General features: G+C 36.3%; 4 protein-coding genes across 9 annotated transcripts in view; 2 read left to right on the plus strand and 2 right to left on the minus strand.

The window, feature by feature from the left end:
• Positions 1–12,341: 12,341 nt before the first annotated feature.
• On the plus strand, positions 12,342–16,536 carry LOC106055976 (epididymal secretory glutathione peroxidase-like). Its single transcript, XM_013212501.2, has 4 exons — positions 12,342–12,521; positions 13,434–13,589; positions 14,288–14,529; positions 15,560–16,536. The coding sequence occupies exons 1-4, from the start codon at positions 12,470–12,472 to the stop codon at positions 15,836–15,838; spliced, it is 729 nt and encodes a 242-aa protein (XP_013067955.2). The 5' UTR covers positions 12,342–12,469; the 3' UTR covers positions 15,839–16,536.
• Positions 16,537–16,546: 10 nt separating this feature from the next.
• On the minus strand, positions 16,547–83,811 carry LOC106055975 (huntingtin-interacting protein 1-like). 5 transcript variants are annotated; one of them, XM_056007305.1, is made up of 32 exons: positions 83,580–83,811; positions 63,689–63,752; positions 56,769–56,911; positions 55,896–55,952; positions 53,134–53,214; positions 51,763–51,839; positions 51,317–51,378; positions 50,769–50,909; positions 50,209–50,220; positions 48,169–48,226; positions 47,975–48,050; positions 47,737–47,865; positions 47,438–47,481; positions 46,184–46,349; positions 45,723–45,801; positions 45,388–45,476; positions 43,869–43,937; positions 40,183–40,227; positions 39,764–39,983; positions 37,138–37,323; positions 36,126–36,215; positions 35,703–35,789; positions 35,157–35,330; positions 34,857–35,035; positions 34,628–34,717; positions 34,030–34,092; positions 30,201–30,301; positions 26,354–26,583; positions 25,909–25,970; positions 25,603–25,716; positions 21,152–21,211; positions 16,547–20,040 (listed from the first exon to the last, which is right to left on the minus strand). In XM_056007305.1, the coding sequence occupies exons 1-32, from the start codon at positions 83,664–83,666 to the stop codon at positions 20,032–20,034; spliced, it is 3,144 nt and encodes a 1,047-aa protein (XP_055863280.1). In that variant the 5' UTR covers positions 83,667–83,811; the 3' UTR covers positions 16,547–20,031. The 5 variants fall into 5 exon arrangements, with proteins under 5 accessions (XP_055863280.1, XP_055863277.1, XP_055863278.1 ...); XM_056007302.1 differs by lacking the exon at positions 40,183–40,227 and adding an exon at positions 41,187–41,324 and having other exon boundaries at positions 83,580–83,810; XM_056007303.1 differs by lacking the exons at positions 40,183–40,227; positions 50,209–50,220 and adding an exon at positions 41,187–41,324 and having other exon boundaries at positions 83,580–83,810.
• Positions 83,812–85,106: 1,295 nt separating this feature from the next.
• LOC106055974 (pescadillo homolog) lies at positions 85,107–99,600 on the minus strand. The gene is made up of 14 exons (XM_056007307.1): positions 99,443–99,600; positions 93,388–93,467; positions 92,597–92,750; positions 92,025–92,134; positions 91,464–91,591; positions 91,229–91,272; positions 90,977–91,066; positions 90,746–90,862; positions 89,540–89,680; positions 88,971–89,104; positions 87,309–87,434; positions 85,920–86,161; positions 85,732–85,811; positions 85,107–85,341 (listed from the first exon to the last, which is right to left on the minus strand). Exons 1-14 carry the CDS (start codon positions 99,464–99,466, stop codon positions 85,123–85,125), a joined length of 1,689 nt encoding a protein of 562 aa, XP_055863282.1. The 5' UTR covers positions 99,467–99,600; the 3' UTR covers positions 85,107–85,122.
• A 39,019-nt stretch (positions 99,601–138,619) lies between these two features.
• Positions 138,620–144,179, plus strand: part of LOC106052619 (uncharacterized oxidoreductase YrpG-like) — a 12,364-nt gene continuing 6,804 nt past the window's right edge. Inside the window, exons 1-5 of one of the 2 annotated variants that reach the window (XM_056006468.1) lie at positions 138,620–138,746; positions 140,650–140,772; positions 141,408–141,550; positions 141,749–141,905; positions 142,055–142,228. In XM_056006468.1, coding sequence (XP_055862443.1) covers positions 140,662–140,772; positions 141,408–141,550; positions 141,749–141,905; positions 142,055–142,228 — 585 coding nt within the window. In that variant the 5' untranslated portion in view covers positions 138,620–138,746; positions 140,650–140,661. Of the gene's footprint in view, positions 138,747–138,830; positions 138,854–140,649; positions 140,773–141,407; positions 141,551–141,748; positions 141,906–142,054; positions 142,229–144,179 lie in introns of those variants that run through there. The other variant, XM_056006469.1, reaches the window with a different exon arrangement.

The raw sequence follows: 144,179 nt of genomic DNA on the forward strand, positions 1-144,179 counted from the left end.
CACAGACTTTACTCTTGTGAGCACACAGACTTTACTCTTGTGAGCACACAGACTTTACTCTTGTGAGCACACAGTCTTTACTCTTGAACCACACAGACTTTACTCTTGTGAGCACACAGACTTTACTCTTGTGAGCACACAGACTTTACTCTTGTGAGCACACAGACTTTACTCTTGTGAGCACACAGACTTTACTCTTGAACCACACAGACTTTACTCTTGTGAGCACACAGACTTTACTCTTGTGAGCACACAGACTTTACTCTTGTGAGCACACAGACTTTACTCTTGAACCACACAGACTTAACTCTTGTGAGCACACAGACTTTACTCTTGAACCACACAGACTTTACTCTTGAACCACACAGACTTTACTCTTGTGAGCACACAGACTTTACTCTTGTGAGCACACAGACTTTACTATCGAAACACGCAGACATTTTCTTGAACCACACAGACTTTACTCTTGAACCACACAGACTTTACTCTTGAACCACATAGACTTTACTCTTGAACCACACAGACTTTACTCTTGAACCACACAGACTTTACTCTTGAACCACACAGACTTTACTCTTGAACCACATAGACTTTACTCTTGAACCACACAGACTTTACTCTTGTGAGCACACAGACTTTACTCTTGTGAGCACACAGACTTTACTCTTGTGAGCACACAGTCTTTACTCTTGAACCACACAGACTTTACTCTTGTGAGCACACAGACTTTACTCTTGTGAGCACACAGACTTTACTCTTGAACCACACAGACTTTACTCTTGTGAGCACACAGACTTTACTCTTGTGAGCACACAGACTTTACTCTTGTGAGCACACAGACTTTACTCTTGAACCACACAGACTTTACTCTTGAACCACATAGACTTTACTCTTGAACCACACAGACTTAACTCTTGTGAGCACACAGACTTTACTCTTGAACCACACAAACTATACTCTTGAACCACACAGACTTTACTCTTGTGAGCACACAGACTTTACTCTTGAACCACACAGACTTTACTCTTGAACCACACAGACTTTACTCTTGTGAGCACACAGACTTTACTCTTGTGAGCACACAGACTTTACTATCGAAACACGCAGACATTTTCTTGAACCACACAGACTTTACTCTTGAACCACACAGACTTTACTCTTGAACCACATAGACTTTACTCTTGAACCACACAGACTTTACTCTTGAACCACATAGACTTTACTCTTGAACCACACAGACTTTACTCTTGAACCACATAGACTTTACTCTTGAACCACGCAGACTTTACTCTTGTGAGCACACAGACTTTACTCTTGAACCACACAGACTTTACTCTTGAACCACATAGACTTTACTCTTGTGAGCACACAGACTTTACTCTTGTGAGCACACAGACTTTACTCTTGAACCACACAGACTTTACTCTTGAACCACACAGACTTTACTCTTGAACCACATAGACTTTACTCTTGAACCACATAGACTTTACTCTTGTGAGCACACAGACTTTACTCTTGAACCACACAGACTTTACTCTTGAACCACACAGACTTTACTCTTGAACCACATAGACTTTACTCTTGAACCACACAGACTTTACTCTTGAACCACACAGACTTTACTCTTGAACCACACAGACTTTACTCTTGAACCACATGGACTTTACTCTTGAACCACACAGACTTTACTCTTGTGAGCACACAGACTTTACTCTTGAACCACACAGACTTTACTCTTGAACCACACAGACTTTACTCTTAAACCACATAGACTTTACTCTTGAACCACACAGACTTTACTCTTGAACCACACAGACTTTACTCTTAAACCACATAGACTTTACTCTTAAACCACACAGACTTTACTCTTGAACCACACAGACTTTACTCTTGAACCACACAGACTTTACTCTTGAACCACACAGACTTTACTCTTGAACCACACAGACTTTACTCTTGAACCACATAGACTTTACTCTTGAACCACACAGACTTTACTCTTGTGAGCACACAGACTTTACTCTTGTGAGCACACAGACTTTACTCTTGTGAGCACACAGACTTTACTCTTGAACCACACAGACTTTACTCTTGTGAGCACACAGACTTTACTCTTGTGAGCACACAGACTTTACTCTTGTGAGCACACAGACTTTACTCTTGTGAGCACACAGACTTTACTCTTGTGAGCACACAGACTTTACTCTTGTGAGCACACAGACTTTACTCTTGTGAGCACACAGACTTTACTCTTGTGAGCACACAGACTTTACTCTTGAACCACACAGACTTTACTCTTGTGAGCACACAGACTTTACTCTTGTGAGCACACAGACTTTACTCTTGTGAGCACACAGACTTTACTCTTGAACCACACAGACTTTACTCTTGAACCACATAGACTTTACTCTTGTGAGCACACAGACTTTACTCTTGAACCACATAGACTTTACTCTTGTGAGCACACAGACTTACTCTTGAACCACACAGACTTAACTCTTGTGAGCACACAGACTTTACTCTTGAACCACACAAACTATACTCTTGAACCACACAGACTTTACTCTTGTGAGCACACAGACTTTACTCTTGAACCACACAGACTTTACTCTTGAACCACACAGACTTTACTCTTGTGAGCACACAGACTTTACTCTTGTGAGCACACAGACTTTACTATCGAAACACGCAGACATTTTCTTGAACCACACAGACTTTACTCTTGAACCACACAGACTTTACTCTTGAACCACATAGACTTTACTCTTGAACCACACAGACTTTACTCTTGAACCACACAGACTTTACTCTTGAACCACACAGACTTTACTCTTGAACCACATAGACTTTACTCTTGAACCACACAGACTTTACTCTTGTGAGCACACAGACTTTACTCTTGTGAGCACACAGACTTTACTCTTGTGAGCACACAGTCTTTACTCTTGAACCACACAGACTTTACTCTTGTGAGCACACAGACTTTACTCTTGTGAGCACAAAGACTTTACTCTTGTGAGCACACAGACTTTACTCTTGAACCACACAGACTTTACTCTTGTGAGCACACAGACTTTACTCTTGTGAGCACACAGACTTTACTCTTGTGAGCACACAGACTTTACTCTTGAACCACATAGACTTTACTCTTGAACCACACAGACTTAACTCTTGTGAGCACACAGACTTTACTCTTGAACCACACAAACTATACTCTTGAACCACACAGACTTTACTCTTGTGAGCACACAGACTTTACTCTTGAACCACACAGACTTTACTCTTGAACCACACAGACTTTACTCTTGTGAGCACACAGACTTTACTCTTGTGAGCACACAGACTTTACTATCGAAACACGCAGACATTTTCTTGAACCACACAGACTTTACTCTTGAACCACACAGACTTTACTCTTGAACCACATAGACTTTACTCTTGTGAGCACACAGACTTTACTCTTGAACCACACAGACTTTACTCTTGAACCACACAGACTTTACTCTTGAACCACATAGACTTTACTCTTGAACCACACAGACTTTACTCTTGTGAGCACACAGACTTTACTCTTGTGAGCACACAGACTTTACTCTTGTGAGCACACAGACTTTACTCTTGAACCACACAGACTTTACTCTTGAACCACACAGACTTTACTCTTGAACCACATAGACTTTACTCTTGAACCACACAGACTTTACTCTTGAACCACACAGACTTTACTCTTGAACCACACAGACTTTACTCTTGAACCACATAGACTTTACTCTTGAACCACACAGACTTTACTCTTGTGAGCACACAGACTTTACTCTTGTGAGCACACAGACTTTACTCTTGTGAGCACACAGTCTTTACTCTTGAACCACACAGACTTTACTCTTGTGAGCACACAGACTTTACTCTTGTGAGCACAAAGACTTTACTCTTGTGAGCACACAGACTTTACTCTTGAACCACACAGACTTTACTCTTGTGAGCACACAGACTTTACTCTTGTGAGCACACAGACTTTACTCTTGTGAGCACACAGTCTTTACTCTTGAACCACACAGACTTAACTCTTGTGAGCACACAGACTTTACTCTTGTGAGCACACAGACTTTACTCTTGTGAGCACACAGACTTAACTCTTGTGAGCACACAGACTTTACTCTTGTGAGCACACAGACTTTACTATCGAAACACGCAGACATTTTCTTGAACCACACAGACTTTACTCTTGAACCACACAGACTTTACTCTTGAACCACATAGACTTTACTCTTGAACCACACAGACTTTACTCTTGAACCACATAGACTTTACTCTTGAACCACACAGACTTTACTCTTGAACCACATAGACTTTACTCTTGAACCACGCAGACTTTACTCTTGTGAGCACACAGACTTTACTCTTGAACCACACAGACTTTACTCTTGAACCACATAGACTTTACTCTTGTGAGCACACAGACTTTACTCTTGTGAGCACACAGACTTTACTCTTGAACCACACAGACTTTACTCTTGAACCACACAGACTTTACTCTTGAACCACATAGACTTTACTCTTGAACCACATAGACTTTACTCTTGTGAGCACACAGACTTTACTCTTGAACCACACAGACTTTACTCTTGAACCACACAGACTTTACTCTTGAACCACATAGACTTTACTCTTGAACCACATAGACTTTACTCTTGAACCACACAGACTTTACTCTTGAACCACACAGACTTTACTCTTGAACCACACAGACTTTACTCTTGAACCACACAGACTTTACTCTTGAACCACACAGACTTTACTCTTGAACCACATAGACTTTACTCTTGAACCACATAGACTTTACTCTTGAACCACATAGACTTTACTCTTGAACCACATAGACTTTACTCTTGAACCACACAGACTTTACTCTTGTGAGCACACAGACTTTACTCTTGTGAGCACACAGACTTTACTCTTGAACCACACAGACTTTACTCTTGTGAGCACACAGACTTTACTCTTGAACCACACAGACTTTACTCTTGAACCACATAGACTTTACTCTTAAACCACACAGACTTTACTCTTGTGAGCACACAGGCTTTACTCTTGAACCACACAGACTTTACTCTTTAGCCACACTATTTGAAATTGTCGTGTAGAGTTGTGCATCACACGTGGAACCCATCAAAAGCGAACAAGAGCTCCCTCTCACCGACCTGAATGAACAGTGTACACTATGTTCTGTCTTTTGGGGGGGGGGGGTCAGTCAGACACCTTCGACAGACGGTTAGACTCGGGGGTTAAACTCGTGTTTAATTTATTTCCAGTGACATGGGCACTCCAATCTTACACCGGGACCCCCGCCTTTCCTTTACTGTACCAGGCTAACCAAGCGGGACACTCCAATCTTACACCGGGACCCCCGCCTTTCCTTTACTGTACCAGGCTAACCAAGCGGGACACTCCAATCTTACACCGGGACCCCCGCCTTTCCTTTACTGTACCAGGCTAACCAAGCGGGACACTCCAATCTTACACCGGGACCCCCGCCTTTCCTTTTCTGTACCAGGCTAACCAAGCGGGACACTCCAATCTTACACCGGGACCCCCGCCTTTCCTTTACTGTACCAGGCTAACCAAGCGGGACACTCCAATCTTACACCGGGACCCCCGCCTTTCCTTTACTGTACCAGGCTAACCAAGCGGGACACTCCAATCTTACACCGGGACCCCCGCCTTTCCTTTTCTGTACCAGGCTAACCAAGCGGGACACTCCAATCTTACACCGGGACCCCCGCTTTTCCTTTTCTGTACCAGGCTAACCAAGCGGGACACGCCATTAATGGAACGGCCCTTTGAGGGACGGCACCTGGATGTTGACACAGGTTGTGGAAGCTCTTTTACAATCAACACAGTGAAATGGGAATGCTCTCGCACCCCCTTAGGCACACCCACAGGAGTTCTGCTACGCTACCCTTTGGCCTAATTGCCCCCCTCACGATCGTTTCCAACCGGGCGCCACGTTGAGGCAGGGTATAGCTTCCCCAGGCCTAAACCACACAGACTTTACTCCTGAACCACACAAAGCTTACTATCGAACCCCATGAAGTTAACTATTGAACCACACAAGAGGTGTATTGTCATTTATAGATGTAAAAACCCGCGAACCAGAAGATTTATCTTAAACAGTTTACATCTTAATTATGTGTAGATCTAAAATGTTTCACTAATTTCTTTACGCAGTATGACTGCCTCCAAATCGCAGATGGTTCCGCTGCCACAAGACGACAAACGTCACCCAGCCAGCGACCCCGAGTTGCCTCACACCTCCGTGGACCCCAGCAAACCATCTTGTGTAGTCAACCCCAACCACACGTTGAATGGCGCGCTCGGGGATATTCACGACGAAGGCGGCTCCAAGAAAAAAGAAGTTCAGGAGAGTAACGAAGAAGTCAAGTAAGTAGATATACCCGCCCATGGACGCCTGACATTTAAGAACTTAAATAATAGAGTTGGCCTATCTATGGGAATGTGCGTCCAGACATATATAAATATTGGATTAAACACAATACATGTTTAATAAGCCTATATGTACTTAGAGCTGTTTGATCAAAGGGATACAACTCCAACCCTCATACCGTGGTATACAATGCTGATTTTTTAAAATAAAAAAGCTAGCTTTGTCTACGAAAGTCGAAATACTAAAACAAACAGAATTTTAATAAAGATTTTTTTCTTTTAAACTAATTTGTCAACTGGGACAATGAAATTTCCTCAAATATCCGCTTAGATTTCAATCGCGCCAGAACAGCAAGTTAATGTGTTGGTTTTTGTTTTAAAACTATGCTCATAATATTGGCTTTTACCTTGTAATTTTGAGTTCCTCCTTACGAATTATAATTTAATTTTTTTTTCATCTTTTTTTTTTTCAGTTAGGTTTTTCACTGTTTCCACAGAAACCTTCACAGATGTCATGGCGTGTACGACTTTGCTTTAGAGAACAACTGAGTCAGCCTTGGTCAAAGGGACGCAACTCGCAATGTACAGACTTCTATAGATTGCATTAAACAGGCATAAAATTGAGAACTCTCCGTTGAATTTTTAAAAAGAGAACAGCTGCCTAATCGCCGAGGTCATCTTTCAAGTTCGAAAAATGGATATTATTTACCTCAAATCTAGTATTGACTGTCTCAAAAAAACAGTAATTAAAATTGTTTACTCTCCATTTGATCTGATCTTTAGTTTTTGATTTGTTCTGCTTCTTACAGGCAATGAAAGCATTCAATATGTAGTATATCTAATGAAGCATGTCAGTACCTCTGATGAACTGTCCTCACTGGACAGGCTGTAAGCTTTCATCAAGCCCTGGCTATAATACAAAAAACTGAAATGAAAAATTGGTTTGAGTGCTGGGACAAGTCCCAAAAAGCCCGTGGAGTCTGGGAGCGCATGATGCGCCCTGACCGCACTTCCCCGTGGTGGAGGCTGTCCAGGCCTGAGCAAGCTATTATAGCACAGTGCAGGACAGGGCACTGTCCTGTTGTTTGGAGTTTGATGATGATGAACTGTTCATGAGAAAAAACAACAATCCATTGTCATCTTTCTGTACTTTCTATAGTCACGGTATAGTCACAGTGCAGATGTTTCAAGTTGCAGTGTCGCTCACATCGATACACATTCCTTACATGTATGACAAGCATGGGCGTAGCCAGGGGGGGGGGTTCTTGGGGTTCAAACCTCCCCCCCCCCCCGAAATGAAATCCCCCCCCTTGGGGGGGGGGGGAGTCGGAATTTAGTGACTGATTTTTTGCTTTGATTTTGTTTATTTTAGATGAGATTTTAATACTAAACCATCACTTGCCCTAGCACAACCAAAGGGGTTTTGACTTTAAAACCCCCTACCAGGGGGGTTCGAGTTTAAAAACCCCTACCAGGGGGGGTTCGAGTTTAAAAACCCCTACCAGGGGTGTTCGAGTTTAAAACCCCTACCATAGCGGTTCGAGTTTAAAAACCCCTACTAGGGGTTTTGAGTTTAAAACCCCTACCAGGGGTTTTGAGTTTTAAACCCCCTACCTGGGGTTTTCGCAGTTAACTCCCCCTCTTCTATAAAACAAAACAAAAAAAAAATGCAAACGAAAATCCCCTAATTCCAAGAGCACAGTTAAGGGAGATTTTGATTTTAAAACCCCGTCTAAAATTTACGATAAACCTTCTCTTTAATATAAAAAAAAAGCTAATTACGCACTCAAAATGTAGCTCAATGGGTTTTGACTCAGTTTTGAGTTTAAACCCCACTTCAGCGGGGTTTGAAGGTAAAAAATACCTCTTTTTAATAATAAAAAAAAAGCAAATTATACACTAAAAATATTATGAGTGTAGTCTATGGGGTTTTGAGTTTAAACTCCCCTCCAGTGGAGTTTGAAGCTAAAAAGTACCTCTTCAATATAAATAAAAGAAATTACTCACTCTAAAATCTATGAGCGTAGTCAAAGGGGTTTTGAGTTTAAACACCCGCCATCTTCAGCGTAAGAAAAAAAGCAAATTACGCACTCAAAATGCTATGAGCGTTGCCGAAAGGGGTTTTGAGTTTAAACCCCCATTCAGAGAGGTTTGGTGCTAAAAATACATCTTCAATATAAAAAAAGCAAATTACACACTAAAATTATTTGAGCGTAGCCAAGCCAATCGGGGGTTTTGAGTTTCTTCTACAGATGGCTTTTTTTTTTTAAGTTTAAAACCCCTCCAGATGGTTTTGAGTCTAAGATCCCCCTACAGAGCATTTTGAGGTGGAAAACCCCCAACAGAAGATTTTGTCGATAAAACTTCTCTTTTCGATATAAAATCTAAAGCAAACTACAGTCACTTAATTCCAAGAGCGTATTCAAGAGAGGTTACACATTTTTACCAGTGGCAGGGCTCCATTAATAAACTGCAGTGAATAGTCATCTACCGAAATCGAAAAACACTAAATATAGCTCAACAAAGATGGCTAAGACAGATTTCAGGAGTCAATTATAGAGATCGGATCTAAATCAAGGAAATCCTATGCCGAACTGGGAGTCGACCCCTTAGTAAGATTGTGAGAGAACGACGCATGAGGTTTGCGGGACATGTTCTCCGACAAAATGAATTACGCATAAGAAGAGTTGCAATGATATCCTAGTACAACTTGACGCCACTCATTCATGGAGGTCCTCATGGTAGGTGGGAAGAGGCTTCAGACATTACCAGTGACAGATTTTTATGGAAACTTCTTGACGTCAAATGCTCCGAACGGCGTGGGAGGGTCTAAGTCAGTAAGAATAGCACATTAGGTTTTTGAAATAGAACTTTTTAATAGCAGGAAAATGCACTGTAGATACCTCAGTATATGCATTTTGTTGGTTTTCAATATCAGAAATAGTGCTTGGCGGCGGGGCTTCGCCCCGCGATGGGGAGCTCCTAGCGCTCCCCAAGACCCCTTTGCTAGTAATGTCGGGGAATCTACAATTTTTTTCACTAACTCATGGAAGAACCTATTCTAGGGCACAATAAACGTCTTCCGAAAGAATGAAGGGTCAGAATGTAATAAAGATTATGTACACACACACACACACACACTTATAAATACATATAATTTTTTTTTCGCGGGGGGGGGGGGGGGGCGGGGGGTGGGGGTGGGGGTGGGAATTCGTTGATGAGTGAGTTTGTGTTAAACTGGAAGATATGAAGAGCTGAATTCGATTGCTGTATGCCATGGCTGTAAATGGCAAGACAGAAAGTGAAAGCAAGATATTGTCACATATTTGAGCTATGCCACCTATGCCTGTAGCCTTCCTGACTAAAAAAAAAAAAAAGAATATATTTCAATTATGACCAGGGAAGGGAGGTAACAGACTAACCTTCTCATTATTAGCTGTTGTTTTTTTTTATTGACAAAGTTGTCTCTAATTAATTTGATGTTAATTAACAAGTTGACCCTAGACAGAGATATGCCATCTGGTTTATGATGACAAGCAGATGACAATCGTTTGTTATATCTTCAGAAGCGGATTAAAATGATGTGAGTGTATGGGGCACATTTTTTGTTAAAGAACCTCTTTACTCAAAGTCTTTACTCATTTCATATTTTTGGTTGTCTGTGTGCTTTATGCATTTATGTGTGTGTGTGTGTTTTCGTTTATGTTTAATGTGTTTGTTTATGTGTGTGTGTTTATTTATGTTTGTGTTTGTTTGTTTAGTGTGTGTTTCTTTATCTGTGTGTATTTGTTTATGTTTTATTTTATGTGTGTGTTTATAGGTTTCTTTATTTTATGTGTGTGTTTATGGGTTTGTTTATGTGTGTGTGTTTATTTATATGTGTGTTTGTCTATGTTTATGTGTTTGTTTATGTTTGTGTGTTTTGCTTATGTTTTTTTTTGTGTTTTTTTATTTAAATGTGTTTATGTTTATGTGTCTGTTTAAATGTAGGCCCTATGTGTTTGTTTAGCACTTATTCCATATTTTTAAAGTATTTGAAGATGTAACTGTAATCTGTACAATATGACTGACTATACATTTGGACTTAATCAGAATTTTCTCTAATCATACACACACACATACTTACACACACACATACTGAATACCCTTCCATTTCTCTTCTTCCTCCCCCCCCCCTCTCTCTAATAAGACACTACCCCAATTTCTTTCATTATAAGTATTTTTTTTAACAAATCATGAACACCATTTCATAATGATAGTCACACACACACACACACCATTTCATAATGATAGTCACACACACACACACCATTTCATAATGATAGTCACACACACACACACCATTTCATAATGATAGTCACACACACACACACACCATTTCATAATGATAGTCACACACACACACACACCATTTCATAATGATAGTCACACACACACACACCATTTCATAATGATAGTCACACACACACACACCATTTCATAATGATAGTCACACACACACACACACACCATTTCATAATGATAGTCACACACACACACACACCATTTCATAATGATAGTCACACACACACACCATTTCATAATGATAGTCACACACACACACACCATTTCATAATGATAGTCACACACACACACACCATTTCATAATGATAGTCACACACACACACCATTTCATAATGATAGTCACACACACACACACCATTTCATAATGATAGTCACACACACACACCATTTCATAATGATAGTCACACACACACACCATTTCATAATGATAGTCACACACACACACACCATTTCATAATGATAGTCACACACACACACACACCATTTCATAATGATAGTCACACACACACACACACACCATTTCATAATGATAGTCACACACACACACCATTTCATAATGATAGTCACACACACACACCATTTCATAATGATAGTCACACACACACACACACCATTTCATAATGATAGTCACACACACACACACCATTTCATAATGATAGTCACACACACACCATTTCATAATGATAGTCACACACACACACCATTTCATAATGATAGTCACACACACACACACACACACACCATTTCATAATGATAGTCACACACACACACACCATTTCATAATGATAGTCACACACACACACCATTTCATAATGATAGTCACACACACACACACACACCATTTCATAATGATAGTCACACACACACACACACCATTTCATAATGATAGTCACACACACACACACCATTTCATAATGATAGTCACACACACACACACACCATTTCATATTGATAGTCACACACACACACCATTTCATAATGATAGTCACACACACACACACCATTTCATAATGATAGTCACACACACACACCATTTCATAATGATAGTCACACACACACACCATTTCATAATGATAGTCACACACACACACCATTTCATAATGATAGTCACACACACACACACCATTTCATAATGATAGTCACACACACACACACCATTTCATTATGATAGTCACACACACACACACCATTTCATTATGATAGTCACACACACACACACCATTTCATTATGATAGTCACACACACACACACCATTTCATAATGATAGTCACACACACACACACCATTTCATTATGATAGTCACACACACACACACCATTTCATTATGATAGTCACACACACACACACCATTTCATTATGATAGTCACACACACACACAAATATAGGCTATATATATAAAATGAATAAAATTCCAATATGAAGCATACTTTGGTCAATTGTGGGGAAATTATTTCATTAACAATATTGTACCCACATACATTAACTTTCAGTAGTACGCCGATGATGAGCTAGTGTTGAAACAACGCTGACTAAACACAGAATGTTAATTGTAGTTACATTTGGTCTAGTCTAGATTTATTTCAATGAAATCGAGCAGTGAAACTAGATACAAGGTCTGTTCACTTACCATCTTTCGATTGTGCGGTCAGTCTGGGAGAATAATTGATAGTGGTCTTTTAGAATGTTCACCACTATCATCTTTGCTTTGGCAGTTGTAACTAGTGGCCAAGCAGGTTGGTGAAGTTTGGCTTTTTTTTTAAATAAAAAATTAACCATTGAGTAATGCCAATATCCTGGAACACCTGTAGATAGATAAGCCTCGATAGATAGATAGATAGATAGATAGATAGGCCTAGATTATCATAGATACTAGATAGATAGATAGATAGATAGAGAGAGAGAGTGTGAGAGAGAGATTCGAGAGATAGGCCTAGATTATCATAGATACTAGATAGATAGAGAGAGAGAGAGAGAGAGTGAGAGAGAGAGATTCGAGAGATAGGCCTAGATTATCCTAGATAGATAGATGTTTCCAACTAATCACAGTGTGTTGAGAAAGCTAAAAGCATGAAATAGCGCTAAACGAAAACAATTAGTAAAAATATTAATCGCTGGTCTAGATCTATTACAAATTTAATGACATGACTGATCCAAAGTAATTGAAACAACTACACATCTTATAAGCTTTTTTTTATTTTTTAAATTATTTTTTTTATGTTTTTCTTCTTGTTTGTTGACAAGCTCGAAGTCTATACTCTTTGGTGTGGCATCAAGTCGCCTGTTTCTAGATTCATACTTAAGACTTTTTTGGCCACGAAATTAAGACAAATCTTGTAGGACATACTGAAATAGAGCATACATTGTATTCAAATTCTAACGTTTGAGTCTCTTCTGATCAGCCATTAATCTTTCAATAGATTTTTTTAGACCTATAATCTTAAAGAAAACTTTCATTGGTTGCTGTTGATCCACTTGGCTGTCAATGTGTCGTGATGCCTTTAAATCTGTCTCATTGTAAGAACGATTCGTATTTTACGCCCATTTAATAATGATAATTTTATTGATTGGTATTATTGCTTTAGATTGCAACACGAAATGATCTTTAGGATACATATAATTACAAGTCTTAAACGTTCTTCTTGTAGGACGACCAGGCAGGTATCAGTCCCGCTGTTACGCCAGACCCAACTCCACCATCCTGGACTACACTGTGACGGACATCCAAAACAGACAGACTACCAAAGTCTCAGATCTGGCTCAAGGAGCGCTAACTCTAGTTGTCAACGTGGCTACCTATTGTCGTAAGTTGTCTAGTGCCCACTACACTTATCTAGTCACTGTAGATAGTTAGATGAGAAAGGGAGATTATCAGGAAGCTTTTTACATTTATATGTATTTATAAGGGAGCCAAAAATTAGAACATTTTATTTCGCTCTAGCGACCTCTTTTTGCACACACAAAATAAATAAATAATTAAAAAATAATGGATTCTCAAACATGTTCCCACAATGACCCTAACCCTATTTAAGCCTATTACAATTGTACAACACGAATTCATAGACTCTAATGACAAGGTTTAACTATGTATATTTTCACACTAGTGCAGTTTTGATAATGAATTTTGGCAAACTATATGTTATGATGAAATTAGACTTCGAAAAAAAAAACACGGAACATTTCGAATTTATCCAATAAGAAAATAAAGTTTAAATCGCAATATTAATTACATAAGATATATATATTTCTTAATTCAAACTAGTAATATCTCCTTATTCCAAGTAGTAATATTTCGTCAAAGTAGTAGCCTAATATTTCAAAGTCAAAGAAGTAATATAAGTTCAAGAAACTGTCTTTGTACTATATTATGTCCCTTTTATTATTTTCAAATCCAAGGACATGGGAGATAAATCTTGAATAGAGCCTTCCGGTCTAGTTCTATTTAGCCTACAATAGTGAATTTTACAACCCACAAGTCTGACACAAGATGTCTGTTTCGCAGGTCTGACATTACACTATCTTCAGCTGAATCAACTATTGGAAGAAAACCAAAACTTGAATGTGCTGGCCTACCCATGCGACCAGTTCGGACACCAAGAACCAGGAGTTAATGGCACCGAGATTCTTAATGGTCTCAGATATGTGCGCCCTGGCAACGGATTCGTGCCCCACCCACGTATACACATGCTGAGTAGAGGAGACGTCAACGGCCAGAAAGAAGCGCCTCTGTACACATATCTGAAGGCAGGTTAATCGAAAAGAATACCTACTGTCAGTACTGAGATTATTTTTATCATTCAGAGTTATGGGTCTTAGTCTTATTACTGTATATTTTAAGCTTGACAGAGCTATGGGTCCTTGTCTATTACTTTACCTGCAAAGTTTGACCAAGTTGTGAGACTTAAATGTTTATTGTACGTAGACTGGTGACACTCTTATTTCAAAATATGATTGCAGTGTCTAGGTCAGTGAGTCACATCTTTGGTTTATTTTTTTTTAATAAAAAAAATGTTTTAATTAAAAAATATTTTTCTTGAATAGTACTAAACAAAACTTAAATAAAAGTTTTTATCCTAGATACTTGTTTAATAAGAGGACACTATTTCCAACAGTATTTCTCTAAGTTACTTTTATTGATTAAATTTGAATAAAATTCTCCACGTAAACTCCTGTATCTGTAACTCACACTAGCTTTTTTTTTTGTAATATATTAGTATCTTGTGTTGCTACCTATATTTTATAGATTAGTTTTAGTTTCTAATTCCAAAACTAATGCAGCCTAAAAAAAATACTTATGAAGTAGTTTACTTATACATTTATTTGTTAATTTATACCTCTGTGATGAGTCTAATATGTTTAGAAGTTCCACTCATGTATAAAACCAGATTTAAAAAAAAAGCATTTTTTTTAACTTTATATTAGGGTGATTATACTAAATACATTCTTTCATAATTCATTGATTGTAACAGAAGCATTGATAAGAGAGTTAAGAAAAATCCTCGTAATTTAGAATTAGTCGAGGTCAATTTCTTACAGATAGGTTTTAACATGCTGTTTAATTGTTGCTATTTTAAAACTTTTTCTCTAAGTATCGTTAGAGTATCAAATGAAAATTTTATATTTTTTCTGTTTTAAGGCTGTGTTGTAATAATATTTAAAATCAAATATAATAATAATGAATGAATAAATTTTGCAACTTATATACACTTAATTTCATACTATACTAAATGTTTATTAAATGTCTTGACAGAATTTCTTTTTTTTTTTAAATTAGAGTTCATGTCCTCCACCAACACTGGCCAAGTTTAAGTCCCGTGAGAGTTTCTGGGACCCAATCAAACCAAGTGATGTGAGCTGGAACTTTGAAAAGTTTTTAGTTTCAGCTAGTGGGCTCCCTTTGTACCGCTTTCTGCCCAATGTGGAGCCTTCAAGATTTCAACCAATCATTAGTGCGCTCAGTGAACCAAACCAGGAGCCTGCTTCCCAGACAGAGAAATTAAAAAGTTTGCTCAATGCTCTTGATGACAGCATGGAGCGTGACCAATCAGCATGACGCCGTCATTGAGGGAGGCAAACTGTCTTGGAAGAATAGAAATGTAATAAAACATTTTCTTTAGCAAACAAATCTATCTTTAGTCCTTTTTACAATGATTTCTCATCAAGTGCAATCATAAATCTGATTGAAATATTCTATGGTCATCATAAATAAAAAAAAAGTCAAAGTTACTATCCCCCCCCCCCCACCCCCCAAAAAAAATCAGTGTTATCTATTATTAGCGAATATTAGCCCAAAATAAAACAAAGAATAAGTTAGATCTACTAGTAGGTTAAATCGCAGAAGTAGGTTAAGTAGTAGAAGCCACAGAGATTAATGTCTCTGTTGAAATTAGTGAGCTCATAGGAAAATGTATTTTGCTTTGTGGTAAAGTAAAGTTCCCCGATCTTACCTTAAGATTTATGGGGCAGATGATGTTAGGGCCCATGTTTAACAAGGGTGTCATGTGGCCAGCACAATGACAAACCGCCTTTACTTTTCCCCAACTAATGGCAGGTACCCATAAAGCTCTGTGGAATTATTCCTTTTTTGTATGTTTTAGAATCTTAGTACATTTCATGAATATATTGTTTACAGACATTTCTGTGTTGTTCAAAATAAAGGAATAAGTCACCTACTCTCTACATTTATAGTAAATATTTTACTGACAATAAAAAAACAACAAAAACAAAACAGATTGAATAACAAAAAACAAAGTCATTCTAATTTGTTATCTGTTCAGAAATGTTATTGTAACTATAATTACAAACAAACTGAACCAGGACTTGAGAGAAATTAAATGTACATAATACACATGTCAAGAAGTAGTTAGCTCTGAGATTGTATAGCAAAATAAATTAGAATGGTACTGAAACAAAGAGGGGAAAAAAAACTGTTAATCTTGACAAACTTAATGTCATTTGCAATGAGTCATTGAAACTAACAGACTACAAGACATTCACATAGTCCATACATCTCCATCTCAAGTAAATTTGATAGTAAAACTTTGAACAACAGTAAAACGAAGCTGAAAGCAGGATGTAGTCATCAGGAAACATTTAGCACAAGGTGGAGGTTATCAACATGTTCATTCTCAACCCAATACAATGTTTAGGAGCTTGTACTAATATTGTTAGTTGACTTACAAAGAAATGAACTAACTTGAGAAACTTTTCAAACATCAAAATTGAAACAATCTCTCTCTGTGCAGGTGTTTCAAGCTAGACACACATATACATAAGTAGTAATTGAATGTTTTGTAATGTATTCAATATGTGAAACTATTATTCATACTGTAATGTTGGTTGGGGTGTCACTGTTATACATGGCCAGACTAGTACACCTTGACTATTAGGTCAACTCAACACAAGGTAAGGTGATATCAAGAAAAAAAGCACCTCTTCCCTATTTAAAAAAACAAACAAACAAGCAGTTTTTTTTTTCTCTTAATTTTTAATTATATATTGTGGCTTTAGGTCAATGTGAGTTTAAGTTTTTGAGTTTAGGCACATCGGCACAATTTAGGCCATGTCGTGCCCATAATCCTTTTCTTAGGTCAATGTCTCATCAGAAGATCAACTATATATAAACATTTTTCCCCGAGCTAGAGGTTGACGGACCCACCATCCCAACAATGTTTATTGCAACTGTTTAATATATGAAGACACCATAGGAATAAATAAATGATGCACTTGTGTCACTCAACTATTTAAGTGTCCTATCTTTGCCATACATGGCCCAGTCAATGTTATCATACACACAGGCACTCCGCTAAATCCAATCAAAAAGTTATCATTGTGTTAAACATACTAGGATATACACCAATACAATTCTTGTTATAACTGTACTCATACAAACATCACATCACTTGATAACATTATCATCAAGCTAGGGTTAGGGTTAAACTAGGTTTAACTGAGGCCATGTAGTAATACTCCTTATCAATAATTACATTAATGAAATAAAAAATATTTCTAATATTTCAGATTTTTTTTCCTTTACAAACACCATTGACACACCTTGAAGTGCCTGGCACACCAACACACAAATGGTCATTCAGTCAAGACCAAATATTCCATGTAATAAAAGACAAGGGTGAAAATCATAACTTAACCCTTAACCCTCACATAAACCTTAACCTTAAATTGATCCCTAGAAAGCAGAACACTTTCTCGTGTTCAATTCAACACAGACCATTTACTGCCCAAAAATAATTTGCTCCATAAATGAAACTAATAGGTGATCAAATGTAGAGTGAAATCTTGAAAATTACTCAAACTGCAAGCACAGAACAAATGCCCTACTAACTATGAATCAATTTAAAGCCATTATGGAAGGCATTTTTAGTTGCCCCACTAACTATGAATCAATTTAAAGCCATTATGGAAGGCATCTTTAGTTGCCCCACTAACTATGAATCAATTTAAAGCCATTATGGAAGGCATCTTTAGTTGCCTATTAGAAAAAAAAAGCTAATATACATTTTCTTCCAACCAAATAAAAATAATGTACCTCAAAACTTAAAATGTAAAAAAAACAACAAAAAAACAATTTAGTAATAAAAATAAAAAGGTTCTACATTTATTTAATCCATGAGACATTAAAACAAGTTCCATGACAAAAACTTATGAAATGTCTGACACCAGAAGCCATATAAGAAACTTTTAATAACAACACTATTTGTGTACATGAAAATTGCAAATCTATGCTACAAAAAGTCCTTGGATTTTGTCATTGGACCTCCCTGACTTGTAAAATTAATATTTCCAGTTTAAGCACAAACTGAGGTAATTAACATTTGAAATGTATTTGTTGTTATAAATTATATAATCATTTCTATATAAGATTCAGAAGCAGACTAGATTATTAAATGTATTCAGTATATCAAACATAAGTGCACAACTTGCTATGATAGCAACAAAAACAACAACAACAAAAAAAAAAAACTTTGTCTATATTAGTGTAATAAAAATTACTTCTATCTTCTATATTCTGTGTAATGAAGATTACTTCTGTACTCTGTGTAATAAAAATTACTCTAACATAGGTCCCCCCCCCCCCCCCCCCGCCCCCCCAGGAAAAAGGAGAACTTTTTTGTAACACTATAATGTTTGTATGCACACAATCACTAGTAAACTAACTATACTAACTATAAATACTAAACGCTGACCTGTTAATATTTCTATGTATCTACTTTGTCTTTACATTGTTGAACTACAACTATTGATTCTACTTGATGACATGAAACGATCATTAAAATACAATTACTAATTTAGGACATATGCGTTTAATTAGGGATGGTAAGACAATCATGCAATATTCTTGGGCAAGTCTAATACAGCAAATAGTATAATTCTTTAAATTTACACTAACGCTGTGTTAGTTGAAACCTCAGACACATGTAATGGTAAGCTCCAGTATCTAGTGTTTTTTCAATAGCATTTCTGGACAGTGTTACTGTTTACATAAAAAAAACACTCAGAAAATGTACATTCTGTAATAAATGCTTCAAAGACTCCTGATTGAAATAATATCATTATAATATCTGACCAGCTAATTGCAGTACATATATCAATTAAATAGAACTAAAATTTCTGTATCGTTTATCCATTCAATAAGTCATTCATAAGGTTTGCATGATATAATGGACATTTAAAAATAAACCTCAATTCTTTAGGCAACCAAAGCCAAGACACCAATTTTGTTTTAGCAATAAAGAAAATTTTGTGGTTTTACAATGTAAAGGGATCCAGTAATTACACAAAAAAACAAAACAATATTGATAACATATGTTTTGTAATAACAAAATAAGTGTACATATATTTCCAACGATTGCCATTAACAATGAATCATTCTCATAACAACAACATTAGCTATACAATACAAAGCAACGAATCAAACAGGCATTATAAGTACCATTCAGTCAACAAGGCCTCGATACTGTGTTCAGTACTGTGTCTGTACCAAAAAGCAGACTCTCACAACATTTTCTTACATACCCATCTTATGAAAAGCCTTGGAGAAAGAAGTAAATCTGTTAATAAATCAAGGCTATAAAAGTAATTAATTCATAAATAAATATGTCCAGTGTGTCTGCTGCTGCTGAACATCAAAGTATTCAGAGTAATGTCCTCCTAGTCAGTTAAAAAGCTTAAACCTTGGCTGGGGTTTAACCTTGGTGAAGTGCACTCTGGGTAGGTGAAGGCTGTTAATCATCTTCTCTGTAAGAAGAGGGGAAGATATCTTGAATTATTTCTAGAAATGTCAAAAATCTTATCTTTTATAAAATACAAAACAAACTTGTACTCAACAAGCGTCAGTTGCATCTCCAAACAAAAATCTATTTCATTGAAACTCAAAGTAAGAAACAAAAAAAATTGTTTACAACACACTGACTCATGTTGAAGACATTTATCAAAAGAAAATAAAAATATTTTGTTTAGGTCTGTGCTGATTTCTCAGTATCATTCCAAGAGCAAGACAAAATGAGAAAGATTCTTGAAACTAAAATGAACTAAAAAAAAAAACTAAACACTAAACTTTGAATAATGGAAATAATGACTTTCTATGATCAATAGTGTATACAGTAATTGCAAGATCAAGGCAAAGACAAAATCTTTTCATTTTTTGCAAGTAAAGACCAACATTTGATGTTTCTAATGAATGTCAAGGACAACAGTGCTTCAAAATTCATTTTTCTTAATGGTTCACTAACAATAATTTTTAGACAACCTTTTATGTATTTTTAATCAAATGTCATTGGAATATGGTTCTTCTTTATACTGACTTGTCAAATCTTACTTTCCCCATAAGTCTTTGGAAGAAACAAAACAGTTGACACAGCACAGCAAACAACTCAGCACAATAAATATATTTGAAAGTTTTTTTAAGAAACACATCGACATTGCTTGAACACAATGCATACAACAAAACTAAACCATTTTCTAAAAAAAAAGCCACAACTGAAATTTGAACAAAGAACAACAAATATGATTAGTGATAAAAGAAAACATGCCAAGTGAAATTTGTTCAACTAGTGGCTAGTGTTGAACATTATTTGAAAATCATCAAACTTACAATTTGTTTTTAGAAAACTAGTTTGAACTATTTGATCTACAAGGAAAAGATTGATCTAAAACTAATGGTGCATCTCAATGCTTTTGATCCATGTTTAGGTTTACAAATGTAATGTAACTATTCAAAACATGCAAATAAAGGATTAGAAAATTATGCAAAACACAATACACTGAGGACAATAATATTTAGTAGTCCAAAGACCAACAATTAAAAAAAAAAACAAGCTGGACATGCAGTCGGCATTCTGGCACTCACTTCTGACTGTTCTGCACTGGAGTCCAATGGAGCCATGTCTTCACTAATCAGTTCTCCAAACTAATACAACAACAACACATGAGGGGGCAAAAAGTATTAAAAAAAACAAACAAATATTGTTTGGGATCAACTGCTAACAACAAAAGGTTCAAAAAGAAACAAAAATATAGCAACTGGTAATAAGGGAGATAAAAGTAACGTTACATTACAAATGGTGTACTCTGTTTCCCCAGTGCTCAACAGATAAACTTAATGTTTCCTAGACCTGACATGAGCTTACCATGCCAACTGGTGTACTCATTGCAGCACTCAATTGAACAGATAAACTTCAACACTTCCTAGTGACATGGACTTACCATGCCAACTTTAAAATTCTTTGTATGAGAAAACTCAACATAGAAACTAGACTAATGTGTGTTGACATTTACTTTATTTACAGCATTATGTTTACATTACCCAATACTGTATTGTTCTATGCACTAATGTGATCACTGTGCATAACCACATTATCTAATAAAGACTTGAAGTTTATTCAGAAACATAAGTTTCTTTATATACACTCGTAATGTGCACTGATATAAAGCAGAATAATTAAAATGCATACCAAAGAATGAATCATAAAAAAAAAGTAATTTAAGATAGGTCTAATATTTATATATATATATATATATACTTCTCACTAGAAAGGACAACACAGCATAAATAAGTGAAATATATACCTAAACATGAAAATACTACACAAGTGATAACAGTTTAGGTCTCCAAGTTAAGCTAACTTAAATTCTGCAACATTTATAATAATTATATTATAATAATCATCATACTATTAAAATGATAAGAGAAATTCAAAATTTATAGGGTACTTCTCAGCCATCTTTAGATTATGGTTACCTTCTGACCACATAACAAGAGCTTAAAAACGAATAATATATTTTTTTTGTAATGTTAACGCTTAAAAGAATTTCAGCAATATTCAACAACTTTTTTGAAAAATAATTAGAAAGTAGAAGTTTTTAAAGTCAAAACAAGTGATTTTAAATGATGAGCTTGTTATTTCTAACCTTTGTCCTGTGAGAGCTAGTGATTATTATGACTTAATTAAATCAGATCTCTTGTGGAGTTTTTGATCTCCCGAGCACCTCCCCAGGTAGCGGATAGGGGAAGGCCCTCCAGTAATGGTGGGTACTAGGGAAATAAAATACCTGGGGTGGACCAAAATCAAACTTGCTGCCTTGCAGGAAGTGGAGGGATCCACAAAGGCTATGGCACCTTACCCGAAAATAAAGGCAGCTATCCAGAGAGCTGAAAGGGGCAGCCCCCCAGATGGTTATGCACAGGGCTAACAACTCTGTCATATAAAAAATACTGTTACACACAAGAAAACCCGGACAAATCTCAACGGAAAACGACCTAGGTCTGGAAAAGGACATGATTTTTGTTTTGCGACATGGAACGTGCTAAGCCTTTATAGAGCAGAAGCGCTAGCCCAACTTACCAAAGTGTTAAAGAAATATAGGATACCCTTTGTAGCCCTACAGGAAATCAGGTGGAAAGACTCGGACATTCTCAGAACCAAGGAGTATACTATATTTTATAGTGGTGGAAGCACTAACAACTTAGGTACAGGTTTTTCTGTTAAAAAGGATATGGTAGGTAATGTCATTGGATTTAAACCTGTAAGTGATAGACTCTGCTCACTACGTTTGAAAGGAAAATTCTTCAACATATCATTTATCAATGTTCATGCCCCTACTGAAGATGCAGATGATAACACAAAAGAAGCCTTCTATGATGGACTGGAAAGAATTTATGATGAAGCACCAAAGCATGACATCAAAATAGTCCTAGGAGATTTCAATGCAAAAATTGGAAAGGAACCAGCATTCAGACCAACAATTGGCAAAGAAAGCTTACATGAAGAGACCAACAATAATGGCATAAGATTAGTGGATTTTGCATAAGGAAAAGGAATGTCTATCAGCAGCACAAAATTCCAACATAAGAATATTCACAAGGCTACCTGGATCTCATCTGATGGCAACACCCAGAATCAAATAGATCATATACTCATAGATAAGAGACATGGATCAGACATACTAGATGTAAGAAGTTTTAGAGGAGCTAATGCTGACTCAGAACACCTACTAGTAAAAGCTAAACTTAGACAAAGAATAAGTACCATACACAATTACCAAAGAAAGAGAGCACAGCAATATGATAGTCAAAAACTCACAAAGGATACACTTGTTGCAGAAACTTATAGAATGGCACTCCAAACGCAACTGACAACATTAGAAAAGGACAGAGAAAATAACATAAATGAGCATTGGGAAATAATAAAGCATGCTATCAAAAGAACAGCAGAAGAGGTAGTTGGATTTAAACAAAAGAACGAGAAAATAGGGTGGTATGATGATGAATGCAGACAAACTATAGAAGAGAAGAACAATGCCCGAATGATAATGCTACAGAGAGAAACCAGGAACACTAGACAGCAATACAATGAAGCAAGAAGAAGGGCTACAAAAGTTGTGAGAAAGAAAAAACGGGAATGGAAAAAGTCCAAGATTATTCAAATCGAGGAACTAGCAAAGGATGGAGACATGAGAGGAATGTATATGAAAATTAAAGATGAAAAGAACGGATTTCAAGCTAGATCACATATGTGTGAGAACAAAGATGGTCAGCTTATTACAGAAAACAGTAGGGTAATTGAGAGATGGGCTGAATACTTTGAGGAGATCCTAAATACCACTGAAGATGGAGACAATGAAGAATATGAACTGCCACATGGGGGACCAGATCCCTTAGTGAACCCTCCAACACTCATTGAAACATCAGAAATAATTAGGACCATGAAGAATCACAAAGGACCAGGAGAGGACCAAATCACAGCAGAACTAATTAAATATGGAGGGAAAGACTTACATTCCCAAATACACCGACTAATATCAAGAATTTGGGAAGAAGAACTAATACCAACAGAATGGGAAATGGCTCTTATAACCCCAATACACAAAAAAGGATCCAAGTTAATGTGCTGTAATTACAGAGGAATCTCTCTACTAAATGTGACTTATAAGATACTGTCTAGGCTTATAACTAAGACACTTGGAAAATATTCAGAAGAAATCTTAGGTGACTACCATTGTGGTTTCAGACCCAACAAATCCATAACCGACCACATCTTCACACTAAGATGTATACTAGAAAAATGCCATGAATACAACTTACCAATCCACCAACTCTTTATAGACTATAAAATGGCTTATGACAGTATCAGAAGGAAATACCTATATGACACTCTACAGGATTTTGGAATACCCAACAAGCTGACAAGACTTATACATATGACATTAAACAACTCAAAAAGCAAAGTCATAATACAAGGAGAACACTCACGGGAATTTAGGATTAAACGAGGATTAAGACAAGGAGACGCACTTTCCTGCATGCTTTTCAATTTAACACTGGAGAGAGTTATAAGAAATATACACATAAACACAAGGGGAACTATTACTAACTACTTCAGGAGAGAAAACATGGGTCCACAACCAACAGGATCGATATACAGCCAACCTCTACAATACCTTGCTTATGCCGATGACATTGCCTTATTGGGTAAAGAAACCTCTGACATCGCTAGAGCCTTCACACAACTAGAAGAAGCATCTCGACCAGCAGGACTTGAGGTCAATGACAGTAAAACCAAGTACATCACAATGACAAGAGACAATCAAACAGTGGGACAAAATATCAAAATCAAAGACCAAGAATTTGAAAACGTCCAAACTTTCAAATATCTAGGAAGTACAATTGATTTAAAAAATGACCTACTAACAGAAATAAAGGAAAGAATAGCAGGAGGCAACAGGGCATTTTATAGCACCCATTTACTTAAGAGCAAAACAATTTCAAGGAAAACCAAGAAAATAATATACAAAACCATAATAAGACCAGCAGCAATGTATGGAAGTGAGACCTGGACACTGACTAAGACATCTGAAAATTTACTTAACACTTGGGAAAGAAAAATTCTTAGGAAAATCTATGGTGCCATACAGGATGAAACAGGGTGGTGGACACGCACTAACCATGAGATATATCAATTGTATGAAGACCCACCAATAGTGAACGAAATAAAAAAGAACAGACTACGTGGGGCAGGTCACCTTGAAAGAATGTCAGACAACAGAGGAGCGAAAATCATATACAGGCAAAAACCAAAAGGCAGGCGACCCAAAGGCAGACCCCGAATGCGATGGATAGATGATGTGGAAGCAGACCTGAAGCAGCTTGGGGTTAGGGCGTGGAAGTGCAAGGCCCAGGAGAGATCTGAATGGAAGGATGTGTTAAAGCAGGTCAGAGCCCTCCATGGGCTGTAGCGCCACTGGGATGGATGGATGGTTGAATTAAATCAGATAAAAATGAAGTTTGGACTTGGGACTGACCTCATTGACTTCCCAGCCTTCTGCTTCCCCTGCCATGGTGTAGTGACGCTTTCTCAGTTCCCCCAGTTTCCTCCTCTCCTTCTCCAGACTTGTCTCAAGCTCCATGACTTTGACCTACAGGCACCAAAAGGAACATTACATGAAAAACTAAGATTTTAGTGAATGAAATTATATTTTGAATGCAAATATTTTGACCCCTCAGCCAAAAAAAAAAGAAACTACTACTTTGAAAATGTTAATAATCTTTCAATTAAATAAACAAGAAATTATTGAACAAAATAAAATAGCTACACTAAAATATCCAACCTGGCAATCCATTTCCAGTTTCTTTGTGTGGTGTAAAGACAAACTGGAAAAATCCATGAGGTCTGGAGATAACAGAAATTATATTATTTATACATTATTAATTTTTTAAAATTATTATTATTGTGAACAATTTATTTCAGTTTACACTTTTGTTTTTTTTTGGTAATTCTTTTTTGTTAATCTATTTCAAATTCCCACTTTTAACATCGCACATGACATTTGAGCAAACTCTTTAAAATAAAACTAGTGTAGTCAACTCCTCCTCAATGAACGTGTTACATTCCAATAAACATTGCCTACTAAGTAAATAGAAGTTACGTGGCTAAATAAAATAAAGTACACAGTACAAAGTATTGGCTAAATGTATAAAAGAATCAGAGTCAAGAGACAATTCTAAATATATCTGATTCAATTAGAATCTGAATTTAAGTGAAAGATGGCTTACTCTGATCCTCAATGATGGTGGCTGCAGTTTTGGCAGATGCAACAACATTTCCAGTCGCCTGGTTCACCCCCTTAGAAGCTGAAGATAGTTCTCCCAACAGCTTGCTTTCTCTTGAGGCTTTAACCTTGGAGGCCACCACAAGCTGAGCTGTGCTGGCAGCTATTTCATGAGCACAGGCCATAATTTCTTCAAATTTGCCCTTACCGCTAACCACTTTGTCCGCAGTATTCCTGGCAATAGAAATATGAAAAATTTAACAACAGAAAAGAAACAAACAAAAATATATATTGATAAGAACAATAATTATCCAATCATAAACAGAAAAGAATATTTTTAACTTTATGTGAGTTTGCAACTCGCAGAGCATCTAAATAGAATAAGCCCTTGGGATTGTCAAATTTTAAAATTTATTTTTCACACAAAAGTGTCAATACTGCAGTGTATAAGGTCTACCTGGAAACAGGGGAGGAGCTAGGAATTTGGGGGTGTCACAGTCTCAGTTGACATTGTCTGTTAAATGTTCACCTCGGACCATGAGGGTAAATGTGAAACTCCTGGTATAGAAACAGGAAGTAGAATGAATAAAATTGACTTTTGGTTCAGTCAAGTAAGTCAAGTGGTATCCTTTGGACCAGTCAGTCAAGTAGTATCTTTTGGTCCAGTACGGACAATAGTGACTTAGAGAGTCAAGTAGTAATTTTGAGTTAAGAAGTATCTTTTTTGCAGTCGAAGCCAGTGGTCACTTGAGACATGTATTTCTAGTAGTTATTATTCCGTACTATTATTATTATTAAGTATTTGTTACCCTCTGTGATGCGGACGTTACTTGAAGTCTATTTTGGAGAATTTGACATGTTGGATATATTTAATACCGCTATTATGCAGATGTGACTTTGTTTCTTATTGGATTGTGTGACCGACAAGGAGTGCAGTATTATTATTGCTATCAAATAAACTTTATATTTTGTCTGCTGAAACGGACTTAAGTCAATCTATAGTATCTATGTTTGTCACGTGTCAAGTGTGACTCCAGGAAGCACAAACCCAGCATTGTACGACATTCCTGACACAGTAATAGTAAACAGTCTCATGTGTAATATTATAATACTACGTCAACGCACATATAGCGTTTACAGGGGGCCCGGGGGGGATTGACCTCAATGGAGGCCCTTGCATTGTGACATTCGACATCATGACATGAGATAATGTACTTAATAAATATATAACCCTACATTCAAATTGGTACAGTGTGTCAGTAAAATTAACAAAAAATAATCATTAAGATGCTTTTAATGAATAATACCTTGTTTATTGGCAAAATAATGCACAAGTGACATATCACTTCGCGTCATGCTACCTGTGGCATCTATAACATCATCTACATTGATAGTGTCTAGTATTTGTGACTCCATTTTCATTAAAGACAGCTTCCTCAATATGTCAATTGGTGATTGTGGCACTGGTTTGTTGATGAAAAGTGCTCATGTATCAATGACATCATTGAACAAGTGATTTGCCTGTATTTCATCAAACAGGAATAAAGTAACACAGTTTTTCATCAGCGTGTCATCATCCATAGACTACAAGAGGTGTCTTGGTTCAAAAAGAAACCCAAAGGTGTCCATATGGTTTTCCACCTTTTGGAATCTGTCCTTCATCTCTATATGAAGTCTGTCCAGCACTTCTGTCACAACACCTTTCAATTGCAGTTCTATTGACAGTACTACATTAGAAATCAACTCCCCATAAAGTCTTTTCTTTCTTCTGGTTGTTTTGATTACAGGAAATCCATAACATTCACTACCTTCTTTTGCTATTTCGATGGGTTGGGTGATCAGTTTCTTATCATTTTGCAGAAAGCATGAAAGGGTTTTAATTTCTTCAGCAGCTTCCTGTATGTGCAGTCCAGACTTCTGTAGTTTCTTCTGAACTATATTGATTTGGCACAGCAGATTTGACCAGAATTCCAGATAAGCAAAAAATTCATAATTTTCCACTGCATGAAGAAGATTCTGTACATTGCTTCTAGTGTCCATTCTTTCATTTGTTGATTCATAAAGTTTCTCCAACAACTTGATGATTTAGTCGAGATGCAAGGAAATCGCCAACGTAGCTTCTCTTGTGGACCACCTTGTATTACTCTCCTTTTTTAAACTCCAGGCTCCAGCTTCTTTCAGTTTGGCCTATCTCAAGGGTGAAGTGGAAAAAAGTTGAACAATTCATGTACAGTTCCAAAAAAAAAGGTCAAAATTGCTGGATCTCAGCAGAATGAAGAGCTGCTAGGTTCAGAGAGTGATTATCACAGTTCAGAAATATTGCCTTTAGATTTATCTCTAAGAGACAGATGGCCACTCATTGTGGCTGCGTTATCAGATCAAAGTCCAGTCCCAATGTCTTTAAGAGTTTTCAGAGCAAGTTCTTCATAATGTTGTCCATCAGGTTTCGAAATTTCAAAGTAACCAATGAATGGCTCTTTTATTTCAATATTATCAACATACAAGTAACAAACTATTAGGGATACCTGTTCCTTGATGAGAAACATCTAGGGTGGAATCAAGCATCAGAGAAAAGAAACAAACAATTGATTCCCTAACTTTATTGCCCATCTAGTTAATGAACTCATTTTGAATTTCTGGTGACAAATAATGTGTCTTCCCATATACAATTCTATGTAATTGGTGTTTCGGAACTTCATTCAATTCTGCAAGAAATTTCAAAGATGCTAGGAAGTTCCCAGAATTGGGTGAATTTAGTTTTTTGTTGTGACCATGTAAGCTTGAGTTTGTATTTGCTAAGTACTTAACTAAATAGCTGCTGCTACACACTTCAGAATATCTCTCCAATACTGCTGAGTTTTCAAAATGTGACAGTTCATTTGGTTCTGCCATAATCTTTTCTTCTTCTAGCTTCCACTTCAAAAAACCTTGTTTGTTGTGGACTTCTTCATGTTCTTTCAGTATCTCAGGTTTCTTCCATTAGGTGAAACCAACTCTTGGTTTGCTCAATGCACTAGGTGTATTTTCTGATGCCTCAGAATACAGACAGTACATGTGCAAAACAAAATAGACATCCCAAGTGTGGAGAGAAGAGGAGCCAAGATCGGTTGCTAATTTCTCCTGTAGGAAACTTTCTAGTGAATCATGATGTCAAACTTCGTGATTTATTTTGGGTAAACTCTACTGGAAACAATACCATTCATGGTCTCCTTTGTTTCTTTGTTTTCAGTGGTCTTATCAGGTTTCTTTTTAAATGATAAGGATGATGAAATAAACTACCCTATAAACCAAGTTACTCCATAAGAGTAACACGGCACTAGTAAGCACTAATCCTTGAAATTGACAGTAGCCCCGCATGGAAAGAGTTAATAATCTGTAAGGAATACATGCAACAGGGTCACTAACTTATTTAACAACGTGAAAAGCAATATAACATGACAGTGATGTAATATTTAATTTATTTAAAAACAAATTTCTGACACACATTTGGGGGCCCGGAAGGATCTTCCAATTCCCCCCCCCCCCCCCCCCGCCCCACTATAGCTACGCCACTGCCTGGAAAATTGATTGTTTTTATTTTAAAGGTATTAAAAGTATATATTTTTGAAAGTAAACATATTTTTAAAAGTTGTTTAGTGATTATTTTTTTATTTTTTATTTAATTTTTAAAATTCAGAGTTATGTCTCTTTGTTAGGCATTAGATGTTCTTTTTCAAACCAGAAACAGGTGCAATAAGGATAAGCAACACCTCAAACACATCCTATTACTTCAAAAACCAAGTATCACCAACAGCCTTTTAAGTTGATTGAATGAAACAATGCACATTTCTACCAGGCAGAGAGATACTTACAACAAAGTTGTAGCCCCCCAGCCAACAGCTTTGGCAGCAGACAGCAAACCTTCTGTCCATCTGTGATTCTTCTTGTAAAAGTCTTTGGCTGAGGTTGTACCCTGTGTGGAAGATAAAAACTCAGACTGTCAATCTGTATAGACTTCCATCATAGATGCTATCAGGAGTAGAGTCAGGAGCTCATGCCATAAGAACTAATTGACATTAAGAAGCAAAGCAACTATTAAAATATATATTTTTTTTAAAGCTTTAAGGATTTCCCAATTTAGAATAGTAAATTCAATTACTGGTGTCGCTGAAGCCAAAAACATAACTTTAAATCTCTACCAGTACATAGAACATTTCCTGAATTCTTAAGTGTCAAAGAAAAGGAAATGTAAAATTATGCATGACTAAATCCTGTCATATGTTTACAATATGTTTTGTTTAATGTTAACATTTTTACATCTATGATTATGTATATAAAAAAAGTGGAGAATTGTTCATTCCAATGTGACAGTGCTCAATAAAACTGGATTAACAACTAACAACTGTGTGTGTGTATGTTTTCACATAAGTTCCCTTAAAAAAAACCTCATAAAGTGTTTAGCTGTCTGATATGAAATAAAACTATAAGGTACTTTTGATACAAATGTAGCAGACATTAAATGTGAACAAAAACAATTGAAATAAAAAGGCCATATGAGAATAATTCAATTCAAAATATTGACCAGGAGGTACTTGGTTTAAACTTGGAATAGGGAAGCTGAAAAATGTGGGTAATGACATTATGTAGGTATATTAGAGCACATGAACATCATGATATTGAGGGGTGTTGAGATGAATAGGAAAAAAAAACTGATTTAGAAAAAAAGCTTTATCTGACCTGACCAATGGAGGTATATCTGAAGTGAGCAACTGAAGTATTGGTACAAATGAAAGCAGTTTGGTACAAAAATAAACTTTTAGGTATTTTACTGTCATTGAACAATAAACATTTTTTTTTAATTTAGAAAGCAATCTTTAAACCTGAACAAATCACCTAACAATCTGTAGTAACATAAAATAGGCATTAATAGAGATTTTAACAGAAATAAAAATACCCCCCCAGCCCCCAAAATAATTTAAAAAAAATAAAATCAGACACAAAAGAAAAATTAGAAAACTAAAAATTAATATTTCATTCAACACAAAAAAAAAAAAATAAAAAAATAACTAAAACAGAAAATGTAAAAATAAGTTTATATTGAAAGTAACAAGACATTGAAATAAAATGGTGAAAAGAAATAAAAAAATATAAGTGACCAAAGTTGAAAAACATAAAAACCACATAAACTATGATGTTTATTAGTTTTTTTTTTTTTTTTTTAAACTTCTTTGGTACTAATTATTCCTGTAAGTTTCTGGGTTTTATTTTATGTCACAGCATTGGGCATTGCTACAATTTGCTAGTCACCTTATACAATTTTTTTTTTAAATTCCTGTTCTCAGTTTACGAGACAACATCTACACAAATTACTACAACAAATAGTTACTTAAAAAAACAAAAAAAAAAAATAAATATATAGTGTGTGATTTGAAGCAACAACAACAAGTGGTGGGATTAAACAAAAATAAAATCTGATAAAAGCAACTGCTAAGGTATAAATGTGATGGGCCTGATATAGTTGTAGACTGGGGACAAAACATACTGTTTTCTTTCTACACATTGATTTTAAAAAACAACAACATTGTGACCATCTAAAAGGCATGATTATCTTAAACAGCAAAGGATACTATTGAATGCTCAAATGATTATACAAATGTAAAAAAATGTGAACTAATGACTGATAATTAAATAATGATTTAAAATGATGAATATTAAAAGTTTAAATCATAAACTGTGTGCAGAGTGAACAAAATAAAAAAAAAAAAAAAACCCTCAATTGTAAAGATAAAAATTAAATTTAAAATCAAAAGGCGACTAAAGAAATGTGCCATAATATAAACTTAAAAGCCATGTTAGAAAATAAAAAGCTTTACTAAAATCAATGCTGTAGTAGGATTTGAGTGAACTTACCATTGTCTGAAATAATGAAAGAAACTTAACAGTTACTAGGACAGAGAAAAGTTTTAAAGTATGAACAAAAATTGCCTGTATTTCTGCTAAATACATATAGGCTACCTCATTAAAATATCCTCTGCTTTTCTTAGTGCCATGACAACTGAGCAATACAGGATAGATAACTCCCAGTTCTTAGAGCCATGACAACTGAGCAATACAGGAGAGATAACTCCCAGTTCTTACTTCATCAACAACATTCGTCATTTCACCTAGCTCTTTACATTGATTGGACTGTCCAAACAATTTAAGTGTACAGTCTCTCCAAAGACATGACCTCAGTTTGTTCATTCTACATTAATATGATGACTTGCTTTCATGGAAGGTGTTCAGTGATAATCTCTCTCTATATATAATTCTCTTCGCCGCCCAACCATGCAGGACACCACACACGCACACCAACTCTCTAACCCTTGATGAAAAATTTCTTTAAGTTGGACTAGAGTTACCCCACATAACTTTCATGGTGAAAACAAAAGATGGGGGGGGGGGGGGGGGGGGGAGAACAAGGCTCTACATAGTCCAACAATGTAGGACACCACGCATGCTGACTCTTAAACCCTTTGTATTGCCCTTTGTTTCCTAACCATGGCCACCGCTTCACATATATTTCATGGAGTCAACAGGTCTTTCAATGTAGTCGAAATTTCTGCATCAGGTAACTGTTTATTTCTATCAGTCGCATATTTCTGGAAAAATGTCATAGTCGTCGTGCTTCTTAGAAACCTCATGCCAGCAAGAGGTCTCTATAATGGCACTAGACTGACTGTTACCAGCATTCACCGCAATGTACTGGAGTGTAAAACTATCGCAGCTGCTACCTCATAAACTGTCCTTATTCCCCAGATATACCTGATTCCATCAGATTCAAATTAACCTTTTACCTCTACGCGCAGACAATTCCCTGTTAGATTAACCTTCGCCATAACAATTAATAAAGCACAAGGCCAAACGTTCAAAAAGATATCCATGTATCTTTCAAAACCTGTTTTCAGTCATGGACAATTGTATGTTGCTCTCTCCAGAGTTCCTTCTTTTCATTCACTCACAGTCGTTGGCCCAAACCCACCCCATTTGGACAACTGTGTCTTTCAGGAAGTGTTCACTCGTCACTAAATAGCGGCATATGCTATGCTGCGGGTTGACTAGTTTGTTAAAAAAAAAACTTGAATATTACTCATTGGAAAGATGTAATATTTAATATAAATGGTTTCAGCAGTCGTCAAGCATCTGTGACTAATTAGAAGAATGCTGACAAACTTTTGAAGAGATAATCTACCTTAGTAGAGCTTAACTTTGACAACAGTTTTGCTTGCTGTCAATTGTGTTAACATTACTAATGCTTTTGATATATTTCTTAGTCAGTGTATATAAAATAAAATAAATTATAGCTTTTATATAGCGCCACTTTCATGCTTATACATGCTCAGAGCGCTTTGGTCCAATCTCGTTTGTGGACCAGTGGGGGTAGGGGGTATCTAGGAGAAGGTTTTTCCGTGCTGCCTTCAGGCGCTCAAAAACACAACTCTACCCGACTCGGGTGACGAACCTCGAGCCCCATTCATAGGTAGCCAAGCCAAGTCCTAGCAAACTTAGCCTCTCGACCACGCTTCCCATATATATATTAATATATTTAGTTCTAAGTACTAAATGAAAACTACCTACATACTGTAAAATGACTGTATTCTTAATCTTCAAAGTAAATATACTATACCCACATAATGATAGGTACTTCTCATAATGACTTACCCTGCCACTCAAGATAATCTCCTTCTGTAAATCTCTAGACTTTTCAACTAAAATTTTGATAGCCTGAAATCAAGAATACATTGAGATTGATAAACACAAGTTAATTATATCAATAAAGCCAATTCCTATATTAATGCCAATAAGGAATACATTTTAAAAAGTAGTTAAGATGTGAACATTCAGGAAATATTGTTACACTTCTTTACCCCCCAAAAACAAGTTATGTTTATTTGTATAATTACAAAGTAATTTATAACACTAATCAATATATTTCAAAATGTTTAAAATGAAAAATATGTAATAAATTTAAAAGACATGTCAAACTAGCAGCTGCTAAAATTAAATTGTTTTTGCTATAATTTTAATTTTCTTTCTAAAATGTAATACAATTGCAGTAAGAATCAATGTTACTGTAAAATATGTATAACTATAATAAGATGATTTTAAACTGTAAGATGTATTACTATCTTAAAAGAATTTAATAGAAATTAATAATTATTCAAAATTTATTGAAAACTAAATTCTAATATTGGACTAAAAAATTGTACAACTAAAAATGCCTGGTTTCAAATGTGGAATAATGTTTAGGAGTGCTGACCTTCATTAAGTCTGTACATGACCCTAGAATGTTCTCATTTACTTCCAGGTTGACACCAGTGTTGTCTTCTCTTGTTTTCTTCAGCATGTCCTATATTTAGGTAGACCAAAACAGTTACAGAAATGTAAACAAAAATATTTAACATGAATAAGAAAAAAACAAAAAAGAAATTAAAAAAAAAAACTTAACTAAAACTATATAACCTATAAGTATATCCTAGGCCTGATACCTGAATCTTGGCGGCAGCATCTTCAATGGCAGCAGTCATTCCTGCCATCTCATTTTCCAGAAGATCACCAATTTCCTCAGCTTTTACATCTTCCATCTTGGGGACAAGATCTTCTGCCAGTTTTATAATCAGTTCAATACTTTCTTTGCTTGCTTGTAGAGGCTCCCCGAGACTGCTCTCTGGACAGGAACAGTGAAACTTTTTTTTAACAGCTTTAAAACCAGCAATATGTAAATTGTTTTTTAATGTTTATATACCATAATAAAATGAAAGAAACAACTGAAAAACATTCCTACTTACCATTCTCTATGGCCTTGAGCAGTGCCATGCCCAAATGACCTGACTGCCTGCAGGCATTGGACAGCTGCTCCCCTGGCTCTATCTGAGCAGCATGAGATGTTGCAAAACCTTGCACAACACAATCAGACATGTGATGAGCAAAGGCTGTGATGGAACTCACTAAGGCTTCCAGTTCTGTTTTAGAAAGAAAAAAAACTATGACAAAAAGAAAAATACTTCAATTAGTAACTAAAATTGAATTCTGACCTAGCCCATCAAAATCATTGATCAATCATATTAAAATAGATTCTGACCTAGCCCATCAAAGTCATTGATCAATCATATTAAAATTGAATTCTGACCTAGCCCATATCATATTATTCCAATCATTCCATCTTGTCTTATGACAAAGGCAGTTCCAGGAGAAAATTATCATGTGAAATTAATTATTATTTCCCCTCTGCTTTTTGTGTAAAAAAACATGATCTGCATAACAATCTGAGCCCAGCGTTAGCAACCTGGCATCCAAAAGTTCTAAGTATAGCTAGAAAAAAACTATCCACCCACCAGCTTGATCCAGCTTGTAAGCAGCAGCTGCATTGTCCAATCGGGTAAGGCCAGTCAAGACTGGAGTGGCTCGAGATATCAAATACTCTGAAAGTGGAAAGGATTAAACTACATAACACCCATGTCACATACTGATGTTTCATAACAATAATAATTTAGTTTACAAAGCCCTGTCAGCAAACAAAATCTTAGCTTAAGGCACTTAAGAGAACATAACAAACTTGAACACTAAAGTTTTGAAAGCTAAGAAAGTTCTTGAATCTAGTGAAACATGAGGTTTGTTTCGCTCAATGGGGAGCAAGTTCAAATCTTTGTTCCATGTTTATGAGATGCTAAGCATTTGATACCAAACTATAACTGTTCAATTAAAAAAAAAATTTTTTTTTAGGTCAACATGTAAAGTGAACAGATTGAAAAACCAACCTGCTGTACAAGTACTGGAGGTGTAAGCTGGGTTATCTCCCTGGTCTATTGCATCAAGTATCATGGCACTTGCTTCTTTCACACTACGACCTGTTGTTTAGTGACAAAATGGCAAACACTTTCTTTGAAAAAAAAAACAATTTGCTAAATAAGGCAGGAAAAGATGGACTGGAGGACTGTTGACAATAACTGAAGCCTAGGTCATTGTGATTGAGGAAAAAAAAAAGTAAACAAAATTAAATGCTAAGAACAGATTTATGGGTGGGGGGTGGGGGGGAGGCTTAATGGTAAAGCCGAGAGATCAGTTATATCCTGGTTAAAACTGGGATTTTGAATTTTAGGATTTTTAATAAGTCCACCCAACTCTAATGGGTACATTAGTCGGGGAAAAGTAAAAGCAGTTGGTCAATGTGCTGGCCAAATGACACCATCTTTAACTGTGGGTCACAGAAACAGATGACCTTTACAGCATCTACCCCATAGAGCGCAATGTCTGAAAGAGTTTCTTTACATTTATCTGTTTTTGTTTTTTTAACCAGATCTATATAACAGAATATGCTTAAACACAAAATGAACTTGTCCCTTTCAACATGAAAAGGCTCTCAGAGAATTCAATAACACAAGCCTTTTAGTCTTTTAAAAAAAACATGATAATTAAAACAAAGATATGAGCTGGGCACTAGGAGATACTATGATTAAAAGTAATAGCCTCCCTTTTGAAGTTGCTGTTACAAATAAAGAACCAAGTGGAGTGGTAATAAACATGAACAAAGAAATATTGTATTTACCCCAGGCAACTTCCATTGCATATGTTTGTGGCAAATAAAACAACAAGCATTGGTATACAAAATACAAATATTACTTTTCTGGATAGTAGAAATGAATTATGTTTCATTAGTTTTAAGCCTGGCTGGCTAGTAGCTCAACTATCAAAAAAATATGCTAAGACCTCAATACAAAACTAGATTACCTCTTCACTACACAGAGAATTTAAGTTTGAAACAAATCTTACTAATGAAATGTTTCCTCAAAGCATCCATGGCTGCCTTCAAGTTGGCTTCTAGTTCCACTTTCTCAGATTCTAGTTGCTGACACCTGCTGGTCAAACTGGACACTTGCTTGTCTAGCTCTGCCTGCAGCCTGTCCCTGTCTACCTCCACTAAAGCCAATTTTCCCTGGGCCTCAGACAACCTTTCACCTGAAAACACAATTGTCTAAAATGAAATTTGACACTTTTAGGTATCAGGTACTTGAGATCAAGCCCTAGATCTATATGATGAGTGTACAAAAAATTTAAATGCTTTCCACATTTTAATTGGTGGTCAACTAATAAATATTGTAAGTCATGAAATCTACAACTGATAAGGTGGTGATAAAAAAAGACTTGTAACATTTTATACGAAGAATGTGATGTTATTTCTCAGCTTTACAATGTAGATGTAGATATTTACTAAAATAAATTAAAAAAAATTATTTATATGTTTGTAAGAAATGTGTGTACAATGTGTGGTAATACAAATGTTATGTGGGGGAACTTAAGTACTTTTTTTTCATCCACATGTTCTTGTTTTTGTATTGTAAAGAACACTAATTCATTACCTGAAAACTTGATTTCAATTTGATTTCAATAATGTAATAAAATAAATGAAATCAAGTAAAGAAAATGTGTAATTCATGAAGTCAATTATCCAACTTGTGTATCAATGAATGATCTGTACTATTCAATGCTAAACTGTATTACTGAATGACCTGTACTATTACTATGCTAAACTGTATCAATGAATGATCTGTACTATCCAATGCAACAAAACTGTAACAATGAATGATCTTTACTATTCAATGCTAAACTGTATTAATTATTTTTTGATCTGGTGACCCTTTAAAACTTGCCATGGACCCCTAAGTGAAAAATCTAAATAAATGCATATCATATATGTAACAAATGTAAAAAAACAACAACATTTTGTTGAAGGAGTGTTTATTGAGATGATAACTTTTTGTTTAATAAAAAAAAAAAAAAAATATGAATGACTGGTTGATTAGGTTGATAAGATCTCAAACAACTTGGGGTTCAGACGTGGAGACAAAAGGCCCAGGAGAGATCTGAATGGAGGGATGTGTTGAAGCACAGCACAGCCCTCCATGGGCTGTAGCACCACTGGAATGGGTGGATGGATGATTAGGTTGATTAGATTTTATGAGTGTATTTATGCCAGGCTCAACGAGCACAAATTTCGAGTCAGTTTTTTATTTATGATGATGTTCATTATGGCAATGAATGAATGTTGTACCAGATAAGAAGACGGGAAGGCAGTCAACAACTTCTTGACAATGACCTATAATGCAAGATATACATTTGGATATGTTTTTGTAACAGAAGTTGTGGTATACTTGTTTACACATTGTTTAAATTCCTTGTTTGATAATACTTTAATAAGCTGCTCTTACATTAGTATGGATTTATCTGTGATTGGTCAATTTCAACTGGTGATCTCTGGGACAGTCACAGAGCAGAAGAGGAGCACTAGAGCTAGCATCTAAAATAATGGCAATGTCTTCGATTTCAAAGATTTTAAGGATGAGTGCAATCTTTCACATGATGCTAGCATCTATTATGTTAATAAACCACCCAAGCACGTCAAACAGCCAGATTGTCTTCCTGATGCCAGCAACAAGGCAAGGTAACATTTCTTCAACGGATCACAGGGCACATTGAAATAGCAGGCAATGAAAAAGCAGACCTATTTGCTAAAGATGGAAGAATGACTAAACAATCCAAATTCACTCTCTAACCGGAAGAAAGAAAAATGGACCAGCTCTCACACAAAGCTCAAGAATAAAGATTCCTATTACAAGCTGTCCCAACATGACCAACAAATATTTTGTCTCAGAATTGGACACAGCAGAATGACACAACACATGTTTCGGGAGCTATAAATAAGGAAATAGTGAGATTTGCCCTTGTGGAGCATTACCAGACAATGTCGACCATGTCCTTCAAGACTGCATACTCTATTGAAAGGCCTGAACAAGACACTGGTCCCAATATCCCGAACAAAAACTATATGGAATCTGGAAACCACTGCACACTTCATCACAAATATAGGACTACTAGTCTGAACCTTCCAACAGATATATGTGAACGGAGAGGAAGTAGAAGAATCTGTGATTGGGATATGAGTTTGTTCACATGCAAAAGGGTTCAATACCCATTTAGGAGTATCCAAGTGAAGAATGTTTTCAAATCTTTAGTTTAGGTCATCATTGAATACTACATAATAGACATATTAAACAGTAGCGAGGGGTGAGTTGATTACCATTCAAATTATAAGATCAGATAATAGGGAAGAAGTTATTTTAATTGTATAAGATTTTCATCTTTCTGTGGACCCCCTGCTGAAAAATGGTATCATATAAAAGTCAGCGGACAAAAGGTCTGGTGGATTTTAGATGATAATGTTTATCAAGCCTTTCTTACATCTTCTATTCAGATTGTTTTATTGTTGAAAATATTTAACACTTTTTGTAAGGTTTTAATGTCCCCAACAAAAACTTTGTTCTTGGATTTTTATCTTGATCATGTGCACAATAAAAAAAATAATGTATATCTAAACTTTCTGCTCTGAGTAATCACTCACCTAGCCTTGTCTCCACAGTCTCCTTCTCCACTCTAGCCTGGTCCAGCTGCATCTTCAGGGTGTCGTTAGCATCAGTCAGCTCCTGTTCTTTCTCCTGGGCCAGCTCTTTGGTCTCCTGGAGCTCGCTAGTCACAGAGGTCAACTGACTGCTGGAAATCTCAAGGTCAGACTCTAACTTTCTCTTGGCTTCTTCTAACAAACGAAGTCTGGCCTCAAGATCCTGGTAGGGAACAAAACCAAATTTAAGCTTACCAAAGTAAAATTAAAGTTACAATGAAATTGCAGAAACATATACACAATGTTAATGTCTATCAAATAAACTTTTGAAATATCAGTAAAATCTATGGAAAAAAAAATATAACAGTGACTTACCTCCCTTGGTCCTTTGTTACACTACTATTATTTCTATACAAACTTACCTGACTTTTTTGCCAGCTGTCATAAAAGCCTTCAAGGCTTGAAGCCTGATAAATATAAGAATTTTAACCAGAGATTTGTTTTAGTTTGAAAGGCCCATACTGCCCAAAAAATTGTGTTAGACAACATTTGCATTCCCAGGCTGGCTCATGCTTCAGAGATTGTTCCACTGCGAGTGTTAAGAGGCCTACAGTTTGTAGTTTCACAAGATGCAGAGAGGTTCAAAACAAATCTGAACATTTGATCTACATGTGGCTCTTTACTTACTTCTTTCATAACAAGAAAATAGAGTAAGATTGAACATTTATATAAGATAAAAACAGTTCAGTTCAAAGGTTACTTGGGCTGTTAACTGAAAGTAAACCTGAATAACATACAACTATACCAAACTGCATTTTTACATGGTACAAGGAGTGACATTTTAGAAATGTCTTTGATTAAAAATTTGTGTATGTCCGTTGAAACTTGTATTTACGCTATTTACCAAAAATTTTGAAATTAAAGAAAGACAAAATAAATATATAAGAAAATCAGTTGATTAAAAATGACTAGTTTAGAAAATAAATCTTTGGGCAGGAGTTGTAGTTTAGAAACTTAATCTCCAAAGAATCTTGTAATCAAAAAAACAAAACCTCACTGCAAAAGAAACAACCTCTAGGCCAGTGTTAAAAGAACAATTCTGAAATTAACATGCACAATTTGATTTGAGAAAAAAAAAGTTCATGCAGCCAAGCATTAAAATATTAATCAGGACTTACCTGGTGAAAGACCTCAAAGACACAGGTGTGATTGTTAATCAAACAAAATTAGCTTTTTTTGTGTTAAAAATTAATTTTGCTTTCAATAGTTTGCTTGAGAGAAACAAAGGTTCCGATGGAGTTATTACTCACACTAAACTTGCTCTCAACTTGTACTCTAGCTTGCAATACTTACTCTGAAACCACTATTGCTTAAGGGAAACTAAGAGAGAAAAATAAGAAATAATAAGGTTGGGTATCAGTCGAACCTCTTTCTGTTTGTCCAGCTTGGAATTGTAGCTGCTGACCTCTGATAACTGATTGGCCAGTTCACTGGCAGACTTCTCCAAATTGTCTTGAACCATCTTTTTTTCCTCCAGCATGCGGTTAAGTTCTAGTTGGGTCTCCTGTCAGTGTAAGGTGTGCAACAAAACAGTGTATGTAGAAGAGGGACAATGCCTCACAGTGTATCATGTCATACATACAAAACACAACAGTCTCCCTGCCCATTAAATGGAAAGTATTACTCTGATGACTACTACTATTTCTAAATAAGAGATTTATAAACTTATTATTTTCAAATACAGATGACTACCTCTATTTCTAAATAAGAGATTTATAAATTTATTATTTTCATTTACAGATGACTACCACTATTTCTAAATAAGAGATTTATAAATTTATTATTTTCATTTACAGATGACTACCACTGTTTCTAAATAAGTTATTTATTAACTTTTTTTTTTATTCACAGAAAAAATTAAAAGATAGTTAAAGGAATTTAAAGCTTGTAATTTCTAATATGAACAGAGCAGACTTAATTTGACTGAATATAGATCGGTAACTCTACAAGACCTTATATATTCATTCTTGATCATTCATGATTATAACTTTAATTATTTGAACCAATGTGTTGAAATGTTGGTCTGTCCTTAAGTATTAATTATATATAGAGCTCCTCTTTTGTCTTTTGTGGTAGAAGATGAGCACATTTCTCAATTGTTATGTATACAAAGATGACTCTTAAGTCCAATCCACGGTTTAAAAGGCCAGCCATATACTTGCATGGGTAGGTTTGGCAAGCTGAAGATAGGCCTGCTTCTTCTATCAGCTTTTTGTTGGTTCGGCGCTCTTTCATGCTGGCCACTCTCCTTGCTTCGTATCTCATGGCTTCAGTGAATGTCAATATCACACTCCTTAAAGGCGCTCTTAGGATAGCAATTGTATTGATCCCCGTTGGGAGCGCTATCCTGCACACAGCGGCCACTATAGAAGTTGTTTGGGAAGGCAATTGTCTGGCAATAGGAATACGTGTCCCACCCTTTGAAATTAGGAACTTTTTACTGTGACATGGATACTGTTCATATTAAACAACTGTAGGATTTCTGTATCTGGTATGAGGTCAGACCAATGCACCTTATCAATTTTCCTTAGATAGCAAAAGTGGAGGGAGTTAAGCTTTTTGATGTGGCAGGAATATAATGTACAGGACTTTGATGCATATGAGTGATGGGTGCACTACAGTCCTGTATACTTTTAGTTTTGTGGATATGCTGAGTCCTCTCCAATGCCACACTCATGATACTCATCCTCGAAGCCTGCCAAAAGCAGCACTGGCATGTACCATACGGATGTTTACCTCGCCATTTAGGTTGGCATTTGCTGGTATGGTACTTCCCAAGAAGACAAACTTTGTAACATTTACTAGTTTCTGGCAATCTATAAGAATTTAACCTATGTATACTAATGTAGGCTTCTCCTTTTGTACTTTAATCTATACAGAATGTAGGTCTCAACCGGTGTACTTATTATTTTAATTTCAGTGAAGAAATAAGGTTTGCCAGTAACAATTTATAGATCAAATGCTCAAAACTACTTAGAATTAACACAGTGGTAACTGACTGAAAAGAACAATTGTTACTTTAGCGCAGAGACAGTAAATTTTTAGATAACTAATAACAAAATATTATTATATAATATAATAGTTGATATGATGTGGTTTGACTACAAGTAAAATACTTTTACAGTATAATCAGATTTTACTATATTTGAAAATAGTCTTTTAAATAAGTCTATAAATCTGAACAAATAAAATAGTATGAATGAACTGGAATTTCTTGTTAAATGTAAATTAAACTAATGGACAAAATTAGTTTAAAAAAAAAATTAATTAAGCTTAATGCAATCTATGAAAACAAAGGTTGAGGTCAAACAAACTCAGTGTCAAATAAAAAGTTTCATGCAGCAGCAAAACAAAATGCAATGGAGACATACAAAAAATGTCAATGCAGTAAATAAAATCATGTATTTAGTTAACAATGTTTAGAGCATTTGGTTTGGATCAATCATGATGGTTTCATTTTACCTCATCCCATGTACATATTACCCCATCCCTGTACATATTACCCCATCCCTGTACATATACCCCATCCCTGTACATATTATCCCATTCCCTGTATGTATTCATGAACAGACTATTTAAAACTTAATATAATAAAAACATTTTCTTTGTTGGTAACAGAAAAAAGGTCTAGATGTTCTTTAGGTAGTTGCAAAAACAAATTTTGAAATGTATTTATGTAGCATCAAAAAAATTCATATATATGAAATACCTATCAATTAGAATTTAAGTAATAGTCAAGTACCCCTTTCAGACCTTGCAATGATGTAAAGGTCTTCTGTTCCTATGACCAACAGTTAATGAAGGAGTCATGTGGCCTAAACAAAATCTGTATTTACTTTCCCCAACTAATGTCATGTACCCATTAGAGTAGGGTGGACTCATGAATGTCCTTAAATTCCCATAATCCCTGTTTTCATTAGGATTCAAACTCGAGTACTCTGGGTTCAGAAGCCAAATGCTTCACCACTCAGCCCAATTCAACTAGAATTGAAATTGTTTCAATTGTCAAGCTCTATTACTTAAAAACAAAGAAATAGTCAGAACTCACCTTGATGATCTGATCTTTTTCTTCTAAAGTTTTCTTCTCTGTGGCCAGTTGTTTAGTTAGACTGTCATGCTGAGGAGGTACAGGAATAAAAGTTTGATAACTGATACAGAGTGAAGTACACAGTGAAACTTGAATGATACAGAAACTGGCTGAGGAGGTACAGGAATAAAAGTCTGATAACTGATACAGAGTGAAGTACACAGTGAAACTTGAATGATATAGAAACTGGCTGAGGAGGTACAGGAATAAAAGTCTGATAACTGATACAGAGTGAGGTACACAGTGAAACTTGAATGATACAGAAACTGGCCAAAGTGTAAACTAAATAGCTACCCACTTAAAGGTTCTAAATTTCAAAGATGATTAGAAAAATGTTGAGAAATAAGGTCAAGGGGCCATTAGCAATTCTCAGCAATATCAAGACCTAAAAGCTTGGACACTAGACTCTATAATGTGTGAAATGTTGCAATAATCTACAGGAAACTATCTAACAAGATGCATTATGAAATCAATAATGAACAGAGAAAAAGATTTTGGTCTTTTTTCTTGTAGATTCTCTAAGAAAAGTTCAAGACTGATAAATAAATGGTTGTGAAGGAGTCAGGATTGATGCCTCTATGAATGCCCCCTTCTCTTTCCTTAAGAAATAAAAGGATAGGCAACAGTTTAAATATCCATCATCCTCATGTAATAAGTTATTGTGCCAGTTCTCTCTACTGCACTTGATCTCTCTTTATTTTTTAAACCAATGTTCTTACCAGTTTCAGGCTTTTAAACAAGCCAAGCTAGCAACTATGGTGCTTCTGGACCTCAAACAACTTAAAAATCTTGAAAACTCATTTTAGTTCTATTTTAAATTCCAACTGTTGAAATGTTTGAATTAAACTTTGGTCTACAATCAATGCCAAAACAATAGTTGAAAACAATGTATCATCACTTAATGTTTTGTTTTTAAACTTCTTTACATACGCAATATTGATACAGAAAAAAAAAAATACAAAAACAACTGTCATACATTCTCTTGAGGCATTGGGTTTTCATATAGAGACCAAATATTTCAACTTTCAAATAAAATAAGTTTGAAAATAACAAAATTATTAATCAACATAATTATTCAACTTTAAATATTTCATTTAAATAACAAAAAAAAGTATTAATAAAATACTGCAGTGCTGCAAAAATTAAGCTGATTATTTAAAAACTGAAACCAGGAAATTCAGTTATGGAGTCAAATCTGATCTAATTTACATCAAAGTTCTAATTTAAGTAGAAACCAATATATTTCCAAATCAAAAAAAGTATAGTTTCTTTGACTTTGTTCAATTACTATCTTTATATCTATCAAAAGGAACATAATACTTCACTCATTTATTCTAGTTTAAAAAAATAAATTTTTGATCATCACATCATCATTAATGTTATAGTTCTAACAGCATTGTGATAGATGTACTTTTTTTTTTAAAGACATTGTCAATTGTATTCAAGAAATATCTACTTCAATTCCAAACTAACCACTCACATTTCTCAATAGGGCCACATGCTCTTCTCTCAGTTTACTGTAGACATTCTTCATCTTCTTGAATTTTTCTTCATTGGCTTTGGCGTGTTCTGGAGGTGAAAAACAAACAGAACATTAGGGCATTGTAACACTGCTCTTTGGAAATGTTTTGTTCTATTTTCAAATCTTAGAAAAGTTTCATGGCGATATTCCTAAGCTGTTAAATTTAATTCAATAAAACAAATTTGAAAACAAAAAGAACCTGATGAGCATAAGAACAAAAACAAACAAACATTTTGAAAAACAAAAACAAAAAAACAACTTTAAAGTATTACAAAAAATGAGTTATCATTTACTTTCTGCTTCAGGCAGTTTGGAAGCTGAGAGAGCATCAGCCTTGAGTTGTTCCACATCTTTTTTCAAATCCTCATTTTCCTGGAATACAAGACAAACATTTGAAACATGAAATCTATTTAATTATATTTATTTCAAGAAGCATTGCATTCTATAACATTTTGAAGTTTTCAGTTATTCAAGCTAATGAGGGTCTTAAAGTGAAGCTAGTTTAATGATTTGACAATCAAAATCAATGGCTCATTAAGGAAAGTGTTTTGTATCTGTATGTCTTTGTTACTATGATACTATATTTTTAGACTTTTATTTCTTTCTGAAGTGTAATGATGACAATTATTAGTTGAAAATCATTCAATTTTAAATTTTGTGTTATATTTATTCATTTGAATTTCTTTTGAATAGACATTCATTTATTCTGAAATGATTTGTGTGGAGGAACTGTGCTCCTTCCTCTCCCCCTTACTTTGAGTGTTTTGTTGGCTGAATACCTCAGCTCAGAGAGAATCTTCTCCAGCTTGCTAATCTCTTCCTTAAGGCCTGACATGATCCTCAAGTCATCAGCCTTCACCCTGGCCAGCTCCTCTTTCAAATGCTGAATTTCTCTCTTCAACCTTTCTATTATGAAATCTCTGCCAAAACACAAAAAAAAAATTCCCATTTGAAATACTGCCTAGAACATATCTTTTAGAATAAAATAGCATATGTAAATGTTGAAATAGAATTGTTTATAAAATAAAAGTAATCAATTTACAATATAGGGAAATATCAGAATAAAGATAAGTGCAAATTACTAACGATAAAAACTTTTATGTAATACATTTGGAACAATTTTCCTATTGAAAGCCAAAGATCAATACCAAATTGAGTCAATGAAATCAAGAGTTTTCTTGCTCTTATGGCTAATCTTTTACAATGGAGTTAAGACTTAATAAATCATTTCAAGTGTCTTTTATTTCTTTAAAATGTTAGGTACATTTTCTAGCCTTGTCTCTCATGGATTCAAATTTGTTTTGAATCATCAGATAGACTTTCCCAAATGGATGACTATAAGTGGGTTCCCATGAAGCTTATAGGTTTCTCTAAAGCTTATAGTTCATCAAGTCATTATTTTGGCTAAAAGTGGCTGTGTTGACCTGAAGCCTGTGACCCCAGAGTGGCCAAAGTGGTCGAGTGTTGACCTGAGACCTTAGTTGTTTTTTTTTACACTGATGTTCCCAAATGAGATGATAGATTGTGTATTTATTTATAATATATGACTGGGACGGTGTGCCATACTATTTTTGAATGTGTAACTTTTGTTTATTTTGTGTTGAGAAGGCCTGTGAGTTGACGGCCAGTTATTTACACATTTATTTTACTCTTCACTTGTCACTACTATTGTCAAAAGAAATTTCCCTTGGATGGAATTGATAGATATATGATAAAATAACCTATCAATTCTATTTTGCCATTACCAATGCTTTAGTAAACTATAATGAAAATCGGTAGTGCAAATATGTGCTACAAATTTACTGAAATAATGATTTCTTGATAAACAATTTTATAGCTTTATAAAGATTGGGAATAAGACTAAATTTAACTATATTTTTATTATAATTTAATTTAATATAATCTTTGACACCTATCCAGTATTTATTGATATATAGAAAGCATATTTCTTTCTTTCGAAATGTAAGATAGTCACTTGCTTACAAAGTCAAGTTCCTAGTGAACTTACCTTTCATCAGGCTCTGGGGGCCTGTTGTTGACCTCTGGCTGCACCTGGAACAAAAGGAAAAAAAAAACAGACCACAACAGCAATTAATTACAAGCACTAATAAGTAAATGTATCAAATTTCACAATAAAAAATATAATTAACTAAATCATACTCATCAGTAAGAAGATATAAACAAAAATTCTTAAACATTGATTTATCTTTGAAGTTTTACATTTTTTTGTTACATTAAGTACTCATGCAGAAAACATTTAAATTAGTGACTTATTAGACAAGACAACACCAGGCCAACAAGACATACTTCTGGTATAGACATATCTACTAAGTTATCCACTGAATCTGTATCTGCATCAGGTTCTTCTTCTTTCACTACTGCTGCAGGCTTAATGTGTTTGGTGAAATCAGAAGCTACTAAAAAATTTGGTGGATTCTGAAAAGTGGGAAAAAAAAAAAAGGATTAAAAATGAACAAATACCCCCCCCCCCTCCCCTCCCTATCAAAGTATGGTTCATTCTTCTTAAATTTTTCAATTTACTTACATCTGGCAGTGAGGGCACTTGGACTAGATGTTTGAAATATTGAAGATTACTGCACTTAAAGTAGAACTCTTTTAACCTAAGAAAAAGAGTAAGCAACAAAGATAATTATAACTAAAAGAAAATAGAAAATCAAAATAACAACATGCAGTAAAGAAATAAAGTAACTAGATCAAAGTGATCAAGTGATATCCTACTTTTTATAACACTGAAGAAATCTGTCTCTGTGACCTGAAAGTGTGTCTGGCGGTAAACCTAAAAAGAAAAATATTTATCAAAAGAATATAAAAGGACAGCTTATAAAAAGCATTATAACTCGAGATTCAAGCATTTTTGAAGTCATAGGAACATTTTGCAGCCTCAGAATAAAAAGCTACATTTCCACATTTGATAAATTCTTTTTCAGCTTTCAAAACCACTAACCCACTGTAGTATAAACATCCAAGATCCTAGCACAAGACATTTCACTCAGTTGCTAATCACTCTACATTGAGCTACCAGCATCTAGTTACTACTTTAAAAATGTATAATGAATAACTGGTTTTTGGAATATAACGTTGCAATACTACATATTAAAAAACAACATAGAACATGTCTTAAAAATTATTTTCTTCAATTTCAATATAATTTAACAAACTAATTTGATGTATACTCCTATAAAATTTGTTAGTTAAAAAAATACTGTTCATTTAATATTATTATTTAATAAGTTGTTTTTTTTTATATTAGAAGCTAAGAGAACTCTGTTAATTTAATTGACAAATTATTATTAGTATTTGCTAATACAAACACAAACAAACAAAATAAAAGATTAATGTCGTGATAAATATTGCCCTACATTAAATAGTTTCATAAATGTATATATATATATAAAGATGTTTCTATTTGCCCTTTCTTTTTATTTTGGATGCAAGCATAAAATATTTTCCCAGTATCCCTAACATAAATAGATCTATCATTTGATTCAAGACAAACTTAAATTCATGCATAAATGTGAAATTGAAACAAAAAAAAAAAAGTCACATAAAAAGTCTTGGCTATTTGAAAAATTGATAAAAAAAAAATCAAGTAGTATAAGCATATCTAATGCCAAGTTGTTTCAATAACAATTCCACCTTGAATAGACTAGGGATCAAACAATGGTGTCCAATGTAATAGACTAGGGATCAAACAATGGTGTTCAATGTAAACATTTGCTTTTAAAGTGGTCATATGCTTCAAATCTTTCTAACCCAACTTTAGAGAGTAATTTTGTGCATGCAAAATATTTCAGTTGTAAATTTGCTTGGTTATTCAACTGTCGGAGGCAAGAACTATGCTAGCAATAGTCTATATTATCCTTTATCTTTTATAAGATTTGTTTCTCCACAACCATATTCAATTGAATCTAAGAACCAAACTTGTTGGGGTTTTAGCATCTGAAATTTGGGTGTAGCTTACCAAAAACTGTCATTTATTAACATGCCACAGTTGATAACTTTAACTGGACTTTGTACTTCTTTCACTATTTCATTGTTTCTATCATTTTCTTCTGCTGCCCTGTGTTTAAACCACCATCTGATACTGGAATGGTCAACACTAAATGTCATCTTTACTTTTCTCTTGCCTTTTTGTAAGGCTAGTAATATTCTTTGTTGTGGCTGTTGGTTAGGCAAGCTTAATAGCACACGGTGAAAAGAGGTCCAAGTTGATTTGTATTAATTTCAGCTCCTTTGCCTCTTGTCATGGCCTATCTTTTTATTTTGTTGTCATTGCAGGATGTGACAGCCTCGACTCTTAACTTAATTTTAATTGTGGATCTAAATTTTAATTGTGGATCTTAAATCCCAACAAGTAAGGTGAGCCTTAAATTTGGACACAGCTTAAGATTCAATAGAATATGGTATTATTTTGTATACAGAAATATTCTGTCAATGCATTTTATTACATTACTTTAATAATAATTATATGATAAAAAAAGGGCTAAAAGTAAATGATTAACTGATTAACATATAATTGTTTAAATTTACAATATTTTCTAGACCTACACATTAATTAATTAATCTGCACTTTTTATTTTGTAATTGAACACATAATGTGTTTATCAGTCAGTGCTGCAATTATTAGATTCTTTGCTATTCAAAGCTTAGTTTCCGTATATCTTGTAGCATTAAAAAAAAAAAAAGGATTTCACTTAGATATTTCACCTTCACCCCATGACCTCATGAGTGGGTTGTGAAAAAAACATAATTACTTACTATGCGGAGGAACTGAAAAACACAGAACTAAATTAGTGGAGAATGCCTAATATTGCTCAATACTAGACTAGGTATGTAATACGCAACTCAATTTACTATTGACTTCAGACAGGTTAAAATTCAGCTACACAATTATATCTCACTAAAACATTAGAAATAATATGCCATAATTGATATATACAATAAGTATTCTCTTATTAGGAACTAAGTATAAAGAAGAGTATTATGGACTAAGTATATAGTAGGATAATGAATTAACCTGAAATTATCTAAGAAAGAGAAAGAGCTACTCTATAAAAAAAGAGAGGGACAAAATTGTTGAATAAGAACAATGTGGCCATAAATTATTGAAAAATAAAGATTTGTGTACATATATATGACAGCAACAAACAAATGAAGTGCTTGAATGAAAAATCATGCATAAGATAAGCTTAATGCAGGCTAGAATATAAAGTTGTGACTGTTTCCTCAAAGAAACTGAAAAACAAAATGCCTACATGTCTCTGAGTGTTTTGTGAGGCAAGATGCAGCCAAAGAAACAGAAAGAAAACACCACTCACTAGAGTGCAGGTGAAACAGTGACTTGACCAGATAGTCGTAGAGCTGACATGAGTCCAGTATACATAGAATGATGGGAGCTAATCGACATTGCCCTGAGGTTGTCATTGAGTTTGCACGCGACATGTCTAAAGAGCTAAACACTGTAAATAAACAAAATCATTATTACTTTATATATATAAATATATATTTATAAATAAGTTTAGAGATATGAACAAAATTTAGAACAATTAAAGATATAATGTTATGATGAAAATTTAATTGGCTTAATAAAAACTAAATATACTAATTAAAAGCTTTTCTTTTTCTAGTACATAGAAAAAAACAATCTATTATACAAAACAAACAAAAGTAAAAATGTCTTAATGTTAGAAATTCTAATTAATTAATTAATTCTAGGTCATCCACTCTGAGTTAATTAAACAACTTTGAGAAACAGACAAATCCCACAAACTAAAAGACATTTGAGCATCAATATTTGTGCACTTCATTCCTATCAACATGAGGGCAAATCAGTGGGAGTTCCAGCACACAATGGTCAACAACTGACCTGCTTGTTGAAGAGACAGAATCTCATCCATGTAGTCTAACATATCAATGGAAAATTCAAAACTGGAAATAAAACAAAAAAACAATTGCTTAGTTCTAAACAACTTTGCTTGACTTTTTAAAAATGTTATTTTTAGAAAGTTAGAAGTAAAAAGTAAAGTTCCCCTTTCAGACCTTGTGGTCTATAGGGCAGATGATGTAATGTTCATCTGTTTCTGTGGCCTACGGTTAACGAGGGTGTCATGTGGCCAGCACAACCACCAACCGCCTTTACTTTTCCCCAACTAATGTCAGGCATCCATTAGAGCTGGGTGGACTAAGAGGCGCCCAGAGAAACAAATGAAAGAAAATAGTCGGTACTTCTACTAAAAAGATCAATAATATTTGAGGAAAAGTTTGGCAATGTGTATAAAATGTCCCAATTATAGTTGATATTATAGAACTTACTAATTATTAACATCAGCTCCACAAACTTTGTAATACTGTTCATCTGTCATCATAAGGTTCCCAGGAATACTAGGAAACTGAAAGAGAGATATAATTCATATTACATTTGATACATCATTCCTTAACAATTCAAGGCAAGGGTAAAGTCTAAGTCTAAGAGACAGACAATGTAACTATTATCAGTTTCTTTGGCCATCAGTTACCATGATCGTCCTATGGCTGGGATAAGCAACATTATTCTTGTACTAATGTCAGGTTCCACAAGGGCTGGGTAAATTTTCTGGGAACACAGTCATACTAATGCAAACAATTGTGAATAAAATATTTCAGTTTTTAACCAGATTCAAACTCAAAGGCTTCAGTTACAAAGCCATCTTACCCAATGAGAAAAAAGATTCTAATATTCAATTTTTTGGGAGGTTAATTTGTTTAAAATCATATGCATTCTGCTGATTAAATATGTCAGCTGTGAAGCCCAAACTCTGACCTACATATTTTACTACATTTGATGCAGATGAAGCTGTTGTTTACTGAGGATAATGTCAAGAGCATTGTCGGTAGAATAATGACATGGGTAATGTTTTTGAAAAACATCTTTATCTAGTAGAACAATTTCACCTTACCTCTTCATTAACGAAACAAACAACAAATAATGTTCTGGCAATAGCATTTATATTATATGAGGTGGTTATTATATTTTATTTTTTATATATTTTTTATATTTATTATATTATATTTTTTTGCAGGGTAAAGTGCAGATTGTAAGTAATTCTAAGAACATCCGATAGATAAGCTTACTTCAGATGAAAAAAGAGAACATAGCAACAAGGAATAGCTGGAGAGAATAAGATTTTAGTAAACCATTTACACAAGCCTGCAGAAAACAAAAAGAGTTGACAAACTGTTTACTTATTGAAACAAATAAGACAACTATAAAGGTTTATATTATTGAATATCTAGGGATCATGCTGACTTCTTCGTTACGTTTGTAAAATGTTTTGCATGGCAGTGGGTAGGGTTTGAACCAAGAATCTTTGAGAGCATAGATTGACGATTCAAAACGCATAACACACAAGCAGGCACGCATTATGGTAGGAGATGATTGTAAATTAAGTTTAAGCATCAAGGCTGGTCAGAAAAAAATGTACTAAAAACAGAGATAAAAGACAATCTTTTAACTGAATCTAGTTACAGTGAACTTTGACTTCATGAACAGAAAGAAATCTGATGAAAAAATAGAATCATACCTGGACATTTTAATGGATAATGAAATCACTCAGAACACACTTGTATTATAACGGTATTAATTGGCTTTATTAATGATACATGCAGTCACTTAGAGACATTTTATTGTCTGAATAAGATTCTTACCTTTTTGTGATATTTAAATTTTTGGAGAATGAGTCGACAATAAGAGGCTATCAACTTGCCATAACCATCTTTTAAATGACCCTAAAGTAGTAAGCAAGTAGGACAAATTAGCTGAACTTAGTGCATCAAGAATTGAAAATTATTTTAATTGGTAAATTATTATTAGTATTTGTTAATACAAAAACAAACAAAAATATAAAAGATTAATGTTGTGATAAATAAATATTATCCTACATTAAAAAATGTATCAAATGTATATATATAAAAGATGTTTCTATTTGCCCTTTCTTTTTTTGGATTTTGCTGTTACAAGCATAAAATACATAAATAAATAGCATAAATATATCTATAATTTAATTAATAATACATTCTATTTAAAAATAAAGTATGTAATTGATCCTACAAATATTAGATGCTAGCATAACCCACCGGTTTTGCCTGTTTATTTATTCTCAGGCTATATATTGTTAATTCTTATCATATCTTATATAATACAGATGTTACTTCAAAAAAGAAGATGATTACGTCCTACGCGTCATGCATTTAGTCATGCATATTAACCAATGACTTAAATTCAGCCAAGTCACTGGTTTTCCTGGCTAGCTCAGGCAACCCATTCCATGCTCTAATAGCACTAGGGAAGAAGGAGTGTTTATACAAATTTGTCCTAGCATATGGGACAAGGAATGTGCCTTTATCTTTGTGTCTTTCAGAGTATTTTATTAAATTTTGTTTTTGTATTTGAAGATTATGATTCAGTGTTTTATGTATGCTTGCTACTTTACTTTTGAGCCTTCTGTCCTGATGGCTTTCTAAATTTAGTGATTTTACTAAAGGTGTTACTCTAGACAAATGTGAATATTCGTTTGTTATGAATCTCACTGCTCTATTTTGTGTCTGTTCCAGTTTTTTAATGTTTTCTTGAGTTGAGGGGTCCCAAACGGAGGATGCATATTCTATTATTGGCCTAACCAAGGTTAAATAACATTTTAGTTTTATGTTCTTATTTGATTTATAGAAATTTCTTTTAATAAATCCTAATGCTTTGTTTGATTTTTTTGTAGTTTCATCAATATGTGGATTCCATGACAGTTTTTCATTTATTATAACACCTAGGTATTTTGCGTTTTTAGTCTGTGTTACTGGTTTGACATGAATAAGATAAGTGGAATTAATTTGTTTTAGTTTTTTTGTTACTCTTAACAACTGACATTTTTCTGGGTGGAAAGACATGCTCCAATTTCAATAATTTGATTCCCATTTCTGTAATTCATCTAATTCTCTTTGTAAAATATCTGTGTCTTGTGTTGTTTTTATTGTTCTATATATTATGCAATCGTCTGCAAATAATCTGACTTTTGTTTCTGAAGTAATGCAATTTTTGGTAAATCATTTATGTAAATGAAAAATAGTAGTATTAGTAGTAGTAATTCTGCCATGAACCCTCTTCAATTTTTTCAACTTTTAACAATGCAATGATATAAAGTTAAACGCTTCCCAGTACATTCCTTTGGCCAGCTAATTCTACTATCTAAAACATTAAATTGGACCAGCCTGTAAATTTGAGCATCACTTCTCTGCACCCCCACAACTCTCCTCCTTAACCAATAGGGTCTACTGTTATTTACACTCTCTGACTATTCTTCTGATTTTCAGTCCTTATTCAAAATATTTCTTAGGCTCTAGGACCTTTTTCTTATTACCTCCTCCAAATACTCCCATAATACTTTGGTCGTTCCCTCCACCTTTATTTTTTTGCAATTTCAATAAAAAGTGCCCACATTTCAACGATCTCCCCGCTCCTTTGGCCAGTGTACTCTAGTATATTGCAATAACCCTGTTCTGTAGTGGGTCTAAGGCTGTGCACCAGCACACTAAAAAGAGACTACATGAATGGATGGTGAAATGAAGAGAGAACTGTGTGTTATTATGGATGGTTGTTGATATTCTGCTTTTTTTTTTTGTTGGCCTCCTTCATGGTTCTCGTAGAACACTTTTTCATATGACTGTGAAGCCCTATTTGGAGAGACACTCCAGTCCATATATTAGGTTAAGGTGGATTTTGCATTTGGTGGTAGAGGAGCCAGACATTTTTTCGTATGACACACTTTTCTTCCAGAGCTGAGGTCCATGTTTTTTTGCTGTCCATAGCTTTCTTGGTCAATATCTCTCTTCAAGTAGTACAGTCTATGGCTATGTCTTCCCTTGTTCTGTAATCTGCTTATTAAATGTATATTTTGAATTATTTTCATTGTTCCCTAGGCTTTGAGTTGCCGGACAGATATTACAATATGTAACAACTAATTGGAATGGCCCACTTTAAATCACTTCTAGCCTATGAACTCTTATCTCATTTTTCTCTCCCAACCCATTTCATTGCTTCACCCCGAGGGTAAATCTAACCGCTATGGTTTCAATCATGATCAAATGATAACTGGTGAAATTGTCATATTTTTTCATCCATGGTAAGTAGGAGAATTAGTGATAAGTGAGTAGGTAGATCAATCAGGGCCCTTAAAAATATAGACTGACACATTGCACACATTTATATAAAATGGAAAAATCTTTCAGGAAATGTTTTGGAAAAGGATTCTAACTGGTATTATCTGGCCAATACAATGATAAATCACATTTGATTTTGTCACTTCCATTTGAAGCTAGGTAAGCATTCATATTACAAAATATTTCCTTCTTCTATGATATTAAAAAACAAATGTCAGAATATTTGTCTGTACCTAATTCCCACAACTTCTTTGACCTACCCATAATTTGCCCAGGTCTCTGATAAGTGACCCATGTCTCACGGATTCCTGCACAACCTGAAACAAAGAAAATACCAAAACTAAATTTAGACACATTCATTAGCTTGATTGTGAAAAGTCTATTAGGCTGAGTCAAATGAAATGTGGAAAGGCTTAAAGGTCAAAGACACACATCAGGTAGTATTTAGTTTCTTTGTCTTTGTGTGCAAAGGTCAAACTTACAGAAGAAAGCACACAATTGTGGATGGCCAAAGTTTTCTTTTAATGTTAATTGAAAAAAAAACAATCAATCTGTTAATGGACAAAATGGACAAGGTGATTTTATTTTACTTGTTTTTTAAGCCTTCTTGACCAGAGGAATATTAAATAGCCGCTCAAAAGAAATAGTCTTCTTCTATGAGTTTTATATATGTGGTAATCTCATGTTTTGTTTGAAGAAAATATCATGTATGCATAGTGTATTAGGATCTTATTATTTATCTAATTACCAGAGGTTGTCAGAGAGAATGTATAGTCACAGCTACACATGATGATGCTTTATGCAAGTCTAGCTTTCAACACAGTAAATAATAAATATCTGAACCTGCATTCGAGTAAGCAGAACAAAGATCAACTGTTTGGGACAAAGAATTTCAGACTACTGTTATAGATGAAGGCTTGGCTGTATAGAAATGTATTGGACTATTTGGATTTAGAGCGAAAGTTGGACAAATACTTAATATTTCAATTTTATGTCAAGTACTTATCTTTTTAGGTATACTATTATTCTAGAGTATTTCAGGATTTAAGGCTTTCATAATTTTCTTGTCCTGAGTGAGTAAGGGACCTCAGCAGTTCATGGTTTACAAAGAAGGAACAAATCATTGCACTCACATTGGGGTGCCCATCTCTCATCAGCTTGTGTATCACCTGAAGAAACTTCCAGCACACAATAGGGTGGGCCTGGAGAGGCATCTTGCTGGCAATGTTCCAGAACATGGCACCACCATTGTCTTGAAATGTTCCCAGAACAACATCTTTGTTATAGAGTCAAGAAAAATGTTCATACTCAATTCTAACTAAATATATTTATAGTTTCACTATGAACAAAAACATAAATAAATTAAAAAAACAAAAAAAACAACCACGTAACAAAAAAGAAAATATAAAAAAATTTTTTTTAAGAAACAACGCTTATATTGAGCGTAGTTGGATCAAATAGTCTGGATCAGTCATGTGATTAAATTTAGAATAGATCTAGACTAACAATAATAAATGTGAGATTAGAAATATTTTTATGTTTAGCACTATTTTATGCTTTTAGGTCTATCGCTTGTATGGACCTGCTTGAAAATTGGGTGGAGAGAAATAAAGGGCTATCTGGGTAAATGTTACCATGATCACTTTTTAAATAAATTAAAATAAAAAAAAAAGATGAACGACCTGTATTCGAACACGAGGGCTCAAGTTTCCTTAGCCACCTCAAGCCAACACATAACCAATGTGCCTGGAAAGTACTTATTAAAATAGAAGGTTTAAAGTTATCTATTGTTAATCAAAAACTTTAAAACAGAGACCTACAAAGTATAAAGGGGACTAATTCAGCTTATACCACTACATAAATCAAGTACAATTTCTTTCCCTTGTTTGATACTAAACAAAGTAATTAAGTACCAATAATTAATTAACTAATTGGTCAATTATTTTTTTGAGTCTTGTTTTGTTAGGTAAATGAAATAATTGTACACAATTTCAGCTTGATCTGAGATTGGGTGTGGGATAAATACGTACAAACTTTATACCAGACAGACAGAGTTGATATAAAAACAAATAAAATACTAAATGATTAAAAATAAAATAAAAATTAATAAAACACTGACAAGATATAAACAACACTATCCAAACCACCTTTTTAAACAAAACAACAGAAATTGTGTGGCATTAAATCAATCCTACAGAAAAGTATCTTTTGAAAATATCTAGAAGTTGTCAGACTACAGTTTGAGAATATCCCTGATAACATTATGGTTAATATTTAATCAACAACAAAAACAGAAGCCACAATGAGAAAATAATAAAAAAAAGTATAAGGAGATATTATGGTATTGATTTTCTTAATCCCTGAGTGTCTTGTGCAACAGCTGGCTGGTCAATACAGACATACACAAGGGAAGAAGGAGAGAGAGCTTAGGGCCAACTGAACTTATCAGATCTATTTGAGACCAGCCATACCAAATAGAAACACATCTACAGACATTAACAGTGCATAAGAAATGCATAAATAAAAGCTAACTTTGATTACATTAAGGGATAAAAATACAATTAAAACATAATTAACAAAGCTGTTTTTAAAATCTATTACAAACAAAAACACAACAACACATCAAGAGTAACATCAAATTCCTATACCCAGTATAAGGAATAGCAATCATACAAAATACGTGATAAGAACTCTTTTTTCATAAATTCGAAGTAAATTTAGAATTTCAGCCCATCAAATGGCCACATATTTTTGAAGATCAAGAATCCACTCCTAACCTTATTTAGTTCAACAACACTTAAAGTAGTTGTTTGTAAAAGCTTATATGTCAACTGGAAATGTCTGTCTGAATCTTGGACACAGTTTTCTCCTACTTTCCATGCTGGGATCAAGTTGACACAATTATTGTCCATGACAACATAGGAATCAATGAAAACAAGTTAACCAATCAGTTAATATAGAAAACGTACTAAGCTAAGGGGAGCTAAACCTTGCAATACTGAGAGATATGGTGGCAATATAAGCTTTGTTTTTAAAAAGGTATTATTTTTATATTGCTTGCTAAAACTCAGCAGTATCACACATTCAACGTACAAGTAGCTATATTTAAAAGTAACGGGAAAGGTGGAGGTGGGGATCTATGCAGGTGGTTAAAATCTCACTCTAGTCATATTTTAAAGCACTCTCTCTCATGTTCTCTCCTTCATATTCTCTCCCACATCTCTCTTTCTCTCTTGTATTCTCTCTCTCTCTCACTCTCTATTTCTTGACTGGTCTATTACCAGCCCAGATAAAGTAAATGAGATAATTGAAATATATGACTGTGAGAGAAGTTTGTTTATGCTAGTTGTATTTCTAGGTTTTTACTTTTAGGCTTGAAGTTATGTTCATTTTTTTCTTTCATAAAAAAACACAATAAAAATAGCAGCAAACAACAAATCTTGTGAGGTATTGTAATAGCTCAAGGTTTAATGACATCAATCATTCTTGTTTTTTTTCTTACCAATGCTACTTTTTACACAGGAGCTGGCACTGGTCTGCATGCAAAACAAAACACTACAATACTTTCATTGGCCTTCTATGGTTGCAGATTGCTAAATACATTTGTAAACAAAATATACAAATGTGACCAGACTACATTACCACTATATGGGCTCACAAAAACTCAACAGCACTCTGAAATCAAAGTCTCATTTTCATCAATATAATCTAGTTAGGGAGACACAGCAAAGTACTGAAGAGCTGTGACAGTAACAATAAAATAACAGCAAAACCTTTGCATAAAAAAAACAGTTAAAACATGAACATTGAAATCTTCAGATGCTAAAGCTTTAAGAAGGACACACACACACACAAAGGATGAAAAAAGATCTTCACCCCCTTCCTCCAGCTCTTTCTCTTGTTTTTTTCCTTTACTAAAATGTTATTGCCAGAAAATAAGGTCAGCCAAGGTAATTTTCCTTTCATCCCCTGAAACATTTATCCCTGGCTAGCGCTATAAATAAGAGCTGTACTCATGCACTAATCCGTGTGACACTGTCTCATGTTCTCTCCTTCATATTCTCTCCCACATCTCTCTTTCTCTCTTGTATTCTCTCTCTCTCACTCTCTATTTCTTGTCTGTTGTATTTATGTGTATTTTTCTGTTGTGTTGTCTTTATATGAGAAACGAGTCCTTGTAATCACAACAAATTTCCGTAAGGATCAATAAAGCAGTCTTAGTCTTAGTCTTAGGTATGCATGAGAAGGGAAACAAATGTTTTTTTTTTTTTTTAAATATTGCAATTGGATTTGTTTTCGTCATCTTTGGCATCGAATCTGATCACACAACGGCCACACCCCTTTTTACAGTCCACTGCCTGTGAAGCAGTAATAGAACTATATTTCAGTTATCTCAGGTGTAACAATGAGTTGAGCCGAAAGCTAGTTTATTGACCAAAGGTAATGATTTCTCCCAGTGGCCAGGACCCCTTTCGTCCGAAGGTCCTTCATCAACTAGTTAATGTTTTAATTACATCCGTTTACTGTGGGCCAACGAGTCCTTGGTCCAAGCCTGGCTCTAGCCCTCCGCCCTTGCCAGGCGAGGCCGGAGGCTGATCTCCATGAAGCATTCCTTAGTTCATACCGCCAAATATCCATGAGAAAGTCACCACAACAATGTGCGAACGCCATGATGAACGGTGTGAAAGCTTGGTCAAGGGTAGCACGCGAAATGTACTGAGCCCGCTAGACTACAAGAGGTTACAGCCTTAATTCAAATTCACCAAACTATCTCTCGTGTAGGTTTTCAGCATGGTTTTACCCGAAGGTCTGTAATATACCGTGGACTACCCTCTACAGACTGCCCCTGACGATTCCCTACTTAAATCTGCGCTAACTAGTGACTTGTTTAGTTGAGCGCCTGTATCGTTTTCTCTAAGATGACGTGTTCATAAACAATAACGTCTGGCTAACAAAACAGGTTAGACGTACAGCCAGAAGTAACATTACAACAACATTCTAGGCCAGACATTAGAACAGATACGTGAATGTAACGTGAATAAACATCTGCAAAACAATTTGGTCGCATCATGTGTGTAACAGTCATCAGCAAAATCTGCTTTTCATATCCTCTGTGAGCTATTATCAGGTGACTCTCACGTCAAACACAGGATACGAGTATACATCTAGAATAGATTCTATTTCTAACATATATGCTCATGTTTCTTTATCTTTCATACTCTATGCCGCCCCCTTCCCCCACCCCATTTTTTTTTTTACTTTAACGTTTCACATGTGTTAAATTTAAAACAACAACAAAAGTATTTGATTTGGTTTCTCCTATGTCGTCTGCTGTCGCCGGATCTAGATTCTAGATGCATAAAGCAAGTTACTAACAGCCAGTGTATTTATCAAATGTTTATTTTGTGCACACACTTTTGCGCAAGAAATTATCTAGATCGAGTATGAGAGAAAAACTCAACACCATTTTCACAAAGCTTATATCAACTTACTCTATCTGGTACAAATTTTGAACAACATTCTCGGATTAGGTTGAAACTTTTACCCAAATATTTATTGTACATAACAAAACATGAATCAATCAAAAAAAAAAATCGAATTAGTCAATTAATTACTGGTAATCCATTGTTTGTTTGTTTGATACCAACAAGGGAAACTAACTGAACTATTAACCTAGACATAATACATATGTGCAATTACAAACATTTTTAAAAATTGTTTTTGTTTAGCTTTGAGCTTTCTCAATGCGCTATGATCCTATCACCTGTCTGGACGAGTTGTGAAAGTGGGAGGAAAGAAGGGCAGGGGGGGGGGGCGAGTATCTTTGTGAATGTTTACATGATAGTTTTTTAAGTGCATAAAAAATTTTCACCCGGGGCTCAAGATTCCCCAAGGAAACTAATTTAGCTTATACCACCGCATCTGTCAAGTACAATTTCTTTCCCATGTTCAAAGCTGTACTTTCCCTTGTACCAAACAACATAATTAATTACCAATAGTTAATTAACTAATTGTTTTTTTTTTAAATTGATTCATGTGTTGTAAGGTAGAAGAAATTATTGTGCACAATTTCAGCTTAATCAGAGATGGGGGGGGGGGGGGGGAGAGAACGTATACAAACCTTTTACCAGACAGACAGACAGAGTGACTTGATAGAAGCGTTGTTAAAAAAACAGAGAGAGAGAGAAAAGAACTGAGGGAGAAACATGACAACTACAGGTAAAAAAACATTACAGGTCATCGTGCTCTTTAAAGTTCGTTATAAACCTATGTTCATTATAGGTCAATGTGTGATGACCTTTAACCCTTTTTTTCCATGTGAGTCTTATGCGAGTTTAAAAAAGAAAGTTACTAAGCCAGGAAGTCCATGTCCCAGAGCAGCGTTCCAACTGAACCGATGGGTTTGAAATCGTATGGCACAAACACTTTCCTAAACTTCAATCGATGCTGTTTATAGCAAAGCACAAGCTGCCACTTCAAAATCTCGACATGAAACCGAGGCTCAATCAGTTAATTAACAAGAAAAACAGACAAAATACTTTTTAAAAAATCAAAGCTTACATTAAGCGTAGTTGTATCAATTAGTATGGATCGGTAATGTAATTAAATTTGTAATAGATCTAGACAAACAATAATAAAACTGCGATTACAAATATTTGTACCAACTGTTTTTGTTTAGCGCAATTTCATGCTTTTAACTTTCTCACTACGCTCACGATCTTAGCAAGTGTCTGGACCCGTTGGAGAGGGGGGGGGGGGCAGAGGGAGGAAGAAGGGTGGAATCGTTTTTTTAAATGCATTTATAATTTTTTTTAAAAATGTGAACGACCTGTATTCGAGAACGACGGCTAAAACCTACTCAAACTCCTCAAGCAAATACATTAACCACTATGCCAGCAAATCGCTTGTGAAAATAGAAGGTTTTATAAGTACCAATCGTTAGCTTCAAATTTTAAAGCGGCGACCTACAATGTATAAAGGGGGTTAATTCAACTTATACCAGCACATCAGTCAATTTCCTTACCTTGTTCGAGATAATATTTGATTTGATTTTTGATTTGAGGCACATCGGCACAATTTAGGCCATGTCGTGCCCGCAGTCCCTCTCGAGATAATAAACAAAATAGTTAATGAAATTATTGCACTAATTGTTGTTGTTTTTTTTAAATTGATTCTTGTTTTGTCAGGTAAAAGAAATAATTGTTCAAAATTTCAGCTTGATCCGAGATTGGGTGTGGGAGAAATAACACGTAGAATCGTTTGACCAGACAGACAGGGTTGATATAAGCTTTGTAAACATGAGAGCACAGAACTACAAAACTAGAACCATCGACAGACATAAAGACGCAGCCATACGATTCTCTCACGGTCATGATGACCTTCATATCATTGACAAATCGTAAAAAAGAAAAACAAAATTCGCGTGTGGCTGTTGCTACCTCTCCAACGTAAAAAATAAATTCAAGCACTTCTGTTATCATCTGAATACTTAATGTTACCTCATATCTCTGTCATCCTTAAACATCTAAATCATTTGTGTGTGTGTGTGTGTGTTCTTTCCAATTATTATTTCCACACACTGCCGTAGCAGAAAGGAAGAGACTCCTGATTTTCTCTCTATAACTAATGGACGACTACACAGCCATTACAAAAAGAACCATCAACAAAGAAGATGAGGACAGAAAACCAATACAGTCAAATTCTTAATTGTAAATACCTCCCCCTTCTGCATACCACGCTCCAGGAAGTTATTAATGTTCATTCTAAATTTAGATCTAGTTATTAGAGTAAAGTAAACTATTTGGTTTAATGCAAAGATTAGTCAATGATTAGAGTCAGTTTTAAATAGTAGAGAAATAAAAACTTATTTTAGGGGAGAAAAAAGTGAATTAAAATAAGATAAGTTGTGATTTGTGAAGATATATGGGGGTTTTGTTTTAATGGTCAGTTATAGACCAGTTCTACTTGGTTTAATAACTTGACGTTTGGGTATACGGGAAAAGGGGAGGGTGAGACCCTATCTCAATGTGAACAGAGCACTAGTCAAGGATACTCCTGGCATGCTTCTCTTTGACTGGTGTTTCCTGGTTATTGATGGCCTTGTTCAGGGCAACAGTCTGAGGAGGAGAAAGAAACACAAGAGGTCAACATTGGATGAATAACACTGGTCGTCCTGGGTTCAGACGACAGGTGGTCATTTCACAAACACGCACAACCACACACACAGCTTAGAGTAGACGAAAAACTAGTAATAGACATATACTTATAATATATAATAACATATTGTATTGATCATTTTGATATTTTTAATGTTTAATTAATTCAAAAATTAATGAAGTGTGATTTCCCAAATTTTGATTAAACGTGTGGTCACGCATCACGTGCGATACGGGAGTTCAGCTCAATAGGATAATAAAAAAGTGGTCGAAATAAATGAGTCAAACTTCTAACCATGACAAAAGTCTGAGCTAATAGTAGGAATTGAAAAAAAAAAGTCTTTAAAAAAGTCATGTTCCATGAAAGAACGAATCGATCAATTCTAGCATCAAAAGAAACTGATCAAACACATTTTCATCGGATATAGTGTTACAAAATTAAGGAGATTTGAGTGAAATATATCACCCGACAACAAACACTCCATTGTATCTGACCAGAACTTTGTATTATACCATCTATTTGTATCTGAAAGACTGTATATATGAAGAAGAATCGTTCAGCTTCATCAGAGCTGCGTTATGGTCACACATCTACCATCTATCCGTATCTGAAAGACTGTATATATGAAGAAGAAGCGTTCAGCTCCATCAGAGCTGCGTTATGGTCACACATCTACCATCTATCTCTATCTGAAAGACTGTATACATGAAGAGGAAGCGTTCAGCTTCATCAGAGCTGCGTTATGGTCACACATCTACCATCTATCCGTATCTGAAAGACTGTATATATGAAGAAGAAGCGTTCAGCTTCATCAGAGCTGCGTTATGGTCACACATCTACCATCTATCTCTATCTGAAAGACTGTATATATGAAGAGGAAGCGTTCAGCTTCATCAGAGCTGCGTTATGGTCACACATCTACCATCTATCCGTATCTGAAAGACTGTATATATGAAGAGGAAGCGTTCAGCTCCATCAGAGCTGCGTTATGGTCACACATCTACCATCTATCTGTATCTGAAAGACTGTATATATGAAGAGGAAGCGTTCAGCTCCATCAGAGCTGTATGATGACCACACAAACATGGAGGTCAAGATTTTCGCTTGATTGAATCATCTCATGTCACTTTCTTCAATACGATCAAATTTGAAGGTAAAAAAAAAATATGCCAAATTTAAACTCAAGCAATGATAAGATAGCAGACATTACAGATACTAAGTTAGTAGGCGTATGTGGAGCCAACAGGAAGTATTTAGATAGCAGACATTACAGATACTAAGTTAGCAGGCGTATGTGGAGCCAACAGGAAGTATTTAGATAGCAGACATTACAGATACTAAGTTAGCAGGCGTATGTGGAGCCAACAGGAAGTATTTAGATAGCAGACATTACAGATACTAAGTTAGTAGGCGTATGTGGAGCCAACAGGAAGTATTTAGATAGCAGACATTACAGATACTAAGTTAGCAGGCGTATGTGGAGCCAACAGGAAGTATTTAGATAGCAGACATTACAGATACTAAGTTAGCAGGCGTATGTGGAGCCAACAGGAAGTATTTAGATAGCAGACATTACAGATACTAAGTTAGCAGGCGTATGTGGAGCCAACAGGAAGTATTTAGATAGCAGACATTACAGATACTAAGTTAGCAGGCGTATGTGGAGCCAACAGGAAGTATTTAGATAGCAGACATTACAGATACTAAGTTAGCAGGCGTATGTGGAGCCAACAGGAAGTATTTAGATAGCAGACATTACAGATACTAAGTTAGCAGGCGTATGTGGAGCCAACAGGAAGTATTTAGATAGCAGACATTACAGATACTAAGTTAGCAGGCGTATGTGGAGCCAACAGGAAGTATTTAGATAGCAGACATTACAGATACTAAGTTAGCAGGCCTATGTGGAGCCAACAGGAAGTATTTAGATAGCAGACATTACAGATACTAAGTTAGTAGGCGTATGTGGAGCCAACAGGAAGTATTTAGATAGCAGACATTACAGATACTAAGTTAGCAGGCGTATGTGGAGCCAACAGGAAGTATTTAGATAGCAGACATTACAGATACTAAGTTAGCAGGCGTATGTGGAGCCAACAGGAAGTATTTAGATAGCAGACATTACAGATACTAAGTTAGCAGGCGTATGTGGAGCCAACAGGAAGTATTTAGATAGCAGACATTACAGATACTAAGTTAGTAGGCGTATGTGGAGCCAACAGGAAGTATTTAGATAGCAGACATTACAGATACTAAGTTAGCAGGCGTATGTGGAGCCAACAGGAAGTATTTAGATATCAGACATTACAGATACTAAGTTAGCAGGCGTATGTGGAGCCAACAGGAAGTATTTAGATAGCAGACATTACAGATACTAAGTTAGTAGGCGTATGTGGAGCCAACAGGAAGTATTTAGATAGCAGACATTACAGATACTAAGTTAGCAGGCGTATGTGGAGCCAACAGGAAGTATTTAGATAGCAGACATTACAGATACTAAGTTAGCAGGCGTATGTGGAGCCAACAGGAAGTATTTAGATAGCAGACATTACAGATACTAAGTTAGCAGGCGTATGTGGAGCCAACAGGAAGTATTTAGATAGCAGACATTACAGATACTAAGTTAGCAGGCGTATGTGGAGCCAACAGGAAGTATTTAGATAGCAGACATTACAGATACTAAGTTAGCAGGCGTATGGGGAGCCAACAGGAAGTATTTAGATAGCAGACATTACAGATACTAAGTTAGCAGGCCTATGTGGAGCCAACAGGAAGTATTTAGATAGCAGACATTACAGATACTAAGTTAGTAGGCGTATGTGGAGCCAACAGGAAGTATTTAGATAGCAGACATTACAGATACTAAGTTAGCAGGCGTATGTGGAGCCAACAGGAAGTATTTAGATAGCAGACATTACAGATACTAAGTTAGCAGGCGTATGTGGAGCCAACAGGAAGTATTTAGATAGCAGACATTACAGATACTAAGTTAGCAGGCGTATGTGGAGCCAACAGGAAGTATTTAGATAGCAGACATTACAGATACTAAGTTAGCAGGCGTATGTGGAGCCAACAGGAAGTATTTAGATAGCAGACATTACAGATACTAAGTTAGCAGGCGTATGTGGAGCCAACAGGAAGTATTTAGATAGCAGACATTACAGATACTAAGTTAGCAGGCGTATGTGGAGCCAACAGGAAGTATTTAGATAGCAGACATTACAGATACTAAGTTAGCAGGCGTATGTGGAGCCAACAGGAAGTATTTAGATAGCAGACATTACAGATACTAAGTTAGCAGGCGTATGTGGAGCCAACAGGAAGTATTTAGATAGCAGACATTACAGATACTAAGTTAGTAGGCGTATGTGGAGCCAACAGGAAGTATTTAGATAGCAGACATTACAGATACTAAGTTAGCAGGCGTATGTGGAGCCAACAGGAAGTATTTAGATAGCAGACATTACAGATACTAAGTTAGCAGGCGTTTGTGGAGCCAACAGGAAGTATTTAGATAGCAGACATTACAGATACTAAGTTAGTAGGCGTATGTGGAGCCAACAGGAAGTATTTAGATAGCAGACATTACAGATACTAAGTTAGCAGGCGTATGTGGAGCCAACAGGAAGTATTTAGATAGCAGACATTACAGATACTAAGTTAGTAGGCGTATGTGGAGCCAACAGGAAGTATTTAGATAGCAGACATTACAGATACTAAGTTAGCAGGCGTATGTGGAGCCAACAGGAAGTATTTAGATAGCAGACATTACAGATACTAAGTTAGTAGGCGTATGTGGAGCCAACAGGAAGTATTTAGATAGCAGACATTACAGATACTAAGTTAGTAGGCGTATGTGGAGCCAACAGGAAGTATTTAGATAGCAGACATTACAGATACTAAGTTAGCAGGCGTTTGTGGAGCCAACAGGAAGTATTTAGATAGCAGACATTACAGATACTAAGTTAGCAGGCGTATGTGGAGCCAACGGGAAGTATTTAGATAGCAGACATTACAGATACTAAGTTAGCAGGCGTATGTGGAGCCAACAGGAAGTATTTAGATAGCAGACATTACAGATACTAAGTTAGTAGGCGTATGTGGAGCCAACAGGAAGTATTTCGATAGCAGACATTACAGATACTAAGTTAGCAGGCGTATGTGGAGCCAACAGGAAGTATTTAGATAGCAGACATTACAGATACTAAGTTAGTAGGCGTATGTGGAGCCAACAGGAAGTATTTAGATAGCAGACATTACAGATACTAAGTTAGCAGGCGTATGTGGAGCCAACAGGAAGTATTTAGATAGCAGACATTACAGATACTAAGTTAGTAGGCGTATGTGGAGCCAACAGGAAGTATTTAGATAGCAGACATTACAGATACTAAGTTAGTAGGCGTATGTGGAGCCAACAGGAAGTATTTAGATAGCAGACATTACAGATACTAAGTTAGCAGGCGTTTGTGGAGCCAACAGGAAGTATTTAGATAGCAGACATTACAGATACTAAGTTAGCAGGCGTATGTGGAGCCAACGGGAAGTATTTAGATAGCAGACATTACAGATACTAAGTTAGCAGGCGTATGTGGAGCCAACAGGAAGTATTTAGATAGCAGACATTACAGATACTAAGTTAGTAGGCGTATGTGGAGCCAACAGGAAGTATTTAGATAGCAGACATTACAGATACTAAGTTAGCAGGCGTATGTGGAGCCAACAGGAAGTATTTAGATAGCAGACATTACAGATACTAAGTTAGTAGGCGTATGTGGAGCCAACAGGAAGTATTTCACAAGGACAGGAAAGAACGACACACTATAAGGGCCTTTGCAGTGAGTCAAGACTGTCGACCCTCATTAAATGCTTGACCTGTCCAAGAGATCAATACCACTTGATTAGCAAAGTGGAGCTCTACATTACAGCCAGCAGCGGACAGCTTCTTATATTTCATTCTCCTGCCCCCCCCCCACCTTATTAAGTCCCTTATAGGTGTGGGTAAATGGTTTATTTTACGATTTCTTGGACTACACCGCTTAGTGTTGGCTGGTCTCGTGCTCTTTATGACCCCCCCCCTTTTTTTTCCCCCAATCACAGCTCCAGCGGGCAACTAATGTTTACTGTGACATTATCATTCATTATGTAGTCTAGAATAGACCTCGACCAAGTAAGAGCTCCATTAACAACGAAAACATGGCGTAACCAACACATTGGCTTCCCCTAAATAAACAAAAGACCTATCAGCAGGGGAATCTAACTCGTGGAGCATTAAATACTTTCTTTCCCATTAAGATAATTGCTGAAGCCTACATTCTGACAAGGCTGTTCTATATGGAGCATTCAACACTAGTACAGCAGAAGGCGTCGCGGAATAAATCGATACAGAGTGTCTAGTTCAAAGTGCATCAACTAAAACAAAGAGACGATTATGAAAGTGTTTCTCCAAATACCATGACAAAGTTTTGACAAGAAGCATCCAATACGAATGCTCACTAAATCCCCAGTGGGCTAGAGGGTGAAATTTTGATGCTTAGTTTAAATTTTAATAAAATCTTCGCTGTGTACAAGGCGTACTGAAAATAAAATTCGTTTTTTTTTTATATACATCGAAGCTGTCAAAGCCATCCTACAAGGTACAGTGGAGGGAGAACGAAGAAATGATTGTCAAAAAAAAAACAAAAAGACGGCTGGATAAAATAAAAGAATGGACCGGCCTCACTCTTGCTATTCTGCTAAGTACAGCTGCTGATGGGGAAAAGAGGAGGGATTTTGGTTAGGCGAACTGTCACAGTACCCTAGGATGAAAGTCAAGGGACAGATGAGAAGCTACTGGAGGCATTATTAATATGGCTCCTTCTGTTTCAAGACCCAACGTAGAGACGAACAACTGACCCAACCAACGTCGAGACGAACAACTGACCCAGCCAACGTCGAGACGAACAACTGACCCAACCAACGTCGAGACGAACAACTGACCCAACCAACGTCGAGACGAACAACTGACCCAACCAACGTCGAGACGAACAACTGACCCAACCAACGTCGAGACGAACAACTTACCCAAACAACGTCGAGACGAACAAATGACCCAGCCAACGTCGAGACGAACAACTGACCCAACCAACGTCGAGACGAACAACTGACCCAACCAACGTCGAGACGAACAACTGACCCAACCAACGTCGAGACGAACAACTGACCCAGCCAACGTCGAGACGAACAACTGACCCAACCAACGTCGAGACGAACAACTGACCCAACCAACGTCGAGACAAACAACTGACCCAACCAACGTCGAGACGAACAACTGATCAAACCAACGTCGAGACGAACAACTGACCCAACCAACGTCGAGACGAACAACTGACCCAACCAACGTCGAGACGAACAACTGACCCAACCAACGTCGAGACGAACTATTGACCCAAACAACGTCGAGACGAACAACTGATCAAACCAACGTCGAGACGAACAATTGACCCAAACAACGTCGAGACGAACAACTGACCCAACCAACGTCGAGACGAACAACTGACCCAAAAGCTCTGCATCAGTGTTTCCTCTCAAGATCCATTTCCTTAACCTTAGAGATAGGGACTCCTATATTGGCCATGCGTTCATAGGTTTCGCTGCAACTTATCTCACATGGTGAATGTTATAATAATCTAATGCTAGTAAAAAGAAAAGCGATCTAGATCTAGAGTCTGTTTTTTTTTAAGAACGATAGAGAGAGGACAAGGAATGATCATTTGTAGAATTGTCGTTTTTCTACATTCAAAAGGGATAAAATAAAAAAAAATAATAATATTAAAAAAAAAAAATTGAAATGTCCTTCTATTTAGAGGACGCAATACCAAAAATGTAGTGTGGGGAATGGAAAAGTGGTATTCAATTAGGTCCTTCGAAAAATGATTTTTGTTTTCTCTAGAACTTAAAAAAAAAAATGACGGTTACTTGAAAGTTTTCGGCGGGAAAGCCGGAAAGTAAAATTGATACTATAATTCACTTGGGGCATTTTAACGCGGGTCTTTCCAAATAGAGAGAGAGAGAGAGCGAGAGAAAGAGAGACTAAATGTCATTGTATCAGATACAATAATTTACGGGCTAAAAAGTATGTTAAGGGGGTCGTTAAAATGTGGCCCGTTTACTGAAATTAAAAAAAATAATAATAATACGTAGATGGGAACAAATTTATGGACGTAGCTTATATAGGTGATTACAAAAGAGAAAGATTTTTTTGTTTCATCTTCTCTAAGTACAGAGAGGAATGTCGGAACATCAAGAGAACTTGGGAACCATCATCCGTGTGTTCATGTGCAAGTATATTAACCGCCTTCTATAGCGTCTTCATTGAAAAAGTCTGGACAAAAGGTTCTCATCTCTTTTCTTTCTTCCTTAACAAAACTAAATGTAGCTCTAAAATCAGTGGTTCCTTGAAAGACATACACTAAATAGGTTTATAGTGTTAAAGTGCGTGCTAAAGCGATATACAATGAATATATTTGTCCCACATTAACTGGACAAGACCATACACTCACAGGAATGAGAGCCGCTGGTCTAGACTGTATCTGAGTAAAATTCAATTATTGAGAGAAGGAAATAAAATTTGGACGAACGGATACAGAGGAATGTAAGCGAATGCGCATGCGCTGGCCTAAAGAAATCAAAACAGTTTCCATCACAGAATAAAAATAGAAGGACGACAACTAATTTCATCTTTGCATGAAAGCTCAACATAAATGATCTTGCTCTAACAAGTGCCATCAACCAAGGGACTGGATTACACTCGCTGATATTCTTAAAAAAATTAGCGAGTTGTATGAATACTAGGTTACCCTAACTTCGTCTGCTCACTCAGACAACTAATGAGGACCAGGCCTTGCAAAACCGCTGGTCGCCAACCTGACAGAGTGTGTTAAATCTATATCTAAACTCTGTTCATTCCGGCTGACAACCTGACAGAGTGTGTTAGATTTAGATCTCAACTCTGTTCATTCCGGCTGACAACATGACAGAGTGTGTTAGATCTAGATCTCAACTCTGTTCATTCCGGCTGACAACATGACAGAGTGTGTTAGATTTAGATCTCAACTCTGTTCATTCCGGCTGACAACATGACAGAGTGTGTTAGATCTAGATCTCAACTCTGTTCATTCCGGCTGACAACATGACAGAGTGTGTTAGATCTAGATCTCAACTCTGTTCATTCCGGTTGACAACATGACAGAGTATGTTAGATCTAGATCTCAACTCTGTTCATTCCGGCTGAGAAGTTCCTATAAAGAAAACCAACTCATTCATACGTTTATTCCTATCTTAACAACTAGTTTAATGTATATCGTTAAACAATTTTTTTCTCTCAAGAAAACAATCGTATGAAGATAAAATCTTTTACATAGCGGGTATTTTGATTCTATTTTGTTAATCACAACCATTTGAGGTACCCAGTTTTTTTATCTATTCAGAGTTTACTTAGGAATACACCGTGATCTATTCAGAGTTTACAGAGCAATGCACAGTGATCTATTCAGAGTTTACTGAGCGATATTGAGTGTACAAAAATAGATCTAGTAGTCCCTGTGGTTATGTGAAATGAAATGAAACAATAGCCACCTTTTTTTTTTAGTAGGCTTTCATTGCATATACATGAGACTCGCCTCTAGTCATTTCTACATAGTATCTGCCAATGTGTATGCTCTTTACATTCAAAATAGGCCCAGAAAGTGATGTGATTGATATACATAGACAGTTATTTACAGCATACGGAACAGTGAGTGGCGACTGGAATGTGCATAAGCACTTATTAATTTTACAAAGAAGTGAGCCGATTACGTAATTAAAAGCTAAATATACAAGGGCTTAAACGATTTCATTTTGGTCAGGTGGACCGATCTGGAATGATTTGGGGGGGGGGGGGGGCTCTCATTTACAGTAAGTACACAATATGTCTATCGATCTCTCCCAAAATAAAAAAAAAATCACTTGTAATAGTGGTCACCGAACTAATGTCCTACTTAAGACTACTCCAGGACTGTCATCCCTCTTATCAGGCCAGTATTGGGCTTCTTCCTAAACAAACCAGAGTTTTTTGTAATGGTATCTTATTTCAGTGTGCTTGGACATTGATTTTTTTTTTGTATGTGTGTTCTTTCTGAAATTCTGTTTATAAATTAGTTGATAGAGTTGCTTCCCATAGGGCCACCTTGTATGGCTATCTAAACAGAGGATAGAGAATCCATGCTGTGTTGAGTAAATATACACTGCAATGTTCCCGAATCAGCCAATTAGTAGGGCTTCTAGGCTATTGTTTCCTAGGAAACAGAACATTTGGAATTATCTGATTACGCAGTGTATAGATCTAGTCGTAATCTACATTTAGGTACGTTGCATCTAGTGCATATGTATGATCAACGCCATGCCCAAACCAGAGATTTTGTAGTTTTTATTTGGTTTCTTTTTTTGTTTTTTTGAGATTTAAATTTGACAAATAGACTGCACTAACAAAATAGCGTTCTTTTAACTAATGAAAAACGTGGAAGCGCAAAAAAATAAAATAATAATAACTATAATAAAGATATGAGCATCAAAATAAAATCATAAAGTTTTAAAAAGAGAGAGATTGTATTATTAGTTCTTTATATTGCAACAGATCATAATCATTTTAGTGATTAATTATATAAGTGTTAATTTAAAAGAAATGTCAACGAAAGACCATGTTCCAATTTCATATTATTAGATGTAGGCCTACTTACTAACTATAAATTACACGAAAGTGAACTATATTACAAGAAGAGATAATAATAAGAATATGTTACTCAATAGTCTAAACAGAAGAAAAGTTGCTGTATAAACAGCAATTGAACAAAACTCAATTGAATAGTGCCACATTTCAGTAAAGTACTTGACCTGTAACACTCGTGTCTCTGTACAAAGTGCTCTAGTAGATCCAGTTTCAAATATCAGGGTCACCAACCCTGTTCAGCAGTTCATAGAGCTTGGTTCATAATCAGCCATCATTCGCCCTCCTCCTTTTTTTAAACGTCTATACAACTTTTGATTGTGATAGTCGAACAGCAGGTTACTGGAGCATGGCAGACACACAAGTGTTACATAAGCAAAACTTTCCAACCCAAGTTGACCTTTCAGTTATGGCTCGTCTGGGTGGTCAAAAAACAAGAGCTTTTCGGGCACTGCCCTTTCTAGCCACCAGACAATGTCTGAGTGACTTAATAGGACAATCTTGACCTACCAAGAACATACCACAACAAACACCCACACCGACATTGGTAGTAACAGCCTTCTACTTTATTTTTATTTTTGTGGTGGAAGTGGGTAGGTAATGTCAGTAAGCCATAGTGTAAGAACCACTCTCGAGGGTCTCAAAGCTATTTATATTCATGTGCCCTTAAAACCAAATACATTCTGTGCAGTGTCTGTCTCGACTCGTGTGAGAACCACGGCCCAGTCAGACACATAAACCAAGGCCCACCAACAAACTTTGTTCGAGAGTCACGATGCTACTAATAGTGCTGTGTCCTTGTTTCAAAAGATTCCATGCAATGTGAATCGATCGTGTGAGAATCACTGTCCATGCAGAACATTAAACGTTGTCAGCGTGTGACACAATGCGATTATAATGGTCAATGTCCTTATCTCACAATACATTCCATGCAATGGCTGTTTTGGTTCAGAGCAAGGTTTGAGGGGGGGGGGGTGGACAATTCAAGTACATTCTACTGTTACTTAAGCATATTTCATAAACAGAACCCACCTAACGAAGATCTGTTTCTTACATTAACTCATTATCTACCACAAGTCGCACTGAGACATAAAACTGGTGAAATTTAATTTATGGTGATGTATGCCAAGAGTTAATATCCCGATCCTACTCCCAAAACGATGTGCTGGTAAGACACAAGTACCCAGTGACACCTGTCTTGGTGCTATGGGCCTAAGCAGCGAGGGAATAGTATGGCATTAGATTAGGTGGATACAATCTATCAACCTTTTTAGGGAAAATACAAGTGGACATTGCAAAATAGGTGAGAATAATTGTGAAGTCTACAAAAGCACTGGCTCTAACACCCACATTGTACATTTACAGGATATATTTACGTTTAACAGCTGACTGGACAAACACACACGCGAGCGCGCAGTTGGAAAACGATTCTAAACCTTTTAAAATTCTGACGATATGGAGATTAAATATATACTTTAAAAACAATAATTTATTAATTATGAAACAATACATGTGTTCAGACTAATGAATTAGGTGTTTCTAAAAAGTGAACTTTCATAGTCTCTCTTTCAAGAAAAATTATATAAATACCTTTTGGTTTTAACGCAAAGGTAACTACCACTGAAAGTGGTCTTAGGTTCAACCTTGTCTTGACATCCACTATTCTAGTTACCAAGACCCTATAACTAGATATAGAACAAGCTACGACGTGACAATGTACACAAACTAGAAGTATACAAGGTGTATTTGGAAAAGAGAAGATTCGGGCACATTCGTTTCTCAAACTGACACGATATAGAACTGTAAAGATGAAAGCATGTGCAGTTTCTTTTACAATGCAGAATAGGTAGCTTATCTTCAATGTTGCATTTCGTTTCTGTATTAAAAGTTAAAAAGTAAAAAAAAAACAAAAACAACCAAGTTTTAATGTTGCTGGCTGTATAGACAATGCAAAACAATTGAGTGTAAGTGTGGTGCTGATAGTTGGCAGGAGACCATGCGTTACAGTAGGTCTCAACAATGACCTGCATCGTCACAACCTGTGGGCTGTGGAGACCAATAGCTCGTTGACACCTCGTACAGACCTGTGATGTGGCAAATCTATTGGTCTCCACTGTCCACCATGTTAAGGCCTTCTAGGACGATTGGTCTAGGATTGGGGGGGGGGTGTAGGTGGGAGCGTCATTTTGTAAACCACAGTTGCTATCATTCTGATACATGAGTGTGTGTATTATTGCAAAGGGTGAAGTGCAAGCGTATTGACACTATTTGAAAGCTAAGTGAACTTAAGACACTCAAGAGTTGCACTTTTAGGAAGGATGGAGACAATTGGGTCAAACGATACAGTAAGATTGAGACACGAAGGCTACCCACTTTAATTGGTGAGCAAGGGGAGAAAGAGAGAGAGAGAGAGAGATGGAGGGAGAGAGGAGAGAGCAAGAAAAACTGTTCAAAACAATTCACATATATATTAGAAAGGGACTAGAAATGAATACGTATAACGAGTATTATAATTTAAAAAATAAATACATTTCCTACTTAAAGTTAAAATAAAATCGGATCGAATCAGATCGGGCAGCCAGTGCAGGGTTCAAACCCACGACATTTGATTAGCAAAACGCCCTATCAATTTCGCTGCCAGTTTCGGAAATCGCCATACTTTTGACCCACTTTTTCCTTCCAGCCATCTGTGAGGTGTGAGGTAGAGAGCAAGTTAACAGTAGGAATTGTAAAACAATAAATCAAAGGGAAAATACAAATCATTGAGTCGGAATACTCAAGTACATGTACTTTCAACTGGTAAATCTCAAAACGTTAAATGTTGGGGATAAAGAAATAAAAATGCTCAAACTTTGCAGAAGACAAAAATGTCTGAGAATTGTGAACCAAAGAAGTGGTCTTCATTCGTACTGTTCTGTAGCGGATTAAGTGAATTATTATTTTTTTTACAACTTGATTTTTACAGACAACTAACATAAAACTAGCAAACAAACTTTAAAATCTATTTTAGATCTCAATCTAGTATCACTAGAACGCCAGTAAGTAGAAATAACTTGCTTTCTAGTGTCAAAGAATGAGTCACAGTGAAGAAATCGTTCTGATCTAAACATGACCGTGTTGGTGGGTGTCCTGTTTCACTTGTTATGGACAAGTAGATGGCTTGGAAAAAAAATGCGTTTTACAATATTAAATCTGGTGGTGAGAGGTAGATAGAATAAGTTCTCTGTATTCTGTTTATTTCTTCTATTTTAAACTGGGAGATGCACGGTTAATGGAAATTTAGCATTTTATCGAACCACTATGGTGTCCTTTTATTGAGCCACAATAATAAGGCTTCTCTTCGAATCCAAGATTAATGAGCACTAACTTATTTCACATGGCTATGCAGTTCCAACTGCGACCTACAAATTATGCCACACACAGCGCAAACATATTCGTTGCCCGGCGATGGTCGATTTAGATTCTATTTTTTTTCGCCGTCTACGTCTGCCACCGGAAGTGGATTTTTCTTTTGGTCTCTAATGTGTATCCTTTGCAAGAAACTTTCAGTTACCTCGTTCGTGTGCTCTTATTTGATGTCCCATGGATGAAGTGCTTTGATGCTTAATTACTTTTAAACGAATGTCAATCTAAAACCAAGCAGCAAATGGAATTTTTTTTTTTTAACAAAACATTAATTTACAATTTAGTGGGCATTTGAATGGAGGACCTAGCTCTCTAAAATTTCGAGGGCATTTCAATAAAGGACACAACTCCTCTAAGTTCCAGCAATAATACAAGTAAGGTCGATAAACTGATATCAATCAATCAATTTATCTACTACATATATGGCCCAACGAACATTGGTACACTAACGCCAGAGGTAAACGTTTTCAGCTGTCAGTGAACTAGGTGGTCATTAACTGGAGAAAACTATTGATTCTTATTAGCATAACAAGCAACAGACAATCACTGTTGGTCTGGATTCTAGATCTAGTGTCGTAGTATAGTTTATGCAGTTCAAAATATAAACAACAGCATTCCAACATTGAATAATCAATAGGTCTAGTTATAAACAAGCTTCCACCATTCTGACCTAAAAAAAAAAGATATCCGAGTAGGTCTTATGTTTCGTAAACTTAAGGATTGCACCATCCAAACGTGTTGTTTCTCTTTAAGACAGCGGTTCTCAACCTTTTAAGCTCGACGACCCCTTTTTATATTCCCCCACTCTGCCGCGACCCCCCCCCGCAAAGCACACAAATACAGCAATAGAAGAGTAGACAATAACAATCCATATTTTCGATGGTCTTAGGCGACCCCTGGCAAATCGTCAATCGACCCCAAAGGGGGTCGCGACCCACAGGTTGAGAACCCCTGCTTTAACACAAGCCCATACAGCAGGTGTTTATACTTTTTGATTTGGGTTATAACTTAGTCAAGAATAGATTACAGCATCTAGGAGTAGTGGTCAGGTGGACGAAGTCTGAAATAAACATTTGTTTTTTTTTAAATCTCATGAGGTGTACCGCTTTGTTTTTCTAAATAACAGTATTAGATGACTATGGCCATTTCATCAGTGACTGTGTGAAATATGCTTGACGATTACAAAGCAAACCCGAAAGATAGTATTCATCAAATTTGTTGTTCTAATGTGCTGAAGAAAAGTGAAAACAAAGCCTTCACCCTGAGGTTAAATCAGCTGATCTTATCAGCAGGCAGTAACGATTTCCGTAAACTGGGGATCAATAACACGACAGCGAATTGATTTTTTTAAAAAACTTCTTTTCAAACTACAGCGCGAGATGGTTGTGAGGGCAGATTGACAGGCATAGAGCCAATGAATGCAGAAGAAAAAGGGGGGAGAGGGCAAGCCAACATCACTTATGCACAATAATCGCACATTCTAATACACATCAATTCACTCACACGTGAGAGCAATCGGATGATCTATCGACAATGCATGACTCAAATCACTTCAACTTACTCTCTCCGCCCCCATCTCCGTTATTTTTGAGTGCTTACCAAATCCCCCCCCCCTCCTTTCATGAGTCTGTCAATACGTCTGGGCGCATGATTATAAGCCAGTGTTATTTCCCCTAGTCCTTAATGAGCTAATTATACTAAATGTTTGCATAATTAGAAATGGGACTTTAGGAGTGAGGCAGTGAGAGTGTGGGGTAAAGAAATTGAGAAACTCAAATAGAACCGGTACCGTTATTTACTATACAATTCGTAAACAGAAGTTTACAATGTATAACACGAATTAAGATGGTATAATTATTGTACAACAAAATATTCATCTATGGCATATACTTTATAAATTGTTGGCGTTTTGCTGTATCCCGCGTATAGTTCGTTCATCGTGGTTCGATGATGACCACTTTTGTCATCCAGGGAGTGAGGGCTTTGCACTGGGGTTTTGTGCTTCCTGGTGAGACTTATGTGAGCAGGTTATTCCAGCTGGAGCTAGTGCCATTGGCCGTGCTTTTCTTCTCAGGCGCTTTTCTTCTGGCAGCGCTGTTCTCTTTTCCTTAGCAACCTATGCGCCAGTTTTCACAGCGCAACGCCATGATGCTCTGTCACCCAGGTGGCTGGGTCTATGCTGAACGCCTTCAGATAAACTTTGAGGGTGTCCCTGAATCGTTTTCTTTGTCCAATAGCTAACAGGGCTTTAAAGGGGGCATTAGTATTGGAGGTGAAAAGCTGACTAGTGTTAGAAGCTTCAAATACCTCGGAGCTATTGTCTCGGATGAGGGAACGAAACCCCAGCTATTGGCCCGGCTAGCACAGTCTACAGCCCTTTCAAAACCTAAAATAATATGGAAAGACAAGGGCTTAGCTCTCGGCACCAAAGTCAGACTGATGCGCTCCTTGGTCATGGCCACATTTTTATATGCTTGCGAGTCTTGGACACTGACTGCAGAGCTAGAGAGGAGGATCCTAGCAATGGAATTGAGATGCTACAGAAGGATCCTAGGGTTTGAGTTTTGAGTTTTTGGCACATCGGCACAATTTAGGCCATGTCGTGCCCGTAAGGATTACTCTCTCTTCATATCAACAGAACTAAATTCCATACAGTTAAATCATTAAAAGTAAGGTCTATTCACAGTTAAAATAGTAAAGTTAGTAAAAATTTAATAATTTAGTAAGAATCTTGTCTTCCTTCAGGGAACAGTACCAGGAAAAAGAAGAAGAGGCAGACAGAGAAAGCGATGGGAGGACAACATAAAAGAATGGACGGGCCTGCCATTGAGAGAGGTTCTAAACAAGGCAAAAGACAGGGAGGAATGGAGAAAGACGGTCGACAAGTCTAGCTTGGTGCCCCAACGGTCCAACAGATTAAGGGATTATGTGGGAAGCGTGGTCGAGAGGCCAAGTGCGCTTGAACTTGGCTTGGCTACCTAGAAGGGGGCTCGAGGTTCGACACCCGACTCGGGCAGAGTTGTGTTTACTGAGCAACCAACTCCTAGATACCCCCTCCCACCCACAATGAGATTGGACCAAAAGCGCTCTGAGCATGCTATAAGCATGATATATATATATATATATATATATATATATATATATATATATATATATACTATTTTAACTGTGAATAGACCTTACTTTTAATGATTTAACTATATAAATATAAAATATTGGTTACAATATATTAATTCTACGGAATGAAAACATGGAAATTCAAGAATGCCCTAGTGAAATAATCCCTTGAACCCGACCAATGGTCACATGAAAATATAAGAAACTGAGCAAAAAGGAAAACGGTAAAGGACATACCCAGGAAGCGCATCACGTGACTTTTATGTGAAAGCAAAACTAGATCTACATGTACATGGGAGAATCATATTTACGTTATTTTACGTATTTACTCAAGAAAAGAGAGTGGGGGGGGGGGGGGAAGAGAGTCGTGTCATTCGTCCCAGATGTGAGTACGAGCGACTAAAATGTAAACCAGACCATAGTCCTCTACTCTCTGCTTCCACCATTTCAACGTATGACTCAATGCTCATTAAGTCACAAGTAGACAAGTCATCGTAAGATAGGACCAGTTCAAATGTACACACACTTCAGCGCCAGTACCCCTTCGGACATAGTCTACTACTTCAGGCCTATTGACAAGTTGTTGTTGTTTTTTTTTTTTTTTTTTTTGGGGGGGGGGGGGGGGGGAAGGGGGGGGGTAGTTTTGTAATGATTAAATAAAATCCGTTCTTTTTTTTATTTTACTAATGTTTGATTATACAATTAAGATAACTTACTTAGCTTAACTTAGCTAGCACTGGGCCTCTAACATTTTTAATTTTCTTGCCTTGAACCTCTGACACGATTCAAAAGGATGTTTACGTACTTTTTGCAGAAATATTTGCGAGGCCATTGATGTTCCGTATACTACAGGATAACAATGGTGTAGCTGTGCTAGCCCAGTACAAGCCATGCTTACACCTTCAAGTGCTGTGACCCTTTGCAACCTATCCCCCATCTTATGACCAAATGTTTTCACTGCATGCCAAACAGGTGACAAAGTAGAACAGCCCTTCATCCTTTTAAGGTGTAAATAAGTACAAAAATACCGTCGCGTGTCTCTCTCGTTAGCTGCCTGGGCTGCGCTTCAGACTGTCATTACCAAGTTCCCCAGTTCAAAACCAGTTCATTTGAATGAACTGTCGCTGTGTGGGAAGTTTGGGATAGGGCCTAAACAGTTTGTAGTTCTTAAGGAACGAGCAAAACTAAAACAAAAACAATTGTAGTAGAAGCTATAAAGAATGTTTCCACAGTATAATTTGAAGACTTAGAAATCTTGTCTCATTCTAAAAAAAAAAAACAAAAAAAAACATTTCTCAACTCTAGACCAAAACAGTGGCGTAGCTAGTGTGTGGGGAGGAGGGGGGGGGGGGGGGAGAATCTGAAAATTTCCACTCGAGAGGGGGCCCCCAAATGAGTGTTTTTTACATTAAAAATAAAATATTAAGCAAAATGTAGGGGCCCTCAAAGAGGTCTAAACCCCCGAGCCCCCATACGATGGAAAATTCCTAGCTACGTCCCTGGACCAAAAGATTTAGAATTTAAATCTAGATTTGTAGTGGCCTATACTTAAGTTAAAAGCAAAGTCTTAGACTTAAAATCTAATCTAATTTAGATTAGAACTAGCATAATTAAAAATTATTGATGAAATCTAATCTCGACTAGATGGAGATCTATACTATAGATAGATAGTCTTAGAAGTCTTTAGTTGTACCAAAAGTTGAATCTATTTAGTCTTACTCTTGCTAGATACTTTTATTGTTACTAGGTATCTAGAGTATAAATAGTCTTAAATAGACGAGAGTCTATATAGAGATCTTGAAATTTAATTTGGAACAGTATTTAAAACCATGATTTACTAGATCTCAAAGACAAATATTAATGTTAATTTTTTTGTTATCATTATTATTTCATATTATAACTATTAAATAAGCAAGATATCCAATGGACGTTGACAAAATCTAGAGGTCTAGTCTTTTAGATTTGACAATAGACAAAGAAATTTAGTCATGACCTAATTTTATATATATAGATGTATATTCTAATCTACATATTATATATCTCTGTATAGTGGTTACAGAATTGCACCTTAAGTGATGGATATTGATGCACAAAAAATGACTACATTAATTCAAACCAAGACTGCAGCTTAGAATTGATGCTAGGCTTTAAGAGTAGGGTAACTAATAGTGACTTAATGATTTCATGTGATGCCCTAAGCCTGGGGATCTTAAAATTTAGTTAATGTTAATATAGAATTAAAATCTGAGTTTATTGATGCCTAAATATAGAGACTGTCTGAAATAAATTATATGGTGTCCGGAATCAAATAACCTGGGTCAAATTTGTCTGAATTAAATGAAAAGACATGGCCTCTTTGACCTTAAATATATTTAATAACAAATATATTGTTAGGGGTACAAATATAAGTAGTCATCCTTATTCTCCTTAAAGTTCATTTTCTTTTCTATGTCGAAACATTGTCAAATAATGCGCTGTCAAAGTCAAATTTGGACATTTTGGCCTATCATTGGCCTCCTTCAGTCATAGAACGACAATGGTTCATCTCAGAGCAAGTGAGATGAAAGCCTGGGCATTGTTTATGGTCGGAACAATGTCGCCCACACAGCAGTTCCACCCTCTCTGCGCAGCTGATGTGACCAAAGGAACGGAATATCCATACAGTTTGGGATCAGTAGCGTAGCCTGGCAGATTCTGCGGCGCTACTGATCCCAAACTGTATCTACAGCCTGCCTAAGGGTCACCAGCTCCTGATTTTTCCTTAGGGTTGTCTCCCGAAGCCTTTCCCATGTTTGGTTATAGCCGCAGGGCAGCGGAGGTTTGGATTCATAGTTTTCCTTCTCCTAGATGGGTAGCCAACCAAGGCTAATGAGCCTCTCCTGCCCGAAGCTTACTGGTTTAGGCGCCAGTTGCTCGCCTTTGCCCCTTCTCCTGACTGTGGTAACGGTTCCGCCAGGCTCAGAAACTGAGCCACACATGAAGGCCAGGGGTTGGACTGGTTGTCAGAGGCTATTTGAGATGCATGCCATTGGAAGCACTTTATAGGTAATGATGGGCTTAAGACCATTACCACTTCTGGCATTAACAACCTTTAAGCAGAATGCAATGATTAAAATTAGAACAAGCATTACTAACAATGTTTTACAATTGAATTATTCATTAATAATGTAATTGTTTTAAAATCTTATCAATTATTATTGGCCTATAGACTTAGTCTTAGTTAGAGGTCTTGGTGTCTGAGGCGAATAGCATTTAATTTAAGGGCCATATTTATGATTTAATAAACTACTGACTCTAGATCTAGATCCAGAATGCATGACGCGTAGGACGTAATCATCTTCTTTTTTGAAGCAACGTCTTATCTAGAAGAATTAGACCTAGATCTAGTAGAATCTAGATATAGATATCTATCTAGATCTATTTGTATGAGTCTTAAGACTCTTCTCATGTGAGTCGGAACTGAAGTCTGACCGTTGTTTACCGTAAGCCGTTTACAAACTCAACTGAGTTACTGAGTAAACTTTACCTGTCTTTTCTCAAAGTTGTCTCTCTCAATCTCTAGTGAAGTCTTTCCACGCTGAGTAACAACTTTAGGTAGCGGTATGGAAGACATTTCTATTATCCAATGATGAAAACACTAGATTCAATAATCCGAAAGGGAATAAAACACTTGTTTGAATTTGCCTTAGCCTGTCGAAGCCATGTTTAGTTTTTTATTATGATTTTTCCGCAGTTAGTCTTGTGTTACTGCCCTCTACGAATGTAGGAGGAGAGCACTCCGGAAACCGAGATAGATATCATAGGATCTAGTGAATCTAGTGCTATAGATTAGTTTGCATTGATAAAATTAAAACAGAATGAATGGCTAATATCATTAGTAGAGACTGGGAATGGAGTGCAATAAAAAAAAAAAAAACTTACGATATTTATCTCATTAAAATTAGTAAACTTAGATCTTGAGTTGTAGAGCTCATCACTATGGATTCAGAATTTTGTTGTTTGTTTTCGAAACAATCCAGCCCGAGTAACCCCATACAAAGATAATAGTAATAGTTAATAGTTTTAAGCTAACACATTTTTTTTTAAAATTAGGCCTTAAAAAAAAAAAACACCAACAAACTATTGTATTGTTCTCCATTCATTTCTCCTGAAATGAGGGTCAATTTTTGTTGTCTTTATCACAATAACTTTTAAATAATTTAGAATGATAATTTAAAAATGCATTTAAACTATGACGCATATTTATTTATACTTCTATATACAGATAGTTATTGATATGAGCTGGTTATAATGAGCATACCAGTACTTAATTTAATTCATTTAAATAAGCTATTTTTTTTTTAAATAACTAAAACTAGTTTACAAAACTATCATAATAACATTATTGGAATAACCAATATTTTTTTTGGTTTTAAAATATTTAGATGTTCCACTTCTGGAAGCTTAGAAAGCTAAAGTTTGATTTTAGCATAAAAATTATCAAGTATGCTATAGTTAGTGGTTAAATATCCCCCCCCCCCCCCCCAAAAAAAAAGCCTTTGCGCCAATTAAGAAAGCATTAATATTTTCCCATTGGGAAGACATAGCTCTAGACCGCACCAGATGGATAGAGACAGTGACCAAGAACGCTATGGACAGTGAAAGAACATGCGTCTCGCTTAGGAAGAAAAATGTACAATACAAAAAATGGCTAGCTCCTCTACCACCGAAGCAAAAGCCACCTTAGCCTGCGATATTTGTGGACGGGAATGTCTCTCCAAAATAGGGTTCTACAGCCACATGAGGAAGTGCGCGAGATAAACCATAGTCGTTCTACGACTGAAGGAGGGCAACTAATATTTTCTGTCATCACATATGAATCTTTACTTCTTGTATTTTTTAAAGCAATTATTTCAGAAAGACAAGCTTGTAAAGATAATAAATTTAATTCTTTTTTCGAATAAAAAAAAATAAATTCTGCTCTTAATTAATACAGCACAAAGTTGTACTGACAAACACAAAACACAAGTGTAAAAAAAAAAAAACATTTTAAAAAAAGAACAAAAGATAAAAAAAAAATAAGTAAAAGTTTATTTTTGCTGCTTCTTTTTTTTCAGTTTATCTTTTTTCTCCTGCAACTTTTTAACCTCTTGAGACTGTTTTTTTCTGGAGGTCATAATTTTATGATAGAGTCGTTTATGTTTCTTTGGGATCATCATTTCTCCAAGCCTGCGTTCCTCAGCATTTTGTTGCTGGAGTAGACGTTGTTTATCAACTTTCTCAACAGCACCCTCTGTCACAGCCATTGTCTAAGATGAAAAATGTAATCAGTAACTATGTTTTAAAGATGGAACTGCAACTAGGCATGCAGGTGATTAGTCTACAGGGCAGTGAATATCATAGCATTGAAACAATTACAAATAAAATTATTTTTATTTGAATGCAATGTTTTACCTTTCTTATTCTACTGTGATAGTGACATTGTAATTATCTTGTGCATATGTATATATATCAGAAAATTTGTTTTTAATTTAGGTGTCATGGCATTAAGGAATCAAATTTTTTAATTGGTTCTGTATAACAAGTAAAGAGTATGTATTTTAATCTAATTTTCTATCTAATTAAAAAGTTAAACAATATAATCAAGGTAGCGCAAAATGTGGAAATCACAATAAAACCTAAAACAATGCAATTATTACCTTAGCTTTCTTTGTTTCCCCAGCGTCTTCATCTTCATCCCGTTTCCTCTTAGGAACAACTTTTTGTTGACTTGAATTCTCTGTTGAATAATTTTAATAAATGTGTTAAGAAAATAAAAAGAAGAAAAATAAACTATAAGACAAAATTCCTTCTCACTAAAAAAAAAATAAAAAAATGCAATCAATACCCTCATCCTCATCCATGTCTTCTTCACTGGATTCTTCTTCAAGTTCCTCTTCTTCATCCAAGTCTTCCCCTTTAATCCGCTTTAGGAATTTCACCTTATCTTCTGGGATGTAGTCACCTTCCTTCTCTTCAACAAAAGGTGAAAGGTGAGGCGGGCAGGGAACACCAGGGAAATATTCTTTAGCTGGAAGAATTGTCCTTGCATTAAAACAGTCAAATATCCATTGTGGCTGTATATATGTTCTGAAATTGAACATTTTACTAACTTTTTAAACTTATAACAAAAACTCCATTTCAATTATTTGTGTTAATATTAATAAAGATTTTTGACCGATTACTAATATAGTACTGATGGATAGACTTGTTTTGTTTTGGAAAATGTAACTTTGCATATTAAAAACTGCTCGTACAATTCTACCAGTAACATTAAAATAGATTTTAAGATAACAAGGTTACAAAAAACAGTTTGTGTGGAAACACAAACTCAAAATCGGCCCCCGAAGTGGTCCACCCAGGCAGGCTTCAATATTTTCAGAAAGAACATCCGAATGAAATTATATAAAAGACAAATGAGAGATAAGAATGGAGAAAGAAGGTTAACAGATCTTGTGTAGTGCCCCAACGGTTCAGCAGATCAAAGGATAGGTGAAAGTGAATGTAAAGTTAGATGTGAACCTGGCCTAACTAGTTCCCCTTTCAGACCTTGTGGTCTATAGGGCAGATGATGTAAAGTTCATCTGTTTTTGTGGCTTACGGTTAACGAGGGTGTCATGTAGCCAGCACAATGACCAACCACCTTTACTTTTCCCCAACTAATGTCAGGTACCCATTAGAGCTAATTGGACGCCCAAAGATTCCAAAGTTAAAAATCCCATTCTTCACCAGGATTCGAGCCCGGGACCCCTGGTTCGGAAGTCAAGCACTTTACCGCTCAGCCACCGCACCTCCCCTGGCCTAACTGATGTCTTATAATTGATCTAATTGTTTTGAAAAATGTTCAATCACTTATTCGAATCCTCAAAAAAAAAAAAAAAAAAATTTTCTGCAAAAAAAAAAAATAGTTCATGAAAATGAAGTTTACAAGATTACTATTCATTTTAAATTAAGTCTAACTTATAATGCATACCAATTAGCTTTTTCTCTTTAAAAAACTGCTTGCATAACTGATTTTAAAAATTAGATTTTTCGCTTTCAGAAAAAAAAAAGTAGCCATTGCATCAGAACTTTGAATGGACTAAAATATTGTGATGTCGGATTTTCAATATCTTTTCTAGTTTACGAGATCTAAACGGGATGGACGGACAGACATTTCGCACAAAACTAATAGCGTCTTTTCCCCTTCCGGGGGCCGCTAAAAATCTAAACAATTTTATTAAGCTTTTCACCATACCTGTCTAATCTCTGGTTGGTCAGTGTTGGTCTGTCTATTATGTGATGTGTGATTTTGTTGTCTGATTCTTGGTATGTAGCTCCAGCGCCCAGTGACTTATCCCAGGACACAATACCACCACCACACCTAAGTAAATAAAACAAAAAATTTCAGTATATGTAATATAAATATATTATAAACCATAAACATCTAGCTGAAGATCTAGAGGGTGAAAATCAAGAAGCAATTGCTCTCTAAATAATTTTGTCATACTTTACACATGTCTATAGTGCAGAATGTGTGCAATTCACCATTTTTGTTGCTAACAAAGCTGTAATAGTCAGCGAAACAACCAAATGCCTTTAATTTTCTCTTAACAACAACTCTGAGCTTAGGACTATATATTTTAAGCAGTAAAAGTAGTTAACAACTCAGCTAAATACTGCTCTTAGTAAATGCCATGACAATAGTTAGTACAATGTCATATTGTAATGACTCTCTCCATCCAGGCTCTCTGCACCACACAACACAACCAACTCAAAGATCTCGACAACTCAGGTTTCAAATAACGAAGCTCTTTAATGTCTAATACATCATAGCCAATACTTCAAAAACAGACAACATGTAACATTACTGTACAAATGCTTCGCCATGGATAACCATACTGCCACATAAACTCTGATGTGCCAAACTCTACTGTCCCCTCTGCCTCGTCCTGGATACAACTGTTTAAGTCCAGCTTCACACTGGACTGAAATATGGGGCATCAACCCCTGGATTGAGAAATGATTTGACACCTTTCTCTTTATATAGGGTCCCAGAAGGCCTTCTTGAAAGCGAGAGAACATCGCCAGGCACATTAATTCATTTATCAAATTACCAAAATCACGAATTGCATCAGTAGTGTTCAGAATAAAGAGCTTTCTTGAATTGCTGCCCCCCCCCTCTCCCCATCACAGTTGATATTGCCAGCACAGTTTTATCAATTTAATAACCATTCTTCACAAATTACACAGTGAATAAAATCAATCTTTACAATCACTTCTAAATAAAAGATAGCATACTCATGTCTTCATGTCTCACTATTTCCTTGTCTATTAAAGTGTTTCACTAACAGTGTATACAAACATTTAATGTTACAAAGTTGATTATTAAAGAATGTCCTGTAAAGCTACTAAGTACTTAGGACTTAGATCCTCCTGCGCCGCTCAGTGCATAGAGCAGCAAGCCGTCTCCACAAAGATCTGTCACTGGCAATGCCCGAAGATTCTTCCACTGCTCTGAGATCCTCTATGAAAGTGTGATGCCAAGTTATAAAAAGGATGTCCCTGTTAGCCATTTCCTCATTATGGCCTCCACGTCATCAAAACTCTTGGTATGCCTAATTTATTTTTTCCGAGAGCATGTCCCACAAACCTAATTTGACACTCTGTCACAACCTCACTAAGTGAGTCAACTCCCAGTTCGGCATAGGATTTCCTTGTCTGAAACCCGATCTCTACAACTAACTCATAAAATTCATCTTAGTCATTTTTGTTGAGCCACATTTAGTCTTTTCTCAATTTTGGCAGATAACTTCCATGTCTTGCATGCATATGTTGCTGTTGGGATGACTGTGTCTTGTAAATAAAGTTACTAAAGGTAATCAAATTCAAATTAGACTAAGGTACAGAGTTATCTTACCTAATGACAAAAGTAAGATCCTCTCTAGGTACTTCTCTGTTTAAATAAAACTTGAGGCCTTTAAACAAATTTTTAAGCTTTTTAACAGACTTTGCCTCTAATTTTGATTTTTCAACAACTTCAGGATCATCAGCCTACCAAGCAAAAAATTTAAAAAATGTTCAATTAAATTTCTACCAGCTGTGTAAAAAAATGTTTTTATAATTTAATGATTAAATTATATTATAACAAGTAACATTGATTTGTTTACAGCCAATATAACACAAATTTTAAAAAGCATGACATATTATTGAATCAGACAGAACAGATCAGTTCCAATGGAATTAGCCAGTATGGGGATGGAACCACAACATTCCCTACTAGTTTTGGGAATTTCCAGACTTTCACACACCCATATTTTTCCCTTCAACTTCTCACCATGAAAAGAGTGCAAGCTAATAATAGGAAATGAAAAAGTTGTTAACTAAAGCTTAAAAAAAAAAAAGGCCAATTCTTTTATTGACAAACATAAGCTAAATGTGAAAAAAAACAAACAAACCATTCTGCTTAATTAAATCAACCACACTTACACTGATAGCATTTAATGCATCCACCTCTGGATCATCATCCTCTTCATCCATGATTTCCCCAGTAGTTTTAATGATTGGAGCTAAGCTGCACAGACTCTCTTCTGTGTTTTCAGTTTCAATGTGAAGTTGTGGGACACTCAGCTAAAAAAAGATGGACATTTTTTTAAATAAAAATCTTGTGTAATGACAAAGCATAAGTCTACTGACACATTGCGTGGTAGGTTTTTAGAGGCAGTAAAAAAAATAAAAAAATAAACACTTTATTTACTATGAATGCTATGTATTATGACAAGAATTATCAATATTAATTCCTTTACTATTTTATGGAAAAGTAAAAAAAAAAAATATACTATGACAGAAATGCCACATTAACATTAACCAATAAGAATGTGTATTCTCTGCTGTGGAAATGTCTATTTATTAATTTAATTTTTTTCTCTTTAAGTTTCTATTTTTGTTTATATAGATGCATCCTTTAGATATACCCCTTGTACTGTTTTAGAAAAAATTCAAATAGTGTGTCTACAAAAAAAAAAAATCTATATTCTGACCACTCATATTCACCAACTCTCCCGCATGCATAAAATACAAAAATTCCTAACCTGTTCTTAACTTACAACTAGGGCAAATAAGGCATTTTCAAGATCAAAATTTTTCGGAGCGGGATGAATTTTTGCAACAGTTAAATTTACCAAGAATGATTTTTTATATGTCTTTGACATCCGACATTTAAGCACTTATCATCAGTATGAAAGCACATGTTTCTGTGTGGAAAAAACTTATACAGTTTTAAATGTAAAGACTGTAGCTAATGATAATATGTAGCAAAATTAAAAAAAAAAAAATAGATCTAGAATTCTAGATCTACAAGTAGGCCTCTATTCTAAATAAAAAATTTAAAGTCTTAAAAAAATTGTCACAGGGCCTATTAAAAGTGTGAATGTGTTTTCAGGGGTGGGGTGGGGTTTAAGATGTAAGTTATTCAAAATAAGGTGGCTCTATAAAAAAAAAAAAAATATCTAAACACCTAGAATTGAAAGTCTTTTTGTGTTGTTGTTTTTTTAAGGCACAATTTAATTTTTGTTTTCCATAATCATACAATATAGTCATACATACTGGCATATTTTCATGGTAACTTTAGTAAGAAATATGTAACTTGCTTACAAGTAAGCATTTCTGCTATGACATATTTTTGTCTTTGCTTACCTCTGGTGGATAAACTAAATGATTATCACTATATAGTTTGATGTTGATGTGACCCAATAAAACTGAATAGTACTCTGCAAATATCTGCATTATCCTCAAGTCTACATCTTGTGGAGGCTGCACAAAGATGAAAACAAATGAGTAACAAACCAAAACTACTAAGATAAAAAATGTTAAAATGGTCAAGTAATTTTATACTATCAACATTTAGTGTCCTTAAAATATACTCACTTCATGCCCGCGTTTATGTGATACAATCCATGTAATTGTTTCCCCTTTCACATCAGCTTGGTAGTAAATACCTTTGATGGACACAAACACCTAAAATGTAAAAAAAAAAAAAAAAATTAAAAAGAGTTGAAGTTTCTGAATTAATAGAATATATATAATTTCAAACAGTGCAGTCAAACTGTTAACATACAATAAAAAAAGGCCACCCCTAAAGCATAACATTGTATGAGGCAAAAAGAAAGAAAAACTCACCTTTCGTAAAGCCTTAGCTGCCATCACATAATGTTGAAATTCAACTAGTGAAAGAACAAGAAAATATATATTAGTTGCAAGTATAGATCCCACTACATTTCTTTTCTAACACTGGTTTAAACTATAGACTAGCTTTGCAAATTATTTTGCAAAACGAGGATTTTGTAAAATTACATTATACAACTACAGTAAAGCAATTTACATAAATTAAGACTAAAATATGAATATATCCCACCAGTTCTAGTTTTACACAGCTGTATCATCTCAGCATGAATTTTACTTGTCTTAGGGAAAGATGCAAAAACAAAACATAGGTTCAAACAATCATCTAGGTCACGTAGAGCATCTACAAAGGAAGGGTACCTGCAGTGATCATGTAAGCATACAAACTAATTCAATGTTTTCAATATTGATACTACAAAAATAATATGAGAATATGTTCATTTGCCCAATGCTACTGTGGTTTGAACAGAAGTTCAAATGATACTTTTACCACTAATGTTCAATGAACATTAAAAACTCTTCAGATTATAAATACAATTTTAAGTCAATGCTTTTTTCCCCTTGTGTTATAATGGACATATTAAGAAGACCACAAAGTTATAAATGTGCTTATTTTTAGACCTATTAAGATGATTTCAAAATTGGATCTTCAATAGTACTTTTAATTTTGAGATCGAAATGTAACAGCATAAAAGCAAATGCATTTTTGTTCTATGAAAATGCTTTTAAAAAAAAGTAAATCCAATGATATTTAATAATTATAACGCCATATTTATAACTATCCAGTAGATACCTTTCTTTGATGACAGACTTCAAGCTGTATACTGGTTTGTTGTCTCTAATAAGGGATTCTTTAAACTTGTTCTTTTTGGCTATAGCTTTCTTTAATTTTCTGATATAATGCTGGGAGAGAGTTGAAATTAAATATAATAGATTTACTCTTTCATTCCCCAACAGAAATGAATGCCACAACTTTCCAATCCAAATTTCAAACAACTGAATTTACTAAGTAAAAGTAAGCTGCCTTGCTGTTCTCTCTAGTCCAAATAATCTATACTTTCAATCACTGCTTCAGAACAATTAATTTATTGTATGAACTCCATTAATTACAAAAAAGTAGGTTGCTAAGGATGTTGCCCAAGAATAGGCAGGAGCAACTTACATGGAATCAATTCTTCAAATATAGTTCCCCTCAAAACAAAGGGTTTGTGAACCAATAATAATAAAATCACCATGAACATTATAAACAATGTGTACTTATGTGATAAACTGCACTAAGCATATAGAGTGCAGTGAAACAAAACATTATCATAACAAGATACAGCCAGAGGACAAAAATATTTGGAAGTCAACTTAGACTGTTACCTTTCTTTCTCTAAACTTTTCAATGAGCTGATCATGGGACAAAAACTGTATATCCTTCAGGTTATAATAAGTCTTTACAGCTGTGCTTCCTTTGTTCACTTTCTTCTTATGAAGAGGTTCCACTGGGTAAATGCCTTTGAATATGCATAGAGTTCTAAGAAGTGATTAAATATTTGTCAGTCAAAATAGCAATTGAAAAAAAAAAAAAAAAATCAAATGTTGGGTTATATTTCAGTGCCTATGTTTACATAAAAAAATAAATGAACCCTTGAGTTGTACGAATAAAATCAGATGGTAGAGTTAAAATGGATAAGAAAGAGTTCAAGAAGAAAATAAAAAATAATATATAAAAAAAAAAAATGCAGTATAAAACAAGTGAAACTGCAGATATGCTGAATAAAGACTATTAAAAGGAAGTAATTTTAATACACATTTTCTTAATAGCCAATGTCAAAGACATTGTTTTAAGCAAACAACGAAAAATAGTTTATATAATAAAATAGTGGGTCACAATCTGGCAATGATCAAAGAAATAAATTCTTGAAATACAAAATGTATGTAAATTAAATAAAGAAATTTTTTTTTTTAAAACCTAAATCTAAAGGCTGGGTCAAGTTAACAACATATTGCATTTCTGTTTTAGTAAATAAAGTGTCATGAATGCAGATTACAGAGTGTGGTGAGCACAGCCAAACCAATGCTACAATTTTAATTTGATACTTGTGTCTGTGGTGTGTATAATTTGTTAAATATTTATAATACAAAACCAATAAAATGATATTTAGAATTACCTAAAATCTTGTAGTGAAAGCTGCAACTTTTTGATAGCTTTATTCCTAGACATAAAAGCAGTTGCTGCACCTCGCTCAAACTGGTAAGAATACACAATTAAAAAAGGTTTATAAAAATACATTATAAGGATTCTTTATTTTTAACATAACACTTAGAATCTAGAAATCTAATCTAGTTAGGATTAGAACTAAATAGTCTAGACCAGGGGTTCTCAACATGTGGGTCACGACCCCCTTGGGGGTCGATTGACGATTTGCCAGGGGTCGCCTAAGACCATCAAAAATATGGATTGTTTTTGTCTATTCTTCTATTGCTGTGTGGGTGGGGGTCGCGGCAGAGTGGGGGATTGTAAAAAGGGTCGCCGAGCATAAAAGGTTGAGAACCGCTGGTCTAGACAGAGCTATATGTCATAGATCATGTATATATCTAATAGACTAGAATCTATATATACTTATAAAAAACACCTATTCAAGCCCAGCAAAACACCAGAGTTTCATGGAACACAATTTTGGAAACACTGTCTTAATTAATAGATCTATATAGGTCTAGACTGACTAGATCAGATTTAGCTAGATCTATATAATATTAAGTATATTTTCTATAATATAATCTATTATTATGTTTGTTGAACTATTGAGTGTTGTAATATGAAAATAACTTGATTGAAGTAATGAATTTGACAACAATATCTATAGTCTATACAAGGTAGAATAGATCTATTGTGATAATTGTGTCTCTGTCTCACACAACATTGAACAGTCAACAGTGCAACACAGTCACACACAACATTGAACAGTCAACAGTGCAACACAGTCACACACAACATTGAACAGTCAACAGCGAAACACAGTCACACACAACATTGAATAGTCAACAGTGCAACACAGTCACACACAACATTGAACAGTCAACAGTGCAACACAGTCACACACAACATTGAACAGTCAACAGCGAAACACAGTCACACACAACATTGAACAGTCAACAGTGCAACACAGTCACACACAGCATTGAACAGTCAACAGCGAAACACAGTCACACACAACATTGAACAGTCAACAGCGAAACACAGTCACACACAACATTGAACAGTCAACAGCGAAACACAGTCACACACAACATTGAACAGTCAACAGTGCAACACAGTCACACACAGCATTGAACAGTCAACAGCGAAACACAGTCACACACAACATTGAACAGTCAACAGCAAAACACAGTCACACATAGCATTGAACAGTCAACAGCGAAACACAGTCACACACAACATTGAACAGTCAACAGTGCAACACAGTCACACACAACATTGAACAGTCAACAGCGAAACACAGTCACACACAACATTGAACAGTCAACAGTGCAACACAGTTACACACAACACTGAACAGTCAACAGTGCAACACAGTCACACACAACATTGAACAGTCAACAGTGCAACACAGTCACACTCAACATTGAACAGTCAACAGTGCAACACAGTCACACACAACATTGAACAGTCAACAGTGCAACAGTCACACACAACATTGAACAGTCAACAGTGCAACACAGTCACACATAACATTGAATAGTCAACAGTGCAACACAGTCACACACAACATTGAACAGTCAACAGTGCAACACAGTCACACACAACATTGAACAGTCAACAGTGCAACACAGCCACACACAACATTGAGCTCCTTGAAGGAATGCATATCGACATTCACGGCTGGGAAGTACTAGCTCTCTAGCGCTCCTCATGGCACGAAGCTTTGAGACTCGGAGTCTCAAAATTTGAAGCAAGAAGAGTGGCCAATGTGAAAGAGTGCGGAACAAAAAAAAAGCTGAGAGAAGAAGCAGGCCTATCTGCAACTGACCTAATCTACCTGTGCCACATATGCGGTTGGCTTTTAAAGGTAATGATTGGACTTTAGTCATCTTCGAATCCAAAGAAAATGAGAAATGTGCTCATCCTCGACCACAAAGGAGTAGCTACAAAATTAATTCAAAGTTAATTATTCTAGACCTACTAGATAAGATTTAATAAATGATAGATCTAGATTTATATTGAGAGTATAAAGACTAAAGAAGGTTAATCTATTTAGGCAAGAATGGCCCTCATAGCCTGTACTACTATGGTACTAGACCAAAAGATAGATATTTATAGATATCTCGATCTAGGTCATGTTTATTCATTGAACAAATCATAGACTTATTAATCCCAATAATATTTATTATTACGATTATTATGAGTTAAATTCATTATTACTCATATGACACCCTTTTTAAACAGCTAACAGTGTAAATGTGATTGGAATGTCTTTCTAAAGATGAATGGAAGCTTATTTTGATATGGCCATCAGCCTACGATCTAACAGGCTCATAATATATCATCTCTTATATGGGTGTGAATTGCCGGAGGAGGTTAAAACAATAGCTTTACATACATGGTTACTAAGAATCTAAAAAACTGCCATCTGCTTTGAAAAAACAGAACAAAAATACTGGAATATATTGGACATGTGCAGTCTCGAAACGTCGATTTTTGCTCCAAACATAAAAACAAATCAATTACAAACAAAAAAGTGATGCGTTCAGCGAAGGAGAATTTGATGGGGTGTCTCAAATATAAGAGCTTACTCGAAGTAGATACAAGAATAAGGATTTAATAAATCATAATAAATGTGTTAAAATTTTTATATTTTCTGGTGTTTGTATTTATGCATAATAATAATTTGAAAATATGTTTAATGATCTTTCTAAAGTCTTTATCAATATAAATAAATCTATTATCATGCCAATCATGGATTGCATACTACCAGTAATAGTAATGTCCTGGCATAACTTACACTTAGGATGTACATAAAAATATTACATTACTCTAGTACTCTAGAATATATAGAGGACTAGATTTTTAAAATTAATCTAGATTTATAGATTACTAGTCTAGATGTTGTAGATCTAATTATATAATTATAATCTAGATATATATAGATCGTCCATCGTGGTTCGATGATGACCACTTTGTCATCCAGGGGGCTGAGGGTTTTCCACTGGGGTTTAATGCCTCCTCATGTGACCTATGTGAGCCCGGAATGTTTGACTGCACACTGGTCAGATTATTCCAGCTGGAGCTAGTATCATTGGCCTTGCTTGTCTTCTGTGGCGTTTTTCTTACGCCAGCATTGTTCTCTTTCCTCAGCAACCTGTGCGCCAGTTTTCACTGCGCAACGCCATGATGCTCTGTCTCTCAGGTGGCTGGGTCTATGCTGAACGTCTTCAGAGAAGCATTTTCTTTGATGACCTTGCAAGCACTTTTCTTTGCTTAGTTGGCCATACAAGAGTCGTTTAGGGATGTGGCGGTCTTCCATTCTGTAGACATGACCTGCCCATCGCAGCTGGGACTGCATCAGGATTGTGTGGATGCTTTGCAGACCCGCTCTTTGAAGGACTTCAGTATATGTATCTGGACCTGGTATTTTGTCTTGCCATTTGTCTTGACATTCAGTATTTTTCTTAAACATGTCATGTGGAAGTGGTTCAGTTTTATGTACACTGTTCACGTTTCTGAGGCATAGAGCAATGTAGGGAGGATGACAGCTCAAGAGATCCCTAGTGACCCTAGCTTTGTATTTTTGTGATGATACCACGTCTGTTCCAGATGTTTTTAGACAATCTCCCATAGGATGCACTGGTCTTGGCGATTTGCAGGTTGATTTTATTATCAATCTTTTCGGTTCTGGAGAGTGTGCTGCCAAGATATGTGATTCTATCCACTACATTTATATCATGTCCATTTATCTTGATGATTGGGCCGGGTAAAACAAGGCTGTGTCATATGAGACCTATGCCTACACTGTTCAATATCATGTTCTCTGCTATACCATATATGCCAATATGCTAATGTGATAGATGCATTCACAAATACTAATAGAGAAAACAATGGGAAAATATAACGTACAGATTAATTATCATTAATAAGCCTATAAACCCTATAGTATAAGGCCAAAGTCTGAGATCCTGACATCATCCTGATGATGTTCTGACAGTTCTGTAGATCATTTTCAGAACAGGCATTTAATTTAGGGCACAGTCGTCAGCAAAATAGCAAGTCACTGAAATTGAATGGCCTGATTACTGCTGATTTTTTTTTTAAATTTGCATTGAGCCACCTCGGGTTGAATAGGCAACTGGACCATCAAATTATTCAAATCTCAGCCTTAAATGTTTTATACTTGTTATTAACTTACAGTAGACTAGTAGACTTATATTTTTGCCTGCTCCAGGGAAAGATTTAGCTTAGGCTACTATGGTAGATTCTTATAACTGAACACCGACTTTCGGGAACTAGGTCAATTTTTTATTTTTTTATTTGGTGAAGGTTTAACTTACAAAAAAACTGAAAGCAGATTCTTATTCTGCAACTAAAGGACTATAAAAATAGCTGTGTTCCTTTGTATTACCACCCATAGTCAAGATTTTATTTTAAAATAAATTAGGTCACTTCATGCTCCTATTTTGAACGCAGTTTTGGGGCTTTCTCCTTTAGTTGAACAGTGAGCACCGGTGTTGAACACCACTATGTAATTGCTAATAAATTATATCGGTGTTACTTAAAAATTATTTAGATAGTAGTAAAAGAAGTAGATTCAATTTTGCAATATGTATTTATAGTCTATTTCCTCATATACTCTCTCTATTTCTCTCTTTATATATATATATATATATATATATATATATATATATATATATATATATATATATATAATATATATATCGTGTATAGTTTATTTATTTAAATACCTATATAATCTATGTGTAGAAACAGACAGAAATAAATTTATATAGATTATAGAGCTATAAATTAATTATTTTAATTTAATAAACATGATATTTTCTACTAGGCTACTTGTATTTTCTCTCTGTCTTTCTTTTAACTCCCATCCAAGGACCCTCTTCTTGTTTTCATAATTTGGATGTTCGTTTTGTGACACCTTAACATCCCCTCCCTCCCATAGATGCTTATAATTCTTTTCATGACTCTCTCCCCCTTCCCTCCACTGCCTGTTGGATAGTGACACTACTCGCTGAGTGTATACCTCTCCTTACCGCCAGCTTATCTTGCTTGATCACATGAGGGGCACATGCAGTGGGCATGGTCTCTGGCTTCAAATTAGCAGCCCACACGTTTTCTTTCATTCATAAGTTATATATTCTAGATATCTCTATCTAGGTCATGTTTATTCATTGAAAAAATTATAGATTTATTAATCCCAATAATATTTCTTAATACGATTTTGCTGTGTTCAAAAAGGAGAATGAGCTGAATTCATTATTATTTGTTTGGACACCCCCTTTTTAAATTTTATTTAACAGCTAACGGTATAAATGTGATTGGAATGTCTTTCTAAAGATGTTTGGAAGCTTATTTTGATATGCCCATCAGCCTACGATCAAACAGGCTCATGATATAGCCTTCATCCCTTATATGGGTATGAATTGCCGGGGGAGGTTAAAACAATAGCTTAACATACATGGTTACCGAGAATCTAAATAACTGCCATCTGCTTTGGAAAAACGGAACAAAATTACCAGAACTTATCTAAAATTGGACATGCTCAGTCCCGAATCGTCGATTTTAGCTCCAAACATAAAAACAAATGAATTACAAACAAAATAAAGCGACCCGTTTAGAAAGGAGAATCCGATGGGGTGTTCAAACTATAAGAGCCTCCTCTACTGAGTACTAGACTTTACTAGAGCCTACTACTCGTATCCAATCTTATCTTAATCATTAAAAAAGAATCACACTAATCTAGAACTTTCAACACATATGATTTTTCATCTTATCATTATCATTATGATTATGATAGATCTAGTAGATTGATAGATTAAGACTAAGACTAAGATTATAGATCTAGAATGACTAGAATGTAGATCTATTAATTTTTATAAACTATTTAGATCTAGATTCAAAAGATTGACTAGATAGATCTAGTAATCTTAATCTACACTATATCAAAAATCGGTTTGCTAGAGAGGATGTTCAAAATTTTAGTTAAAAGAACCTACCTTTCTCTTTTTAGTGCCACCCATGTTTATTAATCTACTTTTTAAAAAATTCTTTAAAAACCACAATAATATTCTTCAGGACTTGATAGTGAAATTATAAACGTGCTTCCGGTAAAAATGACAACATCCGCCAATAGTAGATAACTCTGGTAATAACAAAATCTTCACCAATCTATATATCCAAATAGTTTTAAAAGTACAAATACATGTACAATATTTATATAGGTCTGATGCCATTAAAAAAAATAGATATTACAGAATATATAGATCTAGATCAGTGATTCCCAAAGTGTACTATTATAGACCCCCAGGGGTCTACGAAGACTTTCAAGGAGTCTACGAAAGTGAAATAATAAATTGGGGGTCTATGAGATGCCCACGGGGGTCTCCGATAATAGATTTCATATAAACAGGTTGTGGCTTAAAATAATTAGTAAAACCCATTAATGTAATTCTTTCATACACTAATATATATATGATTTGTAACTTAGTTAATCTTTTAAATATTTATCCAGCTATTCAAAAGAAAAATTGTTGTATTAAATTTCAATACTTATTTAAATAGCTTCATTTTGTGTACTTGAAACTAATGTTTAACAAAAAAGAAATATAGATTCTACAGCGTTGATTATTTAAAGTTGTTCATTCCTTCCTTGTCAAACAATCATTTGCCTAAGAGACTTTTTATGATAATATGAAACCAATTACGCTGGAGGATCATTTGAGACAATGCATCCATGACAAAATAGATAATGATTTGAAAAACTTTCGAACACTCAAAGATAAAGTTCGACGTCAGAATAGACCCGTAAAATCTCTCTTCGACATCATATAGAGAAGTTGATGGTTTGTGAGCGCCTAACAATATCTCTTTCATCATTATAATCTCTTTACTTAATAGCAAAATACGGAAAACACTATAGATAAAAAATGGATTTTACCAGCAGTTGTAGTTTTAAACCTGGAAATCTGGAACCCCAAAGTAAAGATTCGAAGAAGAGGGGACGGCTAAGGAATACATGGTGCCGCGATCTGGAGTTGGAGAGCTCACACAAAAGCGGGACAAACATTTGAGGCTCAAAGAAAAGCCATTCTTGAAGAGATGTGCAAAAGACGGAAAGAAAACTTAAATAAACAGCCAACAGACAACGGTTTGTCTGCTAAAGATTCGGGAAATTATAAAGGTCGCAATTGTGTTTGCGTATTTATGTGAAACACTGCACTCAGCCTTAATCTTCGGAATCGAAGACATTGCATTTATTATCATTATACAAAATTACGTCAAATAATTTGAAGTGATTACACACAGAAATTAATATCATTATCAAATCCTAAGAATAGTTCCTTTTTAAATTATTGAAAATTAGGAACTACTGCTTTTAGTTTAATTGTAAATTTATTTTTATTTTTAATATAAACATAATTATTGCTCAATTCACAACAAAAAGGAAATTAAGCTAATGCAGTCTGACAATAATAGAAATTTAATTAGCTTTAAATTAGCCAAAGCAAGGCGAAGTTCTCTATATTATAGTGGCTACATCCAGTCTATTTCTTTGCTTATTCATTAAGTTTTTTACCCACTAAATCTAGGTTAACCATGTATGTTGATGGAAAAGCTAAAACATAATTCAATTTTCGACCACAGTTTTGGAATTTTACTGAAACATTTAAATGCAGCCATATCTCTGTTATGTCTCCTATGTTAACGTTCTTTTAACTGAAGTCAATTTGAACATCAGTAACAGTTGTTAAATAATTTTCATTAATATTTGTTTTTAATTTACATCCTAGAAGCGAATCGCAATGTCTTCATTGAACATTGTTATGTAAGTTGCATAGATATCGATGTCTTTAGGCAGTAATTCATTTGTCAACAAACAAGTTATGTGAGATTGTAAAACTCTTTCAAATAAACTTAATATAGGCCTATCGATAAAAGAGAAAATGATATAATCAATGAAGGTCCATATCTTTCCTTGCAGTTGGAGCTTGTTTTAATTCATTTGCGTTAGATGCCTACCATGTAAAACAATTTTTTAGCCTGCTTTAAGTCATTGCCAACCGTTGAATCTTCCTGATTTTAAAACAAAATTCAAAAATTGTACTTAAGAGCTTCACAAAACGAACTATAACAAACCCCTTTCGAAATCCAGCGAACTTCAGTTTACAACAAGATTCCAACACGTTTCTCATCATTTGTTTCACAAAACTGTTGAAATATGCGCTAAAAATACCTCTTGAATATAAAAAAAAAAAAAAAAAAAATTATACACTCAAAATCTAATGAGCGTAGCTAAATGTGTTTTGACTCAGTTTTGAGTTTAATTGGGCAAATCCAGAGTTTTTAAGTCGGGCCGGGAATTGGCAATCATTGTCAAAAACCAAACTAGCTCAGTAAACCCTAAGCCAATAAGTAAATAGGCCTAAATACAGTACTTTCGGGCTTCACCTTAGGCAGCTAGGTGGTCGGGAGGGAAGGCGCTGTAAGCCTTTTTATGTTCAAAACATTTATATGTTCAATATTCCGTCAAAATAATAGACGTCCTCCCACAGAATATATCTACGAAAGAATTTACAGGGGTCTCTGGTCTTTCTTTGTTGTTGGTTTTTTCTTTTAAACTATGGGCGAAACGCCTGAGAGACGACATCGAGATGAAAAACAGAAGCCCCGATGTTGGTTAGGAAAACCCAATGACTTTTGCATAATGGACGTTACCAATGAGCCCTACAGACATGTCTTCCAGTCAGGGTTGAAGTTTATGGTGTGTATGACAATAAGACCTCCTACAGCTCATTAGCAAAGCATCCACAAAGAAAGCCTGCTGAAGCATCGTGTTAGACCAAAACGGTCTTGTCGACCAAGGCCATGCCATCCATTACCTCTCTACTTGCAAGGTGATTGCCGTCGGCAGCGACTGACTGAAAGGGCAGGCAAGGAACACGACATAACCAAAGGAAGACCAACTGGAGGAGACTAACAGCAGGCTAAAAGAAAAATAATCCTAAAAGGGGTTGGGGTCACGGTCGAAATGTAATATAGATCGAAATGAGAATCCAAAGAAAAAATGTTGAGTACGAAGGACTAGTTTTTTTTGGCTTTGACCGTGGTTGGGGGAACTGAAAGTGCTACTAGAATTAACGAGCCCAAATTATGAGTACGTGTAAGTGTCGGGGGCGCATTACGAAGCGGGTCTGTTTTTAATGAAGTCAAAAGTCTACGACAGAGAAATTACAATAAGAAGGTTAAAAAAACAAAAAAATAATATACAAAAATGGGGGTTTCAAAGAAAGAGAGAGAGAGAGCTAGCCCCAAAATTTCATTCTAAAAGATGCACTAATTCACGGGCTATAAAAGTCTGTTAGGTTGATCGGTAAAATGTGGCCCGTTTATTACAATTTAAAAAAAAAAAGAAGGGTGAGTTCCGTCCATAATAAACAATATAAAGCCAGGGAACAAATAGACGGACGTAGCAGGTGTGTAAAGCCTACTGCTAGTATTCATATAATTAAAAAAAACATTTCCTATCAACTCTTTACTTTCTATGCATAAGAGTAACCAAAACATTGCTATTTAGAGCTTTCCCCACTACGCCTATGTATACAAATCTCTAATACTCACGGGTCTAGTAAAGCTGCAGGTGAAAAGTCACATGAAATGCCAGATATGCTTATGTTACACTGTAAAAAAGGGAGGCGGGGGGGGGGGGTTGAGTCGTAAAGCGCTTGGGGTTCCGGGTTCGAATCTCAGTAAAGAATGTGATTTTTAATTTCGGGATTTTTAAGACGCCCCTAATTCATATAAAAACTCAACATGGGTACGTTACTTTGGGAACGTACGTAAAGCGGTTGGGCATGACAAACTAGTTTACTGTCGGCAACAGAAACAGAAGACATCCTCTTCCCTTAGATCCCAAGGTCTAAAAAAAAAGCGATCATGTTTATCTTAATTTTACACTGTAAAAAGATTTGATAAGAATACAACGAGAGCAATGAACGTTGGGATTGGATTTTTTTCTAAGCTTGTAGAAAAGATTATTCTTTTTTAACAACATTTTTAAAAAGACCTAACTAGTCAAACCTAACTAGTCATTACGTTTTTGTACAGTACCAAAGAGATCGAGCTAATTGAACATTAAATACTGTTATACGTAGGGGACACTGTGGTTGTGTGGTTAAGCACTAGACTTCCAAATCTGGTGTCTTGGGTTTGAATCTCGGTGAAGACTGGGATTTTGAATTTCGGGAATTTTAGGGCGCCCTGAGTCCACCCAACTCTAAATGGGAAAGTAAAGGCGATTGGTCGTTGTGCTGGCTACATAAAACACCCTGATCGTTAACCGTTGGCCAAAGAAACAGATGTTCTTAACACCATCTGCCCTATAGATGCATTAGGAGCTATAAAGTATGCTGTTATTTTATGAAAATCTGGATTATTATACAAAGCGGTGACCACCGTTGTCAAGATTAATGTAAGGATTTATGTCAGGATTTTAGTAGAAACTAAAGTAGTTTAACTACGTAAAAGCAATTAAAGATTAACATTATTCTCTATGTCAAGAATATTTACTAAATGGATTAGGCCAGCCATTCCAACAAGAATTAATTGCATTAAAATCAGTAAAAATATTTATCTTGTCTGTTATTATAAATTTTGTTTATATTTAAATCAATATTTTGTTCTCTATCTAAAAATACTAACAACACTCAAGAGAAGGGACTTAGAAGCTGTTTTCTTGTATTTTTTTCCCAGTTTAAATTCGACAGTGTAGATTCTATATAGATCGAATGTTTTGTGTTTTTTTTTTTGGTCATGTACTCGGGGTACTCTGTGAACCACTCTTGTATGTCAACAATTTGTAGAACAGTTGTCAACAATAGCTTTTCTTTCTTCTTCCTTCAATGAAAAAATTTAAGGTCACCAAGTCGCAGCCTTCTAGTTCTTCCTGGTTGTTCTTCTGCATCAAATATTACAGCATCAAGACATCATTGCTGATTCTCTGGATAAAAAATTCCAGCATCGAGATATCTTTGTTGTAAAAGACGTTGGCAGAGAGATTTTTCCGGCCCCAATTAAAATCGGAAAGTTTGACGCAAATACCCGTGTTCAGAACTAAATTTATGTATATAAGCGGACTAATTCGAACTTGTTCAGATTAATTTCTGAAGCATCCCTCGCAGACTGAATATTTTAGTTGGGAACATCAACAACAATTACAGCCTCTTTGTGAAGAAATTTTGAATGCAACGCTCGTAGTCTTATGGGAAGCAAACGTTTAGATTATTTGAATTACCCGCTTAGAAGCGCCTGTTTCGGCTGAGGAGGACTGCGCGGGGGCAGCACAGTTCAACGAAAAACAGGTGAGCAAACACGTGTAAACTTGTAAATAATCAAACAAGGGCGAAAGAACCAAAGGTAGCAGGGCCCATCCAAGCAGGAAATGTATCAGAAAAGCCAAATGAAATAGCAGGTCAGTCAATGCTGAAGATGAGACGTATATTTTAAGGAGGCTAGCATCCATGGAGAGCTAGACTTTTCTCTACGAAAGAGCTTACTACTCAAAGCGCCGTGGCCCGTGACCCGTTCGAGTCAATAATGAAATACTCTGTCATCTTTATGCAATCGCCAAACGGAAAAGGCTAAAGCTGGTCAGTCGTTCATGAACAAAGGGGGATTTTCCTAAGTGGAAAGGATGATCCTTTATCTTTGTAATTGTCATAAAAGTTGAGTCTTATAACTCTAGGCCTATTGAAGCTTGCCTCCATAAGTCTCTTGGAACAAACTTCTGTTTGGAAAAAAATCCAAGCATATGTAAATTATTACATCCCTATTATCCTACAGCGCTTAAAAGCGAGGCCAATAGATGAGCACACCGGGGCATCTCCTCCATATCCCTTCTCTGTATTACATCAAATGATTAGAGTCTTCCATAAAAACGGTCTATTGAGGTATGGTGTGTGGATAGTGACATGTTTGTCAGGGCTTTCTTCCATCCTCGCCAGTGCAATGGACTTAGTCCTAAGGCACCCCAACTTGGGTTCTTTTTCGCTTCCCTATTGGCCTAATGACCTTTTCAACAGAGAGCCAAGGTAAGGCTGAGAAGCATTGACGAAGTAACTTAAGTTCAAAAGGGTAAAAGTTTCAGATCGTGCGTAAAGGTAACTGCCAATCTCACTTACGTCCAATTTTGAGCAGAACGCATAAACATTAAAAGTATTTTAAGGCTCTTTTAGAAAAAGGAAATCATATGAACAGGAGTGAAATGCGATTGATTAAGTGATGTTGTTGATTCACAAAAGTAAAGACGACGATTGCAGGTTTCTCAGCTCTCAAACAAGCCTTTTACAAAGTAAGACGATTGGGTCTATTCAAACTTTCAAACCTAGATGTCGGTTAAGATATACAGCGTTCAGCTGATTAAAAAAAATTCTCATGGAATGGATGCACTGGTGGATTCGGGGGGGGGGGGGCGGTGTAGGCGATCGCAATCCCCGAAAGAGGTCAGTGGGCGACTTTTAGTAAAGAAATCACTAAATTTTTATACGAATTTATTACTTATGTTAATAATATACACTAATTAATTATATTTCAACCTATTTTTAGATTATTTCGCCCCACCCCTTCTGGTATTTTTGACGATTTGGTATGGCGGGGAGGGGGGCGATGGCATCAAATCTCCCCTCCCATAAACTTTCGAGTGGGGGGCGGTCTAATTTATTTGTAGAAATCAAAGAGTTAATAATAGAATCAATTGAATTACGATTAAAACTTGTTATTGATATTTTAACTTTCTTCTTCTTCTTCATCGCTCTCAGTTTAATGTTGAAGTGTTCATATGACTAGACCAATATATGAGATGAACTTCGCAGTGGTTTCCAAATCAGGGAGCTCTCAATATAGTTTTCTTTCTATTGGGCTGTTGTACGGGCCTCTTGGTAAAGAGAGCAGTTTTGGAGTACATGGTCAGCATTCTATGGTGACAATTTACATGGGCAGATTTCACAGGTTCCAATTTTGAGCTTCCGGTACATATGTTGTCTCATTCTGTTGTGTACGGTCCTGAGTCGAAAGATAAAACGTTGATCTTGTTGATGAGAGCTTGTCCATTTATTTTAACCGATCTTTATATTATGTCGTACCTCTGTTGTACGATAGGGGGGGGGGAATAATCTACTTCCGACCTAAGTCCTTTGAGTGTGTGTGTGTGGGGGGGGGGGTCGGTCCTACGTTTAGGGAGAAATCGTAGTTTGGGAACAAAATTATTTGAATATCTATATAATATAAGCTACAAATTGATATTTGAACCCTTTTTTTTATATTATGTCGCAACACACTCTAATCTCAAATTTTATCATTAGTAAATATAAAATGAAAAAGGCTTGTACCTGGAGAATCCAAACAATCCAACACTCAGGCAGAAATATAACAGACTCAGTCTACTAGTCAAAACGTCTGTTAACAGGGAAAAAAGAGAACTTTGGACCAACACATGTGCAAGGTTAAACCTAAAGGATAGCTCTAAGGCCTGGAGTCTTCTGAGAAATCTCGAAAATGCTGGGCGTACGAAAACAACAACCCCATTATCTTCAACCATCTTATCAAAGAAGAAAATTGCAACCTTGTTGAACAAATATTTTGCTAAGATCAACAAGGCTGCCAAGAAGTCCCCAAGGTCCAAAGCCATTGATAAAGCTCGCAAAGCTGATGAAAAAAAAAGACCGAAAGGAACCACAGACCGAAAGTGCTAAGGAAACGATGAAATCTACCTTTTCGATAGGCGAGTTTAATGCAACCTTAAGAAAATGCCAGCTCAAAAAGGCTCTCGAGCCGGATGGTCTCACCCCCGAAATGCTCAAGCATGTAGGGGGGAAAGGAAGGGCCGTGCTCCTGGCATTAGTAAATAGAACCTGGACCGATGGTCATCTGCCCAGGGCATGGAAACGTGCCACCATTATTCCTATACCGAAAAAGGGAAAAGATGCTTCCGCTGCTGAGGGCTACAGGCTCATCTCACTCACATCTTGTGTGGGAAAGATGGCTGAAAAAATGTTAAATGAGCGTCTGGTTTGGTACCTTGAGAGTGTCCGTCCTATAGCTCCAGAACAGGCTGGTTTCAGGGCTGGAATGTCCGCTATAGACCAAGCCAACATCTTTGTGCAGAGCGTAGCAGATGGATTCCAAAGGACCAAAAGTACATACGCAGTCTTCATTGATTTAAAACAGGCATATGATAAAGTATGGCGGCCTGGTTTGCTTCAAAAGATAAGAGCCGTGGGGGTGCGGGGACGGATATATTATTGGATCAGAGACTTCCTACAAGAGCGTACAATAAAAACAAGGATATACGGAGAAGTCTCAGTGGAAATGACCCTCGAGCACGGCCTCCCCCAGGGCTCCGTCCTGTCATGCGTCCTTTCCCCGGCCTTCATAAATGACCAACCGGCTCAGCTAAAATGCCAAAAGCTGCTATATGCTGATGATATTGTCCTTTGGAAATCCGGAAGGAACGCAACCACTATACAAAAAGTGTTGCAAGAAGATCTCCATACGCTTTGCTTATACACACAAATATGGAGGCTAGAAATAAACACCTCCAAGACGGTCTATTCTCTGTTCACTCTCGGGACTGGCATTCTCGGACAACTAATCCGGCTCTCCCTTAACGGAGTGGTTCTCAGCATGAAAAAAGCTACCCAAGTACCTTAGTGTAACTTTAGACCGCAAACTAAAAATCTGTGAGCACATCCAGGAAGTTGCAAGAAAGGCCTCAGGGAAACTTTGCATTGTGGGGAAGCTGGCATCCACAAAGTGGGGAGCCCGAGCAGACATGCTCCGATCACTGTATTTAAGAGCAGTCCGATCACAGATAGACTACAGCCTACCTGTGCAAATTTATGGCTCTAGGACTGCTCTTGAACAACTTGATAAAATACAGTCCCAAGCACTAAGATTTGTCTGTGGAACCTTTAGGACAAGGCAAGTAAATGCGGCAGAAATAATAGCTAATGTAGGTCCACTAAACCTTAGGAGTGAAAGGTCAGTACTGACCTGCTATGAGCGGTATAAAAGGCTGGATGAATACCTCCCAGCTAGAAAATTAGTGGATAGTTGGAAATGCAGAAGACGTATCCAGATGCAGTCTTTTATGCATCATGCCACTAGACTATCTGATGAAGCTGGCCTCTCCACCAACCGACAAAACATTCAACGTTTTCATCCCCTTCCCCCATGGTGTCGCCCAACGACCCCAGACATACGATTGAAACCAGTAGCCACTAAGCTAAGTCGTTCATCTGACGACCTTCAAATTCTAGCACTGCAGACCATTAATGCCTTAAATCCCAGTGCTATTTTTGCATATACTGATGGGTCGGCATTGATAGATTCTGGAAGAGCAGGCTATGAAGCCTACATCGACTTTTTTGGCTCTTATCTTTTCTTATATAATACAGACGTTACTTCAAAAAAGAAGATGATTACGTCTTACGCGTCATGCATTCAGTCATGCATATTAACCAATGATGTAAATTCTGCCAAGTCACTGATTTTCCAGGCTAGCTCAGGCAACCCATTCCATGCTCTAATAGCAATAGGGAAGAAGGAGTATTTGTACAAATTTGTCCTAGCATATGGGACGAGGAATGTGCCTTTATCTTTGTGTCTTTCTGGGTATTTTATTAAATTTTGTTTTTTGTATTTGAAGATTATGGTTCAGTGTTTTGTGTTTAATTTCTACTTTACTTTTGAGTCTTCTGTCCTGAAGGCTTTCTAAATTTAGTGATTTTACTAAAGGTATTACTCTAGTCAAATGTGAATATTCGTTTGTTATGAACCTCACTGTTCTATTTGAGGGCTAATTCCACCAACTGAACAGGCTGTAAGTTTTCATTATGCCCTGGCTATAATTCAAAAAACAGAAATGGAAAAGTGGTTTGAGTGCTGGGACAAGTCCCAAAAAGCCCGTAGAGTCTGGGAATGCATGAGGCGCCCTGACCGCACTTCCTCGTGGTGGAGGCTGTCCAGGCCTCAGCAAGCTGTTATAGCACAGTGCAGGACAGGCCACTGTCCTGTTGGCTCATATTTCTCACGGCTATGGCCAAATTTTGATTCACGGTACCCCCGCTGCGGGGAAGAAGAAGAAAACGTGCCTCATATTCTGTTTGACTGCCCCAGACTTGCTGAGATAATAGATAATAATAAGATAATAATAATAATAATATCGATAAAAAAGAAAAGGCCGCTACCATTATTGACATCGCCGTACCACTATCTCATAATTTAAAAAAAAAACTGAGCTGGAAAAACAACGAAAATATGGGAACCTTGGCTTGGAGATTAAGCGTTTATGGAAATTACCTAAAATAACAATATACCCCATTGTCATATCAACCGAGGGAATAATAAAAACTGACCTCACAGATACCTTCAAGGCCCTTGGCATTGCTAGGATCATTCTCGTTGCCTGTCAGAGGGCGGTACTTCTGCAGACCTGCCACATCACCAGAAAATTCCTCTGTGGAAACTGATAAAGGGACTACGATGAATTTTGTTTCCCTTTAACGAAACTCGACCTTGGCTTCGCCAGAGAATGAATACTCGCTCTTTTATAATAATAATAATAAGACATAATAGCTAGATTTAGATCTAATCTAGATTTTTTATATAGTGAATCTAGATTTTTAGAACTAGATCTATATTATATTCTTATTAAAATCTTGCAAAAACTAATCTAATTGTGATTGATGCACTTAATTTCTCCTGCTACTTCCAAAATTTTTCTTTAGAGCTTTGAATTATATTTCTTTAACGAAACAAAGTTACAAACACGCCTATTGAACCATATATATCAATTACAAGTGAGCTTTTTTAATAAAATATTATTTTTTGAATATATATTATTTTAGGCGGCGATCATTAAAGCCTTAATCTAAATATGTGGGGTATCTTATCTCTTTAAGGTACAAATCGGATGTATTTGCAATGTGGTAAGGGCCTATAAATTCATATTCGAATATTTTTATAGTAAAACATTATTGAAGAGGTTCTTGAAAAATATATTTTTTTAACGTTTAACCATCGTTATGTTGATGTCTTATACTGACCATAACAAGCCTACTACAAGAGGCCTCGCTTTACATGAAGATAATATTAGGATAAATAAGCCAAGTGAAGAAATAATTACGCTACTTGTGTCTCAAATGTCAGTCACCCTCCATTATAGCCATTGGCCCCCATGTTACTTAATTTTACTTAATTTGACTTGCCTTTTTTATAGGAGGAATAATGATCTGTAGATGTCACGAGAATGAGTTAATTCAAGAAAACGATTGAACCCCACTGGGGGAGCCTTCAGCGCTCCATTTGAGCCCCTAGCTGTCACGAGAAAGACCACCAACATGACTTTTTTTTGCAGAAGGTTGAGAAACACTGCTTTATAAAAATTATTATTATATATATATGCGCAAGGCATTAGGGGTTAGGGTTTGGTAAAAAAATCGCCCATCTTCCACTACAAAGTTTTGGATCTCCTTGCAAATGGACGGTACATACAAGCTAAAGCAGAAGCGCGACAAAGGATAGCTGTACATTGTTATATCAACGAATTACAAACACACACACACACACACACACTTACACACACACACACACACACACACACACACACACATACATACATACATACATATATATATATATATATATGATGTGTCTTTAGCTGCCTCAAAAGATAAGGCGTATATCAAAGTATCGCTTGCCTCTCATTATCTACAATATCTGCCACCAATTCCTGTAGTGTCTGTCCTGGTTATTGCTGCCAGTCTTCAATTGCACTCTATAAATCTCCTTCATGTGTTCGTTCCCAAATTGTAATTTCATTGTTCTAACAATGGCCTCGTAATCTTGCTGGTCGCTAACTATCTGTAGCAATTCAGAGGCTTTCCCTCGCAAGGCTAACATTAATCCAGTTGCTTTTTTCTCGTTTGTTCTACAGTTGTTCACTTTAGCACTCTTTTATAGACTGTCCACGAGATTGTACCATCAAAAATAGGGGGCTTGACTTTCCTAATTGCTTTTGCTCTATCCTGATTTTGTTTTTATGCTTGAAACTTGCCCAACTCGACCTTGACTGCCTGGACCTCGTCGTTAAGGGCTTTAATCTTTTGCTCCATCTCAACTGTAAGCTGTGACTTCACAGCGGCGATTTCCTCCCTTAGCTTACTTCTGAATTCATCCAGATCTGTTTCCAGACCAGTCTCTATTGCTCGCCGAATTGACCCTAGAAGTTCTTTTTTTTTTATTTCTCTCAACATTCAGCCGAGATCAGCCTTCATTTCAAACTCCTAAGTGTCCGGTCAAACCCGTCTTCTTTCAATCATTTCTTAGACAGCTAACGAAGGCTTCTTTGTTTCTTGACGCTACAATGTCCCCCTTCTTTAACTCCTTACGGATTTCGTTAATCTGGAGCTCATGTCGGCGTGTAGACATGTTGTAAGTAGAGTAGGCAATATCCCACTTCTGACACCAATTGTTTGTGTACGTGGGATTGTGTGACAGGTTAGCGAAAGTGACGTATGTTTGGCGCGTTTAATGTCTAAGGGATGATTATTTTTGCAGTTATCACACACTAAATTTTTATTACATTCTGAACCTTCCTTCTTTTTGACATTTTTTGTACCTAAGAATAGGATCTTACTTTAGTCTGTGGAAATTAGAAACCTCGCCAGCCTCTCGGAGCCTGAGTCGCGTAAATGCTGGATATGGTCGCACATAGTCAGTTTCAAATCGAGGATATCTTTTGTCCATTGACAGAATCTTGCTGTCCATCCGTAGTTAAACTGCCTACTTGAGAATATCATGTCCGAGCGTTAACATCAAGGTTCCAAAGTTTATTAAAAAATTCATTTCAAAGTTGTTGTTTTTTATAATCTATGAAAACACATGAATTTTGTATATAATCTTTACATTAACATTTTTTTTATACTCCAGCTGTCTTTCAATTCTATCACATAAATATCTTCACAATGCTTATCTCCTCTTAGCTTGTTGAATCTTTTTCTTTACATAAAACTTAACTCCGTTAGCTTACTACGTTTTTTTTATATATGAAACTAGATATATATTACCCGCGGCCCGCGGGTTTTAATTTGCGTATCACTTTCGATATAGTCACTGAGAGGGCTTTGTAAACAATTAAACGAAATAATAATTTTAAAAGAAAAGCGAATGCAAAATGCGTAAATGTGAAAATCATATGAATGGAGCTATCAAAATAGCTAATCGACTTAAATCCGTTTTTTCAAATAAAAACATTTGCTTATAGGCCTACATATATTCGATTAAAATTTGAAATGAATAGACTTAATTGTGTATGTTCATGTACTAAAGTATAAAGTAGATATTGAGTTAGACATAGATCTAGATCTGGAGTTAAAATTGGCTCTGCGCATGCATGAGTGACCTTTTTTTTTATTAGATAATAATAATTTTATTTATAAAGAGCTGTTAACAAACAAAATGTAGGCTCAAGCTGCTGTAATAACATTACAAGCACAAACACGACAGCTAAACGGACAAACTAATCTAAAAAGTTTTAATCAGATACGTATTAATGTTCTTCTTAAAAGTGTTGTAGCATATTGTCTGTCTGAGATCAATGGAGAGTGAGTTTCATACTTTTGGCCCGTGCACTGAAAAAGCCCGCAGACTGTAGCTTTGAGGGAGAAACGTGGCACTACTAAAAGCGTTGAGTTCATTTAGAGCAGGGCTCTCTGGGGGACATATAGAGTAATCAGTTCACTAAGGTATAAGGGCATCTCATGGTTATAATATACACTGATGACAAAGTGTCTTCACCTTGTAATCGATTCTCGCTTTCACTGGAAGCCAATGTAGCGTGCGCAAGAGCGTAGTAGCAGAATCTCGTCATGTTTTTCTAAGGACTATTCGTGCGGCGTTGTTCTGAATATGTTGCAGCTTGGCTATTTTGTCATCAAGTATACCTGCTAGCACGGCGTTACAGTAGTCAAGGCGGGAGAGTATGAATGCTACAGCTAGCGTTTTTGTTGACTCCGTTGTTAAATATGGTCGGATCTGGCCTAATCTCCGCAGCTGCAGATAAAGACCCTTGCAGAGCCGACTTATGTGTGGGTCAAAAGATAGTGTTGAGTCGAAGAAAAGTCCAAGATTCCGCACTACATGGACCTAAGGAACCTGGCAGTTCATGATGTTTTCAACTTTTGAGACGTTTTTCCGAGTGCCAATCTTAATTATTTCTGTCTTATCTTCATTCATCTTTATTTTCAACCATCCAATCGCTCAATCTTCAATGGTACCACTGATTTTCTCTACCAGATGCGACACCTCTGAGGGTACTGAGGAATCGTATAGCTGTGAGTCATCGGCAAAGAAATGGTATAAGATGCCGGTTGACACCGCCGAGCTTCTTGATTCTGTCCCGTTAACAACGACACTTTGGGTGCGTTCAGTCAGGTAGGATCAGAGCCACTTTAGGACGATTCCTGCTAAAGTTCTATCATCTTAGAGTTGAATTAGAGTTTTAGACCTAGGAATAGTAACATGTGTAACATTACGGTATTATCTAATGAAAAACATGTACGTCAGGAATTCTAAATTCACAGATATAAGGAACGCATTTATGTAAAAAATGCTTTTGAAACACAAATTTGAAGGTTAATTTTATTAAATAATGAAATTAATGGACTATATTTTGTATTTTCATGTGTCAAAGTAAAAAACTATCTGCGTAAAGTGTAGTTCTTAAAATTAGATCTAGATCTAGATCCTTTCGATCTTTCAATGTAAATATGGTAAACATAGCCTAGATCGATGAAGTTATGCTTTCATAGAGCTGGTCAACTTTATTTTTTTTTTAAGGTCTTAAGTTTTTTTCCTTCTCCTAGATGGGTAGCCAATTAAGGCTAACGAGCCCCTCCTGCCCGAAGCTTACTGGTTTAGGCGCCATTTGCTCGCCTTCGCCCCTTCTCCTGTTGGTGATAACAGTTCCGCCAGGCTCAGTATCTGGACCACACGTGAAGGCCAGGTTTTGGGCTGGTTGTCAGAGGCTATTTGAGACGCTTGCCATTGGAAGCATTTTATAGAGAACAGTATGCTTAGAGCCATTACCACTTCCGGCGTTTAATTGTCTAAAAAGCTGAGCCAAAGGCTCATCAAGCTCTAGGCATGTGTCAATTATTTTATCTGAATGAGCGTTATTCTTGTGTAATGTAGATACCCCATCTGGTATTATTGTAATGTTCTTGCGTTATTAATAATGTATCTTGGTACACACGCTAATTTTGTTGTTGTGTATATGCACCTCTGGATCTACTGAGTTATCAGACCACAACATGTAGTTTCAAGTAAAATACACAATAGTTAAGCTTTATTACATCCTGACCCTTTCGGAAGACCTTTATTGTTTATTGTAGATTCCCCGCCCTTGCTAGCAAGGGGGTCTGGGGGAGTTCGCAGCGCTCCCTTTGCGGGGCGAAGCCCCGCCGCCGAGCACTATTACTTGTATTGAAAGTCAACAAAATGCATATTCTGAGGTATCTACAGTGCATTATCTTGCTATTAAAAAGTTTTATTTCAAAAACCTATTCTTACTGACTTAGACCCTCTCTCGTCGTTCGGCGCATTTTCGGCATGTTGTTTCCGCAACTCTTATTTTGCGTAATTCATTTTGTCGGAGAACATGTCCCGCAAAACCTCATGCGACGCTCTGTCACAACCTAACTAAGGATTCGACTCCCAGTTCGACATATGATTTCTTTGATTTAGACCCGATCTCTATGACTGACTCCTAAAATCTGTCTTAGCCATCTTTTATTATTAATGGAGCCCTATCCACTGGTAGATATTTGTAACCTTTCTTGACAACGCTCTTGGAATTACATGCATGTATTTCGCTTTAGATTTTATATCGAAAAGGAAAGTTTTTTCGTCAAATTATCTGTTGAGGGGTTTTAAACTAAAAAATCTCTGTAGTTTTTTTTTTTTAAATTCAAAACCCCATTTAGCTACGATCATAGAATTTGGTGACTGTAGTTTGCTTTAAAATAATATTGAAGAATGAGATTTTAAACTCTAAACGCTCTGTAGGAGAATTTTAAACTCAAAACCATCTGGAGGGGCTTTAAACTTTAAAAAAAAAAAGCCATTTGGAGGAGGGGGATTTAAACTCAAAACCCCTTTGGCTACGCTCATAGAATTTTGAGTATGTAATTTGCTTTTTTTATATTGAAGAGGGGGTTTATCGTAAATTTTGGAGGTGGGTTTAAAATCAAAATCTTCCTTAACTGTGCTGTTGGCATTTGGGAATTGTTGTTTGCATTTTTTTTGTTTTGTTTTATAGAAGAGGGGGATTTAACTGCAAAAACCTCTGGTAGGGGGTTTAAAATTCAAAACCCCCTGGTAGAGAGATTTGTATCTCAAAACCCCCTGATAGGTTTTTTTAAAAATCTCAAAACCCCCTGGTAGGGGGATTTAAACTCAAAACCCCCTGGTAGAGGGTTTTTAACTCAAAGAACCCTCGGCTGTGCTGTGGTAGGTGATGATTTAGTATTAAAATCTCACCTAAAATAAACAAAATGAAAGCAAAAATCAGTCACTTAATTCCGCCCCCCCCTGCGGTGGATTTCATTTCGGGGGGGTGTTGAACCCCAAGAACTCCCCCCCCCCTGGCTACGCCCATGGACAGCTACCACCCACCTTAAGCTACCACCCGCCTTAAGCAGCCCCCAGTCACTAAGATGCTGTCCCGTCATGCCTGTCTTCCTCGTTTGGGTACACGAGGATAGGACAAAATATGAAAAGCAGGCACAAAGCCAATGTACCAGTCGACATGAAGAAAAAAAAGAGGAGCTCCACTCTTAAACTGGGCACATGGAATGTGCGTACTCTACAAACTGGACTTAATGTAAACTTACCAGACATAGAAGATGCCAGAAAATCCGCATTAATAAATGATGAACTGTCCAGGCTCAAAGTGGAAATTGCTGCCCTACAGGAAACTCGTTTAGCTGACTCTAGATCAAAGAAAAAGACTACACCTTATTCTGGCAAGGCAAGTCCGAAAGTGATGTAAGAGAACATGGCGTTGGTTTCGCAGTTAAGAAAACACTGCTGGACACAGTAGAGCTGAAGTGCAACGATTCAGAAAGGCTCCTATCACTACGCCGTAACACATCTATTGGACAAATAACTTTGATAAGTGCCTACGCTCCTACTTTGAATTCCACACCAGAGGCCAAAGACATTTTCTACGACAACTTTTCGTCTGCTCTCAGTGAGATCCCAAATATGGAATAGGTTATCATCCTCGGCGACCTCAATGCACGCGTTGGATCTAACACCTCTGCTTAGGACAGCTGTATTGGGCGTTTCGGTGTCGGAAAAGTAAATGAAAATGGACAAAGGCTCCCTCTGTATCACTAATACCTATTTTAAGACTTAACCACAGAACAGAGTATCTTGGCGGCACCCTAGCTCCAAACACTGGCACCAACTAGATCTAATCATAATAAGACAAAAATGCTTAAAATCTGTCAAGCTTACCAGGTCCTATCACAGTGCAGACTGTGACACAGATAACTCCTTGGTATGTTGTAAGATCAATCTTCTCCCTAAAAAAAATCCACCATACCAAGCAGATTGGAAGACCCAAATCGGATGTAAGCAAGATGTGCCACCCTGATCTCCAGATATGCTCTTCGTCGCGGATGACGCAGCGGTAGTGGCACACTCACAAAAGGAGCTTCAGTCACTAATGTCTTGCTTCTCTAAGACTTGCAAAGAGTCTATCCTAACCATTAGCACAAAGAAAACTAATGTTATTGGACCATCTGCTACAGCACCACCATCCATCCTCATTGAAGATAACAAGCTAGATGCCGTAAATGGATTCTGCTACCTTGGGTCTACAATTCAAGGTGACCTGTCACTAGAAGAGGAGATAAAAAACCGCATAGGGAAGGCCGCATCAACCTTCGCTAGACTCCGTCCAAGAGTTTGGGATAACCAGCAGGTCACCACATCGACCAAAATGAAGGTCTACAAGGCACGCGTTCTTAGCACGCTACTGTACGGCAGTGAGACGCGGACAACTTACACAAAACAAGAGAGAAAACTAAACTCATTCAACCTACGCTGCCTTCAAGGATCTTACAAATAACATTGAAAGAAAAAGTGTGTATTACTGAGATCCTCGCTGAGATCCTCCCAGCAACTTTACGGCCCTCAGGCAACGCCGTCTTCGCTGGCTCGAACATGTTTGCCGGATGGAGGACAACTGCATTCCGAAAATCATTCTGTATGGGTAACTTGCTTCTGGCTCAAGAAAAACTGGTCGCCTCCATCTCCGTTACGTTGACTTAATAAAAAGGGATTTAAAATCAGTAAACATTGATACTGACCACTGGGAAGAGATAGCCTTAGACCGCACTAGTTGGAGAGAGACTGTGGCCAAGAAAGCTATAGAGAGCGAGAAAAAAAAGGGTCTCGACCCTTGAAGATAAGCTTGCCTCACAGAAAATGGCCACCAAAACGAAAGCTTCCTTCACATGCAATATATGCGTCGGGAGTGTCTCTCCAAAATAAGGCTTTACAGCCATATGAAAAGGTGTTCGAGATGAACCATAGTCGTTTCACGACTGAAGGAGGCCAATGATAAGTTTGTTTTAGGGCTACAATACATACACTACGGTCTAAGTTAGTACCCAAGAACATTTCTGCCAAGTTTTATCAAATTTTATCAAGATTGGTCAAGCGGTTTTGATTTCTATTTAGAACATACATACATATGCCTTATTTTCTACTTTATAATATAGATATTCTATATTAAAAGTAAAGTAAATAATTACGACTAATTTATTGACTTATTGTTTGATTTTTTTTATTCGTGTTTTACCATCGATCAAGAGCTTGTATACAAAATTTAATAATGATTGAATGTGTAGTAGTGTTCCAAAAATAAAAATAAAAAAGAAATTGAAACATTCAAGAAAGATATCTTCTTAAGCAACAGACCTGGATTAGTGATAGACTATGTGAACATGATATCGTTAAAATGCACAGTCAGATAAAAGCAAAAACCAATATAGAACCCAAAAGAACTATCTTATTCTGGACCAAATGCAACCTAACACAACTACACCAAGTTGCATTCAACTGTCAACAGATATTCTTATCCGACCAAACAGTTGATGACCTCTGGAATTTTATTTAAAGCATTATAGAAAATAATACACCAACTAAATACTCATGAAACAAAATAAATAATGCTGGTTTAATATTAAATTAAAGAAACTTAGCAACCAGAAGGACAAAATATATAGAAAATTTAAAGAAACTAAGGCGGAAAGTGTTTATAAAAAGTATGTTAAAATTAAACACCTAACCCAAAAAGTAAGCAGACAGCTGCAGAGTGAATACATAAACAATGTGATGTCTAAGAAAAACAATAAAAATCTATGGTCATTCATAAAGTCTAAGGTCTAAAGTCTAGCTTACTAAATAAATACTTTGCATAAGCATTCTCAGCTCCAGGAGACAAAGACATATTACATAATTTAAACCAAGTCGACAAAATGGAAGATATAAAAGTGCAAGGAAAGGTGATCCAAAAACTATTAGCAAACATTAAACCGAATATAATGCAGGAATTCATCGAAACGAAGGCCACTGAAGAGAACCAACACTATTAGTTAAGTGTTCTAGCAGCTTTTCATCATGGGGACAGTTGGAGAGACTCATCCAGAACCGAGATGCCTGGAGGAAGCTGGTTGGTGGCCTATGCCCCAGAAGGTACCACAGGCAGAGATGAGATGACTCTAGCACCTGTGCTAGCAAGCAACGATGTAATTTGTAGAACCTGAACACAAGTGCAATCTGCATTTAATCTAGCAAAAGCAATTAATTTTGCGAGTTAAATAAACCAAAGTCAATAACTTTTTAAGCATACATTTAATGTGCTTGCTGTCACGGATGAATGTGTTTACTTATTTGTCAGTTGGTAGGTTTGCGCGAATGACCGGAAGTGTGTTAGTTTTAGAGAAGAGTGACCAGCGTGTGATATGTGCCATCAAGTTTAATAAAGTTTATGTTTTCGTCTTGACCGAGTTATTAATTGTTTTATAATACAGCTGTATCCAGGGACAGAGAAGAATGGAGAAAGAAGGTTGACAGATATTGTGTTTCGCCCATACGGTCCGGCAGACCAAAGGATACGTGAAAGTGAAGGAGAAGTTTGTTGCGGGCTTGGCCTAACTAATGCCATATAAAGATTATCTTATTGATCTTATTGTTCTATAAAAGGGGCAATTTCTTATTGAAAGCTTCAAAGAAAAAAACAACTTTTCCTTGAAAAAAACAAAACTAATAGCGTCTTTTCCCCTTTCGGGGGCTGCTAAAAAGAGTCAAGATTGTAATACTGGTACTTAACACTACATTGATATATACCTAATACTATAACTAATAAAATCATTTCTTCTTAGCCTGGTTCCTTAGAAGTAATTCCTACATGTTTTCTCTGGCAAGCAACTCACACCTTTTGGACCTCGGCGACTAGCTCCCAATGCCTGTAATTGTCGTTCACCACAAAAACGTCTAGCACACGACACACGGCCCTGCTAACACTAGGCCTACATGGTGCTGTCTCTCGACTACCTCTATATAAGCTGAGTCCCCAACCCATGACGAAACTAGCGTTCCGTTTTCCCAAACAAAGCAGGGGACAGTTTTTAAGATTCTTGGTAACCATGTGTATGTAATGCTATTATTTTTACCTCCCTCTGAAAGCTCACTCCCATATAAGGGATGAGGACTAGATCATGAGCCTGTTTAATCATAGGCTGACGGGCTTATCGAAATAGGCTTCCATTCATCTATAGAAAGACACTTTCATCACACATATACTGATATGTATTACAGAAATTTAAAAAATTAGGTGTTCGACAAATAATAATGCATATAACTAATTTTCGTTCACCGAACAGGATGTTATGGAATGTGTGTTTGTTTCTATTGTGACGGTGGGAAGATGTTAGCTATTGCAAGATAGGTGGCATTGTCGTCATTTGGTCTTAGTTTGGGGAGACGACTCCAGAACGTGAGGCTGAAAGATTATATTATTCTCGTTAGATTTTGTTTAGTTTATTTACTAGAGTCGAGTACATTGATTGTATCTCATATCAACTTGATCTTGATTATATTTTAATCAAAGTTAAATTTAGTCTTGTTCACAAAGAATGTATTCAAGTTGTTTCAAGTTAAAATATAATACGCCTAGAGCGGTTTAGTTGTCTACCAGCAGTTTGGTGCTACAAGTCAACGTACTTTTGAAAATTAAGATTACGACCAAGGATGGAAGGTCAATAAAAAGTCCAACTCGGAATCATCGTAACAACTATCCGAAGCCCATACTAAAGGATCATGCAGCTGTTATTTTTCTGACAAAAAAAAAATAGCGCTAACAAAATAAAATAATAATTGAAAAACAGGCTTGTTGTTTGAGGCTGTTGAGTAAAATATTCCCACAAATGCAAAGCTTATCAAATTTCTCAGCCAATGTTTTTTTTTTATAAATCCATCTCTTTCAAAGCAGAAATTATTCTTATTACTTTGTGAGCTAAAGATAAAAAGACTTTACCCTAACCCTTACACTTAAATTAAATAATCCCAGTAGAGACTAAACTAGTTTTGTCTCATGTGTCTAGGCGTCCTTGTTTTCCGAAGTAACCTACTGAAAATAAAACAAAACAATTAACAAACCAAAACAAAAACAAAAAAAAAACAACTAACAAAACAATACAACTAACGAAAAAAACAACTGCCAAAACTAGTTCGTATCGAGAGTCAGATACTTTAATTAAATTCACGGTCACAAAACTTTCAGCTTTCGGTTATTCTCGCATTCTTTCGACTAACCGATGGCTTTCTGGTCGTGTGTTCAATCGTCTAGGGCTCATACCCTGTCCTCTCCCATCCCCGTCGTCGTGCGGGAGGTTTGGACTAGGAAGTAAACTATCTTCATCTCTGAGGGAACATCCGAAACATGTCAAACATTTTACGAACCAATACCAGTAAAATAGAGTGACACACCGGTATAATTCTCTCTGTCCTTCTGCTTGACTAGAATCTCTTTCAATGATGCCATTCTTTGATGTTGTCTTCCTGTGGAAAATGAACCTTGGACGCTGACAAAAACTGAACTGAATTATTGGGAAAGGAAAGTCCTCAGAAAAAAAGGAAGGTGCCAAGCGTGAGAAACAGGATGGAAGACTTGCACCAACCCAAAAATATACCAGCTCTATGAAGACTTGCACCAACGCAGAAATATACCAGCTCTATGAAGACTTGCACCAACGCAGAAATATACCAGCTCTATGAAGACTTGCACCAACCCAAAAATATACCAGCTCTATGAAGACTTGCACCAACCCAAAAATATACCAGCTCTATGAAGACTTGCACCAACTCAGAAATATACCAGCTCTATGAAGACTTGCACCAACCCAAAAATATACCAGCTCTATGAAGACTTGCACCAACCCAGAAATATACCAGCTCTATGAAGACTTGCACCAACGCAGAAATATACCAGCTCTATGAAGACTTGCACCAACTCAGAAATATACCAGCTCTATGAAGACTTGCACCAACGCAGAAATATACCAGCTCTATGAAGACTTGCACCAACGCAGAAATATACCAGCTCTATGAAGACTTGCACCAACGCAGAAATATACCAGCTCTATGAAGACTTGCACCAACCCAGAAATATACCAGCTCTATGATGACGGAAATAAACAGGAACAGATTATGTTGGACAGGTCACCTCGAAAGAATGTCAGAGAACAGAGGAGAAAAGATTGTTCCCCGGTAAAAACCGAAAGGCAGGCGTCCCAAAAGCAGACCACGAGCACAGTGACTTGATGACGTAGAGGCAGATCTTGTTGATCGTCCAAGGGCTGAGCCGAAGGCTCTTCGAGCCCTAAGTTTAAAAAAAAAAAACTTATTTGGACGCCAAACAGTAAAAAAAAAAAAAAACCTGTTCTGTTTGAGAGAGACCCGAGTCAATGCCTATGTAAAGCATTGCTGTTTCCAATGCCTTTGGCCCCGGACTCATGCTTGGCTGAACATGGCCGAAGGCCGAGGACACCGGGAGCCTCCGCCATTTTCCTTCGTTGTACCAAGCTAACCGTGGGGGGACTCCCCATTTAATGTAACAGACCCTTGAGGAACAGCGCATGGATTGGTGACAGGTTGTGACAAGTCGGATTAAGATATTGGCCGTTTAGGGTGTCTAGGGGATTTTATAGTTTGAGAATCCTTACTTGCACATATAAACTACAAGCACAGCGTTATAATGCAGGCAACAAATACTATATTTAGATGTAAACTTATGTACAGTTTATTATACAAAATAAGATAATGAACGGTGAAATGCTGTACAGTTGCTAGTATGGGATCTAGCTTATTTACATATGTAGGATTATCATCATCAGATATTAGAACCAAGTGGTCTGAGTGTCATTAGGCCGGTTGCTTAGCTTTTGGTCCTTGTGCTGCACTGGTGAGACGGGTGTGGCTGGTACTGATGCTGTCTGCTGGTGGGCTGGCGTAGTGGATCCAGGCTCCGTGTGCAGTCCAACTTGTATGGTTGCAGAACTAAGCTGCGTCTACCAATCAGTTAAGCCAGTGACGAGTCTGTGGCTAGCGTTGTTACTTGGACTCTTGAAGTAGGTCTGATGTCTACAGATCTGGTGCCAGCAAATCTGCTATCAGCTTTAGGTTGCTAAGATTTCGGGCGGGTGTAGCCTATAGATAAAAGCACCAATCCAAAGTGAAATAAGGGAATGAAAATAGTCTAGAGCTCAAGCAAGAGTTAGATGTGCTCCCTGTGGGCTCTCCAGCGTGAATGAGATCGGACGATGAAGTTTGTCCATATAAACGTGGATAAAAAGGGGGGGGGGTGAGTGGCGGGAGATAGGTGCAAATGTGGTCTAGACTATTTGACGTCTTTGACAAAGGGGTCCACGCTTGACCGTGACAAGAGTTTCCGGGAGATAGACATTGCGCGAAGGCGCGAGTTGAAAGTCCAGGAAATCAGCCCAGGTGGTCAGGTGGATTATGAAGGGGAGATTATCGGAGCTCGGTACATCAAGGGAGATTATACCTTGATAAAGGCTAGTGCCAGACGAACAGCGTTGCCCGAGGCGTTGAGTTGAATGGGCACTTTGAAGTGACCAGCCGCTCCCAACAAGGGGGGGGGGGTCAACGGATGTTTGCCAAGATAGGAAAAGGGGAGCGTACTCTTGTCAAGAGTCTAGTGTGGCACGTGTCAAGGTGGGGATAGTGAAATGTGACATCGCTGCCAAAGGGGGTGGGGTTGGATTGGAGGGGTGGTGGCTGTGTCTTTAGCGCTTGATTGGCTAAATTAATAAAATTAATGATTAATAGCGAGTAAATAAATTAATTAAATGCTTAGACCTGAGTGATATCTTGAGTGAGCTAAAACGGTTCGTCACAACCCTCCCTGCGTAAGATAGGTCTTTGTTAAAAGATCTATCAAGTGCTAACGTTGATATCACTCAAGTTTCGTCTACTGTCGGTCGTAGCATTTAAGAAAATTTTCCCAGTAGTTAAGAGGTTGCCAAGGTCCAGAGGGGTGTCCGTCCTAAGGGTCCGCTGTCGCCTATGTTCTGTCCGCAGGCGGATTGCCACGTGGAAGGGGCAATTCTGGAAACCTGGGGAAATAGGCCGGGTGAATAGGACTGGGTACATCTCCTTCTTGGGGCAGACCAGTAAGTGGGATGGGTGTTATGGCGGAGTGCCCAATGCGCGTATGTTGGACGGGGCTTATCTCTGAAGCCATAGTAAGGCGTTTCTTCGTGAGTGCGATTAATCGGCTTACCTCTAGTTTTCCAGACACGGTCAATGTCAGGGAAGAGTGGCCTTAAAGTGTGGGTGGAGCCGTGATGAGGCCCACTTTCATGAGAGTGAAAGTTCACTTTCCTCTGTGACTTCCTGGCAGGATCAGTGCCAGGGATGAGTGGTTTGATAGCTGAAGAGCGGGAGTTACAAGGACTCTCACGAGTGTAGGTATTTCGCTTACCTCGTGACTTCCTAGCAGTGCCAGTGCCAGGGTGGAACGGCTTGAGCTTGGCTGAAGAGCCAGTAAAGGGTTTGTTAGAGTGGCGACCAGGGCTTCCAACCGGCTGGTTGCTGCCACGTTTCTGCTTTGTCGTTCTACCGACAGGCAGAGAGAAGTATGGTTTATTGACCACTCCTAGAGGTATGTACCTGGAGCCTAGAACAAAGTCGTATACTGGCGAGTCTATGACTACTGCATCAATGGTGCCATGTACATACTTGCATTCTACGTGGACCCGAGCGATAGGATACACCTTCGGAGGAATGCCACGGTCTAGAGATTGAACCGTCACTGATCCACCAGTGAGATCCGATGGGTCGACCAGTGCTTTGCTGATGACAGAGCTCACCTCACATCCGGAATCGAATAGTGCCTGGACAGGAGATCCGTTAATCAGAATAATCTCTACCCCAGGGGGTGATACGATGGGGTGAGGCGGTATCGGTTGGGTAAGGCCACAAGCAGTGGGTTCAGGGGCCACGGTCAGCGCTGATATGACGTAATAGTCCTCCTCTTCCTCATCAAGAGGCGATGGCTGATTATGCAAAGAGGGTTCAGGGAGCTCAGTCACGGCTGACACAGTACGTGGGGCCTGATGCTGTCGATTGGGCCTGTGATCACTCGTGCTTTTCCGGTCACGGTGATGGTTATTGGTCTGGCCATGTCGAGGCGGGTGGCTTCGTCTGTCGTAGCTAGTAGGCGTGGCTGGTCGTTGGATTGGCGCTTTTTGGTGATGAGGTTTAGCAAAAGGAGAGGGTTGGCTAGAAGGAGCGTGTTTGTTAGAAGAAGTGGGCTGGTCCTCTGGTTTGTCCGAGGCTGAGGTCTTGCTTTTGATGTCCTTAACGTCTTTGCGGGCAGTCGCGTACCGGTCTGCAGCTGAAGCTATGTCGGCTGGTGTAGCGGCTTGCTGCTCCCTTACAAAGATTTTGACATCGTTAGGCATGCACTCCAGCAACTGCTCTGCGAGTATGAGGCTCACTAGGCCGTCCAAAGTCTCTGGCAGTTCGCTAAGAGTGTGCCACCTCTTCAGGTATTTGTCCAACCTGTCGCAGAGATTACCGTAGGTTTCTCGGCGCTCTAGGCGGGATGTCCTGAATTTCTTTTGGTACGACTCGGCAGTCAGCTCGAATTGGACGAGTAGCGCCCGTTTGAGGGCTGCGTAGTCTTCTCGCTGGCCGGAGGGGAGTTTAGAGTATACTTCATAGGCTTTGCCTCGGAGGCATTGTGATAGCCGGAAGCACCATTTTTCCTCTGGCAGACCGTAGTAGCTCGCAACTTCTTCGAAACGGACAAGATAAACTTCGATGTTCTCTGTCTTGTCGTCGAAGTGCTCCATTGGCATGTGGGGTAGGCCGTTTGAGGAACTTTGCTGGGAGGCAGGGCTAGCCGGGCGAGATCCGGAGGAAGCTTGACTGGCGGTTCCGTTCTCTTTCTCCGCGGCTATCCTTTCTCTCTCAGTTATTTGTTTTTCTTTTTCCCTTTCTCGCTCCGTGATTTCCTTTTCTTTAGCTATAGCTATAGCTATAGCTACTTCAGCTTCCCTTTTCTCTCTTTCCATAGCTATTTCATGTTACCTTTTCTTCTCCTTCTCCAATTCTGCCCTCACATATTCTTTCTGCTTTGCCTCATCGTCATATATGACGGCCGCGAGTTCTCTGAGTTCAGCTATTTTTTGTTTCATGTCAGAGTCCGCTTTAGAGCGTGTGCCACTTGCCATGGTGGTGAGGGGTGCTAGGATGGTGAGGGGTGGGTAATGAAGGGGAAAAGCGGAAGGTAGAGTAAGAGGTGGAGACGATGATGGAGATGCTGAAAGCAATTACTTAAGAGTTATAGGAAAGGTGGTATCAGCCTTCGTTTGGTGCTTAAGAACCTGTAAAAGAAGTACAATTACAGCAATACAAAATTAGAAAATTAAAATAGCTCTGAATGACACTCTATAGTCTTGTGCTCTAACAATGATGATAGTTAAAATACTGGGGAGTTGCCTGCTGTGCTTGCAGTATTAGTTGGATAAATCCCGGACGAGGCTCGCCATTGTGACAAGTCGGATTAAGATATTGGCCGTTTAGGGTGTCTAGGGGATTTTATAGTTTGAGAATCCTTACTTGCACATATAAACTACAAGCACAGCGTTATAATGCAGGCAACAAATACTATATTTAGATGTAAACTTATGTACAGTTTATTATACAAAATAAGATAATGAACGGTGAAATGCTGTACAGTTGCTAGTATGGGATCTAGCTTATTTACATATGTAGGATTATCATCATCAGATATTAGAACCAAGTGGTCTGAGTGTCATTAGGCCGGTTGCTTAGCTTTTGGTCCTTGTGCTGCACTGGTGAGACGGGTGTGGCTGGTACTGATGCTGTCTGCTGGTGGGCTGGCGTAGTGGATCCAGGCTCCGTGTGCAGTCCAACTTGTATGGTTGCAGAACTAAGCTGCGTCTACCAATCAGTTAAGCCAGTGACGAGTCTGTGGCTAGCGTTGTTACTTGGACTCTTGAAGTAGGTCTGATGTCTACAGATCTGGTGCCAGCAAATCTGCTATCAGCTTTAGGTTGCTAAGATTTCAGGCGGGTGTAGCCTATAGATAAAAGCACCAATCCAAAGTGAAATAAGGGAATGAAAATAGTCTAGAGCTCAAGCAAGAGTTAGATGTGCTCCCTGTGGGCTCTCCAGCGTGAATGAGATCGGACGATGAAGTTTGTCCATATAAACGTGGATAAAAAGGGGGGGGGGTGAGTGGCGGGAGATAGGTGCAAATGTGGTCTAGACTATTTGACGTCTTTGACAAAGGGGTCCACGCTTGACCGTGACGAGAGTTTCCGGGAGATAGACATTGCGCGAAGGCGCGAGTTGAAAGTCCAGGAAATCAGCCCAGGTGGTCAGGTGGATTATGAAGGGGAGATTATCGGAGCTCGGTACATCAAGGGAGATTATACCTTGATAAAGGCTAGTGCCAGACGAACAGCGTTGCCCGAGGCGTTGAGTTGAATGGGCACTTTGAAGTGACCAGCCGCTCCCAACAAGGGGGGGGGGGGTCAACGGATGTTTGCCAAGATAGGAAAAGGGGAGCGTACTCTTGTCAAGAGTCTAGTGTGGCACGTGTCAAGGTGGGGATAGTGAAATGTGACATCGCTGCCAAAGGGGGTGGGGTTGGATTGGAGGGGTGGTGGCTGTGTCTTTAGCGCTTGATTGGCTAAATTAATAAAATTGATGATTAATAGCGAGTAAATAAATTAATTAAATGCTTAGACCTGAGTGATATCTTGAGTGAGCTAAAACGGTTCGTCACACAGGTTTGTGGGGACTTTTTTGCAACCCCGCCCGTGCAAGAGGTGGACTCTCGTTTACCCGTGGGCATCCCCACGGGAGTTATGTTTCGACATTCATTTAGCCTAGCTTCCCCCTCAAGTAGCCGTTTCCACCCGGGTGCCACGATGAGGCAGAACAGCGTGCCCGGGTAGAGGCAGATCTAGAACAGCTAAAAGTTCGGGCATGGGATGGCAAGATGTGTTAAAGCAGACCAGGGCCTCTATGTAGTTATTTTCAAACCTTGCGATCTATAGTGCAGATGATGTAAAGGTCATCTGTGTCTGTGGCCAATGGTTAACCAACCGCCTTTACATTCCCCAACTAATGACCTATTAGAGATTGACAGACTCATAGGCGCGGTGGCTAAGTGGTAAAGCGCTTGGCCTCCGAATTGGGGTCAGGGGGTTCGAGTCCTGGTGAAGACTTTTTTTTTTACATTTCGGATCTTATTAAAAGAATGGATGTGATTATGTTGTATGCTTTCAACATTTTGTAAGCAGTTTTGTTATTTCTCAAAATATTGTTATAAACAAAATTATATTAAATATTTACCTGTTTCATTTTGTTTTAATGAGAGAAATACAGTTTATATGTAAATAACCGAAACATTATTTAAAGCATAATTTAATAACAGTGTTTAGTGTTGTTTAATAAAGGGGGCATTGTGCTACATTGCATGGATCTACAATTCTACACGAATAGCAATAATGGAAATTAACACAATTTAATTTTCTTTAACTATTAACTAAAATGATCTGAAGTAAACCTAAGAGGGATAACTGTTACAATCAATGAAAATTTAAGAACAACAGTACAGCAACTCAAATATTAACAATAAAATTCCCTTTCTGTACTGACTAGCGAAGCCCCGACGCCACGCATTTTATTGCATTCTTCAAGGCAGAAACGCATTCTCCTGAATGCTCATTACTATTAAAAAAAAGGCAGGTCAAATTATGTAAACTAATACATAATGATAATGAAACTAAAGCAAACATCCTAAACAAATACTTTGCATCAGCATTCTCAGCCGCAGGAGACAAAGACATATTACTGAATTTGAACCAAGTAGACAACATAGAAGATATAGTAGTACAAGAAAATGGAATTCAAAAACTATTAGCCAACACCAAACCAAATAAAGCTTCTGGACCTGATGGTATTCCAGCTAGATTACTCAAAGAACTAAGTAATGAGTTAGCCCCAGTGTTCAAAATACTCTTTCAGGCTTCACTTAACCAGGGCAGAGTACCAAAGGACTGGAAAGAAGCTAATGTCACCCCCCTATTTAAAAAAGGAGAAAAATCTGACCCAGGAAACTACAGACCAGTATCACTTACCAGCATCACATGTAAAATCCTAGAACACATAATATGTAGCAACATCATAAACCACTTAGACAAACAAAATGTCCTCACACCATACCAACATGGCTTTAGGAAATATAGATCATGTGAAACACAACTAATAGGACTAATTGATGATTTTTCAAAAGGTTTAGATAATAGTGAACAAATAGATGCTATCTTACTAGATTTTTCTAAGGCTTTTGACAAAGTTCACCACCATAGTTTGCTTAAAAAATTAAAATATTTCGACATTAATGGTCCACTGCATCAGTGGATTAAGGACTTTCTGATAGGGAGAGAACAAACTGTAATAATAAATGGCTCTAAATCAACACCGATAACAGTAAACTCAGGTGTACCTCAAGGAACAGTCTTGGGTCCACTACTATTTTTAATTTACATAAATGATTTACCAAATTGCATTACTTCAGGAACAAAAGTCAGATTATTTGCAGACGATTGCATAATATATAGAACAATAAAAACAACACAAGACACAGATATTTTACAAAGAGAATTAGATGAATTACAGAAATGGGAATCAAATTGGAGCATGTCTTTCCACCCAGAAAAATGTCAGTTGTTAAGAGTAACAAAAAAACTAAAACAAATTAATTCCACTTATCTTATTCATGGCAAACCAGTAACACAGACTAAAAACGCAAAATACCTAGGTGTTATAATAAATGAAAAACTGTCATGGAAACCACATATTGATGAAACTACAAAAAAATCAAACAAAGCATTAGGATTTATTAAAAGAAATTTCTATAAATCAAATAAGAACATAAAACTAAAATGTTATTTAACTTTGGTTAGGCCAATAATAGAATATGCATCCTCCGTCTGGGACCCCTCAACTCAAGAAAACATTAAGAAACTAGAACAGACACAAAATAGAGCAGTGCGATTCATAACAAACGAATATTCACATTTGACTAGAGTAACACCTTTAGTAAAATCACTAAATTTAGAAAGCCTTCAGGACAGAAGGCTCAAAAGTAAAGTAGCAATCATACATAAAACACTGAACCATAATCTTCAAATACAAAAACAAAATTTAATAAAATACTCTGAAAGACACAAAGATAAAGGCACATTCCTCGTCCCATATGCTAGGACAAATTTGTACAAATACTCCTTCTTCCCTAGTGCTATTAGAGCATGGAATGGGTTGCCTGAGCTAGCCAGGAAAACCAGTGACTTGGCAGAATTTAAGTCATTGGTTAATATGCATGACTAAATGCATGACGCGTAGGACGTAATCATCTTCTTTTTTGAAGTAACGTCTGTATTATATAAGATAAGATAAGATAAACTAACGTAACGAGCGAACAATGGTCGATACTATAGCAACAGTATTGTGCACATTCGAGGCACAAGTAGAGAAAGTATATTTTTATTAGACGTATTTATCGTAATATTATCTCCATGTAAAGCGAAACCGGATGCAGTCGGCCTGTTTTTGGTCGGCATAGAACGTGAACAGAACGATGGCTAAACGCTCTTTGGATAGTCGCGGTAAATATCTCATTTTTATGAACCATTCGCTCTTCTATAGTGTCCCTATAGGCCTTCTAGAACCAGACGGAACGTCGCTCTACCATTCTGGTTGATCACATGACTACACTGGACGTGACTTGCCAGAGTAATATTCACAACATAGGTCCATCCCCAACTGGCGTGTACTGGTATTCGTCACGTTTGACCGCTCGTCTTGCGCTGGCCTGGGGCTATTTGCATCGGCTAAAACCACACACAGCACTACCCCCATCTGTGTCACTACCAGGTTTATAGCAATATATAGGTCTATATTTCTGTTTTCTTTCCTCTCCCCCTACCCACACACACACACACACGCACGCACGCACACATGTGAGCAGGTCAGGCAGGCGGGAGTAAGATAGACCTATTCTTACTGCTCAACATTTTTATTTACCAACAGTAGGTAGATGTTAGCGCTACTGGGTGGGCTCAATCTGTGCACCTCGGTATGGTGACCAAGGGGCTAGAGTCACCTAAGTAACCAGACAACTAACTATACTAACTTAACTAGGTGAAAACAAGATAACAAACTTTAGTTTAGGATAAATAAAACAAAAAGAAACTTTATTTACATACAAAAATAAATCAATAATAAAATATAGGCCTAATATATACACTAACTTGACTAATCACTACTAGTGAACCCATCAACTAACTAAAACCCTCTAAATCTACACCACTACAAACACTAACAAACTAACCAAAGCAACTATCTAACTAAATCACTACAACTACTACCCTAGACCTAGATCGACAAACAAACTACAATAAACTAGTCTAGATCTACAATATCCTACTACTACAACCAACCCATAACTAAAACTAAAACAAGAACATCTTAGCCTTAGTACACTTACTATCTAGACTAAACTAATTACTAACTAGCTAAAGTAAGAAACAGATTATAACTAAGCCACTAATAAGGCAACACTACAGAAACAAAATAACACTAATGTCACTAGCTTCACACTGACATACTATACTGACCACTGGTCAACTGTACACTCAGCTGTTTTAAGACAGCATGTAGTACATCCCTTTTATACTATCCCGCACTAACCTATATAAATATGCGGAAGTACAATTATAAAATCTGACACTAACCTATAAAAATAAAATTTATAAAAATAGCTCTAACGTATACAACAAAAATACATTTAAAAAATAGCTAAAATTGCATATAAAACTAGCTCTGGGAGCGCAAGCTCACACACACACACACAAACAAACAAACAAAAAGACGTAATAAATTACTATTACATTCTGACCCTTAATTCTTTCTGAAGTTTTTTTTTTTTTAAATTCTAGAATAGGTTCTTCCTTTATTTAAAAAAAATTTAAAAGGCATATTCTGAGGTATCTATAGTGCATTACGCTACTACTCACTGCACTTTATTAGTTTTGCTTGATTTTTTTTATTGGAGGGGAGGGTAATCCTATTACCCGTTTTGGTCGCGTTAATGAAATTTAGTTATTGTATCTTTGCTTTTCCTTTTGTTGACAAAACAAAAAGGTAGGGGGGAGTAACATCAACACACCCACTGGCTACGCTCATAGAACTTGCTGACTGTCACGTAACGAAATAGTATTTCTGTTTGAGTTGATATTTAAAATAAGTATCTCCGCGTTTACAACGTTCTGTGATGTGATCAGACATTCTGTTTAGAAGGGAAATTACACAAAATTGTAACATTACAATATTAACCAATTTATGCTATTGCATTGTATAATCTACACAAACCTATTGTTACAGACTGTAGTTTGCTTTAGATTTTAAAAAATCAACTCAACTCAAAACCATTTGTGTGTGTGTGTGTGTGGGGGGGGTTAAACTCAATCCCCCCTTAGCTACGCTCATAGAATTAGGTGACAGTAGTTTGCTTTAGTTTAAATCCCCTCTTCAATATTAACCTCAAAATCCCCTGGAGGAGATTTAACCCCCCCCCCCTCCGGCTGCACTGGGGCAAGTGATGGTTTAACATTGAAATAAAATAAATTTTACATTACAATAAAAAAAAAAATTGAGAAAATAAAAACTGTCACAAAATTTAACCTTCCCTTCCGGGGGTTGGATTTCGTTTTGAGGGAGGGGTTTGAACCCTGCATCCCCTCCCCCGGCTACGCCAATGATATATATATGTGAACCCTGTCTTATCGTAATTATAGCCTGAGAAACTCTTGGCGTTGACTTGACCCTTGAACATATAGAGCGACTTGTGATACCGGTACTGCACAGTCACTGTGACTCAGTAGTAGGCCTACATTGAAGAAACAATAGGTGGGTATTGGTCTGTAAGTAGGCCTACTCGACCTATGTCATTTGAAAATTAAAATAAATATGTCTTCTTTTTTTTTATTCTATTAGTTCATAAATATAAAAAAGCATTACTTGTAAGTCCATACAATTACGTATTTAAATAAAAATAATAATAATAATAAAAATAATAATAATCAGTATTATCCATAAGGAAATATATCTTACAATGAGTGCATCACACCAAACAAAGCATTAGGCCTTTAACTATAGAAAACTAAAACATACATTCACACCAGGCTCATAATTTACATGGGAAAAGCTTATATCAGATAGTTTCTATTAATGATTTGATTTACAGATTTTGTGTCTATTTTGTCTTTGCTATCGGTGTCTTGTATCTCTTTTGTGATGGAAAAATCACAAAATACTAACCCAAAAGGGTAATTTTAGTGGCTACTGAAATGGGAATAGACGCTATTAGTTTCGTGTGTTCTGTCCTTCCGTCCCGTTTAGATCTCAGAAACTAAAAATCGGACATCATGATAATTAAGATCATTAAAAGTTCTAATGCAACTTTTTTCTTTTTTGAAAGTGAACCATTTAATTTTACAAATTATCTAAATTATTTTATTAATTTTGAATGTATCAGCATCATCTTTCCATTGCATTCCTCGTGGAACACAGGGCCTCCGTAACAACACGCCACTCTCCACGGTCTATTGCTAGTTTTCTAATGGCTTTGCAGCTCTTTCCTGTCCTCTCTGCTTCATCTAGTATACCGCGTCGCCACATTCTTTTTGGTCTTTCTCTACGTCTTGTTCCCTGAGGGATCCACTCTAAAGCCTGTCTAGCTCTGTGATTAGTATTTTTTCTAAGGGTGTGACCAATCCATCTCCACTTCCTTTCTAAGATCTGCACTTCTCTATATTTTCCTGTCCACTCATCTCCCACAGTTTGGTGCTTTCTATGTTTTCGTATAAGGTTAATAATTATTATTCAAAAAATCATAAGTGTACGCTAAATGAATATATGGATGCGCGATGGCTGCGTGGTAAAGCTCTTTACTTCCAAACTGGGAGTCCTGGACGCATTTTGCTGACGGGAGCTTAAGGTATTTTTTATAGGGAAAAAATGGTTGTATTTGCAATGTAGCTAGGGCTTATAAAATATTTTTTTAATATTTATCAAGTAAAATCACTATTCGATAGGGAAAGGATATCTCTATTGGTAACATGATCTAGGTATGGTATTCCTAGGAGCCTTCTCATCCTTCATGTCTGGGCCACGTTTTGCCTCTTTACAACCCTTCACGTCTCGAAGAGTAGCTGGCCGTAGGCACAATTATTTGGTTTGGATAGTTGATTCTTGGCATTGAGGCTAACTGGTTTGTTTGTTCAGATAGGCATTTTTTTTTTGAGAGACGGCTTCTGCTTGTCCTATCCGACATACTGAGAAGATGGCCTAAATACATTCACGTTTCTGTTTGTTCAAGTCCAGTATGACCAATGTAGACGGGGATTCTGGGGGGGGGGGGGGGGACCTTCAGCTAATACGCATAATTTTGAGTGCGTCTCTGTCGAGGTTCATCGTCATCTCCATTCCAGAGTAGTGAATGCAACATTGTCTGCGAAATCCAGGTCCTTCCGTCTGCTTGGTTCATGCAATGGGATACCGACAGCAGTCTAATTCTTTTTTTTTAAATGACAATGTCGATGTCATTCAAAAAGAGCATTGGGGGATAAGATGGTTATGTACTAGTTTAGAGAGTATTGGGGGATAAGATGGTTATGTACTAGTTTAGAGAGTATTGGGGGATAAGATGGTTATGTACTAGTTTAGAGAGTATTGGGGGATAAGATGGTTATGTACTAGTTTAGAGAGTATTGGGGGATAAGATGGTTATGTACTAGTTTAGAGAGTATTGGGGGATAAGATGGTTATGTACTAGTTTAGAGAATATTGGGGGATAAGATGGTTATGTACTAGTTTAGAGAATATTGGGGGATAAGATGGTTATGTACTAGTTTAGAGAATATTGGGGGATAAGATGGTTATGTACTAGTTTAGAGAGTATTGGGGGATAAGATGGTTTTGTACTAGTTTAGAGAGTATTGGGGGATAAGATGGTTATGTACTAGTTTAGAGAATATTTTAGTTTCAGTAGGTATTGTGTATTGTTTTCAGCGACGGTAAAAGTAGTGACGTAGTAAGACAGACGAATGACGTAAGAGAATAGGCGAACAAAAAGAACATCATGGCGATAGCGTAGAAAACGTTGTAGATAGATACATAGCGACGTTTAAGAGGACTAGGCAGACTTCCCAGTTATGAATAAATGAGTCATTTGCAATAGTAAAAGTCTTCATTAAGTTCATATCGCTAACCTGTAATGTTCTGTGGCTAATGTGGAGTAATTAATGAAATAGAAGTGAAGTTGAACAAGATATTAGCCCGCAACAAGAAACAACCTAATCTCACACCAGTTTCGATGTTGAGGAGCTCCGTTATTCCATCGTCTTAGCTTGATTTGCTACAGAGATTTCGCAGCATCTCAACCAGTTGTAGTGGGATGCTATATTCTCTTGCTATTTTCCAGAGTGATTCATAATTGACGCTATCAACTTAAAAAAACACAATAACTGATCAACAGAATGTATTTGTTTTATTCTACTCTTTGCTCGATGATATTTCGCAAGTCGAAAATCTCATCAGTGCATGATCTGCCTCTTCAGAAGCAGCGGAGAAACACGAGTAGGAACCATTTCCATAAGACACTCTTTATAACTAATAAAAAAAACGTGTTCATTTCAATGTTTCTAATTTCACTTTTTTTACTCAATCTATAAGATGTCTCAAACAATGACGTTTAAAAAAAGAACCGACACTCATTCTCCAGTGTCACAATCAATTAATTACTTCACAGTATTATGATTCAACATCAACATAAAGAACAAAAAAAAAAAAAAAAAAAACTAACGAAATTTTCTTTTTTTTTTAGGGAAGTGGGTGGCAGACTGAGCTTTCCGCAGTGGTTGACACCGATCCTAGTAACGCCCTTCTCCAGCTACATAATCTGCACACATAGGACAGTAAAAGTTCACATCTGCTATTCCGGCTTTGTTTATTCATAGACTACGTTCATACCAAATGGAGTGATAGGGTTTCCTCTTAACCAGTTCACAAGAATGCTACTATACTGCTGGAAACAGAAAATTAACCGTAATAAAAATATAAAGATCTTTAATTAAATACATAAATGGCCTAGATTATGTTGTTAGTCCATTAAAAAAAAACCTTACAAATAAATGGAACCAGGACTTATCATTTTTCTTCTATTTATATGTGCAAACACAATTTTGAGTTATCATGAGTTAGCCGACTTACATTTCGATAAGTATCTTAAACTGAACTCAAGAAATCTCGTATCAAATGTAAGAACTTTGACCTTTAAGATAATGAGGGAAAAAATATTTTAAAAGTGTTTGGGTAACTAATACCATGGTACGTGTACATCAGTGAGACCATTGAGACCATTATGGCGCGTGCTTTACATCTTGTCACTGGTTCTTACGTTGTTGTCAATAATACTTTTTTTAAAGAATAAATTGTATTCACACCAGCAGAAAAAAAAACAAGCAAAATAAAAATAATACTTTAAAAAAGGGAAGAACGTCGAAATCTCTGCATTATTTATCAATACTGTAGGAATAAGTTCCTTTTTTTTTACAATGTAATACAAAATTAATTAATTACCACGAATGCTAATTGGTTAATTTTTACTGATTCGTGTATAATAATCGACTTTGAATAATTATGCACAATTTCAACTTGATCTTAGAGTGGGCAGTAGGAGAAAAAAAACAACAACGTGTCAAAACGTAATGAAGGGACTAAATCCATTTAGCATTTCGAAATCAAACAAGATAGTTAATCACTAACTATTAATTAACTATTTAATTTTTTATTGATTCATGTCTTGTCAGGTACAATGAATAATCGTGCAAAGTTTTAAATTTATCCGAGAATGGGAAATGGGAAAAAAAAACATTTTTTTTTACCATACAGACAGACAGAGTGAGTTGATATAAGCTTTGTAAAATGATTAACACACAAAAATATGCTAAACACAGAAAAAAAAAGTTTAACACAAAAAAAAAGCAAGTAACAAAAAAAATACCCAGTGTTTTTAAAAACTTTAGTACCTGTTTTAGGAGGTGAGTACCTTGATGTCTAAATCTATTCAGAGTACAGAAAATTCAGGTTTGATGATATTGACTTATATACATTAATTAAAAGACTATACTATACTAGAATACTGGATCAAGTTAGAGATATAGTATTAATATTGTGTATTATTTATATATTGTATATTATTTACAAAAGTATACATTATCAAAAGTTACTTCTATCCGCCCAGCTCATGATTTCTACAACTGATGGTGCGCAAAATGTTCCTGCACGTCTAATTACTTATTCAACGCTTTATTGAACACATGCGGGAATTCCCCCTGACGTGGGTTCAAAAGAAAAAACAACATAAGAAAATATAATTTTAAGATTATGTACCGGTATTTAAAAATATTAGATAATGGTCAATTCAGAGTTTCTCTGTGTAGCCAATTAGCTAGTATGTTTTTTTCCCAAAGATTCGAATTTCTAGGGAAATCTTTAAAGCAGTTTTCGAGATCCGTGTCCACCTAGCCGCTAACTATCCACCTAATAACAAGAATTGTAAAAAAAAAAAAATGTTTAAACACATCAAAAAAAAAAATATTATCTCAGAAAAGAAAACCTTGGCTAGAACAACATATATTACTTTATACTTATATTAATGAGCAAATATTGACAGGTAGGCTCTATAGCAACAGTATTGTGTACATGTATGTATATACACAATATCCTATAGGCCTACACATTACACGCCACTGTTCAATAATTCATCACGGTTCTTGTATCTACATTGATGTTGGCTGTCGATGGCATCATGTTTCTTTTCGACATTTTCGTTTTTTTAAATATTTTAATTGAGTTGACGTATCCTTTTTTTTTTTCTCGCCCCTGTGGCTGTCAGCATTCATCCCGCGGTAGTAGCTATTTCCGTCTCAAGAGTACAATATTTCTCATGACTTAGAAGACCCATTTTATGTCCTGCACATTTTACCTAAAATGATGCAGTCAGAGCAGTTGTTCTAAACAAGTACATGTAAGCTCTCATTTCAGTCTTGTTTGTCCTCATTAAGGGCTTTTCTTGAAGTCAAATGTATGTCCCTCAACTTTGGTGTAGATTTCCACCTGACTCTTTCAGAAGCCATTAGCTACCATGTGAGTTCCTCAATACCAGTTCGACACCTGAGTTGGTCTCTATGTCTCTTCCGGGACTTGCCAAAAAATGAATGTCTTAGCAGAAGAAATAAACTTAAAAATATACTTCAAATATAACATTGTTATTTACATAGAAGGAATGAGTTTCTGAGTACCTAGATCTATATGTCATCGTGCCTATAGTTCTCCCATCTCCATATTTTTTTTAGAATCCCCGGATGTGAATATTTCGTGTCTAGTGTTTAGAACTAGATATGCCAGTGTGGTTATAGTGTCGTTATCACTACTCCTGCAACCAGACATTTAGGCCTAGGGATCCAAGGGAAAGAAAAACAGGTAGTGTGTGTATATATATATATATATTCCATAATATTTATTAAAAAAAATAGATTAGAGCCTACTCATTATGACTCATAGAATACACTAGTAAAGGATCTTATTTGGTAGACCTTTTTTTTTGTCAAGACAAATCATCAAATGTAACAGATCTAGATCTTGATTTAATCTTAGACATGAAATATATAATTAATATGATTATGAGGGCGTGGTAGCTGAGTTGTAAACCATTTGGGATCTGAACCAAGGGTTTTCGGGTTCGAATCCCAGTGTTGTTATTACAGGAAATAATAACACTAATCAAGACCTAAACTTTAAAAAAAAATAATAATAAATAAATTTTGGTAATAAAACGAATGTTTCTTTTCAATGCCGAAAGATTTATCATAGGGGAGACTACTAGCAACAAATTGATTTTAAAGTCATTTTCATTGATCATCCAAACCCAACCCATACTTAATGATACTACATAGTAACATAGATCTAGATTATACATCTAGGTCTACTAACTACTATAGACTATAGACCCCTACTCTCACTACTGCTTACTTATTTACTCTCATATTTAATCATATTACTCTTAGATCTAGATCTACTACTCATGGCATATTATATATAATTTATATAGATTTAGACAATTTAGATTATAATAGATCTAGACTAGACTAGGTAGCGGTTAAGTTAATTAAGTTAATAATTAACGGTTAATTACTTAATTAGTTATTAGATGATCATGATGATGTAGCCCAGGCCAGGTTTACAATAATTTCACTAGACTATATTCTATATATTTCACTGAATTTCAGTCAATAGAAATCAAATCACCCGAAATTTTACATAAATATCAATATGATATAGTATTATAGTCATATATCATATACTCATATACATAGTAGTCATAGTCATAGATTTAGTCTAGACAGTCTAGATCTACTATAGATCTAGTAACTAGAATTTATTTTTTACTATTATCTGATATAGATCTAGTAGAGTGGACCTAAATCATAATATCATTGTCAATGATCATATTGATGTGATATGTGATTTATATAACTAGTAGTATTAGTATTACTATGACTATAATTATATTAATATCATTTGATAATAATACCATCTAGATCTAGTAATACTCCAAAGTTCAAAAGAGAAGATAATTATTATCTTATCTTATATTATACAGACGTTATGTTTTCTATTAATAAATTATGGTTCAGTGTTTATGTATTATTGCTATTTGTTTCTATTCTTCTGTCCTGAAGTGTCTATTCTTCTTCTTCTTGAAACTGTCAGGTAGAGTTAAGCCTTCAGCTCTTGGAACTCTAAGCCAGCAAAAGTGAACAAGAGCTCCCTCTCACTGGCCTGAAAGAGAACAGTGTACACTGTTCTGTCTGATGGGTGGGTCCGACTCGCGGCAAGAGGCCTCATATACAAAGACCCCGCTATTTTCCTTTTCTATACCAAGCTAACCATGTGGGACACGCCATTTATGTAACGGCCCCTTAAGGAACAGCGCCTGGATTGGGACAAGGTTGTGGGAGTTTTTTTACAACTCTGCACAGTGCAGTGAGGATGCTCTTGCACCACCTTAGGCACCCCCACAGGAATCTTGTTTTGCTATCCTTTAGCCTAATCGTTTCCTCCTACGATCGTTTCAGCCCAGGCGCCACTATGAGGCAGGGTAGCATGCCTGGGGAAGTGTCTATAAGTTTAGTGATTTTACTATTGGTGTTACTCTAATCAAATATATGAATATTTGTTTGTTTCATAACTCTATTTTTTTGTCTGTTCTAGAGGCAAGGGGTCTCAATCAGTGGATGCATATATTCTAATATTTGATATCATTAGAGAGTAACAGAATAAAAAATGATCTCTAAATAATCTAAATAATCATGCTTTTCTACAGGACCTACACACAATGGCCAGCACAGTACCTGCTGAGAAAAAGCTACCATATGTATATCTTGGACAGACTGGTCTGAAGGTATCCAACCTATGTCTAGGGGCTATGACCTTTGGTGAATCAGCGGTAAGTTGTTTGTTTCTTAATATAGTTATTTTGTAAATTGTACTTGTCTGATGTGGTGGTATAAGTTGAATTAGACCCCTTTATAGGTCGCTGCTTTAAAGTTTGAAACTTACAATACTATTAAACCTTCTATTTTCATTAGCACTTCTTTAGTTCAAATCCAGCAATCATGGTAATATTCACACAGATAACCCCTCTCTCTCACCCACTCTTTGATAGGATCATAGCATATTGAGAAAGCTAAAAGCATGAAATTGCGCTTAACAAAAACAATTGGTAAAAATTTCTAATTGCAGTTTATTATTGTTAGTCTAAATCTATTAAATTACAAATTTAATTACATGACTGATCAAGCTTATTGATACAACTATGCTAATAGAATCTTTGTTTTTTAAAACAAAAGTATTTTTCTATATTTTCATGTTTAAAAAAAAAAAAGCTAATGTACAGAAGCTTAGTTGATTGTGATTAGCTGCAACATATTCTACTTGAAGGCTGTAGTCTACATATTTTTTTAAATAAAATCTTCTCCTTAACTTTTCCAAAAAGAAAAAAAAAATGTATTTGTAGCAACAAAATGTTTTTAAAAAATGTTCTTTGATATAGTGAATTTTTGTTTTTTGACCTATCCACAGTTTGGTACCCCAGGCCAAGCTGATGAGGACCTCTCCCATCAAATTCTTGACAAATTTGCAGAATGGGGTGGCAACTTTATTGACACGGCTGATATCTATGGTCGGGGTAAATCTGAAACTATTGTTGGAAAATGGCTCGCAAGGTATGCCTCACATCCTCTTGTTTTGTGGGTACAAAAACAACTAAGTCACCTTTAATTGAACTTCTAAATTTGTTTGTACAAGAATGTCAATGACTATTGTTTTATGTGAACTTATAATTAGACAAAATGGATATATTTTCATTTATGGATGAAGGTTATAGTAAACATTATAATAGATGTTGTCATCTTTCAATACAGCCAAAACAGAGAAAATTTTGTCATTGCCACTAAAGTAAGAGCAAACATGGGCTTAGAGAACAATGTCAATAATATTGGTCTCAGTCGCAGACATATAACTGAAAGTATAGACAAAAGCTTACAGAGGCTTCAGACAGACTTTGTGGATCTTTATCAGGTAAAATTTAAAGCTTATGTTTTTTTAGAATGTTTTCTCTGAACATCTCTGTTTGTATATCGATTGACTATTTCTCATTTAAACATTATAATTCTTAAAATACTCTTCATGCTTTTAAAATTAAATGTCTCAAATATTTATTAAATCAGGCACACTTTTTTGATGATGGAACAAGACTTGAGGAAACGTTTCGCACTTTTGACGACTTGGTTCGCAGTGGAAAGGTTCGCTATGTTGGAGTTAGCAATTTTTCTGGATGGCAGCTTCAAAAAACTGTTGACTTGGTAGAGAAGCTGGGTTTGAACCCCATTGCAAGTTTGCAGGTAGGAGTAATAAGCTAGATACCTTACTGGCTACTTAGAGACAATGTCTCAAAAATATTTTGCATTAAATTATAGATCTTTACGCACCAAATAAGCTTCTAGGGCATACAATGGCAAGACTATCTCAACATATTCTGATGAATGCCAGTTTGTACAGTTTTGTTACACATATGCCAAAAGCTTTTTTTTTTCTGAGTTTGAAGGTGGATGGTGTAACGGACATGTCCAGTGGAAGAACTTTGAAGATTAGCTTAGACATTATCTTGCCTTATTTCTCGTATAGAGGAGAACAACTGGCAGTTATTGAACCATTCAGTTAGGGAAATCTTACAAAGGCCACTAGACACATATTTCAGACCAAAAGTAAAGCTTTCATTGGAGACAGGGTAAATCCCAAAAAAATCTAAAATTGACGTACAGCAGATAGTTGCTTTGTCTGTATTGGATGTTGCAAAATATATTGGTATAATCTAGCTTGCAATACAAATGATCTTAAAGGAAATAAGATTATATATAAAAATATTAAAATCATTTTAACTCTTTGGCTCCGGAATTAATTCGGAATTATTTGCCACTTTTGGACGGAATTAATTTTTCCGCCATTTCAGAGTGCGCTACTTTGCTTCGATATAACTTGTATAACTTTTTTATTTATTATTGGAAAATAATAAACTTGATATAGAATTAAAGAGAAATGGACGCTCTTTCCATTTCTTATGTTTTCTAGTTTGCAAATTATGTTGTTTTTGTATTATTGGGTTTTGAATATTTAAAAATGAAAAACTCACCGACATTGAAAATATCCATCCAAGTGCATGTTTAAAGAAATTTATTGTTCAAATTGAATTGAAATAGCTTTTTTTCTCATTTTTATCCATTTGTTTACAAAACACCACAGAAGAAACAGCAATAGATGCAAAAAATAATAAACTGGAACTAATAATCCAATGTCACTACTTTAACGAAAAAGCCCATAAAAAAAGCAACACTCTTGGAACAAAACACTTTTCCCTAAAACTAGTCCAACTGTACAGCATATATATATTTATATTATTTTCTTCTAAAGTTCTTCATGTACTTAGTATATAAATATCCCTTCTAGTTGTGATATTCATGGAAGCAGTCAATAATCAATATGAATGTGTGGGTTCGACTCCCATCCAGCGCAAACATAAACCGTTCTCCCTGACCCAAAGTGTTTACATACTCTGTCTTTCTTTATAGTTATAGGTCTCCATTCTCTGAAAATGGATCTTATTCTAGCAGGGGTGTTCCATTTAATCCTATGGTCAGCATAGCTATTTATTTTGCTAACAAGACTATCAACAATGTGATTGTCAATGAAAAAAACATTCCATGTCAATAGATGCAGTGCTGACTAAGTCTAGGTTGACAACCCTATTTCTTGGTGGAACAAATCTGAAATTGTTCTGTTTCAGTGCCTAGATGATAGATCTAGAGATCTACATCTATCTGATTAGATTTAGATGTAGATAATGTAGAGACAGCTAAACTAGTTCTAGATCTACATTGAACATTAGCTGGGGGTGGAGCTGCTTCATCAGCTGATAAACTTCATCATTACTAGACCTAGGCATAGGTCTAGACCTATAAATTAATTTACTAGATCTAGATCTATATAATTAGATTTATCAATATCACCATCAGATGAAACAAAACCACTGTCATCTGAATTCTTATACTTCTTTATCAAAGAAATATTTAGATCTACAAAGTTTATATGGCCTTGGTTGAAGCTCCATGTTAAAAAAACACGCACACAGAAAAAATAAATGTCATCTCTTTACAAACTTCGTACAAAATAAAAACACGTTAAATGAAGGAAATTCCGGATGTTTAGCAAAGGGAAACTATTCTAGATAAAAAATTAAACAATAAAAAACAAGAATTGGAGAAATGAAAACGAAAAAAAAAAATTTGAAATAGCCGA

Source organism: Biomphalaria glabrata, chromosome 12, assembly GCF_947242115.1.
Source record: "Biomphalaria glabrata chromosome 12, xgBioGlab47.1, whole genome shotgun sequence".
NCBI classification, from domain to species: Eukaryota; Metazoa; Mollusca; class Gastropoda; family Planorbidae; genus Biomphalaria; species Biomphalaria glabrata.

Bases quoted from the DNA above. Each gene is read 5' to 3' on its own strand.
- LOC106055976 (XM_013212501.2), top strand. From the start codon at position 12,470: ATGTTCACCACTATCATCTTTGCTTTGGCAGTTGTAACTAGTGGCCAA. The intron at 13,590-14,287 runs GTAAGTTGTCTA...TCTGTTTCGCAG, and splicing joins CAACGTGGCTACCTATTGTC to GTCTGACATTACACTATCTT. The intron at 14,530-15,559 runs GCAGGTTAATCG...TTTTTAAATTAG, and splicing joins CTCTGTACACATATCTGAAG to AGTTCATGTCCTCCACCAAC.
- LOC106055975 (XM_056007302.1), bottom strand. From the start codon at position 83,666: ATGTCTTCCATACCGCTACCTAAAGTTGTTACTCAGCGTGGAAAGACT. The intron at 39,984-41,186 runs GTTCGACTGATA...GTTCCCTACCAG, and splicing joins AGCTGGACAAACAGAAAGAG to GATCTTGAGGCCAGACTTCG. The intron at 26,584-30,200 runs GTAAGTATCTCT...TTCTATTGCCAG, and splicing joins TGGGGGGCTACAACTTTGTT to GAATACTGCGGACAAAGTGG.
- LOC106055974 (XM_056007307.1), bottom strand. From the start codon at position 99,466: ATGGGTGGCACTAAAAAGAGAAAG. The intron at 92,751-93,387 runs GTAATTCTAAAT...ATCACTTCTTAG, and splicing joins CTTTCACTACAAGATTTTAG to AACTCTATGCATATTCAAAG. The intron at 92,135-92,596 runs GTAACAGTCTAA...ACTCTCTCCCAG, and splicing joins AAAAGTTTAGAGAAAGAAAG to CATTATATCAGAAAATTAAA.